General features: G+C 44.6%; 1 protein-coding gene across 1 annotated transcript; it reads left to right on the top strand.

The window, feature by feature from the left end:
• Positions 1-82,517: 82,517 nt before the first annotated feature.
• On the top strand, positions 82,518-143,774 carry Lmcd1 (LIM and cysteine rich domains 1). Its single transcript, XM_046425684.2, has 6 exons — positions 82,518-82,693; positions 110,807-110,895; positions 115,635-115,890; positions 124,992-125,324; positions 140,826-141,041; positions 143,118-143,774. The coding sequence occupies exons 1-6, from the start codon at positions 82,652-82,654 to the stop codon at positions 143,274-143,276; spliced, it is 1,095 nt and encodes a 364-aa protein (XP_046281640.1). The 5' UTR covers positions 82,518-82,651; the 3' UTR covers positions 143,277-143,774.
• The last annotated feature ends 405 nt before the right edge of the window (positions 143,775-144,179 follow it).

Genomic DNA, 144,179 nt, shown 5'->3' with positions numbered 1-144,179 from the left:
TGTCTATTGTAGTGCCTAGCATTTAAGGATTGTCGTTCTATTGATTAAGAACTTATAGAGTGAAATTGTATTGAGTAATTTGAATGAATAAAGCATTGAAAGGAGCAGAAGCACGTGGACATCCTTTATCTCTCCCTTCGAATGCATATATCACAATTTTGCCCCCTCATGACAGGTTGGAAGACTTTATAGGGGCAATAAATTAAGAACCTGAAGATGGGGAGATTCATCTGGATTATGAATCCAGATGGGCTCCAAGTGCAATTAGTTACCATTTTTAGAGAGTCAGGAAAAGATTTAACTACAGAGGAGAACAAAATGAGAAGATAGAACAAAGAAAGAAAGAATTGAAGATGCTATACAGCTGGCCTTGAACATGAAGGAAGGGTCCATGAGCCAGTGAGCCCCTCCTTACCTTCCAGAAAAGTGGGGTAACATTACTTGACCCACTCTACTTGTTTTGAACTTAAATAAAGAAAAGAAAAATCAACATTGCTTTGAAGTTAAAATGTACAATTAAAAATACACAATGATTTTTTAAAAATATATTTTGGTTGTAGATGAACACACATACCTTTAATTAATTTATTTATTTTTATACGGTGCTGAGAATCGAAGCCAGTGCCTCACACATACCAGGCAAGCACTGCACCACTGAGCCACAACCCCAGCTCCAATGATTATTTTTAATTGACAAACCCATCCAGAAATATTATCCTGAATTCAAAGACAAATATTCAGTACTACAAATACAGTTTACATGGACTTTTGATTTTAAAAATGTAGTACAATGAAATCCAAGGAGCTTACTTGACCTAACATGGAGCTTGGGAAGTTAGCTAACAGAAACCTGAGTTCCGAGAAAAGGATGGATTTATTTTCTTCATACGAAGTCAAGCATTTCTACCACCTAGGCAAGCCCTGCTCTCATTCCAAGCCACATGTGCTTAGCAGCAAAAGATGACACACAAAATGTCAGTCACATCTACCATGCATGACAAAATGAGGTTTACAGAAAAATAATTTACTTTGAGAATTTAGACCCATTCAAATGGCGTCCTCACCATTCTAAAACATTTGCATAAAGGCTCTCTGAGAATTTTTTTTTCCCCAAAGTCTATTTCGCCAGCCAAGTGAGCAAACAAATAAATAATTCATTAACAATTCAGACTCAGCCTTTGATTTGGCTCCAGAATGGTGTTCCCCAGAGTATTCTTCTGCCTTATTCATAAGACTTGGCTCTGAAAGTGTGGAGAGTATTTTCAAAAATGAAACCTAGCCTCAAAGGACCAAGATTGGCTAACATCAAAATTGCTATTTAAATAAAAAAAAACACACACACACAGTATCAGAATGTCATTCCAAAAGACTAAGAAGTTCCAAGAGTGTTCAAAATAACAGAAGCCCACCCAGATGAACTTCTAGCTCTCGCCTGGGACTAATTATTTCCTTGTGCTGAGAAGCAGAAGATTCCAGAAACAAACCGGGCATCAGAGACACACTGACCTGGGTTAGAACCCGGTGCCATCTCCCACCTGCAAAGTGACCTTGGGTGTATTGTTTACCTTCTCTGTGTCTCAGATTCCTCCTTCACAAAATAAAAGTAATATCTCAAGTGATCTTACAATTTATTGTCCAACCCAGGGCATTCTGGGAAATGAAGAGGGACTCTTTCACCCATCCTCACACTCAAACCCTGTCATTCTGGCTTTTTTTTTTTTTTTTGGTGAGGATTACATAATATAAGGGTTCAGAGGTGGAACTTGGAATTAGCCTTATATAATTTATGCCAGATTTTTTTTTAAGCCATATTATTTGTTGACGATGCCTTCTTGCTCCATTGGCTCTTACTTTGCAATGCCTCATGTACAAATCAGGGCAGGGCTGGCAACGTGCTGGTCTGAAATGATAAATGGATGTGCATTTATCCTGACCCTGGCACTGCTCTGCCATCCAAGCCCGCCCACCATGCCTCCATCTGTGAGATGCCACCGCAGAATGGCAGGTTGCTCTCTGAGTCCAGCCAGGAAGGAGGCAACACAAGCCCATTTACCATTTGCTTTGCCAAAGCAAATGGCCCCCCCATAGGACCATTCTCAGACCTGTAACGGGCTCCACAAAGCCACCGTGCTCTTGAGGGGCTGAACTTTCTCCAGAAAAGTCCATCAAACCCAAGGATATCCACGCACCCAGCGGTGTATAGTGATACACCTCTCCATTTCCCCTTTCGAGGAAAAAAAGTTAAGCATAATCCAGTCTTTTAGAAGCTATCGTTCATTTTAAGGCTAGATCTACTTCAGGGACAAATATATCCAACTGTCTTAACATGAAATCCATTTTCTGAGGCGAGTTCCAATGCCTGGATAAGCCTCTCTGGGGCACTTAGGTCTCCCTGAGCAAACTGCAGCCATAATAATTAGACCCGGGCCAACAGACTGCTGCACAGAGCAGTCTCAGAGACGAGTCTGCCTGGATTTGAACCCAGTACTTACTGGTTATGTTAGTACCTGAACCCGCCTGAACCTCAGTTTCCTCATCTGATAAACAGAAGGGACAACAGTATCTAATTCAGGGAGGAATTGTTACGAGGATTAAATGAATTAAATGAGCCAATTTTTGTAAAAATACAAAAAATACAAACACATCTGCTGTGAGATAAGTACTTCATTAAGCTCTATTTGTGGGCTTTGGGTTTGCTTTGTTTTTGTTTTCTAACCCAAATACATTAGCCCATACTCCAACACCAGTCCTTGAACTCTCTGATACCTGTCCCGTGTCCAACAACTCAATTCAATTCTAACACTACCCAGAATTAGCACAGTCCCCACAGAGTAGGGGGTCAGTCCTTAAAACACTGCCACCACCTCAGATGTCAGCCGCACACGGATTGTCCTAAATACTGTCATTGTGACTATCGGCCTCCAATTTCAGGGGTTCCCATGATCTCTCCTTGTTTCCATAATTTGCTAGAAGAATTCATAGGACTAAGGAAAATACAATACTGACTCTTAGAGTTTATTATGTAGGATATGCATGAAGAGTCAGATGACAAAGTCTGGAAGGGTCCCAAGTATAGGAGTCTCTGTCCCCAAAGAGTTGAAGTGACCCATCCTCCTAAGGAGTGGGTGCATCCACCAAAGGGGAAGCCCCCTGGAACCTTAATGCTCTGGCTTGTTTGCTCTTTCCTCTTTCCTCTATACCAGATGTTAAAAACATTTTGTGTAAAGGGACATATAAATATTTTAGGCTTTCGAGACCACACAGGCTCTGGTGCAATGATTCGACTCCACCGTCAGAGCACCAAAGTCCTTGTGTGTAGTACAGAAATGAATGGTCTGGCTGTGTTCTGATGAAACTTGATTTACAAAAAGAGGTACTGGTCTAGATTAGGCCTGCGGACCACAGTTTGCAGACCCCTGCTCTATAACAATTTCTTCCTTGGTCAGCAAAATCTGTGCCTTTAAAACCACTGGTTAGTGACCTCTGGTCTAGCTGCCCAAACCTTTCACAATTTTAATGCTGGGTAGCCAATCCGACGCCTTTCATCAATGTGCCCTTTTTGGGGTCCCTTCTTTGTTGATTTCTCTTCATCTTCCCTGGCTGGAAACTGGTCCTTGGACTTCTGCACCCACACACACCCTGCCTAGGGGAACTCGCTCTGTCTCATGACTTAAAATGGATAGAGAACCCTTGAGATCGACATCTGAGGCCAAGACCCTCACTGAGTCTACACCAGGACATGTGTATACATTCTCAACCTGTCCACTCGGAAATCTGACAGGAAGTTCTCATCCCAAAGTGAACTCCTGTCTTTCCTACCCACCTTTCTTACTCCAAAAACCTGTCTGCACACAGCCTTCCCTGTCTGTTATGGTTTGGATAGCGGATATCCCCCAAAGCTCATGTTAATGCAGGAATATTCAGAGGTGAAATGACCAGATTGTAAGACCTGGGACCTCACCACTCCATCCTGGATGGAATGGAAGGGGTGGGTGGTGACTGTAGGCAGGTGGCGCAGGGCTAGAGGAGGGAGGTCACTGGGGACATACCCTAGAAAGGTGGTCCTTCCTGCAGCCCCTTCCCCTCTCCCTCCCTCTTCTTCCTGGCCCCATCATGAGCTGAATAGCTTCCTCCACTGGGTTTTTGCACCATGATATGCTGCCCCACCTTGAGCCCCAAGCAATGGAATTGGCCGTTTGTGGACTGAGGCCTCTGAAACAGGAGCCACAAATAGCCTTCCCCTCCTCTAAGGTTTTCTTGTTGGGAATTTTGGAAACAGTGATGAAAATCTACCTAAAAGTCCATCTAATCCAAGGGATACACTTTCCCACCTGGTGCAGGCCAGAAATTGTGATGTCTTTCTGGCTTCTCTTTTTCTCTCATACAACCAATTCACCGGCAATCCCAGTGGCTCCATTTTTAAGACGCAAAGAGTGATAGCACCCCTCTGCTACCGTGGTGGTGCAGAGTCTCATCATCTGCCACGTGAACCACTACAACAGCCTCCTAACTGACCTCCCTGCATCTCTCCTTTGTCTCCATTGTTCCACTCAGAGCGGAACATCCAGAGAAATCTTGGGAAAAGAGAATTCAGATCTCCTCCCCAGTGACCCTCATCTCATTTGGAGTCAAAGACAATGGCCTCATGATCACCTCTCTGCTAATCTCATCTCACCCCCCAACCCCTTGCTCACTTCCCTACAGCCCCATTGGCCTCCTCGAGCTTCCTAAAACACACTGAGCCACAGTTGCCTCAGGGCCTTTGCATGTTCTGTTTAACTGCTAGGCATGGTCTTCCCTACATATCCTCCCGGTTTCCTCCTTTAGGTCATTGGCAGCCTATTTAAAACAGCAACATTCCCTACCCAATTCCCATCACAGTGATCCCTAATCCCCTTTCCTTGTCTTGCTGTATTCATTAACTCTTACTACCATCTGGCATATATTCTCATTTATTTGTTTATTTTTTAAATAGAAGCTTGGAGAGGAATAAGGATTTGGGGATCCCTGCTACATCTCTTGTGACCAGAACTTTTGTTTCATGGCATTAATGAATGAATATTCACTGGGGGATGGAAAGAGAAGAGCAGAGGAGGAAATGGGAAGAGTGAAGGACAGCAGAGGGAAGGATCTTAGTGGTGAAATGTTGATACTGTAGCTGGGAGAGAAGAAAGGGATACCCCAGTTGGAATCCAGTCATTGCCCTTCTGTGAGAGTCAGCCATATTCGGGCAAGTGTTAAGAGGTCAGAATAGAAGGTTGTGCCCCAAGTCAGATTCTTGGCTCGACAACTTGGCAACTCGCAAAGAAGAGCTGTAGGTACAATTGAAAGAATGGATGGACTCTTGCAACCTTTGTGCCACAAGCAAAATGGCAGTGGGTCTCTCTTGAGTACACAGTTGAATGTCAAAAAGAGGAAAGCAGCTTCCGCTTCTCTTCACAAAGGCATGGCACACTGTTTGGGAACGGAGGATGCTCCCAGGCCTGGCTGCAGAGAAAGAGAGAGACATTTGCAAAAACAGCAGCTGGGCTAGACAGACACACAGCCCCTTGTAGACCTATTTGCAACCATGGCAGAAGACAAAAGACACAGCAAATTACATGAAGCTCAACCACACAAGTGACCGGATTTGCTCATGAGCCCATTATAACTGCCTGCCAAGACTTGCAAAATGTGTGGGGTCTATTTTTAAGGAATAGGAGCTCTGTGGATAAAAGACAAGAGCCAGTCCAAATGATAGTTATGCTTCCAGGTTGATAAATATTGGGCTAACAGAAAACCCAAACCCAGATCCAATTTCAGAAGATCAATTTTTGATGCATTCTCCCCTGCTTATATAAAACTTGAGAGCCCAGAGAAGCATGATTAATTCAACCCTCATTATTATTATTTTTTTTTTGCATTGAGTCAAGCCTTCCAAACACACATCTTAATAAACCCAGGCAATTGGTTTCTGTGTAGAGAGAGCCTCTGAATGTGGGATTGGAATGGCCAAGTCCTATTTTCCATTTTTTTTTTTCTTCTTGCGAAACTAGGGATAAAACCCAGGGTCTTGCATGCCAGGCAAGGGTCCTACCACTAAGCCACAACCCCAGTGTCCTATTTTAATGAACAGATGTTCACAAGTTGACTTTCCCAGTTAATTGCTGGAGCATCCATGAAAATCTTCATCTAGGTAAAACCGTTCACTTGAAGACTGTCACCCATGACAATGACCAATGAAGCTGCTGTTCCAGGTGAAGCAAGAGAACAAGGAGAGCTTTGTGAATGTCACCCCTGACACCTAAGAGTGGACAGCAATTAGGAACATAAAGAGCTACTTATTGAACAGCAAAATTTTGCAAGTTTCAGCATATCAAAAAGGCATCTAAAGGAAGAAATAAACCACCTTGAGAAATATGTGAGCCCTGTGAATATAGACTTGGTTGATTTTCTTTTCTTTTTTTTTTTTTCAGGTTCAATTTTATCTTGCCTTAGCAGCCACCATCATTCAGCAAACATTTTTAAGTTTAATTGCCTCCTGAGGGAAGCATTAAATTTGGGACATGTGTCAATACAAAAATGATTTGCTCTGTTGATTACCACATGGGTGTGGAACAAACTCTGTCCCAGCATGAGCTCATCAAAGTCAGCTTGTTTTATCCTCAATCATCACTGCCCCGCCCCAAGCTCCTGAAGATTGGGGAAAGTTCTCAGGATCCAGTGGACTCTCTCCTCTCCAAGACCCAAAATGGGGGCAGGGGAAGCTCAACTCCCATTTCTTCTTTTTTCTTAAGAGCTCAGCCAGAAGAGAAGGACTCTCACTCCAACTGGGTCAATTTTCTTTCTTAAGAGGCCAAACGTAACCCATGGCTCTTCCAGCCAGATCACATGTTGACAAGTATAAAGTTAGAATTGCTTCTTGGATCATACCTACCTCAAACTCTCTATCTGCACTATAATGGTTTGTTTTCTTCTGCTCCCATTTTTCTAAAACGATCCTGGCACTATTCTGCATCAGAAAATTGACATACATGGCTAGGGGTGGGGGCACACACCTATAATTCAGCGGCTCTGGAGGCTGAGGTAGGAGATCGGGAGTTCAAAGCTAGCCTCAGCAATGTAGCCAGCCCTAAGCAACTCAGCAAGACCCTGTCTCCAACTAAAATATAAAAAAGGGCTGAGGATGTGGCTCCATGGTTAAGTTAAGTGCCCCTGGGTTCAATCCCCAATACCAAAAAAAAAAAAAAAAAAAAGGAAAAAAGAAAAGAAAATTCACACAGGCAAACAGACATCTGCTTTGTTTGCCATCCTAATCCCAAGGCACAGACTCAAGGTTAGGACTTAAGAAATCTCCTATGGGCTGACTTTAGTGCAGTCATTAATGCCTATGGTAAGCAACGGAGTGGATGTTATTTGGGGAAGATTTCCTAGTTACGGACCAGGATTTCTCCTGAAACACTCTCTACGGCTGTTGGTACTAGACAGAGGACTGATTTGTGTTGCCAGCCTGTAGAGTCAGAACCCCAACCACTTATGGAGAATTTCTGTTAATATTTTTAAGGATCTTTTGCAAATTGAAGATGGCTACATGTTATGGTGTGAATATGAGGAGTCCCCCCAAAGCTCAGGAGACAATGTAGCAACGATCAGAGGGGAAATGACTGGCTCATGAGACCTCTAATCCAATCAGTCCGTCCTAGTTGAATATACTAACTGGGTGATGACAGGGCAGGTGGGACTGGCTGGAGGAGGTGGGGCACTGAGAGGGTACATCTTCCCACACGTCCTCCACTCCCCACTCCTTCCTGGCTACCATGAGCAAAGTAGCTTTCCTCCAGCAGCCTTCCCACCATGATGTTTTGCCTCATCTTGGGCCAGAGCACTGGAACTGGCCAAGCAAGAACCGAACCTCTGAAATCTGTGAGCAAAATAAACTCCCTCCTCTAAGCTGTTTTTTTTTTCAGTTATTTTATCAGCGAACACACTACAAAAGTCTTTCACAGCCCTTCTCTCCAGAGGAGTGGGCTATTAATTCTCCCTTTGAAGAAACAGGACTGGCCCCTTAGACCAGTCAATAGGGTAAAAGTGATAACATGTCAACTCTGGGTCTGGGCTTTGAGAAGAGAGGCATCTTCTACCTTGGTCTCTTGGATGCCAATGGCCAAATGACAAGGGATAATCCTGTAATACCACCAAGCTGTGAGATGCCCAGGCTGCATGGAGAAGCTCTGAGGCTGAGACACCAGGGGCCTCAGGGTGTCTGTCACGTAAGCTCATGAATCTTCCAGCGCCCACACATCACCGATGCCAACAGGACCCACACCAATGGCCCAGGTGAACCTTCTCCAGATCCCAACGCTGACAAAACCAACAAAAAATACAAGGTGCCTTTGTCGCTAGAGCATGCTGATTTTAGTTCAGGGGTTGAATGTTTTCTCTCAGGGGCAGAAGCTAGACCAAGGTGTGGGTGGGGGGGAAGGGGTAAATCTATGAAAGTAGACGAGATCAGTGGAGTAGAAAAAGGGACAGATGGAGAGGGAGGAGGGACAACAGGGAAAGTGGGGAACTGCAGAATGAAACTGACCAAATTATGCTGTGTGCCTAATAAATACACAGTGAATTTCACCTTTATGTACACCCATAAAGCACCGATTTAAAGAACAATAAATAAATGGAAGACCAGTAGAGGAGAGGGAAGGAGGGAGGAGGGGGAGGAAAGAGGAAGTACTGGGGACTGAAATGGAGCAAATTATATTCCATGCACATATAATTATGTCCCAAATAAACCTTAATATTATGTATAACTATAATGTACTAATAAAACCATTAAAAATAAATAGGCTGTATGAAACTATTAAGCTAGGGAATAGACTGCAATGTATCAAGAGCTAACTGGAGCAGGATCAACTGACACAAGATCTTGAACATGAAAAGCCTGTTCCAACCTCAGGGCCTTTGCACATACATGCTTTTCCTTGTGATGCTCATCTTCTAGGCATTTGCCTAACCAGGACCTTCTAACCATTCAGCTTATAAGTCAAAGCCCTCCAACTTGGAGACACCTTCCCTGACCATTCCATCTAATGTAGTTCCCAGCATGTGCACCTAAGTCACACTTTATCCCACTCCCCCCCCCCCCACACCAATTACCTGTACTTGTTCATTGCTCCACTAGTTGATATCCTGTCTCCCTACTCCCTTGAGGAAGAACAGCTTTGTCTTTCTTGTTTGTGGCTTTCTCTGTTCAATCACCGGAACAGTTTACTGTACAACCAAGAAATATTAGTACAGCAAACTTAAAAATATAAAAAGCAAAAACTATTAAGCATCAGTTGCCACACTCCTTGATAAAACCAAATGGATCTCCAATGGGAAAAAATTATAAATTATGATAAAATTATGTTATGATAAAGCAAATAAAAACATTTATCCCTCATTTACCTGTTTCTTGAGGTTCTTAGGTTTCCAATAAGAAGCTAAGGGAATGTTTTTAAAATTTTCCTTCCTGATTCTCCAGAGCAAGACCCTGGACATTAAAATATCACTTATAACACACATTATTCCATTATATAACAATGCCTCTTCCCTTGGAAATGCAACCCTTTTTTCTCACCTTAAGACTCAAATTTAAAAGGTGCAGAAAGGTGCTGGTTTATTAAACTAAAACTCTGAAACCAGAGCTATTACCACAGTGCCACCTTGTGGCCCATATTGATTCTACACCTGTTTTTCTTCCACCACCCAGATGGATTAAGGAAAGGGTATCTGGCAGGTCAAGTTAACAACTGCTGGATGTGTATGAGTTTATTTGAGCCGCAATGACCCGAAGTAGCTAATGTTAACTCCACATTATGGAGGCTGAGAGGAAAAAGGGCTGTTGAAAATACTGACTGATACCATTATCTGCTGTATTATGTAACTTGTGAATAGTTTTTCTTATTTAAGACTTGGAATTTCTCTAGGGTTTTTGATACTCCTGACATGTGTCTTCTATAAGCATATTTAGGCATAGTTATATGAAGTCTATTGGCATATTTTCCCTTAGAAAGCCAAGATCCATCCAATCATCCATTTCCTCCCCAATTTGGCCATCACATCAAAATCCCAGAGGCTCTAGTCAACTCTGGACGGTGTGTTCATTCATTTGCTCATCCAACAACCATTAGACACCCCCTGGAAACCTTACTGAGAACAAAACAGAAATGGTCCTGGCCATCATAGATTTAGGAAGTCAGACATTAATCAAATAATCACAATTAAGTGCAAAAGCACCACCCTGGTCTGTGGGACAGATGTGGTGCCCAAGAGCATGGAACTGGGAGAGCTGACCTGTTCACAAGGCCAAAAATATGCTCCTCTCAGGAATTGATGCTTAACACAATAGGGTAAATAGAAGTTGTGGAAGCAAAGGGGAGAGAAAGGAATCTCAGGCAGAGGAATCCTGAGTGCAAAGGCCCTGAGATGCTTGAGGGAGAGACCATGTTTATGACGCTCAGACCAAAAATCCTTTTTCCTGCCAAGCAAAGTGGCGCATGTGTGCAATCCCAGCAGCTCAGGAGGCTGAGACAGGAGGATTTCGAGTTCAAAGCCAGCCTCAGCAACTTATCGAGGCCCTAAGCAACTCAGTGAGACCCTGTCTCTAAATAAAATACAAAAGAGGGCTGGGGGTGTTGCTCAGTGGTTAAGTGCCCCTGAATTCAATCCCCAGTACCAAAACATCCTTTCTCCTGGTTTCTGCTTGACATTAGAAAATGGAGATACAGTGGGTTCCACGTTCACAGATTCAACCAATCTCAGAAAGAAAATAATTTGAAGAACTGCATCTGTACCAAACATGGACAGATTTTTTTTTTATTGTGGTTATTCCCTAAACAGTCTAACAACTATTTACATAGCATTTAAATTTTACTGGCTATTATGAGTTATCTAGAGATGGCTTAAAGCATATGATAGGGTTGCACAGGTTATGTGCAAATACTACCCAATGTTGTGCCAGGGACATGGGCATCCCAGGGCACCTGGAACCAATCCCCCAAGGATACCAAGGGATGACAAGGATCTGGGCTCTCCCACTGCTGTTCCAAAGTACTCATAATCTTCGAGAAAGCTAAAAATTGAAATAACTCCTTGGTGTCCATGAATTATTAAGAAGAGCTTCAAATTTATGTGGTGCTTTAACTTTCCAAAACACTTTTACATTCTTCTTCTATTCACTCTTCCTCAAGCCATGTGAGCTAAGCATGGAGGACGCTTATTCTTGCATTCCAAAGGCATGAGCCCAGGAAGGCCAAGGGATACGTGCACTTGGGTGTGTGGCTCCAGCAAAACTTTCACCCAGTCGCAATCCAATAATGGATCCAGAGTCCTCACAGTGTCATTGGGTCCCTGGTTGGGTACTGCTAACTTACCCCACTGCAATCAGAAATTAGCCTTTTGGCACCTAAAGTCAAAATGAATTGTGGTTTTGCTATTATTCATGTTCTTACCCTCTATGCAACAATTTTCCAGAATTAGACTGCCAGCCAGCAGTACTTGGGTTAAAACTTCAATATGAAAAATCTAAATCAGGGCTGAGCCTGTGGCTCAGTGGTTAGAATGCCTGCCTAGCATGTGTGAGGCACTGGGTTCGATCCTCAGTACCACAGTACCTCAGTACTCAATAGGTCATTTTGCAGATCAGGGGACACTGGTGATGTCCAGAGACATTTCTGTTTGTCACAATACATAAAAATAAATAAATGAATGAATAAAATGAAGTTATTATTTTAAAAAAAGAAAGAAAAACAGAAACCAACCTTGTATTTTCTTGATTTTCATATAAACCTTCAGCTGGGGAATTTAGTCAACAACTGATCAATTCCAACTAGTTTAATTAATTTTTTTCCCACCAAACTTCTCTACTCTATAATGGATTTTTTAAATCAAATTTATCAATTATCAGAGAGTTGAGAAAATATAACAGGATAATTCAATGAAGATTCAAGGTAGCAGGAAGGTAGAATTGGGGGTGAGTGAGATCCATTGTTTGCTGCTCCATCAATAAAATTGAAAGCAAGGTAAACTGCTCTCTCCAAAACACCTACCAGAAAAAAAAAATTCACTTATTCATTTATGCATTAATTAATTCAGTCATTCAGTTAACATTAATGTTGCATCTACTAAGTGCCAGAACTGTGTTGAGTGGAGGGCTACAGAAATGATTTGAGACACATACAGTAAAGGATGTGTGGGGTAGACATTTCTTTCTGTCAGCCTCAGTGGCACCCTTCATTTCCTGTCCTGGGAGACAGTTCTCCCTTAAAGATGACCTGATAGGCCCTGATCAGTAGAGGGCGCTGGAGAGACGCACCTGGTAGAAAACACGTCTCTTTGGGGCTGGCTTCTAGCTCTGGCCAATGGCGGTTGCCAGAAGCACATTGGGGGAAGGTCATTGGTACTCATCCCCGTATCTGAGAGGGTGTTCCTGCTTTCAAATGCCCCCCGCCCTTGGTTTCTCTCCTCAGTGCTTGGGGTATCCTGTAGCAGTCCCCGTGTTCCTTTTTACACAATTTAAATTCTATCAGCACAGTTTCTCAACCAGGGATCATTTTGCAGACCAGGGGACATTGGTGATGTCCAGAGACATTTCTGTTTGTCACAATCGGGGCTGGGAGAAGGGGTGCTACTGGCATCCGGTGTATAGAGGAGAGGAACACTGCTTAATATCCAAAAATACACAAGACAGCCCTCCACAATTCAAAATCATGTAGCCCAGTGCTGAGGTTGAGCCACTCTGCTTCATGGTCCACGTCCCCTCTTCAAATTACCATGTGGTTTCTTTCTCCTGATTGGACCCTGAGTGATGCAGAAGGTGAGAAAGAAATGAAGGTGGGTACAGGAAACTGCACCTGGTGGGACTCACTCTGAGGTTTTGTCTTAGCAGCTCTGTTGAGCCTAAATAATCCTACTTGCTCCTATTTGACCTGATGTTGCTGATGGATTCAGGAAAAAGCCAGTGGTCTTGATGGAGGAGACACCTCCAGATGGGGATTTTGGAGGATTTGGGGGGTTGTGGAGGTTTAGGTGGGCATGCCATTGCAGGGGACACTGGCAAGATATCCAGGTGGCACATGTTTATCTTTTCATAGGCATGTAGCCTGTGCTGATCTCTCCATTAAACAGGTCCAGGGCTTCCCAGCACTAATTGCTAGATGACACCAGTGCTTAACCATGGATGTGTTTCTACCAGTAAAATGTCAGCTCTTGGGGGGTTGGGATTTGTCTATTTGGTTCAATTCTTCACTCCTGGGTTAAGAACGGGCTGTGGATAGGTAAACACTCACTGAATAAGTGAATGACCAAATGAATAAATTTTACACAACTCCCACAGCCAATCCAACCAGACTTTTTTTTTCTGCCATTAGCAGAAAAAGCCCAAAGCAACGAGGGTTCATAAATTTCGGTAAAAAGCCTGTGTAACCCGTTAAAGAGGCAAACATTTTAATTTGTCAGAAACCTTGAGCATTCCATTCCCCAAACTGGATTTTTATAGTTAAGATTTTTTTTTTTTTTTTTTTTTTTTTGCTTCATTGTCATTAAAGTGGCCCTAGCCAGTTGACAGTCTGTTTCTTTTTAGGCTGGTGGTTTAAAAAAAAAGCTACCTTGTTATTTCATGTCACTCCAGCAGTCCAAAATAAAGTGGTCAAATCCAGTGTGGACCAGAATGACCACCATTGCCTGCCGTGATGCTCATAGTCACAAGACAGGAAAGGTGGGAGAAATCTTTGCATAGCTTCTAGGTTCCCCATGTTCAATATAAAAGGAAAGACAGCCTGGATTGGTTAAAGGACTCACTGGAGCCAGGATGGGACCAGATTCCAGCTCTCATGGATGGTGATAGATTCCCACTGCAGTGTTCTTATATAGAACCCCAGCAGCCTGCATCCAGGAACAAACCTGTGTAAATGCACAGACTGGGGACTCCAAGGAAGAAGACCAGTGGCTCTCACTCCTCTGTCCCATCTTCTGCCTCTAGTCTCATCACCCAATTCTGAGATGACAGTTTGGGTGTGACTTCAAGGTAAGTATATCAGGCAGATCCTGCTGTGTAACAAATTACCCCAAAGCTTAGTGACAGAAAACAAAGATAGTTTATCTAGCCCTTGGTTGCGGGGGCTAGAAGACTGTCCCAGGCTCAACCCACTAGTACAAAGGAAGTCAGCTGCGGGTCAGCTTGGAGGCTGGCTAGTGTTTCAGACTAAAGGAAAATGGGACACTGAGCCATGGGACTGTGATCCTCCACCAGGCTAGCTGGGCTGGCACACATCAGAGGCAGGGTTCTAAGGGGAAGACCTGGCACCCTGTCCCTTCTGCAGCATCGACTTGCAGTGCCCAATCACAAATCTAGCTTACCATGAATGGACAGAGCAGTAGGCCCCGCCTCTTAAAGGGAGGATCCCCAAAGTCACATCACAAAACACTTAATTTTTTATTTGTTTTGCAATTTTCCAATCAATTGACAAAGTGGAAATGCCTCTACTTCACACCCCTAGGGCACAGCACACCTGTTAAGCAGGTCTGTCTCTGCCTCTGTTTCTCTCCCTCTGTCTCTTTATCAGGTATAGAGGCAGGTTAACTGCTAAGAGGAGGCAACATTCCAAATGCAGAGGCTTGACAACACAGAAGGCTAGGTGGCCCTGCAGAGTCACCATGAATGTTACACTGTAACCAGGAAGCCCCTTCCCTTTCCCCACCTCCATCCTGCCCCTCTTACAAACAGCATTAAGCTTTTCTCCAATTCAGGACACACAGGTGTCTCTTGGGTACCTCAAGATCAAGTCAGATGTCCCTTGTCATGAAATACAGGAACTGTCCAGCATGGTACTTAAAACTTGGCGGCCATCAGTATCTTTCCAATCCTTTTTAAGAATGTGACTGACCCACCAGGTGACATTCTGCCCCGCTGTGAGCTGGTGGGCAAGCCCTGCTCGCTGGCTCTGGGAGTCTCATTTCTCCATCTTCCTTGCTTTTCCATCATAAAAACAGGCCAAGGTTGGTCAGCAAAAGGGACCCAAGAGCCGCATCTAATCCCCTGAAATTCTGGCAGCGTCCAGGCCAACTGTGAGCAGGAGGACAGCAGAGGTAATGCTGGGGTCCCTGGAGCTGGGTCTCAGGGACAGCTGGCCAGGGACCTGTACCAGGAGTCACTGGGAGTTGTCCTAAGCTGAGAAGGGGTACACCTGAGGATGGGCAAATGGATGCACTCATTTGACTGACTTCTGAACTTTGCTGGAAGCATCCTTCTGGCCTGGGCCCGTTCTCACAGCCCTGGAAGACAGTTCTAAGCCCTCCTTTGCTCACTGGCCCCCAGCAGAACCTCCTCCGGTATTCTCAAGACCTCCATGAAGCTGTTGCTCTACTCCAGTGCTGAGTTTTGATTTCCAGCCTTGAGTTTGAGATAATGCTTCCTCCCAGGTCTGCACCCAGCTCCCCTAAATGGACTGCTCCCCTAAGACTGAGGTTTGGGGGTAAATGCTAATCAGTCTCTAAGAAATCTGGCAGTGAGTTCACAAGGATTCTAAAGAATGTGATAACAAGAGAGGCTTTCACTGAGAATCCAAGCAGAGTGACCTTGGTTGTAAAGTAAATACTATCCCGTGAACTATCTGAAGAGAGCCATCTGCACAATGGACACAGAGACCTAGTAGGTCTCCACATCTTCCTCCTGCTTGAGGAACTCTGCAACCATCCACTGTATGCTGCCAGCCAAAGAGCAGTCTGTAAATAACAAAACATCCACGCCTTCTCCCTTGAGTCCTCCAGGTTTTTTTCTTTATGATTTTAAGCAGTCTGCTGGGACAATGACCTCGGATAGAACATGGGGCCAGAGAACACCAGAGCAAGCTCACCCTGAAGGTCCCCTGGCATAAACTCACCCAGGGCCCCCTCTGCTGGGTAGACAGCAGCTATTCACAAGAAGTAACATGCACTTTTTTTTTTTTTCAAAATAAGAACATTGTCATTAACCAAAGGTGCAGCCTGCATTTTAATTTTCACTATGTCTTATGAATCTGTTGTTAATTGCTAAGTAAAACAAGGTGCCGTGGGCCACAGTATGTGAAATTCTCCACTTCTCTTGGTGCAGCGACACCTGATTATTCCATTTGGTATTAGAACCAGAGCCTCTGCAATCAAGGTTTCAGGACCACAAAAAACCCCACCAGTCTTATATAAGTCTTTGATTTTCTTGGAATTTGGTGTTTCTTAAAGAAGGGTAATTGTGCTGGGGTTGTAGCTCAGTGGTAAAGCGCTTGCCCAGCATGTGTGAGGCACTGGGTTCGATTCTCAACACCATATCTAAGTTAATTAATTAATTAAGGTCCATCAACAACTAATTTTTTTTTAAAAAAAGAAGAGTAATTAGGATTGGGATTGTTCAGTGGTAGAGCGCTTGCCTGGCATGTGTGAGGCCCTGGGTTCAATCCTCAGTACCACATATAAATAAATTAATAAAGTAAAAAATCCATTGATAAATAAAAAATGTTAAAAAAGAGTAATTAATTATTTTACAAATACATCCTGTTTCACATATCCCATGAACTGCTTTAAATACTTTATAAGCACAAACTTCTGCAGTTCTTGCAATGATCCTATGAAGTAGATACAGGTTCAGCATCCTTTATCTGAAATACTTAGGACCAGAGGGCAGATTTTTTTTTTAATTTTTTTTTTCAGATTTCAGAATACCCACAAATATATAATGAGGTATCTTGGGGATAAGACCCAAGTCCAAACACAAATTCATTTATGTTTCATGTTCATGTGATAGTCTGAAGACAATTTTATAAAATACTTTTATAATTTTGTTCATGAAAAAAGAATTATGGAGTATAAAATTTTCTATTCATGGTAACAAAAAAACTTTGGATTTTGGAGTATTTCAGATTTTTTTGAATTGGGGTGATCAACCTGTTTTATTCTTGTTAGCCACATCTTGCAGTTCAAGGAAGTATAGTACAGAAAGGTTGAGTTACTTGCCCAAGGTCAGTGGTAGAACAGGATTTAGCATAGCTGTCTTGCTCTGGCAGACACTAACAAAGCCACTAACTAAGCTGCAAATATCGTGACTAGAACTTTCTAGGACATCCAGGACAATATTAGGGCCACAGAATATGTGGTAGAATCAATCCACAACCTCAAAACATGGAGTTTTAACATGCCCCAATGATCTAAGTTAGCACCTCCTGCAATTGGGACATGGTCTTGAACCTTGATCAGTCCTGGCCAGCTCTCCATCTTTGCCTCAGTTTCCACCTCCACCTGTGCTGCTGTGACCATTAAAAAGGACAATGCTTGCAAAGAATCAATAGTCACGCCTGGCAAATCTTAAGTGTTCAACTGATATCCACCACCCTTATTATTGCCATTTTGCAGATGGAAACATCAAGATGAAGAAAAGCAAAGCCCCCCCCACCGCCCCGCAAAGCAAAGCCACAACAGCTGGCACATAAGGGGCACAAATGCAGACTCAGGAGCCTGCATCTCGATTGCCCCAAGCAGATTCTACTAGAGCAAATGTGGATTCATCTTGTCACATCCTGCCAGCTTGGATCTCCACTCATTTCCATAGAATGTGTTGCCCCTGGCCCCAGAGGAGCTCCCAAAATCCACCAGAAAGGAAAGGGATTTGGAATTCTGGCACTGTCTGCAAACTCATCACCAGCCCGCTCCTTACAAAAAGCATACAAATTTTGGGTCCCTTCTCAGGCACCAGTGTTATGTTGAGTCCCCCCCCCAAGGCAGAGTCCCCACTGCTGTGATGGTTGCAGAAAGCAAATAGGAACCAACAGGGGAGAGGTAGCCGGGACCACAAACAAACTGCCAGCAATCAATACAATTAATCTGTTGGCGAGCCAGGCACCGAACTCAAGTGGGTTTGCTGCCCTGTTTGAAGCATTTATCTTAAAGGCTGAGATGCCTACAGTCTGCTGAGAGAACAAGTTTGCATTTCAAAGCTGCCTGCAGGAAAAGTGGTGCCCCAGCCTGCAAACAAGGTCTTTGAAGGTTTGTAATTCCTCAGCATCTAGCAAAACAATCACTCCATAAAGGCAGTTTAACTCTGTGGGAGGCTTAGCTGGGGCATCTTTGGCCACCAGAGGCACTGGGAATTTCTCCACCCACATGTTACAGAGACACATACACACACCACACATAAATATACGGGACCTGTGAATGCAAAAGGGACCTGGGTTTTTCTTCAAAGGCCAAATGCCTGTGTAGGAAATGTCAAAGTATTTCAGGAAACAGGAAAAATGACAGCCCAAATCCCTTGGCTATGGAGAGTCAGAGCACCAGGCCTTCCTGGGCTTCATGACAGACCTCCCAGGACAGGTAGTGATACAGGGTACCTAAGAACTCAGCTGTCAGTGAGCATAAAAATTAGCTGGGGGGCTTTGTACAAACACTTTCCCCTGTATGCAATGCTACTCAGACTGGACACTATGAAATGGGCCACAGCAGACCATGATTACATTCCTAAATGGCACTTTCATAAGGCTTAACCTGATATTCATTCTGAAGTGGAAGCAGGAGAAAGTACCCAGGTGACCCAGATGCAGGAGATGCTGGGACCTTTTCTCTGGCGTCTGACACATCTGACTCTAGTTCCCACCATCGCCTCTGCCAAGCTCTGCCATGCCGGGGTTTCTGAGGGTCGGAGATTTTAATGCTCAAATACCCACATTGTCTCCCCCGAGCCAGTGTGCCTTCTCCACCTGGCTGTTTCTTGGCCCTCTGCTTTAGGAGCCACAAGTTCCAGGTCTCAAAGCTACACCTTTAAGAACAACCTACTATGGACTGTGCCCCAGTAAGAAACCCATCTTCCCTGTGTTCAGCAGCATGCACTCAAAGGCTTACTTGGGATTGCTGGCCCAGCTTATCTAATGCTAGCCACCTCCCTGAGCCTTGGGGTATTTCTACACTCAGATCTTCTGGGGGCCCTTCCCTTCTCTGTGTCAACTCCCCATGTCCCTACTACACTTGCTTCTATTTCCCAAATAAAAAAAATGTTCACTCCAATCTGAAGCTTGGGGTTTGCTTCTGGGAAAATCTGGGTGAAGACCCCCTCCATGATTCATCAGCTGGCTTCTGCTCAAGACAAAAGGAAGCCATGGGCAATATGCACAGGAAGCAAGAGCTCACCCATTCTTTTTCTTTGTAGTGTGAGTGTTGAGCACTGCTCCGTCCCTGCACCACCAAGGAGGGCACCTCAAGGATTGACTTTGCCACCTCAAGGATTCCAAACTCCTCTATGTAAATGCGCTGTAGAGGGTCCTGGATGTCAGACCCACCATCCCTAGTAAACATGGAACAGGTAACTAGTGAGCTCAGCAGACTAACTGAACCTCGTGCCTGACACCCCGGGAGGTCCTGTCCATCTTCCCCCTTTGTCTTCTGCCCTTTGGGTTTTTGCCTGTCACATGATTGGACTGGAATTTCCGCTGCTTCTCACCGACCCTCTCATACGAGGCGCAGGACTCTCAAGCAGGCTGTGGTTTCATGAGCTTCCAGAACAGAACAGGCTGCCTCTGTGCCTGCGTGGTAGAAGACTGTCCCAGCCCGTGCTACGCCACCGGGGTGGTGCTGACCCTTGGCCTTCACTTGGCTGCTTTTCCTGCTCATCAAAAAGAACTTGGCCAGCAAAGGGTGAGATCAGCTGTTTGCCACAAGAGTGATGGGACAGAAAAGGAAGAGAGAAGAGAAATAGGGTAAGGCTGGGAGGGAGAAGGAAGAGAGGGAGGAAGGGAGGGAAGGAAAGAGTGAGGTGAGAGGAAGAGAAAGCAGAAGAAGAGTGGACTTGGAATGGGAAGGGGACCAGGGGAAGGAACAGGTTGAGAAACGCAACTTTTCAGATTTGCGAGCATCAGAGGGTCTGTGCAGCCACAGGGGATTTGAATTCTGAGCCAGCAGGAGGAATGTGTCCTATTGGCCGAGTGACTGTGCCAGTTCCCATGGTCACTGCTGCTGCCATGAGCTATTTCCCAGGCAGCTCTAGCTGAAGGAGGAAAAACTCAGGCCCATGACTAAATAAATACAGGCAGCAGTGCTGAGAGTGACCACTAATACCAGAAGGGCAAATCAGAAGGCTCCCGTCCCCACCAACAGCCCACAGAGGGAAGGGAATGGAGCCCCCAGAGACAGCATGAAGTCCTGAAGTTGAAGGCTTCAGATGCTGCAGCATCAGACTTTTCTGGAGGAAAATGAGGTCAGGGTTAGATCAATCGTGACCCCTTCCTGCCAGGAAATTTGGCACCTGGAATATAAAGAGCCAGGAGGATCCTAACTACTTCCTAAGCTTCCATGACCTAGGAACTGGATTCTTTTCTCCCCCCAGGGTGTTGGGCAGCTCCAGCTGCTATAACAAAATACCACAGGCCCGGTGGCTTATAAACAACAGAAATTCACTTATCACAGATCTGGGCAGTTAAGATCCAGGCTTAAGTCAGAGACTTCCTGGTTTCCAGATATCATCACCTTGCTGGGTCCTCCCATGGTGGAAGGAACAGGGGTCTCTACAGAAGCTCTTTTATACAGGTACCAACCTCATGACCTAAGGCTCTACCTTCTACTAACACCATCAATTTAGGAGTGAGAATTTCAACACATGAATTTTGGGTGGGGTGAGGTAAATATTCAGACCATAACAGCCAGGTTTCCTTGCCTGATGGCATTTTCCTGAATAATATTTTATCCAGTATCTTCCACAGCTCTCACCCATTTGCCTTCTTTGATGCACATACATAAAACATTTTAACACTTTTAGGTGCTGGGAAAAGCATAGGGATTTGGAGAAAATAAACAGCAAAGTCCATATAACAACAACAAAAAGAAAACCAATAATGACCCATCTACTTGGATTAAGCCCTAGGACGTTCTGTGACAATTCCATACACATATGATCTCAGTTTTTGCTATCTGTAATGCAGTTCCTATGACAAGCCCATTTAGCTGATGAGAGAAACTGAGACACTAGTAAATTAAGCCTTTTTCCCAAGGACACAGGGCTAATGGGTAGTGAACCCTGCACAGAATTAGCCCACTCAGACTCTAACTTTCCTGGGATAAAGCACTTCAACTCCTTATAACTGGGTCTCCTGGCTGGTTAGATATTATTCCACCCCCCTCCCCCAAGAGCTACGAGACTTGACAAATTAAGTTTCAAGCTGGCACAGTGGCTCATGCCTGTAATCCCAGTGGCTCAGGAGACTGAGGTAGGAGGATCATGAGTTCAAAGCCAGCCTCAGCAATGGTGCCTCTAAATAAAATGCAAAATAGGGCTGGGGATGTGGCTTGGTGGTTGAACACCCCTGAGTTCAATACCCAGAACTCCCCCCTGCAAAAAAATAAATAATCAATTAATTAATTAATTAACTAATGTGCAAAGCAGGCCTGACTAACAGTCTGGGATGGGGCCAGCATTTAGTAAGAAGCTGGTGAATAAGTACATAAGCATAGAATGGCCATTAGCTACCAGAATTGTGATGTGTCTTCCGTGTTCAGTTGTTCCAATCCTCTTTGCCATGGATAACAACGGGTCAGAGCAGCTGCCCAGGGCATCTTTTCTAGTGACCATCACAATGTTATGTCTTTGGAGGAACTGATTCTAACCACTTCATCATGTGGTTTGGAGGAGGGATTGGGTGTGTTCTCTCTGGTCCCTTCAGACTAACCGGAGTCCTTCCTTGGTGACAAGCCCTGCCCTCTCTCCCTGGCAAGTTCTCGGGATGATGGTTGGAGTCTGATGGTCTCTCTCTGTCCATCATGTAGAAGAAATGTGAGCTAAGAAAGAGAAAATAAATCCATCATGCACAGAGAGGGGAGAGGGATGAGAAGCAGGGGGAACTCTCAGCCTGTGAGTGCCTGATCCCAGCTGTCCCCCAAAGCCTACCTCATCCCCACCCTTTCATTATTTTGGTTTTTTGAGCCAACAAAGTCCATAGAGTCCCCTCTTTGACCAAGCTAGGTTAAACCGCATCCCTGTCATTTGCGAATAGAGGAAACTCAGTGACAGTTAGGTGCCACAGAACAATGATGATCTGCATATACAATGGCAGTCCTACAAGATTATAAAGGAGCTGCAACTTATTATCACCCTGTGGCTTCACACAGGATCCAGCACAGTAGCATGCTGCACAGGTTTGCAGCCTAGGAGCAAGGAGCTCCTCATCAGCCTTAATCAAGTGTTCAGTATATAGCAGGTGCTGGGCTAAGTCCTTTGTAGGGAATCACACACAGTCTTGCTCTCATCCTAAGGTACTATGCTAATCAGACATATCATGTTACCACTTATAATAGTAAGAAGTCACCTACCGATTGAATTGTGAACCCCAAAACTCAAAGAGTTTGAAGTCATTCACCTTTGGTCTCTCAGAATGTGACCTTATTGGGAAATCAGGTCATTTAGATGTAATGGCTGTTCAAATGAGGTCATCCTGGAGTAGGGTGGGCCTCTACTCCAATAAAGCTGGTACCACATTAAAAGACCTCCAAGTAAAAATACAGATGGACATACAGTGGAGATCAGAGCAATAAAGCCACAGGATTTCAGAAGCAAGGAGAGAGGCCTGGAACCCCTGACACCTTCTGAAGGAGGGTGGCCCTGCTCACACCTTGATCTGAGACTTGCAGTCCCTACAACATGAGACCATGTCTGCTGTTCAAGGCGCTCAGTTTGTGGTACCTTGTTATGGCAGCCCCAGCAAACTGACCCAATGTTATTGCTTGGAAGATGCACTTGAATCATTAGATGTAAGAATGTTGGATTAGTGTGACCCAGGACAGTTTGATCTTAACTAATCCACAAACTCAATGCAGCCTCACCAACCTGTCCTCATTTTTCAGGTGGAAAACTGAAGTACTGAGTATGTTCCCTAAGCTTCATGTTATGCATCTGTGGAGCCTAGGCAATTATGGATTTGACAGAATTCTGGATTCTTCCTCTGGGAATCAGTACAGAGGTCCCCCATAACCCCCATAATGCAAACATGCGTAAGCACACACCACACGTTCCTCTTCCACTTCTAGACCACTTAGAACAACTGATAAAAGTACCATCTGCAAAAAGAGATGACCATCTGCCCTAAGGGACGCTTCCCTCTCTTTCTATTCTACACTCTGTGGCTACAACCAGTTCAACGGTAGCACTTCATTCTGGCCATTCAAGGCATGGTTCTTTGCCCTCTCTGCATGCAGGCGTGGACACCCAAGGTGAGTTGCAACCGATGCCATCAGGATGGCGGGCTCTTTAAGACCCCCCAGCAGAAACACCCCAGAGACCATGGCTTGCTCCTTCTGCACAACAAATGGGAACACAAAGTCCCCAAAAGACAGATCCAGAGTATTTCTGAAGTCTCCCACATGGCTCAGGGGACACTGGTGTCATGGTCTGGCAATCTTGCTACATTCTGAGCTAGCCCTTCACTCTGTCATCATGGTGACTTTGTTCTTTTAACCCTGAAAAGAATCTTGAGAAAATGATATTTGTGATACCACCCCCCCAGAGATATTCCATTTGGGGAGGAATGGGGAAAATCAGGGACAGATGGTCACCCAGGGTTTTTGTGTCAAAGTTCATGATAAAATGGCAATGGCTCCCAGCAAACACTAGAATAGAATATCTAGAGGGCGGTTCAGTGCCTGGGGAGGACTGGTCACGGATAAATTATCAGCTGAGTAAATAAACCAATCACTCAGGAAAGCTGGGTTTCCTCCTTCCTCCAGCCTCAACCCACACAGGAGCCTACTGTCTCAGTCGGGCCTCGGTTTCCACCATGGTTTTCTGAAGTGAAAGGATCTGGGGTCATGCAAGATGGAGAGAGGAAAGAGGGTGGGATGTCGTGAACCGAGAAGCAGGGAGAAGGGACAGCCCCTGCACACAGGAAGTGCAAGTAAATCAGACTGGCTGGAGCAGAGCATTTGGGGTGTGATGAGACCAGGGGAGCAGAAGGCTCTGGATAGCAGCACTAATCAGGGCTCTTCAAAGTGGGACCGATGACCCCAAGGGGACAGGAGGAAACCATTAGGTTCTTATTTACATTTTCTTTTTCTCAGAATTTTACATTTTTTTCTTCTCGCATGCTTTACAGTGAAAATCACATATAACCGAAGTAAGACATGCAGACAGTTTGTAAATAATATACAGATACCGGAGAGTACCAAGGTTTTGTTTCATTTGTTTTATTTTGTTGGGTTTTGTTTATTTGTTGTTGTTGATTAATTGGTTTATTTATCTATTTATATTTACAACTGAGGCCCATTCCAAAAATTGGGAATCACTGCACTTGACAAATGGGAATCTAATTTTTTTTTAAAGCAGGGAGATGGAATGGTTAATGCTTTAAAGCCCTGTTCCCTGGAGCTTGACACACTTAAGAGAAACTAGCCACAGATTTGTGTCCATCATAACTATTGGCTAAGTACATTCGCCTAGGGTGTAAATGGAAGGGTACCAGGCCAGTTCCAACTAGCCAAAAGCATCCAAAGGTCAGGGAGATGGCAGTTTTGTGCACTTATGACTCTTGTGTTTAACCCTAAAAATCGTACTTAAAATTACTATTTAAAGTAAAACGTATGCCTCTCGTGTGTGTCATGTGTCGTGTGTTGACACCTAGAATGTAAAGAGGAGACAGGAGCCTGGGAGCAGGGAAGGTGCGGAGGGAAAGGAAGAATAAAATGAGGCTTTGTGAGCAGCACTGACACTACCTCTTCCAACCACTAGATGTCACCAGACACAAAAATCCCGCTGGAAACTGGAAGGAGGAAAGCCAGGGAATCTTGATCCTAAGGGATTCCTGGACTCGGCCCTGGAAGAGTCTTGAAGCTAAGGATTGCCATGTGCAGATCCCTCTGGGTAAAGCAGGACTGGTTTTTATAACTATCACCAGAGGAAAGGTCACAGCTCTGGTGTCTGAGCACCTAAATATCAAGCCCAGGGTGCCTCAATGAATCCTCAGAACAACCTGGAGAGGCAGTACCACTTCTGCCCCCATTTTACAGATGAGAGTATTGAGGTCTGAGAAGCTGTTTACCTACTCAAGGCCTAGTGCAGCTAGAAGTGGCTGCACTAGGACCGAACCCAGGTCTCTGACTGCATCTGGACTCCTCAACCTATAGCATGACATCTCAGGACACAGCCTGCTGTCACTTCTATGAGTCACCATAGCAGGCAGCCTGACAGACCTGAGGAATTCCTCGTTTATGAAATTCCACCATTCTAATGATTACTTCTTTTTTTTTTTAAGAGAGAGTGAGAGAGAGAGAGAGGGAGAGAGAGAGAGAATTTTTTTAATGTTTGTTTTTTAGATTTCGGCGGACACAACATCTTTGTATGTGGTGCTGAGGATCGAACTCGGGCCGCACGCATGCCAGGAGAGCGCGCTACCGCTTGAGCCACATCCCCAGCCCCTGATGATTACTTCTTGATTTTTTTTTTTTTTTTTTGGTGGGGGAATACCAGGGATTGAACCCAGAGGTACTTAACCACTGAACCACATTCCCAGCTCTTTTTTTTTTTTTTTTTTTGAGACAGGGTCTCACTAAGTTGCTAAGACTACTGGCTTTGAATTTGCAAACCTCCTGCCTCATCCTGAGCTGCTGGGATTACAGGCATGCACCACTGTGCCCGGCTTCTTGATTCTACAACAGCAAATCATAACAGCAAGTAGAGGAGAATGATGGCCTAGATTGTCCCAGACAGCAGAAGGTTTTTGCTTTGTTTGTAAATTGATGATTTAAAATATATAATACAAGGGGTACAAAGTGATATTATAACTTAAGAATACAACATGGAATAATTAAATCAACCTGGTTAACATATCTAGAACCTCAAATGCATAACAATTTTGGTAGTGAGAACTTTGAAATTTATTCTCTTAGCAATTTTGAAATGCACAATATTCTATTATTAACCATATTGCACTCTGCAATAGGATTTTTATTTTTACTTTATTTATTTACTTGATCATGGGGACTGAACCTAGGGGTGCTTTACCTTTGAGCTATATCCCCACCACTTTTTAAATTTTTTGATTTTGAGACAAGGTCTCACTAAATTGCAAAGGGTAGCCTCAAACTTGAGATCCTCCTGACTCAGCCAGCCTCCCAGATCACTGGGATTGCATGTATGTACCACTGTACCTGGTTGCTTTAGAATTTTTTTAAAAACCTTTCTAACTAATATTTTGTAGCATTTGACCAAAATCTCCCCCATTGCCTACAATATCCTAGCCTCTATAACCACTATTCTACTATCTGCTTCTATCAGATCAATTGTTTTAGATTCTATATGTAAGTCAGATCACACATTTTTTGTCTGTGTCTGGCTTATTGCACTTAGTATAATACTCTCTGATTTCTATTCATGTTGTCACAACGATAGAATTATCTTTGTTTTTAATGCTAACTAGTATCCTGGTCGTGTATATATTCATCACACTTTTTTTTTTTTTTTTTTGGTACCAGGGATTGAACTCTGGTGCACCCAATCACTGAGCCACATTCCCAGCCCTATTTTGTATTTTATTTAGAGACAGGGTCTCACTGAGTTGCTTAGCACCTGGCTTTTGCTGAGGCTGGCTCTAAACTCTCAATCCTCCTGCCTCAGCCTCCTGAGCTGCTAGAATTTCATCACACCTTTTATCCACGCATCTTTCGATGGACACTTAGATTCTTTCCTTAACTTGGATATTGTGAATACTGCTATAATGCTGGGTGTGGTGGTACACACTGGTAATCCCAGTGACTCGGGAGGATGAGGCGGGGGGGGCAGGGGGGGTGGTCCCAAGTTCAAAGCCAGCCTCAGCAACTTAGCAAGACCTTATCTTAAAATTAAAAATAAAAAAGGCTAGGGATGTAGCTCAGTGGTAAAACACTCCTGGGTTCAATCCCTGGTATATTAAAAAAAAAGTGTTGTAATGAACATTGGAGTGCAGATATGTCATGGACATACTGGATTTCAAATCTTTTGAGTAAATATGCAAAAAATAAGATTGCTGGATCATTTGGCTTTTTCTTACCATTGATATATATTGCACTTGATTGGTAGGGGGGGCATTATATGTGGTTTTTTTGTTTGTTTGTTTTTCAGGAAGCAGGGCTTTATTCTGCAATATGGAGGAAACATGCTTTGCCTACCTGCCCCAGACATAAATCGTTACCACTTAGGAACTAACTGGTCCTTGTGGACCCCTTGCAGGGATCTGATGACAAACCAGAGCCCAAAAATTCTTTCTTCCCTTAAACACACCCATATCATTATTTACAGAATTCACTTTTATACTGGCATCAAAAATTATACAAAAAATTAATCCTAATCTAACTTTATTGTATTTTTTCCATCTTAAATTTCTTTGCTAAATGTCTCCACTGTCCTGGTGACTTCTGCTGCTTATTTTCTTGGTGTCCACTGTGTCCTTATCCTTCTTTAGGTTTGCTGCACATCTCTTGGCACCTTGAGTGATCCTCTGCTCAGATTCACTCTCCAGTCTAGGCTGCATGCCCAGCTTTCCGGACCTCAGACACCTGAAGTCTGAATTTGCAGTTGCTCCTTTCTCTTCCTGGTTCCTCGTGGGGACAGTCACGTTTTCTCCCTCACCCCTTCCTCTGCTGTGTGAGGCTGGGAAATCTGACTCGTCTTCCTGATCTCAAGCGTGTTCTCTTTTCCCTGACTTTGCCCCTAGACGCAGGTTTCTCATCTCCATCTCCTGGTTCCGAAGTCCATCTCCTGGGAGGTTTTCATGGGCTTCTTTTCCTGTCTCTTGATCTTTTCTGCTGATACAGTGATCTCCGGTCTTTGCTCTTCTCCTTCAGCTTTATCTTGTGTGTGGTTTGCCGCAACCTTCCCTTACCTGCAGGCTTGCAGTCTTCTATTTAGTGTTCCTTATTTTCAGCTTTGCTGTTGGGTTTGTGTTCTTGCACAGGTTCACTTCTGTTCATTAAAATGTTTAGACTCTTATTCATGATCAAGGGCTCAGGAGATCTGCCTCTGTCCCTGTCCCTCGGAGCACACTCTTTTTTCCTGTGGATTGCCTTGGCGGGCACAGTATCCTGTGACACAGTCTCTGAGCACAGTGCCCTGACTCCTGACAGAAGTCCATCTGTTCCAGATTTACTCTTGGGCAGGGAAATGTTGCTTCAGCTCTGCGATGCTACCGGGTGTCTTCTGCCCACTCCATCTTCCACTGTCCCTAAGGACTCTTCTGCACGTGGACAGAGGCTTTGCTCTTCCAGCTGTTTGCTTTTGGAGTGCTTTTAGTGAATCTATTTCCCTTCTCGGTGTTGCTTGGCGTTGGACAACGCTGCTCTGAACACACATGTTGCCTCAGGCGGGAGGTGGTAAGAATGTAGGGAGAAAACTGCACAGGAAGAGGCCTAGGAGGTCTGCCCGTGCTCAGACTTGGCCACTAGGATCTGGAAAGCCAAGGACAACCGCAGTTTGAGATGGAGCGTGATTCTACCTGTTGCAGAAGGGTAACCAGAACATTCCAACATGGAAGCAGCTTGTCCACTCATTCGAACATACACTGGGAGCCAGAGGAGGTGGCCCAGGCATGTCCTTGCCTTGATGACAAGTCCCATAGAGAAGACCTGCATAGACAACACACCCAGGGCTCACTGTGACACACATGCTTGTAGAGGAAAAAAGAAAAGCCAGGGAGAATGACAAGACAGGAGGGGAAATGACCTCAGAAGCCATTTGGCAGGAGTTTATAAAATGAATAAGATGTCAGGGACTAGGGTTGTGGCTCAGTGATAGAGCACTTGCCTGGCACGTGTGGGGCACTGGGTTCGATCATCAGCACTACATAAAAATAAATAAATAAAATAAAAGTCTTGGGTCCATCTACAACTAAAAAAAAAAAGTTAAAAAAATAAAGACTTCAGATAGAAAAGGGGATGCCAAGGAACAGGAAATGCAAAGATCCAGAGGCCAAGGACAGGAAAAGTCCACAGGATGGCAAAAGTTTTGGTGTTGGGGGGGGTGGGAAATTTGGGGATATCAGGAAGATAGGAAAGAAGGAACCCGAAAAGTGGGTAGGGGCGAGACCAGGTGCCACTAGCCACAGAACCTTTGAAATGTGCCTGGTCTGAACTGAAATGTGCTGCAAGTATGAAATACAAACCAGATTTTAAAGACTCCGTGGCAACGGGGGGAGTTAAGTCTCTCATGAATATTTTTATATTGTTTTATTTCTGAAAGGTTAATATTTTGGAGAAATCGAGCCAAAAAATATTATTGAAGTTCATTTCTTGTGAATTATTTCTTGTGTATTATGAAAATTAATTTCTTGCCTACTTGTTTTAACTATTGGAATGTGGTTATTAGATAATTTAAGATGCATATGTGATTGGCATGTGATCTCCAAGGGATGCCCCCAGGCCATCTGAGCATGTGGCATTTGATGCCACTGTAGGGGGTTGGGGACCCTTCTTGCAGCAGGGGCATGACTGAATCCATTGAAGGTTTAGAAACACTGTCAGTGGAGGAGATCAGTGGCCTGGGAGGGGACTCTGGGGGCCCTGAAAGCTGCCTGAATCAGAAATGTTTCTGTCTGAACAAAGCTGGGAAGGAAAAGATGGGAGAACCAGTTAGGAGAAGAGAAAACACCTGACAGGTCAAAATCCAAAATCAGATTTCTGCACTGCAAAGGAACTGTGGGATCCAATTACAGGGCTTTGGAGGGACAGTCCTGCTCCTCTGTCCCCCACCTCCCAGCCTCCACCAAATCACATAATCTAAACTTCCTGGCTAATGGAAAAACACAATGTTGGAAAGATCGTTTTCGGACACAGGAAAATAAAGTGGAAATGCTTTAGAGGAGGACTTAACTCCTCTGTCCTCATTAAGGCTCCTAGAAAAAAACTAAGCCCCACTGGGCCCCAGACAGTGTGTTCTTTTGTACCTTCCTTCAGGGCTGCTGACAGGAAAGGCCGTTACCGTGGAAACGGCCCCAGCCAGGAAGCGGAGGGAAGCAAACACAGACAGTCTCATGGCCAGCTCTGTCCACGGACCCAACCAGTTGGTAAATATTACACCAGGCACATTCCAGAGACACGAAGCAAACAGTATGTCATCCAGACACAGAGCTGGAATAGTTCAACAAGGAAATGTTGAACTTGGGAGCTGTGCAGCCTGGGAACCAACAAAGGAGGACCTCCCGATACAACAGTGGGGTGCCTCCACATTTGGTTCTATGGGATTTTGTTATACTGGGTATCTTGTCACGTATAGCATAAAGGTGCTGGTGGCAAGAGACATGATGTCAAGTGACTATGGAGGGAGGTAGAGATCGGGGGGATATAAAAAGGTTAATAACCATTTCTGGAAGGGTCAGTTTTGCTTCCTTTAAACCAGGTGTATAGCATTGCATCATTGTGAGCATTTAATGAGATAAATAGGCTAATCAATGAAATCAATGTAGCAGGCACTTAGTAAATGTTAGCGTCACCTCCTGCTGCAGAGCATCCATATGTGTGGCATCCAGAACTAAAAAGAGATTCTAATTCCAATCTGAATTCACACACAAGAATGGGACTGTCCCCTCCCTCATTTTAGATACAATCATTAGTTTTAGTAAGCCTAAGGTTGCCTTAACATTCCCAGTACATACCACTGGATAAAAGCACAAAGCAATACTTTTCCTTTTATTTTTTATTTATTTTGTGGCATGAATTGCAGTTAAGCCACACATCTACACACACACATACACACACACATATCTGTGTGTGTGTGTGTGTGTGTGTGTGTGTGTGTGTATATATATATATATATATATATATATATATAAACTGATATAAATTGATGATCTCATTTAAATCCTGGACAAGTAAGGCATCCGAGGGAATCCTATTTGATTAGACTGAGGCCAGTGCTCAAGTCTAGCAATTTCTTTGGAAAGCTGACTTTTATCTTTAGAGAATTTGGAGTCTGGAGCAGAGGTTTGCAAAAATGTGGTCCCCTGATCCTCTGGTCAGAATTCACTGAGCTAATTGTTTGAAAAGGGAGGTTCTTAGGTCTTATGCTACATCCACTCAATCAGAGTAACTGGGGTGGGGCCCAGAAACCTGCATTTTTAAGCAAACTCCAGGTGAAATTCATGCCCATTATATTTGAAAAATCAATGGCAAACTTTCCATTTTTACGGTATTTCTTAAATTGGATGTTAGACCACCACCTTGGAATTTCCTAGATGCCTGTTGGAAAGGCAGGTTTCTGAGCAGCACCCACATCTCAGGAACCATAAACTCTAGACTCAGGAATCTACACGTATCCTACTGAATTGAAAGGCAGGGCTCCTCACATTTGGCAAGCCTCAGAACTGCCTGCAGAGCTATTAAAGCCAAACTCCAGAGAGCTGGGCCCCCTAGGTCTGCGGAGGCAACTTCTAAGGTTGTGTTTCCAGTGTCCTGATGTTATGGAGCACGGGCCCCCTGCCAAACTCAGGCTCTACAGAGGCCCCCTCACCCCAGTTCTTGCAATCAGGCCAGAAAGGTGTCAAACATGTCACTCAGAGTAACAGACCTGCATTAATTTGAAGTGATAGGAAAGAGGGAAAAAGGGATGCACTCAAGGGAGACAGTGGGTCCTCTTGGAGAGGAGGAGGATGGCGCACTCCTCCTGCCCTTAGGTTTTTTGGGGGACCCAGGGAAATTTCTAGAGAGTCCTGTCCAGGTCCATTTGACTTTTGACTGACAGCCCAGGAGCTGCATGGAGCACCTCCAAGAGATGATGGTGTGATGCTCAGAGTTGTAGTTTTTAAGGAAATTGATTCTCCCTGTTTTTGCCTTAATTTCCTGTCCCCTCAGTAGATTCGTTACCCTTTGAATAGCCCTCAGCAAGCTTTCTTGGGTGGGTCTTGATGTTGTGGTTGCCAGGGTGACTGGGGGTTGTGACAGTTTCAGTGATAAGGGAGGGTCCAGGCCACCCTGGTAGGTGTGTTATGAACTTGAAAAAAATAGTTTTTCTTAAGGGGATATAACTGAGGCTGGAAGAGGTTGTGACATCCAGGTCCCCATCTTCCAAGTGCTGGCCTGTCAGATGAGGCTTCCTGTGGCTTTCAGTTGACCTTTATTGTCCTTCCCTGATCACCCATTCATGGCTGGATAGCTACCTAACACTAATAACCCAGGCATAAAATGACATCACGTGTGCACAGGCGTGTGTGTTCAAGTGTGAGCTGGGGGGAGGAGGAGTGGACCAAGTGTTCTCTAAGTCCCTCCCAGTCCTGGTGACGACCCTAGAAAATTGCCAGGGTATGATCCATCCACAGAGTTCCATGCATTCTGTCACACCTGGAGCACTGGGCGATTGTCCATAAAATTCTAGAGTCACATCTTGCAAAGAGTAAGTACAGTAAGTGCCCCTTCACTGGGGATCTGGCACAACATCCATATAGGACACTTCCCATAATTCAAGAATTCGTTTGTTTGTTTTTAGGGATATGTTACCTACTGGAGAAAATGGGTTAATAGTGACAAAGCGGGTGTCTCAAAGACAAATAATGACAACAGCAAAGTAGTAAGAAAAAACTCTGAACTCAAATGAGTAAAAAAAGTAATGACAAAATGCAACTCCAGATGGTCATACCATCATTTAAAACACTGGACAGACAAAAAAAAATAATGGGTAAGTAACATGTTTCCAATTTATGACAGCCCCACCCATGCTCCAGTTTATGATTCCTATGTCAAGTGCCTCTTCCCCCATTTTGATATAAACTAAGTTTCTTGGTGCATGATCCTTTCCAAAGCAAAGATCAACAAAGCAAAGGAAACGTACTGAAGATCTGGATGTGTGTCTGTTATGTGCCTGGGGTTGGTCCATTGGTTAAACCCAAAGATGGAGACGCGGTAAAAGAATAGAAACAGCCAGTAGAACAACTGAGACCACTGGCAACAACCATGTAGGAGTTGCAATTGGCTAAAAATTATTTGCTCATTGATACCCTGTTCCTTTTCAAAATGGCTTTGGGAAGAACCTATAATAAAGAATATATTAGGGTGAATAAAATAAATACTAGAATGAAGAATTTAGGCCAGGGGAAAGGGAAGATAGGAAATATGATATATGGTAGTACATGTAACATAGAATCTATGAGTAACATCAAATTTAGCTATGAGCTTCCTGGCAGCCGTGGAGAAAACAGACATTACCTAATTCTTAGTATCAGGACTAGTGATTCTTAAATTCTTATGAAAGGAAGGATTTTCCTTAATGGCAAACTTTCAAAGAACACTCTCACATGGTTGAAATGTCTCCCAAGGACTCAGACATATGGCTTTGATAAGTTTTTGTGAAAACTGCCAATCTGCTTTTCTCTAGTGTTTCACACACAAAGGTCAAGAGAAGATGGCAAATTAGGAGTCTGATGGGAAGGACTTGGCGGGCTCACACACTCAGCCTCATATATGCACTGCTGGCACAGCCATTGTCAACATCAAAAACAGTCCACACTACACACATCTCTGGGAGTAGAGCAATTTCAAAGTCTTAGATAGCTTTCCAGGAAAAAAACAGAATGGATACTCTCCAAGTCCAAAAAAAAAAAAGAGAACAATTCCTTTTTTGGAGTCAAAGAACTACATGCATGTGAGACATGGAAAAAGAGATATCCCTGGGAAAAAGAATGCAGATATACATGTAAGATGTTGTCTCCTGAAGATCAAATTGTTCTGTTGCCATCAGTTAGTGGAGTGGCAGAGAAAGAGGCTTTTTTCAAGAGCAAATTGCTGACATGTTTGGTTAACTAACCCAGCATCCCCCCAAGTGACAAGAAAATTGTCAAAAGAATGTACATGCAGGTGGGAAATAGGGAGAGAGTGGAAATTCAGAAACATGGAGAATTGATCATGGTCAAAGCAGTGTTCTCCATTCTGTTCTGGATCTACAGACCCATTGAAGTTCTTGGAGGAGGGTTGAGCTACTGAACAGGTTAGTTGCTGTGCCCATTAAGATTCTTTCATAGGAGGCAAAATAAACTGGTTCAGGTTAACTGAAACTGAAGCTGAAGGACATGGGGCAGCTATGAAGAAAATTGAAGAAAAATGCCCTAGAGAGCAGGGCATCCACAAGCATCTCGGGTGAAAATCCATCAGTGCTAATCTGTTCTGGTTATTGCATTCTTGACTGATCAACCCCAACTATGTATCCCTCAGGTAAAGTTAGATTACAGAGAGGGGAAGCCTGATATTCCAGTTTAGATGAAATGTCCGTCCTCTGACCAGAGCAGGCCACATCATTTCGACCAGTGGTTCTGTATTTCAGTGGTGGGAATTGATTTTGGCCCCGAGACACATCTGGTACCATATGGAGACAATTTTTGTTGTCATGAGCAGGGATGCCACAAAATTCCTACAATGCACAGGGCAGTCCCCCTGTGATCCTTCTGCCTCCAAAATCAATAGTGCCCAAATCCTGACGTTGACCGTTAAGCCCAGGAGACATCTCCTTGATGCCAAGGAACCTGGAATCGTGATCTAGATTCCCTGGAATTCCTTTGTCCATTTCTCTCTTCCCCTCCCCTAGTTTTACTTCCACCAATTTTATTTCCACTGGTAGCCTACAGCTGTCTTCTAAAGGACAATCTTTGGCTCCTGGTGCCACTTGTAAGCCCAGAGAGCAGGGAATACCTAGAATTTACACTCCCATAGTGACCCTTAGAGAATGAAGAGGAAAACCCAGTTCTCTTGCTTCAAGTCAAGGTGTGATATATGCTCCAGACCTCCCACAGGTTTGGGGTGAAGCTGGGAGTTTACCTAAGTGGTTCCCAGGCTTAGCATCTTCCTTTCTGCAAACACTTTCTTTTTTAAAAAATATTTTTTTTAGATGTTGATGGACCTTTATTTTATTTATTTATTTATATGTGGTGCTGAGACTTGAATCCAGTGCCTCACACATGCTAGGCAAGTGCTCTACCACAGAGCCACAACCCCAGCCCTGCAAATGCTTTTATATATATATATATATATATATATATATATATATATATATATATATATTTTATTTATTTATTTTAGTTTGTAGATGAACCCACAGTATCTTTATTTATTTTTAATGTGGTGCTGAGGATCAAACCACTGAGCTACAGCCCCAGCCCAAGCAAATGCTTTTTTTTTTTAAGAGAGAGAGAGAGAGAGAGAGAATTTTTTAATATTTGTTTTTTAGTTTTCGGTGGAAACAACATCTTTATTTTATTTTTATGTGGTGCTGAGGATCGAACCCAGTGCCCCGCGCATGCCAGGTGGGCAGGCTACTGCTTGAGCCACATCCCCAGCCCCAAATGCTTTCTTAATAACACATTTGTACCCAAATCCCCTGAGGGTCTCCTTTGGGGAACTGAGCCTAAGACAAAATGTTAGTGTAGGAAGAAAGGAAGGAAGGAAAAAAAGAAGGAAAGAGAGGGGAAGGGGAAATGATTGTAAAATAGTCAAAAACAACAGAAATCCAACATAACGATATGAACCTTCTAGTCCAGGTTTCTAGCTCTCCCTTGTGACAAGATTAGGTATCATTGAAGCCCGATTCTTTTTTTTTTTTTAATTTTTAAAAAAAAATTTAAAAAAATTAAAGATATGGACACAACATCTTTATTTTATTTTTTTAATATTTTTTTTTAGTTTTAGGAGGACATAATATCTTTATTTTATTTTTAAGTGGTGCTGAGGATCGAACCCAGTGCCTCACGCATGGTAGGCAAGCGCTGTTCCTCTGAGCCACAACCCCAGCCCTGAAGCCCAATTCTTAGCAGGAGTGTCCAGGAAATGCCCCAACAAGCTGTTATCCATAATTAGACCTTCACAAGCAGAATCATACCAAGGGCTCTTAGGCAGAACCAAGTTAATAACAGATTGATATTTTCCGATCATTCATAGCACCAACAGCAAAATCGTCACTGAGAATGAGCATTAGATTTCACCCGTGGGAAACACTGAAGAGGCAGCAATGCATCAGATGAGGAGATTTAGTGAGGGGAGGATCGTGATGCCTAATCACAACACCCAGATAGAGAAAGCATGGAGACACCCAAGCGTTGCTCTCGGGGGCTGGATTGCTGCTTCCTTGAGCAAATTTGAGCAGCTGAAATGCACGGGTTAGAGGGATGCCTCATGAATGATATATAAGAGATTACTAGTCTGAAGATAAGAAAACAAGATGTTTGCAGGCATCAGAGAAAAAGAGCAAAGAAGAATAAGTCATCTTAGTAGATAAACAGAGCCCTTCTAGCATCCTGAAATCAAACAAAGGATATTAAAAGATACCTGGAATATGGGTGGAAAACAATCTTAGTGTGAAAGGGGAAGAAGAATTTTTATAAAATAAAAAGCATCTTCTTGTTCCTCTGCCTTCTCTCCTGCCTGGAACAGCACTGAGGGCTTTAGGCAAGAACAAGAATGCATTTTCCTAAAGCTCTGGGACCATCTAACACAATAGCCACTGGCCATGTATGGGATATTTAAATTTAAATGATGGAAAATGAAATAAAATTCAAACTTCAAGTGTTCTTGGTTTTTTTCCCCCCATGGGGGTCGGGGGTTCCATTTCCAGTTTATATCCCTCCCTGGACTTCAAAATCCTAATCAATACATGAAGAAGGCTAACAACATGGTCTGCAAGGTCCCTTTCCAGCTCTGGTATTCTCTGCTCTGCAGTCTCTCTTGGTTGAACATCTGAGAAGTAATCACCATGTAAATGATCAAGAGTTTGTAGACCTTAAAAATTCAACTGGCATGTGTCCTACTAGACTCAGGGCTGTGCTCTCCAGATTTTCCATCAGGGAACTTTTGCTTCCTCTAACTCTTGGCTCCATGGGGCTTGCCTGAGTTGCAGAGAGCTGTCACACCCAAGGTCATGGCCTTCAGGGAACATCTCACATCCAGTGACTGAGGGAAATGGGGATATAAAGATCTGGTTATTTCTACACCATGTGGGACAATTCCAACAGACAACATAGTTGTCCTTTGGTTGGTTCCAGAACCAACCATCTGGGATACCGTAATCCTCAGATGTTCAAGTCCCTTCTAAATAACGGCACAATATTTGCATATAACCTATGCACCTCCTCCCTAGATTACTTGCCATTATCTAATGCAATGTAAAATTAGGTGAATATTATGTTATGCTGTATCATTTAGATCATATGACAGGGAAGAAAAGTTTACGCATGTTCAGTATGGATGCGATTTTTTTTAAATATTTCTAATTCTCGGTTTGTTGGATCATCAGATGCAACACTGAGTCTGCTGTACTGCTCCTGTAACCCCTGCCAGGTTGCAGGGGATCTGCAGCACATGCACACACAGTCCAGCTCCTTCTCTGCTCAGTCCCCTTCCTCCCCACCCTCTCCTTGATATGGACTCCTAATCCATTACAAATAAACATCTCAGGGTCTTCTGGAAAACCCCACTCCACATCAGCGTGGTGCCTTGGAGGCTGGCTTAGCAATGGAAAAAAGGATTTTGGGAGGATTCAGTGACAAAATCATAACTGATAGCAATCATGCTAGCTGCCAATTTTTTGGCACTACACTTGGGGCAAGGTGTTATTCCATGTGCTTTGCATGTGTTAATTCATGGAATGCATGTCCAGGTCAGTGCATGAGGTGCTATTGATTCAGATGAGGAAGCTGAGGGACAGAGAAGACGAACAACTGGCCCAAAGTCCTGCAGTTAGAAAGCAGCACAAGCTGAACATGAGCACAGAGAGCCTGGCTCCAACTCACCAAGTAGAGTTGTTAGCACTTAAGTCATCAACCCCCTGGGCGTCAGTCTTTTCTTTTATGAGTTATTTGGCCCCGAAAGCCTCTCTAGCCCCTTCCAAATGTAGTGTTTGGTATTCTTTCTCCTTCTCAGTGTGCCAGTCATCTCTTAGAATTGGTCACAGAGGGGCGACCACTGCCCTCTGTGCAACTCTGGTCTGGCTTTGCGGAGGGAGGTGAACGGGAATCCAGGACAAAGGCTAGAGTTCCACTCTGTGCACTTTTAGGGCAAGAGCAAACTGCTCCAGGAAGCCTTCTGCCAAGCCCTCCCCCCACCCTGCCAGGATATAAAATGGGAGTTTTTCTGACCTTGAGATTAAAATGTGCCAGGCATTGAATTATGAGGTGGATGTTGATTGAATCACTTAATCCCCACCACAGATGTGGAAACGGAGGCTCAGAGAGGTGAAGTCACTTTCCCAAGATCACAAAGATGGTACTATCAGAGCAGGATTTACACCCCATCTCTGCTCTTGATCAAATATGGTGTGAGTTTCCTCCATGGGAAATCGTACTGCATACATGGTCCTCAATGTGGTGATGGGCCTAGTTAGAGTTCTGTAGGTCAAGGGGGGTGTGCGCACAAAAGGGATTAGGGTAGAGCTCATGGTATCCCTGAGTTAGTTCTCTCCAGAGGGCCTTTATAAAAAGAGCAAGCCTGGTCCCACCACCATGCCATGGCAAAAGTGATCTCTCCCTCTCATATGTGTCCCTGACATCCACCATTAGGCCCTCACCAGAGGACTAAGTGAGGGGCTACTTGATCTTGGAATTTCTGTCTTCAAAACTGTGAGCAAAATAAACCTCATAAGTAGCCTGTCTTGGTTATCTTAACACAGTTGCAAAAAAATGGACTAATATAGCCTCTGATGACTTGGGCATCAAGGACCCCAGCTAGCATTTATTTGTTTATTTGTTTATTTATTTATTTTTGGTGCTCAGGATTGAATCCAGGGGCACTTAACCACTGAGCCACATCCACAGCTCTTCTTTTTTTTGTATTTTATTTAAAGACAGGGTCTCACTGAGATGCTTAGGGCCTTGCTAAATTCCTGAGGCTAACTTTGAACTCGTAATTCTTGTGCCTCAGCCTCCCACATCACTGGGATTATGGGCATGTGCCAACTAGCATTTATTAATCCATTTTTGTCCCATCGTCCTATACAGAATTTGAAACTTGGGACTTAATGGGTTAAGGTGCAGCTGAAGTAAAGCCATTCCCAGTCTGAACCCTTGGTCCCAGCCCATGCCAAAATTAGGACTCAAAGGGAGGTCTCAAAGGCAAAAAGACAGGGGAGGAAGCGGAAAGGAAGGAGACAGGGAGACACAGACAGAGAGAGATCGCTGGAGCTGTCCGTCAGTAGTGCCCACACACAAGGGGACCACATCACCTGGTCTTGCAGTCCAACACTTGCCTAAGCAAGGGCTGAGGAAACCCTTCCTTTTGCATAAAGGAGAGAGAATGGGGGAAAGAATAGAGGGCAGAGGGCTGGAATGGAGGACAAGACTGAGTGAATTCCTCCTTGGTCAGAAGCATGGCAGCCCCCAGTGTGTAAGCACTTGGCCTGTATTGACTCGTGTGATCCCCAGAACAGCCTTATGAAACAAACACTATATATTCTCCATTTTTTTAGGTGGAACAAGTGAGGTTAACTGGTTTTCCCACAATCATACAACCAGCAGGTTAGCTCTCTGCGTCTCATCTTTAACCTGTCAATTATCTTCAGTTTTGCTAACTGTTTAAGTCAGCTTGGCATCAAGCTGATCAAACTATCCAACAAGAACAAGTTAGAGGAGGGAAAGTTTATCTGGAGGGCTCATGGTTTCAGAGGTCTCAGTCTACAGATGGCTAACTCCATCGATGTGGGCCCAAGGTGAGGAAGAACACCATGGCAGAAGGGCCCAGGGGAGGAAAACTGCTTGCCTTGGTTCATGGCAGGGTCAGGAAACAGAGAGGACAGGAGGAGTGAAGAGGCCTCAGGGAAGAAGCACCCTTCCAGGGCACAACCCCAGCCAGCTGCCTCCTGCAGCCCCGCCCCACCTGCCTACAGTTACCTCCCAGTCAGTCCATTCAAATTAGGGTGGACTAACGGCTCTCACAGTCCAATCATTTCACCTCTAAATGTTGTTGCATGAACAGGAGATTTGGGGGAACACCTGAAATGCAAACAAAAACAGTGACAATGAACCATTATTGCAGCATATGATCCAGCAATGCTTGTTGATAAAGGAATGGGAAGAGCACTGGACTGTGAGTTAGGATTCCTGATGTCTAGTTCCATTTGTGTCCCTTGCAAGTTTTGATCTTGGGCAGATTCTTTTTTTTCCCATTTGTAAAAGGAGTTGATGGAATGAATTAAGTGTAACAGTAGCTATTGGAATCCACTGCAGTAGGAGGAGTAATAATAGAACTACACAGTAGTATAAATAGTAGAAGTAGTAATAGTAGTAATAGAAATAGTGGGAGGAGAAGGAGGAGGAGGAGGAGGAGGAGGAGAGACATTAAATAGAAACAATAGCAGAAGTCATCAGGATCAGAAAAAGGAAAAGAATGATGTGGGCAGAGGATGGAGGAGGAGGAGAAGGAGAAAGAGAAAGAAAAAAAAAAGATATCTCCCAAATTTACTGAAGACTTCCTGTGTGACAGGTACTGTGCTCTTGCTAGAAAGCTACCTGCCATCATGCCCATTTTAAAGATGAAAAAATAGAGATTTGGATTCAGACATGGCAACCTGTGCCAGGAGGTGGTAGAGTTGGGAATCGGTGCCCCACCCTGCTGTGCTGCCTCTCCAGAGCCACCACATGATGCTCCCAAGGGAGTGGCTATATCCACTTTTACAACACTCATTCCAAACATCCTGCTGCACCTAATGATCTGACTGTCCCCACCCTTTTCCTCTGAATGAGAAGGAAACCAGAATTCACTCCCTTCAGACAAAATCCTCTATAAATACTTTCCATGGAATGCCCTCTTTACTTGAGACTGGTTGTCACCCAACACTCTGTTGACATTTCCTTTTTTAAAGAACATAACATACATTCTTGGGCTGAGCTCAAACATTCTTACATTTTGTTTTTCTAAAGAAACTATTTATGGAAAAACATAATTATTGGAAATGCGGGGCGGAAGCCCAGAGCTTTTTCTTTCTCCCCCTATGATGAAGGGCATTGAATGTCAGCCTTCTACAATTCTAGGGAAAATACCCTCCTCTCCAGCCCCTTCCCTGAGGCATAAAGCTTCCTAAGGATAAGAATCAAGGATGTTAATTAGACAGTGGATGGGGGGAACCCATGTCAAGCATTTTATATGCATTTTTCATATACTTCTCAATGTAATCCATGAGACACAGTCAGCATTATCAGCTCCATTTTACAGATACTGAAACTAAAGCTCCCAAGCTTTAACCATGCATTCCCCCAAATTTCATGCGGAGACATATTCGCACATGTACCCAAGTTCATACATTAATGGTATCTGGAGGTGGGATCTTTTGGGTCACGAGGTTCTGCCCTCATTAATAGATGGCTACAGTCATGGATTGATGGATTTTGAGGGAGTGGCTTGTTATAAAAGGAGCTCTCTGGCTTACTTGCTCTGTTTCACCATGTGACGCCCTCTGCCATGTGACAACAAGAAGGCCCTCTCCCCATGTGGAACAGATTCTGGAGACATGTTATTGGACTTCCTGGCCTCCAGAACCAAGAGCTAAACAAACTTCTATTATTTATAAGTGTAGATTATAAAGATGGTCTCAGGTATTCTATTACAGCAAGAGAAAATGGACTGTAACATACAGTAACTGATGGAGAAGGGCTCTTCCACACAGGTTTGCCTGAATCCAAACTAGGACTCGTAGACTGAATGGGAGTACCTGGAAGTCACCAGCTAAAGGAATTTAAAGTAACATCAGAAGCAATGCAAACTTCAGATGATTGAATATTCAGCAATTGACCCACAAAGACACAATCATCACAGCTCATTGGCAGCACTCACCTGAATAACACCCAGGGGTGTCAGGGAGAGGCTCTGTGAACCTTCTAGGCACTCATCCACTGTTTTTTCAACAAACACATACTGTCAGTCATTTAGTACATCAAACGGAAACTTAGCAACCAGAGACACAACAGGAACCCATATGGACACAGTCCCTGCCCACCTGGAAGCACTGAATTGAGGGGGAGTCAGCAAGTCAAGAAGCAATTCTAGTTCAGTGGGAGAAAAGAGACACTAATGTTAAAGACAAAGGAACTCCAACAATTTGAGAGGCAGATTAGGTAAGGCCTGAAGAGAAGGAGGGAAGAGTCAACATGCTGGAGCCATATTCATGGACTTCCTGGCCTCCAGAACCAAGAGATAAACAAACTTCTATTATTTATAATTGTTGATTATAAAGATGGTCTTCCTTCCTGGAAGAGGTGCCACCAAACTGCTGACTGACAACCAGAAGTCAGCCAGGTGAATGAGATTGGCTCTGGAAAGTGTCCTGGGCAGAAAGAATAGAAAGAACAACACATGGAGGAAAGGGAGCAAGTAGAGAATGGATGACTGTGGACCACATGGACTGTACATTCTGAAGGTGGAGATGGAAGCCTAGGTCACCTGTGGCTGGGTGACATAAACCACTACAGCTATGCAATTAACACTAGGTTCCTTAGATCTTGCTCCAGCTTCGAGCTCACCCGGTCACCTTTCAGTTTCCTTGGCTTCCCTTGATGGCTAACCTACAGGGAGAGTGTGTCTAGAAAGGTGAAATTCCAAATACAAATGCATAAACTGACTTTTTCCAAATTTTGCTTATCTCTCTCAAGTGAATTTGGTTATCACCAGTGAGCTACCTGAGTGTTCAAGCCTACTCAGCAAGGACCCAGATATAGAACATGGTGCCCTTGCTCTACAGGGACCTATCTGATTGAGATAGATCATCTGCCCAGGAGGCACATGGTTGATTTCATGCATCGGTATGTATTCAATGTCTGTTAGAATCCTTTCTGTTGCTACCAAGAGAAAAATCGATCTCTTAAATGACAAGAGGATTTATGGTTTCACATATCAGGAAGGTTAATTCTGTAACTCAACGATGTCATCAAGTCCCTGATATTTTTCCCCCATATCTTTACTATTGTTTTCCCTCAAAGATGACATTCATTAGACATTTCCTGCCCTGTTCTTATTTTTCTAATATTTTGTTTTTAGTTGTAGTTGGACACAATACCTTTATTTTATTCATTTATTTATTTACTTTTATGTGGTGCTGAGGATCAAACCAAGCGCCTTGCACATGCTAGGCACGCGCTCTACTGCTGAGCCACAACCCCAGCCCTTCCCTGTGCTTATTTTCAAAAGCAAACAGTCACTCCAGATTTCCTCTCACATTGTATAGGCTAAAAATTGATTTCAGGCCCCTCCTAATTTAGACAAAATTTGGTTTCAGAAAAGAAAAAGGATTGATTGATCTGGATCCACCTCAGAAAGCAGAGAAAGCTTCACCAGCCCTGGCCAAAGGCCCCATAGAGATGAGCAAAATGGAACAGGGATAGGCTCGGCCGGGCAGGAAAGGTGAGAAGTAGCTATGAGCCATGGCCTGCTACAGTGGCCATGCTCCTGGCATTCAGTAGGTTTTTTGTGTGAGGAAAAGAAATAAGCAAGACAGGATGCTTCCAGAAGGGATGGTGGATAGAGGCTACAGTTGTATATTCAACCCAACCGTCTTTATGGCAAGAAACAGAAAACCTACTCAAACTAGATTCAAAGAAGAATCAATTCTACTTACTAGAACACAGAACTGAGAACTCCAGGACTGTACTGCCTTCAGACTTGTACCAAATTACAACAGTGGTCCCATGAGATTACATCTTCCTGTGATATCATAGCTATGTTAGTTTGCATAAGTACTATGACGTTCACAGAGTGATGACATCACCAAAGGCACTTCTCAGAACACACCCCCCCTTGTTAAATGGTGTATGGCTGTACGGACAGAAGATTCTCAGCAATCTGTCTCAATTCCTCTGTTGATGATGTTTTTTCACAAGATGATCTGCAGCTTCAGGTCTCTGTCCTCCCAGTCCAACAACCTCAAGAGAAAAAGGGCTTCTCCTTTTTACTCTTCTAGCACCAGACCTAATCTGAGGCTCAATGGCCCCCACTAAGACCACCTTCTCATCCCTGATACACAAGACTGTGGCTACAAGGTGGCTACAAGGGACAGGTCACATGTTCATCAAGTCTGGTGAAAAAACAGCCTCTACCTCAGAGCAAAGCCTGTCCAAGGAAGGGACATGACCTTAGTCCTTGGAAAAACCCACAGAGCACTCCTAAGCACATTCCCACCCTGCTAAGTTGTTTATCTAAAAATAACAGGAGAGATCTGCTGCGCCAGGTGTCCCTGACTCAGTCAGGCTAGGTGGGGATCCATAGCAACCTCCTAGCAGCCACCAATCAGCATGAGATAGGGAAATACCTGGAATACCAGATGCCCCTCCCAGTGGTTTATGGTGATTGATAACATGTTGGGAAACTATGTAGTTCAGCACATACACCCCTCTTGGCTCAAACCAATCAGTTCAAACGAATACCCCTTTTATACTGACCAATCACCCCTACCCAACTTGTTCCTGCCAGTGAATGTGCTAATCATGTTTTAGAGTTATTTGATTTTCCCGCGGTGTGTGATGATTTGCTAAAAGAGGCTATGATGTATGTGAAGTCCCTGCCCTCTCCAAAAAATGTATAAAAATGCTGCAAACCCTGGGCTCGGGGCCTCTCAGCATCACCAGTTGCTGTGTGTGCGTGCGGAGGACCGAGCTAGCTCGCAATAAACACCTCTTTGCTGCTTGCATCGATCTTGGGTCTCTGGTGGCCTTTGGGGGTCCCAAATTCGAGCATAACACTGGATCATATGATAACCACGGGCAGGGAAGGGAGGAGGAGGACCACTGAGAAGTAAGGGACAGAAGTGGACACAGAGCCTGGGAGGGGGGTGACTTGATTGTGTCACTTTCCATTGTTCATCCATAGCTTCTGCTTGATTTTTCTTTGACAGGTAGAAAAACGACCCCAAAGTCTGTGTCTTTCCATAGTCTTCTCTCCCTGCTAAGCAACAAAAAATACCTTCCAAGAATCCTTCCAAACCAAGATCCAGGAGGGTAGTTGCAGAAAGACACCTGTGCTCAATTAATGGAAGTTGACTGTCACGAAATGATGTCAGTGGCTCAAACTTTCTTTAACCTAGGTTTGGAGAGGGAACACAGAGGTGACTATGGATGAAGTTTTCTTTTTCGTGGCCACAATGAAAATAAAGAAGCAGCATAGTTGGCGCCATGTAGTTAAAAAGCATCAAATGAATCACTGGCAGTTTTGTTTTGATGGGAAGGGGTGGGGACTGGGCCAGAGCAGAACAAACAATGGCAGGCATGGCCCGAGGAACTTGCCAAGTTGCCCCTTTTTGGAAAAAGAGCGAGACTGAACTTGTGAGTAGGTTTTTATGTCATTGAGAACCCACAATAAATGCAGTGATTTTGGGAAGATTCCAAATGGGATGACCCTCCTCCCTGAGCCTATATAAGGCATCATGGCGCCAGAATGATCACAGGACAAACATAAGCATATATGACTGTAGGCCTGGTTAGTCCACCATTCCCACCATAGGCCTTTGCTCCTGCTTTTTCCCCCACCGGATGCACACATAACTGATTTATCCTCAGCCTTGAGATCCCACTTAAAGCCTCCTTGTTAGAGAGACAGGCCCCATGATTTGCTTCTGATGGCCTTCTTTGGTTTCTCAGCAGACCACCTGTCTATGTGTGCTTGGTTTATTGGCAGGCCCCCAGACTTGCTTACATTCTGGTTTAAGGATGGCTGCCTGAAGCCAGAGCCCTGGTCCAATCTTAGTCACCAGGAGATGGCCAGCACCCCAACCAGTGACTGGCCACAAATATTTGTTTAAAAGATGAATTCATTATTTGTGGTCCCTTCTCACTGACACCCATACTTGGGCTATACCCTATTTACAAAGACTCCAAACCCTTCCAGAGGCCTTTTCTCTACCAAGACCACACATCCTAATCTACCTTGACACCTCTAGTATCTGATGAGTCTCATCCATTCATAAAGGTCAATGTCACATTCGTTCTGTAGCTTGCCTGGATCCCCACCTCAGCCCATGACAGTGAGTAATAGAAATAACACAGTTCCTTGAGTTAGAGAGCCACATGTTTCAATCTTGGCTCCTAAACTGGTTAGCTGTGGGTACCTAGGAAGATGTTTAGCCTTTCTGAGCTTCTGTTTCCTCATCTAAGAAGAGGGGATCACGATAGCACCAACCAATAGGATTTCTTTCAGGACTAAATGAGAACAGACAAACAAAAACGTCCAGCCCCATGACCTCATATCATTGTTTTAGGATTATAGCATTAATCACAGCCATTTGTGGATGTGCAGACCAACATATTGTGCATTCTTTGAGGGACGGATGACATTTTGTTTCTCTTTATTTTCTCATGACTTGCACTTTGCATCAAACACTAGGTGCTCAATAAATTTGTGTTGAATTCAACTGGATGTTATTCCGACATCACCCAAGCATTCGAGCATCTTCTGTACTTTGCCTTGATCTGCTGCTATGCAGAGAAGGAGAGCTCAAATGGTTTATGTCACGAACAAAAATGAAGAAGAAATGTTGCCAGCTGTGAGAGAATCATCACACCCCACTTTCCCACACACATGGAATTGCTTTCAATCAAGTTCTAGTCTGGGCGCTCTATCCTCCAAGCCCATATTTATTAGCGTGAGTGTTAACGAGGTTACTGAGAGCAAATGCACAGAGTGGACAGGAAATAACGCTGGCTTGGTGTCTCTCTAAAATGGGTACATCTTCGCATTCACTTCTTAAGCTGAGATCTACTTTGGAAAACACAAGATCTAATGTCTCAGCCATTTTTTAAAAATATTTTTTAGTTGTCAATGGAGATTTATTTTATTTATTTACTTTTATGTGGTGCTGAGGATCGAACTCAGTTCCTTACACGTGCCAGGTAAGTGCTCCACCACTGAGCCACACCCTCAGCCCATGTCCCAGCCTTTGGCTGTCTCAAACTATCCACCCCTTCCCTTCCTCAGCTCCAGAGACTGTGTCAACTTTAAGGTCGTGATGACAGGCCCCAGAGGAGCCAGATGTGGTAAACAAACATTATTTGTTTCCCTGGATTCTGGTGCATTCAACAGGAGCCTTCAGCTCCCATAGTCCCAAAGCCCTACCAATTCCAGTTCCAGACCATAATTTACCATTCACAGGGCACTAATCATTCTAATCAGACACCTAGGTGGCTCCAGCATCCGGTATCAAGTTCTGGCTATGCTTTCATTTTTCCCCCAATATTATAAAAGTGCTTCTTTTTTTAAAACATGTTTTTGTTGGAAAGATCTGTATGTCTTCACTGCAGACTTTCGGACTTCACTGGAGCATAATATACCCCTTAAAAAGTCAATCATGACTAATTAATGTAATGCACGTACATGACAGATATAAATAAGATTCGCTGCATCATTCACAGATGGTGGTGGTTTTGGAAGTGAGGCTATAGATATGCCATGGGGACCACTCTTCATTCAGCAAGTTGTTATTTACTTGGAAATATCTCCTCCATTCCATGGATTGTAGGCGTGTTTTCTCACTCAATGGGAAAAACGGAAGAAATAAGTCATGGAAACCTTTCATTTTTCTCATTCCTGTCATAGAAACACGAAGAAACTGCTGTCTCTAAAAATGCTGCTAAGTTAGGGCAGCCCAGGGTGTTTCAAGGCCACATTCTGGCCCCTTCTTTCTGTTTTATGTGGCTTCCTGCTCTCATATCTGATGAAAATAGCTCTTTCCATGGCAACATTACATAGAGATATGGCAGGTTCTCTTTCTTTTCTTTTTAAAGCAACATTGTTGATCTTAAAACTAAATTCCCCCATCCTTTTCTCTTATTCCATAGTCACACTTGGATTGGCAATTTCTCTCAAGGGCGTGTGAGGACACTTAGCCACCTTTACCAAGGGACTGTAGCTCTCCTCAGTCCCCCATATGATGTTAATCCTTAATACTTATAGTTTTTAACCTGGGGTATAAGTCCAAGTTCTCAGCTCAATGTCCACAGTCATTCACGATGTCCCAGCCTACTTTTATATATTCATAGCCTAGCCTGGTTTACATTTTTATTTTACTTGCTAACAGTACTGAGCTATTTAATCGATGACCCAAATGTACTGGACTTTCATGTTCACTGGAGCGTAATATACCCCTTAAAAAGTCAACCGTGACTGATTAATGTAATGCATACATTTGACAGATAGAAATAAGATATGCTGCATCATTCACAGATGTAGTGGCATTGGAAGGGAGGCTGTAGATACGCCATGGGGACCAATCTTCATTCAGAAAGTTGTTATTTACTTGGAAATATCTGCATTAGTGTCAAGTTCAACATATCACCTCATCCTGAGCATGCACATGTTCACACATACACACACACACACACACATTCATAGACACTCATATCTATCACCTCTAATCTTTGAACAATAAAGTAAAATTCTACTGAAGATCAATGGAGAGAAAAACTGAAGAAAGAAATTCTGTGCATCACTCAACCCCAAATTTGTCCTTTTAAAACTTATAAAATATTTCTTCCAAGTTCCTTTCCCTATAATAACTGTTAAATGTCACTCTCCCTCTTTATCCCAGAACTGCTCTCCAATTGAAGTGAATGCTTTCTTCTCAATCCTCTTCTAGTTCAATTATCACCACAGAACAACGTGAAAGCCAGGGAGCTAGCTGAGAAATTTCACTGAAACCAGATCATTAGACAAAATCACTGACCACTCATCCTTCCTGATGAGTCCAAGGTTGGGGAGGGGAGGACACTGATGCCCAGCTCATCCTACCGTAGACAGGTTACAAATGCACCTGGCACCTCAAGTGCACATGCTCTTTCCTCTACCCAGAATACCCTCCTCACATCACCTATATGATTAAACCTTAAGGTTTCAAGACCCAGGTAAAGAATCATCACTTCTGAGAAATCGGGGGGAATTTCAGACACGTGACCCTGAAGATGTGGCACTACTTCTTAACTTTTGGGTTTTGGACTTATTGACACGTCCTTGGCTCTATGATGCCATAAATCCTTTGAATAGAATCTCTTCCCATCTTAATCTCTAAAACTCGGACTGGCAAGTGCCTAAAACATAGTATACGCTGAGTAAATATTTGCCAGAAGAAATTATATTCTTGTCACCCATCCAGAATCTGGGTCTAGCAGGTGTTCTTTATTAGGAAATATCACTGAACAAGTTTCTGTCCATCTCTGAGTCACAGGGTTTATTGTGAGCCTGTTCTAATAAGTACTTCATGTGCATGAACACATGTGATGGTGACAAGATTCACATGATATACATATTGTCAGCCTCACTTTATGGATGTTGATGTTTAAGTTGAAATACCTGCTGGTAGATCTTCTGATTGCTCAAAATATTTGTTGCCTGCCCCGGAGAGCCCCCTTCCTATAGGAAGACTCTCCATTCAAACTTGGCAATGTGATTTGCTTTGACGTTTGAAAACTAAGAAGGGATATGTCATTAGTGAATCTTTGAGAACCAGCATATGGTTTTCTATACTCTATCACCCTGGGGCCCAGAGTAAAGATGATGTGAAACAGAAATACAGCTGGCCCCACATAGCCATAGAGCACAAACAAGAAATAAACCTTTGTTTTTGAGATCTGGGGAATCTCAAAAACAAATATTTTGAGCAATCAAAAATCTACCAGAGGGGATTTGAACTTCAACATCATCATCCGTAAAGTGAGGATGATAATATGTATATCATATGAATCTTGCCATGATTAGATGCGTTCTTTCACAAAAAGTACTTATTAGATCTGGGGATCATTTGTTACCACTGCATAACTTAGCCAAAACTGACTAATGAACTACATAAACTTGATCTTTTTTAAATGTCACCACATCCAAAAACAGAGATTAACAACTATCTGTTCATCAGCCCTCTTCCCCTTGATTGCTGAGATAATATATCTGATCTAGCAGTAGCCTAATACTCCACGTCTCTCTCTCCCTCCATACTATTGTCTGAAGAAGCTCTGTGATATAAGGACAGCAGCAATCACATTATCATGATGCTTCAAAGTCTCTGGTGCCTTTCCATTGCTCTCACGTGATGACAAGACCTTCTAGAACCTGGCTCTTACCTGTCTAATCTCCTCATATCCTACCATCTCCCTTGAACTCAGTAATCATCCACTCTGATCTTTCCCCTCTAGATCCATGTTAGCTTTATCTTCAGGCCTTGAACTTGCTGTTCCTTCTATTTGGAACTCTCTGTCCTATCTGCCTTCATTCTGTTTCATTACGCAAATGATACTTCCTTGAGAAAGCCTTCCATGACCCACATCATCTAGGTCAGACCCCCTTGTTAATTACTTTCCTGGGATCATGTATTTCTCTTTCATAATATTTTTCACGATTGCACTGTCAGATGTATTTATAGGACTACATACTTAAGCCTCTTTCTCAACCACACCAGAAGTTTCCTGGTAACAGGAACTATGTCAAATTCATCTTTTCACCTAGACACCTAATAATTTCTGAAATATGGCAGATGCTCAAATAATATTTAATGAATGAAGGAATAAGAGAGGGAAGACCCTTTCCATTTTTATATTCTAGGGCTCCTTGAAAAGCTTGAAAAATAAACTGGCGGGCTATTTCCATTAATCAGGAATTGAAGACTATACATCCTCTTCGATTGTCAGGGTCAGAAAACCCAAGATACCAGAGTACTAATATTTTTGTCTGTGTTTATAAAGGTGCTTTCATGTGTAATCAATTCCACTTAGGCCCCCTGGCCTTTCAGATAAGAATTCAACAAGGCTCTGAACACAGGCTCTGGACCTAAAGCAAATAAGATGACCATGAACACTGCCAAGTACCTCTGGCTTAACCCGGTCTCCAAGTTAACTTGCTCATGAGCTAAAATGGACTGTTTGTCTTTTGGAATGGATACAGATGGTGACCAGAAATGGAACACTGGCTGATATTTTCTCTCAACAACCGGCTAGGGCTTTGGGCATCCCAGGGGTATGGTCTGAGGCAGTTTAATATAAACAGCCCCAGAGGCCCATAGCGCGGGGCCCCGTGTTTTTCTAGGCCACCGGTCAGGACATTGCCTGTGCCTATTCTTCCAGATGGGGGTCAGAGGGAAAAGGGCTGAGCCGGCTGCCAAGAGATGCTCTGGGATTGGCAAGGATCTGTTCTTTATTTTATAGTGTTGTGACCAGAGTTCTAGGAAAGAATCTCATCAAATTTTATAAGACAGGGGAGCTCAACTGTGGCAGCTTGGTGCAAAGAAAATAACCAGGTTCCCTAGTTTTTTAGGGTTCAAATCCCAGCATACTAGTGATGGAAAATCGGGAAGGTTACTGCATTTCCCTGAACTGGATTATCTTCATCTGTCAAATAAGGTACAGACCAAGGATGATTCTTTCTACCTTACGAGAAGATTAAAATGGTGTAATGCATTTAAGCCTCAGCATGTAGGAGATACTCTATCAACAGCCACCCCTTCTCTCCATCCCAAATCCTTCTTCCAAGTAGGTAACACAACCAAATGCTCAGCTTATATCCAAATATCTCAGAGTGATTCTTCGAAGGTCATAATCTCATCCTCATTTTAACAGAAGGGACTATATATTTTAGTTGCGTTAAAGTATGCCACTTGTGGGTGAACTTTATGAAAACCAATGTCACACTGTAGAAATGACCAAATGTTAAGAAGCCACTCTCCCCCTGTTGCAGAAGCAATATCATCACCATCCACCTCTGCATGAGATCCTCAGGGGTCAGGCACTGAACTGAGTAATTTAGACACTTGCTAGCAGTGTGACTTGCAGCAAATTACCTATCTCTGTGTCAATTGCAACTACTGTAATGAAGATAATGATAACAATTTCACCTAGGGCTGCTTAGAAAATTGTGCAAAAGGCTTTATTTCACTTAGATTCGCTCGGTGCTATGCACACGTTAAGTGTTCAATAAATGGTAGCTTTTCATTTCCTTCATGAGTTTTCTGGGGCCAGACTGTGTGCGGGCCTTCCTAACTCTGCCTTCATCATACTACGTAGCTTAAAATCAGTGATAGCGGATGCATTGACACCACAGAAATCATCCAACATTACCAACAAGGGTTTTTTATTTTTAGAGAGCCAGTTATTAATCACTGTGAGCACACTGCTCTAATTATTCCATTTTATCCATGAAGAAAATAACATTGATGGAGAAGTTAAAGGACTGCCAGGAAACAGCAGAGCTCAGGGTTGACCCTAAGCTCTTAAATTCTTTATTTTTTTCCCCACCCATAATATATGTTTTAGCATTAGGGTAAAGAATGAGAAAATGGCCTGTATTGTTAATAGGTGTCTTATAGATTAAAGGATCTTGAAAAGAACCAAAGTATCTGATCTGTTGTTCTTAATTTACCACTTTTCACTCAGGTACATTTCCTCTCTAATGGTGCTTTACAACTGTTAATTCATTTAACTCTAGTAACAGCCTAGAAGTTTTTTGTTTTGTTTTGTTTTGTTTTGTTAACTGCAGCTCCACTTTATAAAGGAAGTAACTGAGGCACAAGGAAGCTTACTAACTTGCTCAGGGTCATGCAGAGATTCAAACCCAGATGTTCCAACTCCAGTCTCTGCGTTCTGAGCCGGAAGCCAGACTGTGTCTCTATGTCAACAACAGCGTTTGCTTCAAGTTTTGACCCACAATACAGTCCCCTCCTTTGTCCTGAGAACTTAGGGGCACTTTTACAAAAGATTTACAGGAGCCCCACGGCGGCGGCTCCAGTGGTGCCACCGTCAGCTTGCACCAAGGTCCAGCAAGTGCAATTCTCCAATCAGCAGAACTCCAATTCTTTCTAATTATTTGGGTCAGCCCTGGTGCTGCTGGGACTGAGCTGATGGCTTGAGGCTCTAAGTTGGCAGCCAGGGGATGGCGCATGGGAAAGGTTTACATGACTTTCTTTAACTTTCTATTACACAAATTTTACCTGTGAACTGATTTCTTTTTTTTAAACCTAGTACATTTTAAGGCCCCACCCTAACCGTCTCTGTCCATTCATTCCCCTCCTGTAGCCCTCAGCCAAGCCCACCGGGCATCCCTACCTAGAAAGATGCTGGAGCTGCCCAGAAGACTCCAGCTTCTGTTTTTGCTGCCCTACACTGTGTCCTCCATCGAGCAGCCTCAGAAGGTATTAAAGAGATTACCAATGACCCCTGCTGAAATCCCTCCAAGTGGCTTCTCGTCACACAAGAATCAAATCCAAACTCTCTTCCGAGGCCCCTAAGACCCTCAAAGATCAGTCTTTAGCCTATTTTCTCAACCTCATCTCCACTTACTCCCTTGATTCTCTCAGCTCCAGGCCAATGGGCTTCCATTTCCTCAAACAGGCTAGTTCTTTTGTGCCTCAGGGCCTTTTCACTTGCTACTCCCTGCTTCAAACTCCTTTCCCCAAGTTGTCTCATGGCTGGCTCCTTGTCATCCTCCAAGACTCAATTCAAGAGTCACTTACTCTGAGAGCCTTCCTTGACTGCCCCATTTAAAGCACATTCTGTCCATACTTTATGATTGTCATGACACTTGGCACTGACTTAAGCACTTCTTTGTTATTTATTGTCTCTCTCTTGCCTAACTAGAACATAAATTCATGAGAACAGAGACTCTGTCACTTTTACCATTCCAGTATCTGGAATGATACCCAGTCCTAACAGGTAGCCAATCAATATTTTTTTGGCTGAACTAAGGAGAGTTGTCTGAGGTCTGATAGTCTTGGAGTTCATATTTAAAATAGTAGGATCAAGGGCTGGGGTTGTGGCTGAGTGGTAGAGCACTCGCCTACCATGCGTGAGGCACTGGGTTCGATCCTTGGCACCACATTAAAAACAAACAAAAACAAAGATATTGTGTCCACCTATAACTAAAAAATAAGTATTTAAAAAATAAAATAGTAGGATCAGAATGGAGATGTCCTGTGGTATCATTTCTCAAAGCAGCAAGAGCTTTCTGGAACTGAGTGATGTCCAGCTGGGTGTCCTCAAGAGAAGAGAATGACTCTGGGGGCTAAGAGGTGCCTACCATTCTGCCTGTCTGACCTTATCAGATTGGAAACCTATTTCCTATGTGACAGACTCTCCTGTCGTTCATGCCTTCATGGAATTTCCTCCCGTGGAAGGTCCCCCGGAGGCAGGACATGTGGCTTGTTTATAACCAAATGAACGTGGCAAATCTCACTCCTGGGATATGTTGTGCTATATCTCTCAGCTGACAAAGAGACAGAAAACAGGGACCTCAGGGCTACAACCACCACAGATTCATCCTGTCAACAGCCTGCCCATCCTTAGAAGTGGTTGGATCTTTCCACAGTTGAGCTTCTCATAAGACCACGGCACTGGCCAATAGAGAAGTCACCGACTTATGATGGCTACAATTTAGAATGATGCTTTAGGATGATGTGAAAGCAGCATACGTTCAGTAAAAGGGTACCCTGAATTCTCAATTTTGATCTTTTCCTGGGCCAGCAACGTGTGATACCATCTTCCTTCTCAGTGCTGGGTACAGTGTGGCCCTAGTCAGCCACACGACCCCAAGGGGAAACAGTCTGCCAAAGTGCTTTGGGCTGATGAGCTAGCATATTAGGTAGGTTTGGTATGAAATGCATTTCTTACTTACATTTTCAACCTGCAGTGGGTTTGTTGCAGTATTACCCATGGTGAGATGAGGAGCATTAGCACTTAGACTGTTGGCTGGGACACCAAGTTAAGTTGTGCTGAGACCCAATTAAGTTGTGCCTTGACTCCAAGCCCACAGGAACTTAGAAAATCGTCTCTGCTGTTTAAAGTCATTCATCCTGTGGCTCACTGTTCTACAGCAAGAGAAAACAAATGTAGAGGACCTCTGCTGGTCCATTTACAGTCAGGAAGGCATTTTAGAAAAGGTGTCCATCACGAGGAAATCAGGAGTTATAAGAATTTAAAGAGCTAGCTGGGTGTGGGTCACATGCCTGTAATCCCAGCAGGGAGGCAGAGCCAGAAGGATCTCAAGTTTGAGACCATCCTCAGGAACTTAGGGATACCCTCAGCAATTTGGTGAGACCCTATCTCAAAATAAATAAAAAAGGGCTATGGGTGTATCTCAGTGGTGCACTTCCCCTGGGTTTAATCCTGTGCTAAAAAGACAAAGCAAATCCAAGAAAAGAAAATACATGACGCTTCTAGATACCATCATGGAGATGATGATGGATTGTTAACGACAAGTAGTACAGTGGTGTTCTTCCCTGGAAATTTGCATCAAATGAAGCAAAAAGTCCCTATGGGCTTATTTCTGAAGGGGCATGAAAAAGAGAATCGGGAGACTGGCTTCATTCCCCAGAGAGGCAGGGTGGGGAACCAGGTCCCAAGAGATGGGTTAAGTGGTCACAGCTACTGAGGACACAGCAGGCTGAGACTTTGGGGCTGAAGGGAAAAAGAAGATCTGTTGAGCATAAAGTGGGTCCCAAATAGGAAAGGGGTGCTTGGTGGTAAAGGAGCCACTGCTGGGCCCCCATATAACAGACATGCGCTCTCTCTTCCTGGGAACCAGCAAGGAACATCCTCGGATCACCAACTTGGTTCTGGTGGGAGCTCCAGGGCATGCTCAGGCACCTATACTCTTGGTCTCCCTGGGAGCCCAGTCCAGGGAGTTGAGCTGGTCTCACTGGGAGTTGTACCATGGCTCTGCAAAATGCTAATATTCTGTCGAATTTAAGTTGCAAGTCCCCTCTTGCCAAACTCCTGGGTAAGTTTAATGACACACTGGTCACAGGCCCATGGGAACCATCTTCATTCCTCACAATTCATTAAAAGCAGTGTCTTGTGACGGCTGCCCCAGGGGCACCAAGCATGTTTTTGAAGCATAAGGACAAAGATGCAGAGCAGATGCAAAAATAAATAAATAAACCGTCAGGGAATGGAGACGTGAGAGCCACATTCTTCCTAGGAAATAATCTGCTATCGTCGGCCATCTCCACCCTGAGTATGGGAGGTTTGACCCAGATGCCTGGGCTGGAACCAGTGTGTCTGCAGGAGGTGCCCACCCACACTCTCTGGCTTCCCACATCTTCTAGGAGGAAAAAGAAGAGGAATACGGGTCAGAATGCTGCAGAGAAGGAGGAGAGAGGAGTTCTCCAGGGGAGTTGGGAGGGGAGGGTTACAGAATCCAGAGAGAGATGAGGGAGAATGAGAAGCAAAAGACGATGGAATTAAAGAAACATGAAATCCAAGGGCAGAGGCTGACTGAGCTCAGGGAAGACCCCATCACTAATGAATATTGGGCTCAGTTGGTAATCATTTTCCTGGGTTCTCAACCTGCAGCTCCTAAACCAACAGCATCAGCCCCACCTAGGAATCCCCAGGAAGTACAAATTCTCAGGCCCTACCCCAGATCAACTGTATGAAAAAGTCTGGAGGCAAGGCCCAGTGATCTCTTTGGTCTTGGTTATGTGACTTCTTCAGCCAATAGGATATTAGCAGACTTGGTTCAACTAAGGGCTTGAGGTGTGCTTGTATACTTGACCTTGCATACCCCTATCATCCCCATAAGATGGGCTCCCCCAGTCTCACACTGTCCCTTCAGGGTAGCCCCAGAATGAACATATGGAACAGATCCAATCCAGCCACCTCAGTCAATGTACAAACCTCTGAGCAAAAGAAACAATTCTGGGTTTATTTGTTACCCAGCAGTAGCTGACCAACACATTGAACCTCAGTGGGTTTGGATGCTAGCTCCTGAGTGAGCTACTTCCTCTACAATATGGGCCTACTGAAATCTCAGCACCTTATAGCAGAGAGGGACTTTCAGGCCCTTGCCAGCAGACAGTGAGGAATATATTTTAGGGGGATGGGTCAGTTTGGGGGGATGGGGAGCTCTTTACTTTTCTCAGGCTGACTGAACAAGGCTGACCTGAGAGTTACTTTTGCACCAGGCAAGGATGAGTTGGAGCAGAAATGGTTAGAGTGGGAAGAAAGTGAAGAGAAACCAGGGTCATGCATGTCACTCCAGCTCCCATCTGCTAATGGCCTCCAAGGGGGATTTGCAAGACTCTCAGCTGCAACCAAACCTGTCTCTTCCACTCTCACTCCTGGCCATGCTTTTGTAGGATTTGCCTTTTACTTAGCAAGTCTGGAGCTGCAGCAGATCCCGGATGAACAGCAGCCTCCTCTTGGTGGGAGGTGGCTGGCAGCTCCTTGTGTGGAGTCAGCTCTTCACCCTGCAGGCCGAGCAATCCCACCCCGACTCCCACACTACCGTCTATTGTTTCTTAAGTGCTTTCTTTGATGAGGTCACGGCAGTAAAACACCATGTGTGCTTCCACTCAGCTGCTGGGAATTTGGACAGTGGGAGAATTCATGTGGGCTACGTGCTAATTGTCCATGGCACAGTCCTGGCCACACAGGGAAAGCAGAGGTTACTCCTGGTCATCTGGCACCTGGCTTCTCTTGTGCGTTCAGTGATATTTGCGGTGGCATCTGTCTGTCCAGGCAAATCCTCTCAAAAGGGAAAATCATTTAGCAAGCACTTCCTGGATACCTAGAGGCAGAGACCTCAGTATTTCCATACTAGTACTGGCTTACCTATAAAATACCCTTCATTCTCGGCCTCAATGAATTAATTCACTCTACTAATATCATCCAACCTCCCCCCAGCCCAGGAATCAGGGCTGGTCCCGGCACCTTAAAAAGGAAAATCGAGGAAGGCACTGTTGGCTACATGCTAGGCATGGTGTACAGTGGCTTATATAAATTGCCTCATGTCTCCTTCTTTGATTCTTTGAGTTTATACTCTTATACCCAGTCTACGGATGAGAATAGTAAAACTGAGGGGGGTAAAGCAACTAGCCCCAAGTCTTACATAATTAAGTGGGAGCCTGGAGGGGGAATCGAGACTTACCTAGAAGCCAGTGTGTGCATCCTTGCTGTGATATATGAAAGGGGATTGTCCGCTTCATGACTGATTATTTTATTATTAACTCCTTGAGACAAGAGAATGGGTCTGGTTTCTCCATGAACTAAGTTTTCAACACGTGTCTCATCTGGTCTTCTCAGTACTGTGTACCCTTCCTTTTATAGGTGAATGTTTTAGGCAGCGTTTTCACTGCTGTGACTAAAGTACCCAATTAGCACAATTATAGAGGAAAAATTTATTTGAGGGCTCATGGTTTCAGAGGTCTTACTCCATAGCAAGCTAGCTCCATTCCTTGGGGGTGGAGGTGAGACTGAACATCGTGGTGCGAGAAGGTGGCAGAGGGAAGCAGCTTACCTCATGGTGATCAGAAAGTAGAGAGAAGCCTCATTTTAGAGTCTCTATCCCCAATCACATTGTTACTGTCTATGCACCAGAGCCCCATCATGTTAGTCAAAAAGGGGTTCAAGTCAAAAAAGGAATATTCCAAAAGAACCTAGCTTTCCCAGAGCCCAATGGATACATTGGAATTCTTAGAAACACGTTTTAACAAGGAAGAGATTCCTATTTTTTTGTTGTTGTTGTTGTTTTTTGGTACTAGGAATTGAACCCAGGGCCACTTAACCACTGACTCATATCCCCAGCCCTTTTTGAATATTTTATTTATAGATAGGGTCTCTCTAAGTTGCTCAGGATCCTACTAAGACTGTCGTTGAACTTGTGAACCTCCTGCCTCAGCCTCTGAGCTGCTGGGATTACAGGCGTGAGCCACTGGGCCAGCACAGGAGGAAATTCTGACACAGTCTAACACATGGTTGAACCTTGAGGTCACTGTGCTAAGTGAAATAAGCCAGTCATGAAATGTCAAATACCATGTGATTCCATTCATACAAGGTCCCCAGAGTGGTCAAAATCATAGAGACAGGAAATAGGATGGTTCATCCAGGTACTTGAGAGAAGTGGGAATGGGGAGCTACTTATCCCTCTCCTCAATGAGTATGAGTTTCAGTTTGGAAAGATAAAAACATTCTGGAAATGGATAGTGGTGATGGCTACAGAACAATGTGAATGTCCTTCGTGCCACTGAATGGTATGATTAAAAATGACTAAGTGCTAAATTGCATGTTTTGCATGTTTTATCACAATAAAACAGTATCTGATTATCTCATTTTCCAGTTGAACAAAGAGACATTCAGAGACATCAAGCTGCCCTCCACCCCAGGGCCACACAGCTATTCAGCAGCCAAGCTCAGGGGAGAAGACACACCTGTCCATCCTGTCCCTTACCACCTTTGCGGTGTGTCATCTTCCACACCTGCTTCTCATGGTCTCTGAGCCCTGATGGCAGATCTACCCCCGGGCTTTCCATGGGTGTTCAACATAATTCAGTGTAGTCTGTTATGCCCTGTTGAGACCTAGGCCACATTTCATGAAATGTTTGGTCTTTGGGCATCTTAGTAGTTAGACATTTCGGAGTTGAGATAGTAGGCCTTATTCCTATAATTTGTTTCAGGGGGAACAAAAAATCATGGAACACTATTTACTCTAAATAATGTGACAAATCTCCAATAACATTGTCTCTTCTTGTCCAAGAACAAGAATACGCCAGAATGTTCTCTGTGTTCAAAAAAGCTGGATCTTGCAAACTTTGGGTTCTGCATCTCATTCTGCCACTGTGTCACTGTGGGGACCCATGCTCCTTATCCCAGTGACTCTCCCGATTTCTGTGTTACCTCAAGTTCCCTTCTTGATCTGAGGGGTCCACAGCACAGAATCCATCTGTTCTGTGAAGTGTCTAGAAGTCAAAGAAGATGGAGGAGTCTCTATCTGGAACAAAGCACATTGCCTCCACCCTTTCCCTCTGGGACCTCTTATCCCAGTCTCCTTGGGGTGGGGATCTGTGAGATGCACTGTCCCACTTATGGATTATTGTATAACAAACCTCCCTAAAACAAAGGTGTAAAACACCCTTATGGGTTTATTTGGCTTTTGAGTCTGGAGATTGATAGGGTTCAAAGAGGTAGTTCTTGTGGAGCTAAGTGCAGCTGGAGGGTGGCTGGGACAGAGCCATCTCAAAGGCTCTAGATATGTTCTAGATCTATGTCTAGATCTGTCTGGAAGGACTCCAACACCTGAGGTTGAGGTGGGAAGAGCTGGGGCTCCTGGACCTCTCTCACCCGCTACATTTCCCCTTTACATACCCTACCCTGTCTTCACAGGAGAGGTTCTGAGTCTCTGAGTTTCCATACCTAGTGGCTAAGCCCCAGAATTCTTAGCCCAACAGCAGAAACTGTACAGGCTTTGCTAACTTGGCCTTGAGTACCAACCAGTGTCACTCCTATCCCCTCTCTTTCAAAGCAGCTAAGAAAGGCCCACCCAGGTTCAAGGGTAGGAGATGCTGACACCACTTCTTGATGGGAGGAAAGAATTTCTAGGCAGGTTTTAAAATCACTACCTGGATATTTGCTCTCAATTTCATGATTTATTTAAAGTTTTAGTTGTAGTTGGACATACTACCTTTATTTATTTATTTTTATGTGGTGTAAGGATCAAACCCAGGGCCCCACATGTGCTAGGCAAGCGCTCTATGGCTGAGCCACAATCCCAGCCCTTGCTCTCATTTTTAAAATGAGAAAATTGAAGCCCAGAGAGGTTAAGGAACATGATGAAGGTCCCGACAACTGGTAAAAGCCCTTAAACTCAAGTCCATTGAGGGCACTATCTGCCCAGTGGGCTTGGTGTACTATGAGTGCTTAATGATATTTGTTGATAAATAAATAAATAAATAAAAGCTATTGTGGTGTACCGCAATATTGCAATGGTATCCCATAAATACATAAAATGTTTATGCATCAATTAAACATATATGAAAAAATAGCTATCATGATGATTATCCTAATTCATTCCTTTTGCTATGTTCCAACAGTGGCTCCCTGGAAACTACCTTATCCAGGAAATAAAATAAGCATTCATAGCAAATGATAACCAAGGAAGAATAAAAGAGATGGTAGAAGTGTCTTTGTCCACCCCAGGCCCCCCAGGTGTCAAAGCAAGGAAAACCATTGTAGCTGCTGGTCAAGACAAGTTTGTCCAAAGCCATGCAGGCCACATTGTGGATAGGACAAGATGGAGTGCAGACTGGTGGGGAACATTCCTCCTCCCATCCACATTCCCATCCATGATACTTCAAGGCAGAAAGAATCAGAAAAGCTGCCAACTAGTCCTCAGAGCTTTCCTGGAAAAGAAACCTGTTATTGAACAAATGAGGAAACTAAGGCCCAAAGAGATAGCGAAGCAATCTGTGCTCTCCAGCCCATTCATGGAATGGCAGGAACTAGAATCAGCCCTCACATTGTAGGTCCATAGGTTTCTCAGCAGGAAGATAGCAGGGATCTGGTATTATGGATGAACCCAAAGTCTAACAGGACAGGGAACAAATGCTGGGCTCTGAGCATGGTTGTGCAATTTTGGGCAAACCACTTAATCACTGGACACTCTGTATCTTTTTTTGACAAAATGTAGATATTAATTCTCTTTTTGGATTAATAAGAAGAACATATGAAGAGTCCCTCTTTCAGTAAGTACAGCAAATACAACAGGAAAAAGTGGGCCCCCCCAAAAAAACCCCAAAATAGACATGTGTATATCCAATATATATCAAGGAATACATATGCTCAAGGAAATGTAAATCAAGACTACAAGGAAAGACCAGTCATATATTATGTCTAAGTTTTTGGAAAAAATTAAATCTGACAATTCTGGACTTTGTGTTTTAGTTAGGTTTTTCACTGATGTAACCAAAAGATCTGACAAGAACAATATACAGGAGAAAAAGTTTGTTTTGAGGTATCAGCCCATAGATGGCGGATTCCATTGCTTTGGGGCTAAAGTGAGAGAGAGCATCATGATAGAAGAGTATGGGGGAGGAAAGCAGCTCAGGAAATGGCAACTAGGAAGCAGATAGTGACTAAGCTCACCTCATCAGAGACAAAATATAAATCCCAAAGGCACGCCCCTGACAACCCACCTCCTTTGGCCATACCCTACCTGCCCACAGTTACCACCCTGTTAATCCCTAACAGGGGATCCAAGCACTGATGAGGTTAAGGCTCCCACAACACAATCATTTCACCTCTGAACCTTCTTGCATTTGTCTCAAACATGGGCTTTTGCAGGATAGCTCATATCTAAACCATAACATGGTGGATGTAATAAAAAGGGTCTCTAATGTTTCTAGCAAACCTATAAATTGATATAACCATTTTGGAAAACTGAGACAAGAATGTTCACTGCCATGCTATTAACAAAAGCAGACACCCGGTAAACACAGAAAGGCCCATTAAAGAAAGAGTGAATGAATAGGCTGTGGGATGTTCCCACAATGCAATGCTCTGTAGCACACAGCACATACAAAGAGAGAAAACAGCTGTCCTCATGGATAACCTACAAAGAAGGGCAACTATATGAATGGATCTCATTGATGCATTAAATGGAAAAACTAAGTCCCTAAGTAATGTAAAGTGTGATTGTCTTTTTATTCAAATTTAAAGACAACTGAAATAAAATATATGCATGTGTTTATTAACATGTATGTAATAAAATTATTTTAAAATTATAATACAATGAGCCAGGTGTGGTGGCATGTATCTGTAATCCTAGCAGCTCAGGCAGAAAGATCATGAGTTCAAAGCCAGCCTCAGCAACAGTGAGGTGTTAAGCTACTCAGTGAAACCCTGTCTTTAAATAAAATACAAAATAGGGCTGGGATGTGGCTCAGTGGTTGAGCACCCTGAGTTTTTCCCCTGGTACCAAAATAAATAAATAAATAATAAAATGATATTAAAAAGAAAGCCAGCAGTGTTGGGCACAGGATTCAAGATGATAGTTACCTCTGATGGGTGACAGAGATGAGCTGGGGAAGGCAGCTCTAGGCTTAGATGTCGGCTACTGTCAAAGTCTGAGCTTTGGTTTTAACTTTGAGAACGTGAAAGCTCACTACATTACTGAAATATAACATCTGCAATGTGTTCGCAAACCAAAACTCATTCCTGACTTAATTTTGCAAAACTGAGGATCAATGACAATAGCATTCCTGCTCAGCAGGGTTACTAGGAGGATTTAGTCCCATAGCACCCTGCAGCACACAGTAGGCCCATAATAAGAGCCAGCAATTGATGGTGGCTGTGATATGTGTACGTGGCGTAAAAACAGCTTCAAGTGAGTTAAAGAAAATAAAATCCTTTTATTCCCCCCCCCCCCCCCGCCTGTGGCCCTACCAATTTCATGAGTAAATAGCATCTCTCCACTCTGGCGGGGCCCACCCTTTTAAAAGTTGTGCAGCTCCTGTTGGACAGATAACAAGACCCAGTTACTCTCCAAAGCAGACTTTGTGAACAGAGAGCTCTTGAAGGCACTGTGATGTGTGGGCTCTGTCCCTCCCTCCCTAAGGACCCCTCAGAGTCTGGTCTTGGGCCCTCTTCTCTTGAAGGTTTTCACCTGGCCTGGACCCAGGCTGTGTGCAGAGGGTGGGGCAGCCTTGTGGATGGTGCTCTTCCATCCAGCTGGAGGTAAGAGTTTCTTTTCACTCCCCTGTGATGCAGGGAACAGAGAAGCCATTTAAGCCTTATAAATACTGGCAGGCTCAAAAAACAAGTCACCAGCCTTAAGAAATGTCTCTGTTTCCTTTGGCAAATTGGCCACTCCAGTAATATTTTCAGATAAGAAGGTAAACAGAGGGTGGAGGGGATTAAGAAGGCCTAGCTCAGGCCAGTATCATTACAGAAAGACAGGGAGAAGAAATGTTTCTGAAGTCTTTCCCTTTCAGGGGAAAAGGATGGTGGCCAGGCCCATAACAGACTTCAAAGCTCGGGGGGCAGAGCAGAAGTGAGCCCTTCTCTCTGTACTTCAGGAAAAAAAAATTGGGGACATCAGAGAACAGAGTGCCAGACACACATGTACCCCCAAAAAATATCTGTACAGCCTATATTCAGAGCTCTAGGATATGATGGGGTGCCTAGAGAGGTAGAAGAAAAAGAGAGAAAGAGAGGGAGAGGGAGAGAGGGAGGGAGAGGAGGGAGAGAAAGGCAAGGGAGAGGAGAGGAGGGGAGAAAAGGAGGAAAAGGGAAGGGAGGGGAGGAAAGGGAGGGAGGGAGGGAAAATCAATCAATCCCTGTTCCATATTAAGTCCCTCTGGGCGAGGTTGCTGAGGAATATGCTCAAGATGGTGGAAGCATATCAGAGTTCTTAACCCAGGGCTTGACGCAGGGTAGGCAGGGTGAATGAACTAAAACCTAAGGCACAAGCTTGCAATAGCTCAAATGCAAGTTCATAGTTTCTTCATATTCTCAAAGAAGTAGGTGACCCCCAACAAAGAAATGACTCATAGTATAGATGATCTTTAAGGATTCTTCCCCCATCCATAAGACCTGGGCTCCTATATACATGTCTGAATTCAGGCCGAGGCAGGTGGATACTGAAAGGCATCCAGGAAGGTAGGCCTCATGAAGGAAGGAATTGTGTGTGCCTTGTTCACTTCAGTGTTACCACCAGCTAGAACAGTGGCTGACACATACTCGGTACTTGGAAAATTTTCGTGGAGCAGATGAACAAGTCTAGCCAAAGCCTGTACTTCTTTGGCTCAGTCTTACCCACGGAGAAATGATTCCTCATCAGGTCAGCAATGGATGGGGCTGGGCTTTAGCAAAGACTCATCTCTGGATTATACCTGCCCCACGTCAAGGGCTTTCCCTCATCCTCATCATTCTGTCAATAGCCATACCTGGAATCCAGCGGCAATCCCTGGTAATCTAATCTAATGGAGCAACCCTGAAAATGTCCCCTGATGCCCTGCAGCAAAAGAAACCTTGCCCAGTGTGGAATGGCAGGTTTTAACTGCAGCCCTGGACACCGGATTTATAAAAGACTTCCGCTGGCCTGGACTTCCAACCTTCCCCGTGTTGTTGATGTCAAAACCTAATTGTGTTGATGTTGGTCTCCAAGGGAAACAAAGCTTTACTGGGGAAATGTTTGGGCCTAGAGGTCCCTGTTGGCTCCAAGTATGGTCTAATGGCCGGAATAATGAACATTTCCATCCATTTCCTTTAAAAGTACGCCTGGTGAGGCAACTCAGCAGAGAGCCCCGCACTTCTCCCATAGGTCAACTTTCAACAACAGCCTCTGGCGTCCAATCAATACTTCCTATTCTCTTGGAATGTCACTTGGAGGTAAACACCAAGAATTGTGTCTCCAGGATGGCCCCAAGATCCTGAGAGGAAGAGCCGAGAAGAAAAGGGGGAGAGGGAGGAGAGGGGCAAGCAGAGGTTGCAAACGTGAATGCTTCCGATGTTCCCGGTGCAGAGTGAAGACTTGGAAAAGCACCATCTCATCAAACCATTCGGCCACCTGAGAGAAAGGTCTTCCTGTTCCCTATTATCCAGATGAGAACACCGAGGCCCAGAGTTAGCCCAAGGTCACACAGCTGAATCATGACCCAGGTGGGACTGGGTGCCAAAGCCTACCCTTTTAACCACGAGACCATGCCATAGCCAGTGCTGTCCCCCTCTCTCCTTACTACAGGGCTCCTTCCTCAGAGTACATAGATGGTTTCTGAATTAAACAGGGAGTCCTTGGGCTTGGAGGGGACACAAGGAACTTGCGGTGGTTCCCTACAGAGGGGTGGGTTTGAGATGGAAATGACTGGGGATGGAAACGGAGCTTTGCAGAGAGGCCAATGGGCTGGACCTTCTCGGGAGGTCCGTGGGAGCCAGGGCAGGATTTGGAGCCGGAGCAGAGCATGGCAGAGGAAGTCGTCTAGCCCACGATTGGCACTCTCAGAGGGGTGTGCCTGGCAAGCCTCAGTCTCCTCCTCACCCAGTCTGGGAAGTTGGCCTCTGTTGGGTTTGGCAAAGAGACCCTCATGAGCTCAGCATCAGGGAACGCAGAGTGTCACTGGTTTAGAGAGGAAAAGACTCTCTGCTGAACCAAGACCACAGCTGGAGCATCGTACAGAAGGACTTGGCCTGTGTCCAAGAGAGCCTTTGTCTCCTGACACAGCCAAACTGGAGTTGGGTTCCTCCTTGGCACACCGGGGCAGAATGCTCTGAAAACGAGCCCTAGGGCACTCACTGGCCCAGGGGCCAGCAGGTTAAAGAGCGGCAGCAGCAGCACCTACAGCTCCTCACAACTGCAGAATCCCAGGCTCCTCCTGAACCAGAATAGGCACTTCAACAAGTTCCCTGGTCATGACTTTGAAGTTTGAGAAACACTGTCCTTGACCATGCCCCCACCAGGTGAAAGGGATTTTCTAAAGCGATAGATGTCAAAGCTGCCTCATCCCTAAGCTCCCCAGATGGATGAGGCAAGAAACCTGGGAGACATCCTGAGAATCTCAATGCCGTAGCTTTGAACCATGTCTTTCATTCGCCTCTCATCCCCGAGAGTGTCATAAAGGTGCCATCTGAGAGGGCAAGGAGAATGTCATCAGTTGATCTGCAATCTATCTGCTTCTTAAAAAGGATGTGTGACAGTTTATACGCAGAGCAGGTGGTCTGCTGGGAAGACCAGCACAACAGGGTGGGCTCTAGGGAAGCTCCTGGTCCATCCTCTGAGCAGTGCTCTCCACAGGTTGGGCAGGACAGAGACAGAAATCTCACCACTGGGTGAATTCTGTAATTCTTTTTTAAAATTTAGAATTTTGGTTTTTTTTCCTGGACAAAAGAACACAAGTCGTTGGTGACAGTTCAGAGCCTACCTATCTTGATGGCAATCTATCAGCAAGTATTGTCATTCATTGCCCAGAGAAAATCTTGGATGCTCCACTTCTCCTCATCTCTATTATAACATCATGTCCTGCAAAACCTCCAGCCTGGCCGGGCACATTAGCACATGCCTGGAATCCCAGCAACTGGGGAGGCTAAGGCAGGAGGATCGCAAGTTCAAAGCCAGCCTCAGCAACTCAGTGAGGCCCTAAGCAACTTAGTGAGACCTTACCTCAAAATAAAAAAATAAAAAGGGATTGGGGCTGTGGCCCAGTGGTTAAGTCCCCCTGGGTTTAATCCCTGATATTAACAACAAACAGCAAACAAACCAGGCTGGTCTTCCTGCTTTCTACTTCTGCCTCCTCTGGCCTCTGTACCACAAAGCACTCAAAGTAGTCATTGAAAGCCATGCTCCAACCCAAAGCTAAGAACTGCATGTGTCAGTTTCCTTTAGTTGCTGTAACAATTTAGTACAAACATGGTAAATTTAGACAACAGAAACCTATTGGATTCTACATCTGCAAGTTGGAAGTCTAAGAGTTTAAGAAACAAGACAGACAGCAAAACTAGAAGCAGCCTCATGAATAGAGAAGCATTAACCTCACCCATTTTTCAATTTTGCCTGGATAGTTATCTGGTTAAAGATGTTTCCACTCAATCTTTTTTCAGTTACCAAATACCTTAAAATAGCCACAGCGCTTAGTTACCTGGAGGCTGGCTGTAAAGGAGTCACAATAGACAACTGAAACAAAGACTGAACGGGATGGTTCCATGGGACATTGTGCCTGCCTATCAGTCCCCGGTTCAGACCCAAATCAACGTGCTCCTTCTGGAGGCTCTAGAAGAGTCTGCTCCTTGCCTTTTCCAGTTTCTGCAAGGCGTCAGCATTCATTGGCTTATGTTCACACCACCCCAAGCGCTGTCTCTGCTGGTCACATTGCCCTCTGCTCTGGTTATGGTTTGGATCTGGAAAGACCCGCTGAAAAGGTTTTGTGTGGGAAGCAGGGTCCCCAGTGCAGCCAGGTTCAGAGGTGCAGTTTTTAGGGAGTGATTATATCACGGGGGTTGTGACCTCATGAGTAGATTAATCCGTTTGCTGGATTAATAATTTGAATGGACTCCTGGGTGGTCATTGTAGGCAGGTGGGGCATAGGACTAGTAGGTCACTGGGGTGTGCCCTTGGTTTCTCTCCCTCTCCCTCTCTTTCTCTCCTTCCTGGCTTCCAAGAATCGAACAGCTTTCCTCTGCCATGTCACATGATGTCCTGCTTCATTTAATGCCTGGAGCCACGGTGTCACTAATCATAGACTGAAATCTCTGAAACCAGAAGCCAAAATAAACTCTTCCTCCTCTAAGTTTTTCTTGTCAGATATTTTGGTCACGGCGACAAGAAGCTGACTAACCACCTCTTTGGTCTGTATCAACTTTCCCTCTACCTCTCTCCTTTAGGGATGTGTGTATTACATTTAGGGCTCACATCTTAAGATCCTTTACGGAAGCACATTTGCAAAGTCTGTTTTTGTTGCTTCCTATAACCTTTACCAGTTCCAGGGATGAGGATTTGGGGGACCATTATTCAATCTACCACACTGCCTCTCTATTTCACTTTATGAACTTCACGTCTTTGCTGTGGCTTATATGGTCCTATAACATACAGCTCCTGCCCACTTCTTAGACCCCATCTAGTTCCACCTTCCTTCTCTCCTGGCCCACCCCTCTGGTCTACTTTCAGGTCTTCTAATAAGTATGTACCTGCCACAGGGCCTTTGTCCTTATGGTTTCCTTTGCTACTGCTCTTAGCCTTATTTTCTGAAAGAAGGAATGGATGAATGAGTGGGTGAATGGATTAATGAATACCTGATTCCTAAGAGCTTAGAAAAAAAGATGGCAGCAAAAATAGAAGCAGCCTCATGAGTACAGATTAACTTCACCTACTTCTCAATTTTGCCTAGAGAGTTATCTGGTTAAAGATATTTTTCTACAGTTTTCTACCAAATACTTCAAAATTATCCATAGCTTTTGGTTATCTGGAAGCTCACTATAAAGGAGCCACATGAGTTGATCTTTATCAAAGTCTAATAGAAATAATACCCCATGAAACCATCCAAGTCTCCTTATTCTTAAAGGGAGAAAAAAAGATAGTCCATGGTAGAAAAAATCTATTCTGAACTTCCAGCAACAATTTTGATGGGGCTTCTTCTTTAGGTGGTCAATAAATGCTCATTGTTGACTTTGGTGGCAATTTCACAAAGGCCACTATGAACATGTTTCATCCTGCCCTGAAGACAGGAGTCCTGTCCTTAATCAAAGGACCTGTAATTACAACCTAACTATGAGAACTGAACTATCACGTGAAATTTACAGTAGTCTAATATGGAAATAGAAGGGCTGTTTTTTTCCCCCTCCAAAAGAAATGTAGATATACAAACCAGTAGCAGTCAACATATTATAGTTAGTGGGTGGGTCTAGAGAGACCAACACAACTTGTTCCAGTTTGTCTGGAACTTTCTCCATCTGCATTTTAAATCCTGCATCCTGGGAAAACCCCTTAAGTTTCAAATAAACCAGGACAGGTGGTTATGTCAGTGATAGCTAACAGGCATATCCCAACCCCTTGAGGGACCCAGGGCAAAAGGGTACAAGAGGAGGCCCACACAGCGTATTTCTAAATATACAGAAGTTATAAATCAAGCTTACACGTGACTGAATAGAAATATGTTCTGTCCTCCTCCCAGGACAAATGTTTTCAAAACAACTTGGAAGCTCAGCTTGCAATGCCAAGCCCTTAGATTCCAGTTTCTGTTTTGCCCTAAACCTCAAGGGGTCTTGCTCACATACAAGGGATGGTCCTACTTCATCCACACCCCGTCAACAGCCAGTTCTTGGTTATTCCTTGGGCTTAGGAGTAAATGTCAGGCTGCTCTGTAAGTACCTTGGAATTCTCAGGTCCAAGGTACTTAAAGTTCGACCTAGAAAAGGTGGGTGACCAGAGTATGATCCCCAGGACTGGAGTCACTCTTGCCTAGATCTATGGGGAATGTTGGTAGCCACCGCTCGCTGACAGCCTTTTGCAATTAGAAACCATGGGATGATTTTCAGTTTCCAAGTGCTCCTCAGTCTGAAGTCAGAATGATTCAAACTAAAAGAAAAAGAAATTTTACACAAAACCTTATAAATGTCCTCAGACTATTCCTAGAAAGAACAGAGGTTCTGACTAGGATAAATGAACTTATAGTACAGCAGAGAAAACATATAGCAAAGTGTACTTAGAGAATGGCTCTCATGCCTGGGGAACCATAAAATAGTCCACAGCAGAGACCAGGAACTTGACCCACTCACACTCTGAGGCCACCCTCAAGTGGACATTTCTGTTTTCCTTCATGGGCTTGATTTATCAGTATGTAGAAGGATCACAGGCTCAAAATGTCCAGTGTGCTCTTGAAGCCTTGTTCCTACGAGCTCATGACTGGTAGCCACCTGGCATTAAGTAAATATCCACAATGACAATATGAGGTCATGAGAAAGATCTAGAATACAGGAAGTACTGTGTCATCATAACATCATAGAAGCAGATAAGTCAGACTTGGGCAACACTGCCACATGTCACTACCAGTGAGACCTCAGGGGAGTTCCATTACTTATTCTGAGCCTCATTTCTAAACAAAAGAGGGATCCAAACAGCATCTCCCACATAGAACTGGTATGAAGGTGAACTAAAGAAACAGCAAATGAGCCGGGTGCCATGGCAGTGGGTCAGGAGGCTGAGGCAGGAGGATCACAAGTTCAAAGCCAGCCTCAGCAATAGCAAGGCATTAAGCAACTCAGTGAGACCCTGTCCCTACATAAAACACAAAATAGGGCTGGGGATGTGGCTCAGTGTTTAAGTGCCCCTGAGTTCAATCCCAGGTACCAAAAAGTAAAAATAAAAAAGGAACAGCAAATAAAGAATTCAACCCATTGCCTGTGACAGGGAACCTGTTTTAAAGTACTGCTTACCGATAGCAATAGAAATAGTGATGGTAGTGGTTAATTGCATTACATTAGTTGAGAAGTACTAGTTAGGGTCAATAAGTAGTACTAGTACTAGGAGGTATAGATTAGTTGAACTCTGAGGTTCACTTTTGAGTCTGGTAAGGAAAGAGTCAGCTTTCCTTTTTCTTTTTAATTTTTATTCTTTACTTTTGGGCACTGCAGGTTGGACACAGGAGTGAGTGCTTTACTACTGAGCTACATCCCCAGAACTTTTATAATTTATTTTATTATTTCAAGACAGGGTCTTACTAAGTTGCTGAGGCTAGCCTCCAAAGTGCAAACCTCCTGCCTCAGCCTCCCAAGCTGATGGGGTTACAGGTGTGCATTCCTGCACCCAGCAAGAGTCAGTTTTGAGATAGTAGGTAAAAAAAAAATTCCTCTGGGGAAAAAGATGAGATATGGACTAAGCCTGCAGAATGACCAGAGAGAGCTGACAGGGAGATACAGGGACACGGGAATCCTTCACGCCTCTGCTGGAATATGGGACACGGTGCCAGCAGTTCCCATCCCCAGTGATGTGGGGGACACCAAGAGAAAGTGAGGGGCTCACCGTGGTATTCACAGTTATGCAGACTACACCCAAGCCATCCAGTAATATGGCAAATGATAGAAGGCAAGTCACTTGCCGGTGAACCTGAATCACCGCCACCTTTAGCAACTGTCCCCAACTCTGGCCAAAGATAGGTACTACTCAGTTTGTGGGTGAATCACTTCTAAATTAAGCATGGTTTCCAAATTAGTTCAAAATGATCTAACATCTGGACCAAAGGTACATCTCACCGAGTTGGCGGAAGGGGACGTGAGTGAGGGGAAAAAAATAGAAGCCCATGTTCTCCGAGAACACAATTAATTTTCTTTTGAAATAGAGTATCTATTTTTGTAAAAATGACTGACTCACTCACTTTATTTTTTTAAAATTTTCTCTTTTTTTTATGATTGAAAAGGAAAGAGAGCATGTGTCACGGATGGTTTTACAACCAAATAAAGATGTCATGTGGACTTGAGGCTTTCTAAGTTGGTTTATATTATTCTAGCTACATCCAAAATATTCACGTGAGCATGAGACTGATTCATTTCACAGTGGATTGCCTGAAGTCTTTCTACTGTCACAAGTAACTTCCCGCAATGCTTTCTCATGCCTTCTGGGAGGCAGAGTACAGCTTTCCCCCAAATGCTCTCTGACCTGGCAACTCCAAGTTCTTGCTCTTGTTCTCAGAGGCTCTGAGTCTCACTGCAGGACTCTTGGCTCTTTGGGACTAAACCTGGAAGGTCCAAGCCAGGCATGGTGGCACCTGCCTGTAAACCCAACAAACCCAGGAGGCTGAGGCAGGAGGATCCCAAGTTAGAGGCCAGCCTTGGCAACTTGATAAGAGCTTCTCTCAAAATAAAAAGTAAATAAAAAAGGACTGGTGTTGCAGCTTAGTGGCAGAGCACACCTGTGGACCATCTGCAGCATCAAAAATGAACAACAACAAAAAAGTCACCAAACTAGGAAGGTTCTAAGACAATAACTGTCTTGAGTCCTTGGCAATTTTGGTCAAGCTTTTCCAGATCCTGCAAATGGGAGGGGAAGCATGCATGTTTATTACCATGAGCTCTGGAATCAGATGGACCAGGGCTCTCTTCCCAGCTGTGGCGACTGGCTCTGTGTGATGATGGACAGTTTGCTCATCCTCTTGGAGCTTCAGGCTCCTCATTTGTAAAATGAGGATACTTAGAGGCCCTAACTCAGGGGATTATCAGGAGGATTAAGTGTAACTATCTTTGTAAAGGGCCTGGCTGAGTGCCTGGCCACATGGCAAGAGCCCCACAGATGTCAGCCCTTAGTCTTTCTAATGGAGGACTGTTTGGAGTTATTTATTTAGACCCCCTAGAAGCTAAGCCACTGGAATCTGAAGGGTTTGGTAAGAGAAAACGGTAAGCTTCAGCCACATAGAACTTCTTTTTCCAGAAGGCCACACTTTTCCTATCACAAAACCTCCCATTCATCACCTTTTGTTATAATTGCTCATTTAACGCCCGTCTTCCTCAGAAGAGGGGATTCTCTACATGTGCCATTTTTCACTCCTGTCCGTCTAATGCTCAGCAGAGAAAGATATTCAGAAAGACACAGACAAGAAATATTGACTGAGTGACTGACAGACCAGCAGACCAATGGAATGACAGATTCCCAGAGCAAATGACTGACCAAACGTCCAGCTGAACATTTTAATGAATGAATGAATGAACTAAGTGATTGACATTGGTCATCTACTTCCAACTGGACATGAAAGGAATTGAAAAAGGTAGGACTACCAAGTACCGCGTGTTCAGTGGAAAAGAACAAGCTCTTTGGGGAATAGATAACTTTTTTTTTTAATATCCTAAAGAGTCAGATTCTTTTTATGTTTCTATTAGTGACTGGATAGGTGATAAGTCCCTACTGGAAATCATTCCACACTCTACACTCACGTGGCTCTCAAACGGCACGTCCCTCCCACTATCCACCGCAAGCCAGGATCTACTTGGCACCATCTGGCCTCAGCAGGTCTATTCGTGTCCAATGACATCATTGCCAGGCTGTGCATCTTGGGCTGTCACAACAACTGGGGACATCGACAGGAAGGCCCAGAGCTTTTACTACCTAATTTCTGATAACTAAGAATCTTCCCTGAAGTCCCCCCTGCCCCCCCACCCACTCCTTTCTGCTGGATGAGCTCATCCAGTCTTTCCAGAAAGGCTCATCAGCAGAGAGGCATCGCTGGACCTCATCAGGGGGATTTGGTGTCTTCATACCTTGTTCATCGGCTGGCCATGGACACACTCATCTTTCAGAGACGCTGGAACCCTGCCCATGGCAGTCTGGGCATTCCAGTGCCTTCTCAGAGGGCCTCTGAGGATGTGCATGGCTAGCCAGGGGACACTGAACTGTGTCTCCAAACTATCCTGAACTCACATGCTAACAAAGGCCACTGGACTGTAGGCTGACTATCCTATCTTCCTCCAAAATATCTGTGTAGGTAATTAAACACTTGTCCTGTGCTTGGCACTAGACTGCATGCTTTATATATCTGCATGATGATCTATGTGACTGGCAGTATCATCTCCATTTTACAGACAGGTAAACTGAGGTCTGAGTCTACAGTTTGTACCAGTCCCACCAAGATAGGAGAGGAGAAACGCTGCTAACAAAGTGGAATACTAAACTGGAATTCTACTTAGGTAGAATAAAATAGTTCCTAACACTGGAAGAAAGAGAAAGACAGAATTTCTTGGACATATGATCATAGTTTGCTAATAGATTAACTGTCATCATGTGACAAAGGGAGAGTCCTTCAAATAAATTCCCAAGGCTGGAAAAGGACAGATGAGTGACAGTTCTGGGAAGGCAGAAAGCAGGGCAAGCTGAAGAAGAACTTTCTAATAATAGGGGCTGTCCCCAAAATCCTCAGAACTGTCTGGTGGGAGAATGAGCTCTTTAACACAGAAAACATCCAAGCAGAGGGCAACATATCCTAACCAGGAACCATGGAGATGGCAGGTGGGATGCCTTCAAGATTCTGTCCAGCTCCCTAATCATCTGAGAGAGTCTAGCCCTGCCTGCATCCAGTCACCATCTGTTACAGGCATGCATGTAGAATGGTTTCTGTAGAATCAGTTCAATGTGACAGATTCGTCTTCCTGGGGGGAAAGGCAGAAATATGGGGAATCTTTATACTGAACCTACACTTTTATTTTTGGTACCTGGGATTGAACCAGGGGTGCTTAATCTCTCAGCTGCATTCCAGTTCCCTCAAGCCACTTGGGTAGGTCCTCTTGAGATGAGACTCATTCCCATTTTAAGGCTCGAATAATCTGAGAGAGAAGTTAGCTGGCCCATGTCCATATACTCCATAAGCAATAGAATTAGGGCTCAGATTCAGAGAGCCTGACCTGAAAACTCTCTTTTCTCAACAGCAGGCTCTCAAACCCAGTAAGGAGAAGGTTGGGGAGGACATGGAGAGACCAGTATGTAGGACAGATCAGTTTCAATGGATAGCAAAGGAATAACAAGACTGTAGCATAGGCAAGGTCCCAAGGGAATAGGTCAGACCCTAGAAGGAAACTGATCCAGCCTGATATCCCTCCTTCACAAACGAGTCTAATTTTGGCCTGGACCCAACAGTGGAAATGCTTCCAAATCACAAATGAGGCCAGCTCACAGATGGGACCTCAGACATTTTGATCTGAAGGAAGTCCACATATGGCACCTTTGTCCCCATTGGTAAAACATGTGGAAGCGTCTTCATCAGCTGTATTTTTTGTTTTTTTTCCCCAGAGAATTGTAACTTCGATATCCTATGGGGAGATGTTACCAGGCAGAGTTCCAGAAGGCTTTGGAAAATTAAAATGCCAACATGGCCAACAGGATGGAAAATGTGATAATGGGGAAAATGCTAATGAAGCCTTTAACTATTGTGATTTTTATCACTTGTCTGTCTCTGAAGTTCTCCTGGGAATCAGAGGGCTACAATCCTTCACTAATTGGAGATTCCCTGGTAGGTTGGACAGGTGGCATCCCCCATTATCTGGTATATAGAACATTATTCTAAAATGGAATGTTGTTCTTAATAGTCCCCATAATTAGGTTGTTGAGGTTCAGGTACAATTAGCCCATAGGTGTTAAGTAGGATGGAATGATTTGCATTTCTGTGCCAAGGTTCCAGGCCCTGCAGCACAGAGCTGCTTGGCGCATGGCCAACACCCAAGAAGTGATGGCTGGTATCTTAGTAGTTGCTTGGTAGTTACTAATTAGTGTTAACTTTGGAGTTAGACACCCATGAGTTCAAATTCAGACTCTAAACCCAACTATGTCATCTTGGGGGGAAATTACTCAACGTTTCCAGGGCTCAGGAAGATGGGGATGAGATGACCTCCAACCTCAGGAAGGCCACAGGAAGACTCCATGGAATTCTGTGCAGACAGAGTCTGGGAAAGCTATGTGGGTGTCAGCTCAGAAATGACAGTGGGTACCAATCATGCTGAGTGTGTATGGCTTCAATCAGAAAGGCAGTCCGCACTGACAGGCCACTGTAAGTCCCTGAGACAGCCCCCTCCAAGCTACTCCACCCTCCACAACCCTCCTTTCCCCCAAAGAACAAAATGATTCTTAGGTCAGGAATTTGGAATTGCACTCTGGCCTTTTAATCCTATTCAATATGCTTTCCCCTCAGTGAGTCATACCAACACCTCACTCCCAAGTACTGTGCTACATCTTGGCTGCAAACTCCACAGATGTCAGCAAACTACAGTGACACAAGTTCAGTGAGAGGGTCCAGAGCAGAAATTGCTCTGGATTCCCCAGTGTCTCAGACTTAAGCTTAATCTTCAAAGAATCAAGGCTAGATTAAGGCTAGAAGGTTGGTTCCCCCAACCTTCATGCATGTGACAAGGTCATGGCAGCTTAAACCATGTGCTATGACTTGGATATATCTCCCAAAAGTTCACATGTGCACATTTAATCCCCCAGTTCATATGTTGATGGTATTTGGAGGTGGGGCCTTTGAGAAGAAATCAGGAATAAATAAGATTGGGAGGTTGGAGCTCCTTGATGACATTAATGGTTTTATAAGAAGAAAAGAGACCAAAACTAGCATACTTGCTCTCTTGCTATGGGATGCCTTCTTCCATGTTATGCTGTAGTTAAGAAGGCCCTCACCAGATGCCAAGCAGATGCCAGAACCACGTTTCTAGAATTTCCAGCCTCCCAGAATCATGAGCAAAATGAACGCCCTTCTTTATAAGTTACCTCTTCTCAGGTATTTTGATTGAAAACTGAGCTGGGCATGGTGGCACACCGTATCTCAGCATCTTGGGAGGCAAGAGGATCAAAGCCAGCCCCATAAATGGCGAAGCACTAAGCAATTCAGTGAGACCCTGTCTCTAAATAAAATACAAAAGAGGGCTCGGGATGTGACTCAGTGGTTGGGTGCCCCTGAGTTCAATCCCTGGTACCAAAAAAGAAAAAGAAAGAAAGAAACTTATAAGTGGACGAAGATACTCCACCTACAACCCCACATTCAGTTCTCATAATAGACCCCTTTCTTTTAGTGGCAATTCTTTTTTTAAATATTTTTTTAGTTGTAGATGAACATAATACCTTTATTTTATTTATTTTTATGTGGTGATGAGTACCGAACCCAGTGCCCCACGTATGCTTGGTGAATGTGCTACCACAGAGCTACAGCCCCAGCCTGGCAATTCTTTTTGACAGTGTTTTAATAGCAATATTTTTTTCTTACACCCTCAATTTATACATTGTTTCTATGTGCAGGCACTCCTGAGCATGAGGAATCTGACAATCCAAGGTGACATTATTTCTCCTGAAGGAAAAGTACAGAGGAGAAAGAAGGAAACTCTTTGCAAGGATTTGACCACCCATTACCCTATCGCCCAATAAGATAAGCCCTGGTGCCACTTTCTATGACCCATGAAAATAACTGGGGAAGAGGGGGTGAGGACTAACTGCATCTCTTAAGTTCTTCATACACCTTTAAGGGAGGTTCCTCTACTAGAATGAACTCCATTTTAAAGATGAATAAACGAAGGTTCAAAGAGCTTAAGTGCCAAAATCACTGTTGGTGGCAAAAGGAGAAATCCACAGTCTCATCCTGACCCAACAGCAGCCAGCAGTCCAGCCCAGGAGAAGGCGTTCAAATTTCCCTCTTGCCTTCCCAGCACCTCTAACCGGTTTTTCCCATTTAATTAATTGCCAAGCCCCCCCCCCAATTTTTTAAATTAATTCATCTACCAACAGACACAGGAAATATAAAAGAAGCACACAGGGCAAGCTGTACCTCGATCGGCTAGCAGATGCCACAGTTGGATCATTGGCACAAGTCAGTATCCTTGCTGGAATCACTGAAGGGGAGAAAATAAAGGAGTTGTTCATAACTGGGAAAATAGGGTTCAAAGAACCCTTAAGGAAGAGGGAAGCAGCTGGGGCCAGCAATAGTAGAGATCTGAAGGGGTCAAGGGGCAGAGCTGTCACCAGACCAGTGGGAGCTATGGCAGTAGGTACGAAATGAATGCAAGAAGCACAAAACCCTGCCCAGCCCAACAGGGAAGAAGAGGGAGAAATAAATATGGCGCCTGAAGTTGCAAGTTGATGGGCCGCCACATCAATTTTAGCAGAACTGGGATCCAAGTGCAGGGCTCCAACTCCTAACCCATTGTTTATTTTATAACAGGCAGATTCTCTTTGTGTCTTTCCCTGTCAAAGACTAGAAGGCAGACCTGGGCAATGATCATGTTTTGTTTTTATCCAGATGTTTTGGTATTATAGGCAAAGGCTTTCCAGATCTAGGAGGCTATCAAAAGTCTGGGGGAAATTAGACAAGTTATTTGAAAATTAAAGTTCCTGTGAGGGGTGGGGGGAAGGAAAGAAACAAACATAAAAACTTGAACTGTGAAAAATTCAGTTACATATGGTTCAAGCTGATTCAAAATAAAGTGTATTGTGCAGCTCATGTATATTTATATCAGTTAACTGAAATATACTAGATGGTCCATGGATTACTTATATGTATCTACCCTTAAGTGTTAGGTGTTTTTAATGAATACTACATGTAAGAACAAATCCTAATCAGATAGAAGTAATTCACTGGCACATTAAAACAACTTGGGTCATGGTCACTATGTTGTAACAAAGACATCATTGTGAACCATGATTATTGGGGACTTATGAAAGTATCTGGCACAACACTAAAAGATCTGGGTTCAAGCTCTTGTTCTGCCTCTTTCTAGTGACTTGGGACAAATGATTTGTCCCTCCCAGTGCACTGTTGGAAACACACAGTGGACCCATCGATATTAGTTCCCAGCCCTCAATTTTTCCACCTGCTGTCACCTGCCAGGTTTCCACCAACAACTCCTAGTGTCTTTGCCATGCGTTACAAAATAGGTCAGATATTGTCATTCGGCTGTACGACTTCTGTATAACGCCCCGTCTAGGACAAGAGCCATTAGTCACATGTGGCTATTGAGCATTTGTGATGTGGAAGATTTGAATGAAGATGCCAAATTTCAAAGAAAGAAAGAATGTAAAACATCTCAGCAATTTCTTATATCAATCACCAGTAGAAATGACTGCATTTGGTTAAACTGGGTTAAATAAATACTCTATGAATAGTTCACCTGTTGGCTTTTTTAAAAATGTGGCTACTGGAAAGTTTTGAACAGCTTATGCGGCTCATGATATGTTCCAGTTAGAAAACACTGATGTAGAAAATACAATTTTTCTCAGAATCAGTTTCAGCTCTTGAGCGTAGCTTATAGGATCCAGAGATCCAGCCCTGCTTAACTCCTCCCGGACACCTCAGGTCATTCTCCCTCACTCTCATTACCCACCAGCCACACTGACCTAACTGTCTCTCAGACACATCAAGCTGTGGACACCTCACCTGTGTGAGGGTAGAGACCCTTCCTGTCTTAGTTGTTGCTGTATCTCAGCTCAGGACCCAATCCACACTAGTTCCCAGTCCAATGTTTATTTCATTAATTTGTGAATGGTTAAAAGAGCATGTGATTCATTTAAAAATCCCAGTTAGAACAAACCCAGGGGTGCTAATGACAATGGATGGCCTCATCTTATGCCTAGGACTCAGTCTTTTCCCTACAATCTATCTTTGAGATCATTATAGGAGGAAACATGGGACAGTTGAAAGGATACAATCTGGAATGAGAAACCCAGAATGTGAATTTTAGCTCTGCCACTGTCTGGATGTACAATCTTGGAGAAAGCCCTTGAATATCTGTTTTCTCTGAGAGTGGTCATCCTGAAGCTCCAGTAAGATGCAGCTTTGACAATCAGAGAGCCCCAATGTTAGTTACCAGACAAATGTGTTCTCCAAGGGGAAAGATTCTGTGGGGTGTTTCCAGCACCGAGCAGCACAGGGCTTGGCTTAAGGCAAAACTGCTTGAAGAATGAATGAATGAATGCATTCAATAAGCCCCAGCACCACAATAAATAAGTTTGGGGAAATCAGATCTCTCTACAGTTCCAATCTGGAATAGACCCTATTTTTTCTTCCAAAAAGATGCAAGAATGACCTCAGAGCTAGAGTGATATTGTAGTGCAATGCCCACATCTCTTCCAGGTTCCTGAATAATCCTAAATTGTAATACTTTGTTCAGGTGTCCAAGCAGGTGTGGGACCATAGGACTTCCAGAATATATGGGTCGAGAGTTGGGTTTAAAGGATCAAAGTCAGATCTGCAGCTGGGCTGAGAGCAAGCTGTAGCAGAGAGCGCGGGGCCCCTCTTCTGCCTACAGCAGGGCCTTTTGCAGAAAAGAGGAGATACACCACCCCAACCAGAGGCTCCTGATTTCCATATCAGCAGATCCAAATTCTCACATTCTGAGAGAAGCCGCAATACCTGCCTCTATCATTGTACCCAGAGCTAAGGGTAAAAATAAGGAGGAGCCAGGTGTAGTGGCATACACCAGTAAACCCAGAGATTTGGGAGGCTCAGGAAGGAGTATTGAAAGTTTGAGGCCAGCCTCTGCAACTTCTTGAGGCCCTGACTCAAAATAAAAAATAACAATAATAATAGGGACTGGGGGTGTAGCTCAGTGGTAGAGCACCCCTGGTTTGAACCTCCAGTACCACAATAAATAAATAAATACATTTCTATTTAGCTACATAAATACATAATTTAATGAATTAGATAAGAAGTAGTGAAGGGAGTTCATGTGGTTGGAACTAAACAGCATGAAAGTTTTAAAAAGTAGTACTAATCTGTGGAACAATGATTTCTCAAGATGGGGCAAGGAGGGTGGCTGGGAAAGAAGTAGGAAATGACTTCACTGAGAAGGCCTTTGCCCGGTTTGAAAGGGATAAAGCTCGCCCTTGTTACACTCCTGGCTTCTGTTTCCATACTCTGAAATATAATGGCTTCCAGCAGGACAATGCACTTTCAGAGCTATTGTTCTAGGGCTATTCCACCTGGAAACCTTCTGTTCCAGGGAAGGCTTCTTCTGTTGGCCACTGTCTCTTGACATACTGGTTTAATATGCAGCCCATCCTCCAAGTCCTCCCACATCCCGTGCCATCTCTCCCTAGCCGTACTGTAGCTGCTCGATGCTGATTAAAAGGCAGAACCCAATCTCCATTCATTCAAAAACCGTGTTCTCTGGGGCTGGGGTTATGGCTCAGCAGTAGAGTGCTTGTCTAGCATGTGTGAGGCCCTGGGTTTGATCCTCAGCACTGCATAAAAATGAAGAAATAAAATAAAGGTTTGTGTCCAACTACAACTAAAAAAAATAAATATTTTTTAAAAAACTTATGTTCTCTGTCTCTGTTGCATGCTACAGTTGAGAGCAAGCAAGACAAAGATTAAATACAGCCAAATGTCATGAAGAGAGCAATGGGCCACCCATTAGAAAAGGGTGAATCACAAATGGAAAAAAGCCCTTTGGAGGATGTCAAAAAAGGAATCACAATTTGGGGTCCCAGATCAAGATTCGAGATTATTGGAGTTGATGATGTGTTAAAAACTAGTTTTCAGTGTATAACTTGGGAGGCTGAGGGAGGAGGATCACAAGTGTGAGGCCAGTCTCAGCAACTTGGCGAGATCTTGTCTTAAAGTAAAAAAAAATTACAAGGACTGGGAAATTGGCTCAAAGGTAAAGCCCCCCTGGGTTTAATTCCCTGTACAAAAAAATAAATAAATAAATAATAAAAAATAAATAAATGATGTACTTTTCTTCAGTCTCCCTGCAACTAGATTTTATTGTAGCCCACCAAGTTCCGGTTTCTAACAGGAGACACTGCCACTGGCTACAGGATGAACACTTCACCATAGACAGAGCAATATTCTCTCCAGGATAAAGGGCTTGTGTTTAATCCACTGTCAAGTCAGGAGAGGAAAATGCCTCTGGAAATCCTAGTTTGCAGAACTGGCTCAATACAGAGATGTGGATTTACAGGCTAATACCACAGCACAGTAAGGGAAACCTGGCTAATTCTGTGTTATAAGACTAGTTATGTTAGATGTCACAGGGGTACCTTATTCTAAGGATGCTTAAAATCAGATGGAACTTGCTTGTCCAAGCCTGCATGACATTACTAATTTCCTAGTTTATAGTTTGTAATCCTGTGCCCCCCTTTTTTCCCCAGATAATTTTTCAATCTCATTTTTTTTTCAGGGTAAATTTCCTCATCTACTATTTGCAATCCTAATAATCCATGAGGCAATTATGAGGCCACAGGGGCATCTATTAAATAAGGCTGGGGCTGTCTTACAGAATAAGGGGGAGTAAAAGATAATATTTGCATTCAAACAAGTTACAAGAAGACAGTTTAGTAATTTAGAAATGTTTAGTTTAAAAAGGAAAAAAAGAAAACAAAAAACAAAAACTCATCCGAATCTCCTCTTCTACCGGTGGCTGAAGAATTTGCCCAAGTTGGGAAAAAGTTAGCCCAAGTTAACGCTGCAGCAAGCCACCTGCCTCCGTCCCTCCCTCCCCACACCTCCCGGGACAAGGCAGAAAGGGTGGCAAGGGGAACACTGCTCACAATTTATTTTTGGACCCAGCTCACTAAAAATACCTCCGCCTTCTTGTTTGATCACTCTCCCTTTTGACCTGAATGGATCGCCCAGCCTGTCGCCAGCCCCACCCTCTGCTCATTGTCCTTTAAAGGAGAAGGGCGTGGGGACGGATTCCTGCTGCCCCAGCGGGGACAGAAGTGAGCCGCCCCGGGCAGACAGGGGCCAGCGGCCGCACTGACGTCAGGACCGAGCTCGGCTCAGCTGGCCACCTCCCGGCTGAGGCCACCCAAAGGGAGGGGAGCAGCCTCGCGCTGGGATTGGCTGGCCCAGCGTGAGTGGCCAAGTGGATTGGCTGGAGAGGTTTTAGAGGGAGTCCCGCTCTCCAATTAAAGCAGCGCGGCTGGGCCCAGCGGAGCCCAGAGCTCCCCCCACCTGGGCCGGCGAACCTGGCCATTCAGCCACCCGCTATCGCTGCCGCGCGCCCTTGCGCCTCTGCCTGAGAAGCCAGGCGCTGCCTCTCCATCCCAGACGAAGATGGCAAAAGTGGCGAAGAACCTCAACCCACGCTTGCAAAAGGTGAGCAGAGATCTGTCTGTAGCTTCCCAGATTATTTTTCCTGCTTCCCCTTCCCATCAGTGAGCAGAGAGGTAAAGAGAAAGAAATGTATAAAATTCCAAGACTTTAACAGAAAACAAAAATAGTTGGGAATACTTGTGTGAGCTAACAGGCGCACACCCCCAAATCCACTCTTTAAGCCATTGTTATGTGAAGTATTTGCAAAGTGTGTTTGATCTTTGATGATGCTAATTAAGACTGAATTAAGGTAAAACTTGTGGGGCGTTATTCCTCTGGTTTGTGGAGGGGGAAGTCCTAGCTTCCCGGGTCCTGGACACCTCTGGAATGGTTAACGTGAGAATTGGGGGCGTGTAATATATTTTCAGGAGAAGACTCCCCTTTTGCTGCTATCCTAGTGTTTGTGGATTTCCACCAACTTTATACACACACACACACACACACACAATTTCTTCAGTTGGTGCTTTGGCAGTGGCGGCATTTCTAGCACAAGGGAACTAGTTTCTGTCCCCAGGGTCTGCACGTTCCCCTTTCTAGAATGGCTGGCTGGCAGCCCAGAAGGTCAAGGGTAAATTACTGCAGGAAGAGCGTGCAGCTGTGCCCTGTAGCTCCAAAACCCTCTGGTTGCTCACCTGAAAGCACTTGGGAGAGAGGCTAAAAAGTCGTGAGCAGTAAAGGAAGAGAGTCGAGCTAGGCTTGAGAGATGGAGGAACTGAGGGTCAGGGCCACAGAGAGTTGGCTCCATCAGGCCACCGACTTAGGTATTCAAACCCTGGCCCGGCATTTTTTAGGCTACACACAGTGTTGACCATCTTACTTTTCTGAGCCTGTTTTCCTGTCTCTAAAGTAGGTTTGAGAGACCCCCACCTCCCTCAGAACAGCCATAAAACAGCAAATGGTAACATTTTGTGTAATAATTACACAAAGCAGTAATTATTAAATTCTGATTTCAGAGAATTCAGTCTTTTAGGACAAAGTCCTCCTTAGATATCTGCCTTTATCTGTGAGGTAGAATAAGGGGGGAAAAAACACGTCAGAATCAAAATGACAGTCAATTCCTTAGAGGCACAGATTTATCAACTTAGAATTGTGCCCTTCTATAGATGACCTGCTGCAGACCTCTGCAGAGGCCAGTGAATCCTTGTGAATGTGTACGCCAAGTCACATTTAATCTGGGCATCTCTCTGGAATGTACCATGTCCCGCGTTGCATTTCCCGGACTATTTGCAGAATCAAGTCATCTCTCCTTCTAAGGGACTGCCATAACACTTTAGGCCTTTGGAAGATACCTATCAATTTCTACCTATTAGTGAATTATGTGTGCTTTGCGCTCATGTCTGTACATTTTTCTGAAGTTCTCGAGGGCAGACATTTCTTGATGATCTCTCCCCCAACCTAGCACTCCACACCACACACAGTAGAACTTAAAAAAAATGAAGTGAACGGAGTGAACCACTGACAATATCTGGCCCCCCATGTTTTTACATGTGACATTACATGCATTTTTTAAAACTTGTTATATTGTAGTATATATGTTTGAATATGCTTCTCCAAAAAGTCCAAGGCTAAACTGTCTAAGGTGACAGTTTCATTGTTCTTTGGAAAGTAAAATGATTCCTGGCTATTTTAACAATAAGCTTATGGGCATATGAAGCACGGATGAAATCTGTGGAAACCTCCCTTTTCTTGGAGGAAGTCTTGTTTTTATTTTCCTTTGCATAGAAGAGTGTGATTATCCGAAATAGAGGTGGAATATGCTCTTCTTCTTGTCACCCTCTAGTGCCAATTTCCCTGGTCTACGAAGGGTTTATTTTCCATTTAGATCCAATTACAGGCTTAAAGAAAAAATGTGGCGCATAGAGATGAAAGGGTAGATATTTTTTACCTCGTGGGATTTCAACAATCTTCGGGGAAGATCACTTTGTAGATTATCCAATGTGTTCAACCCAAAAAGTGGAGGGCTGGGAAGGGAGCCGGGGAGTAGCTCGCCTTACTGAACTGCAAAGCAGTGACTAAGTACTGTGTCATATCAACAGCACACTGAAGAGAGTTTTATTGCATATTTACTTTGTAAATCTGCAACGGTGGGGGGTGGTTACAACATTTGGCTTCAGGATGCATAATCACACTTAGACATTTTGAAACAATTCCATAGACTCTTCAAGCTGCAAGGGACCTATTTACAAAATGAGAAATGGCTTAAAATGGCACACACACTGTCTCTGCTGTCCTACCCCAAAGGATTGGGAGGGGTGGGAATCCCCAGCAGCTGGAAAGTCATAAAAAGGTCTTCAAGAGAGAAACAAAAAATCCAAAACTGGAGTAGCCTTAGAGATCATCTGACTAAATCCCAGACAGGCTGTGGGACTCATTGGGGATCACAAACATTCATGAGCTGGGTGGCAGTTTCTGAGTGTCTCATCCACACTGAGCCAAATGCTCCATTGACAGCTCTTAAGCTGTCATCTGCTTTTGTACCAGGAAAGAGAAGCTTCCCTAGCACAGAGAGTTGGCTGAACCTAGTAAAATTGCCAACATTCCTTGGTAACAAAGAGCCTTGAAGGCCAAATGCCATTACTTTTGGTGGAACCAACCATAATCATGGATTTGTGCTTCTACTGTTTATTAAGTAAAGTGGTCACTAGTGCCGTATCCCTTCTCAGATCTGGGTTCAAATCCCTGCTCTAACATACACTAATATTCACTATGGGCACGCTTATTAACTTCTGAGTTTGTGTCCTCACCTCATTTGAAAATTGAGGAGACAGCACCAGCATCTGCTTCCCAAAGTGATTGTGAAAATTAAAGAAGATGATGTACATAAAAATTCAGTACATGAGCACTCAATTAAAATGACCCATCATTATTCTTGGCAGAGATGACATATTCAGTGGGTACATAGATGTTGAGAGAGGGTTTTTTAATGAATGGATGACACACTTTTATTTATGACTGCCTATCTGAAGAGCAACCAACTTTCATTCAGCTGAACCCAAGCCAGTTTTTCAGCCTTGATAAGCAAGGACGATGACCAATGAGCTCGCCTTCATTCTCAACCAACAGAGGCAAAATCTGCTCACAAGAATGAAGTCTCCTTCTGAACAAGGATCGCCAGGCATGGGCATGTCACTATGCAGCCTGGAGGAGGACCTGCAGTTTCCTTTCACCTTTTAGATAAGGAAACTTAGACTAGAGAGGTCCAATTTCTGCTTGGGAGTTGCTGGGAAGGCATACTGAAGCTTAGTAGGTTCTGCAAGAATCCCCTGACGTCAAGGGGCCATTGTGAGAATTTGGACAGGAAGAAGACAAAGAAGACCTGTCACTTTAATGCTCCTTGAGCATTGTGTTGAGGGGTGAGAACCTAATCTGTGGACCAGTCCTTGGGCACAAGCACAGTCAAGATGTGGTCAGGCCTTTGGGTCTCTGAGTGCACTGCCAGGTTCAACTGGGCCTCTCTTTTTACACTTGTTCACGTCATATCCCTCTTGGCTTTCCTGCCCTCTGGGTTAGTTCTCCCCTCTGTCCTCAGCCCTTCCTGCCTTCACCTCCAGTTCCTGCAGTGTGCAAAACTGCTGGCATGTGGCCCGGGGAAGCCTGTCCAACGTAAACACAGCTCCCCAAGCATTGCTGTTGGCTCCCTCACTCTTAAAAACATATTAAGCTGTCACTTAAAGATCTTAATAGCCAACACATTGGAGACAAGCCCATAGGTGTATAAGCAACTCAGCCTCAAAGAGAGCCTTATTTCAAAGAAAGGAAGAAAGAAAGAAGGGAAGGGAAGTGGGGGGAATTATCCAAGTTTGTCTTAAAGCATCTCCAAAAAACAGATATTGAATCCATTACTTTGTAAAGTGCAGATTCTCGTCCTAGCCTGCAGAGGTGTCTGAATAGGTAAGTTCAGGGGCTGATGGTTGACTCTCACCAGGACATCTGCCCCTGGTGGTGGTGGAAGGCAGGGAAAGATTGGATCACAGGTCACTCCGGGTTTGAATGTGAGCTATCTCAGCTCCAAAGCCAAAAGACTAGCACAGGGCTTGCAGGCATTCATGCAGGCAGAAAGCGGGGAAGGACGGTGGTGGCCTCTAAGGATACTGTAATTTAATCTTCTCTTCACATTCACTGACTGAAGGTGATACAGAGGAAAGAGAATAGGCTGAATCCAGCAAAGTTGCGGAACAGAAAGGGATTGCTGCCACAGTGGCACTTGTATGCGTCTTTCTTTGCCACCCTTACTCTGGCCACTTCCGGTGAGGAAACTGTCAGGTATGTGGAAGTGAGGAAAGAGTGGACTCCCCAAGAGGCATTATTCACTTTGACTTTGGGAGGGAGAATCATCCTTTCTTTCCAACCCAAGCTTTCAAAATTATTTGAGGGTAATAAAGTGGAAATTTGCCATGATGTATAGCAGACCTCAGGAGTCCTTATCCCTCACCATTCATCCAACACCAATGAAATATTTATTTCAAGAATAGATTTCTGGTGTGTGTGTGTGTGGGGGGGGGTGAGTCATTACAATACCCAGGCATTTACTCATAAGGTGCCTATGCACACACAGTTCCTAGGAAGCGGCAGAACTTGGGTGAAAACCAAGATTGCTTCTGCCGGCAGCACCCTGGCCCTCCTTTCACAACAGCCATATCCCACGTAACAAGTCCCTTGTACTGAAAGCAGAATCGCAGAGACATTTTTAGGACACTCCAGAGGAAGAGACAGCTTGAAGCGCCCTCCTTTGTAAATATTGCCCCCTCACCTTTCAGTTGATACTAGCAAGAAACATGTCTGGCAACTGCTAGTACCTCACCAGAGGCAGGGCCACCAGCCACTTCTAGAGGGCTCCCTCAAGACCAGGGCATTTCCTGAACCTCATAGATGTAGAAGATTTGTGGTGTTGTGAACCCTTCTTGGAGTCCCACCTATCAACAGCACGAGTCCACAGAAGCTCCAGCTTTCTATGAAACTTTTATAGAAGGAGTTAGACAGGAAGTTGGGACTCACATGGGCACTAAGACTGTCTGAGTGGCCAAAACATATATTTAGTGTCCAATATTTGATGTAGAATTATTTTTTTTCCAAAAACAGAAATGAAAATGTAATTGCTAAGCTTTGTGAAACTCCCGAATCAACTCCTTGACTCTTATCTGCTTGTTTGGATGAAAAGTGAAGCCTTTCATATTTTTTTTTCTACTCAGAAAGAATGTGTTTATTCTTACTTTGATCAACTGTTTGGATTCCTGTCTCCTGATAAACTTATCTGTTCTCCGTGAAGACAGCCAAGTTTAGGGAAAAGCAAAAGAGAGGCAGGACAGATATCTTTTGAGAGCTCAGAATTTGTCTGACATATTCTCATACATTATCTCATTTAGCCTTAAGGATTGCTGTGCAAAATAAACATTAGTATTGTTTTTACACACGAGTAAATTAAGACTAAGTTAAAAATGACTGGCCTAAGTTCACATGATGACAGGTTAAGAAGTCAAATTTGGCCTAAGATTTATTCATCAGAAACAGACATCCGATGGAGAAGGACAGCAATTACTACCATGAACTTCACACACAGGGCACTTTCTCCCAACTTACTGAACTCACTGACTGCCTAAGGGGAGTTGCCCAGCATTATCCAAATGTTACCAGGCACCTGTCCCCTCTGATATTTCTTGGTCACCACCTTGGTACACTGTCACCCCTACCAAGTCAAAGCCATTTCCCAGGTATTCAATAAAGACTTTCTAGATTTCTCCCGCTTTTCCAGAAGGTTCATACAACTTCGAGGCAAGGGGCTGGTAGAGGAACCTTTTAAGGAATTACATCTGTTATCTTTATACTGAAAAGAAAAAAAAAAAATTCTAGAGCTCCTACGTCCAGAGATTCTAGGAAGCTCTAGCATGGGGAATAGGCTCTGCCTTGGAATGCCTGATCAATTTCAACTTGCCTGGTCAGCCTGACTCATAGTCCACCAGATAACATGTGATCAGACAAGCAAGCCATAGCCCAGGCCCCCACTAGGACATATTTTAAAAGGAAATAAAATTGCTAAAGGGGAAGAAACCAAAGTCTCCATTTGGCAAGTTATTCTTTTGTAGGACAAAGAGGGAACAGTTTCCAGGCCCCCAGCGGCTGTTTCAAATCTACATGATTTGTTTATGGATTGATTTTTTTTTCCCTTCCTTCTCTTCTTTGAAAATATTGGATCATTTTAAAAATTTATCTTTGGAGAAAAATGCACATGAATCATTGTATAAAAGAGCTGAGTAGATGCTAACAATCAAATGCTATGTCTGAAATTTACATTGACAAACCTAAGTGGTCCCAGGACCCGGACACTTCAACTCACCTACAGCTTTTCTGAATGAAGGAGAAAAAGGTGTCTTCTCTGTCACCTCCAAACCCAGAGTGTCCCAATTTTGTGTCAACCTCATGTCCTCAAACTTCAGAAGGTCAGGTGAACATTTCGGCTGTGACCTGAGATTTGACCACAAGATTTGGAGGCCATTTTTTTTCTTTATAATTCTTTTTTTTTTTTTCTAATTGTAGATGGACACAGTTCATTTCTTCCTTCCTTCCTTCCTTCCTCCCTCCCTCCCTCCCTTCCTCCATTCCTTCCTTCCTTCCTTCCTCCCTTCCTTCCTCCCTCCCTTCCTCCCTTCCTTCCTTGTGCTGAGGATCAAACCCAGTGCCACACATGTGCAGCTCTACCACTGAGCTCCAGCTCCAGCCCTCAGAGGCCATTTTAAGGAGCAAAACATTCACACAACATTTGCAAGCATATAGATCTAGATCTACCTGTCAGTTCTGCCATTTGCCAGTTTTGCAGTCTTTGCCAGGTTTCTAATCCTCCCTAGACCCCTGGTTCCTTACTTGAGAACAAAAACTAACAATACCTCTGCATTTCAAAGAAGGTTTGATGAGATAAAACAGGTTAAGTGCCTGTATGCACAGTAAGTACTCAGTGTATACCTCTCCCTGCTGTTATTGGTACCCCCTCTCATCATCACAAAGCAAAAATCTCCTAGGTCATTAAGGGCTGGGATATTGGAAGACCAAGTGTGGTTTATATACATCACATGTGGTTTCTGAGCTATCCAACTGCAGGAATTTCTCTCTGTAACTTCGCTTGACCTTAGCCAGAAATACACTCAGACTACATCATTATGCAGAATCATGACAATTCCCCCTTGGGTGTCTTACTGCTCCCCTGTCAAAAGCAGCCTTCACCTTGTCCAGTATCAGTCTGTGACCCCAGCTCTGTGTTCTTACATAGGCGTTTACCCTCAGATGTCTTCCTTATAAGGTACGGTAATAGTCGTCTGTTTCTTCAAGCAGCAAATACTTATTTAGCATCTACTATATGCTAGCCATACAAGACAGTATATAAGAAAGCTTTGGACTCTGCCATGTAAATGTGAATCTGGTGGAATTCATTTAACATTCAGCAGGAGGAAGGCCGAATAATGACAAAATGATTCTGTGTGTTCCTTGACCTTGCCACTGCCCAACACTCACACGTCCAGGGCATTAAGCAATGGGACGTCTGAGGCCAGGGGACTCCTGGTGGCTCTCAGGTGTCTCTGGTAACGCAGTAGCCCTTGCAGTTCGTTCTCTCTCTCTCTCTCTCTCTCTCTCTCTCACACACACACACACACACACACACACACACACAGGTAGACCAGCTGTCCACTCTCAGCATGTGTCTTCAGAGACAGCCCAACACCCTGGGCTCTATTTTCATGGTGTTGATATTAGGACACCAAAGGGCAAAAGCATAGCGGGGGAAAAGGTCTCCTGGCTGACTGATTCCCCCTTAAGAAACTTGCCCTTACGAAGAGAGTATCTATTTGGGCTGCATGACTCAGTGGCGTTTCTAGGTACTGATTCATGAGGCTGACCACCCAGGTGACTGACCCAAGTGATCTGCTGGCTGAAAGGGGTGGAGGGGAAAGTGGATCCCAGTGTCATCTCATCCTGGAGGACAGCCAGCCCACCTACCAGCGCACGCCTGGGTTCTCCACCCCAGCCCTGGCTCTGTCGCCAGCAGTCTCCTCTAATGCAGGAGGGGTCAGCATTTGGGGCTCCTTCTTTTAGAGGAAGAATGGGAGGGACATGTTTGGAAATCTTGTTAGTTGACACAGGAGAGGTTCTTAACCAGGAATCTGTGAGTAGAATTAAGTGTGTCAGGGAACTCAAATGAGAGAAGAAAAATCATCTTTATATCAATAACCTCAAATTGAAATTGGCATTTTTTTCCTATTATGCAGCAAGGCAAAAAGCCTAGAAGTTTATCAACCCCTGTGCTTTGACACCCATGAAATCAGGTATTTTCATGTCCTATTATCCAGATGAGATGGGTCCTTGACCTACTATTTACACTCTCCCTTCCCCTGCTCACACAAGTGACAGTAATCAGGTCCACAGCTGTATTTTGATAATTAACTTCACAAAGGCACACATGTTACTAAATCACAGATATGCTTTTATATGGGGATATTACTTCAGTAGCGTTGGTTTCCTTTATAACTGTATTTTGTGCATTTAAAACATTGTTCTGAGAAGAGATACTTCGTATCCAGTCAGCCAAAAGAGCCCCCCAAAACATTAAGATACCCATTAAGATAAAGCCTTAACAGTATTATACATATACACAAAAATTCATACATATTTATGTGTATACATGCCCATATGTGTGTGTGTATATATATATATATATATATATATATATATACACACACACACACACATATGTATATATAAACATATATATATATATATATATATATTTATGATGGATTGAGATCTGAGGCTTTCGGCGTATAAAACTGATTCAGATCCCAGTTCTGCTCCTTGTTCCCATTAAACAAGTTATATTCGCTCTGAGCCTCAGTTTCTTCAATAAAATGGGCCTACACACCACTGTACTTATTAACCTGTTAAGTTCTTAGCACAGAATTGGTCATTCTGTGACTGTTTATTAAACATAATTATCATTACTATTAAAAGAGCTAATAAACTGATGTGGTGGCACACCCCTGTAATCCCAGCTACTTAGGAGGTTGAGGCAGGAAGATCACAAGTTTTAGGCTGGTGTGGGTAATTTGGTGAAATCCTGTCTGTGAAAATTAAAAATAAAATGGGCTGGGGATGTAACCCAGTGGTAAAGTGCCCGTGATTCAATTTCCGGTCCAAAAAAATCCCAAACATTATTTTGATGAAATTTTCTTACTTACCTGATTTAGCCAACTTTAAGAATTTAATTTGTTTAAATATGTATTATACAATTATTATATTTTCATTTGGGAAATAGAGAAATAAAAGTATAGGAATCCCTAAATCAGAGGAGCCTTGTCGAATTATTAGAATCTAGAGGTTTGAAAGTAGGACTGAGAAACAGCAGAAGAGGAAGTAGTTAATCTTACCTGGGGAGGTCAGGGAAGGCCTCCAAAGGAGGCGATATTTGAGCCCAGTGTTGAAAGACAAAGACGAATGAGGATCAGGTCACAGTCCAGTTTGGTGCCTTCCAAATCCAACACTCATATTCTCCATCATAGCTGACGTCTAACTTAGGAGTATCATTTCTCTTAGACCATGGAGATACATTCTAGGGTATCCATGCATTCACAGACGTGTATCTTTTATTTTCTTATCTGAGAACTTATTCTTTTTCCTCAACCAAAGCCCTTTGGGGTGGTTGGACAGCAGGGCCTGCCGCAGGGCCTGCAGAAAACTTCTTGTGGCATTTGACTTGAGAGTCTCCCAAGTGCAGCAACGGAGTTCCAGGAAACTCACTTGAATTTTTGTGAAAAGATCTAGAAAAAATGAGAGAGAAAACTGATCATATGCAAAATATTTGAAAAAGAAGGAAATAAATCCTCTGTGATATGCATGCTATGCATGCGACAAGGAAGCACTCTCTAGTACAACAGGGGAGGTATGTACCCCCAGCTTCACCTTGAAAATTCAGTGTCACTTGAAACAATTAGGGGAACAGAAATCTCAAATAGGAGTCTAGATGCACTGTGAGGATGAAAATCAGCCTTTGGAAATATGGGAATTTGGTGGACAGAATCTTGCATTGAAAGCACCTCTTTCACAGAGACCTTATTTCAGACTTTGTCTGAAAATATGGGTTCCTGCCAGACCAAGTGGCTCACAGGCTGAGGCTGTAGGATTGCAAGTTTGAAGCTAGCCTCAGCAGCTTAGTGGCATTATCAGCCACTTAGCAAGACCCTGTCTCAAAATTTTTTAAAAAATTAAAGGGGTTGTAGCTCAGTGGTCAAGCACCCTGGGTTCAATCCCCAGTACCCAAAGTAGCTCCCAACTATTCAAATCACCATCAGCAAGAGAATAAATAAACAAAATGATTTCTATTTATACAACAAAATACTAATAAGTCATTTCTAAACATCTGACATATGCAACAATACAGGCAATCTGTACTGGACAGAAGAAGCCAGACACAAGGCCATATGACACCCTGTAATTTCTTTTACATAATGTTCAAATCAGGCAAAACTCACCAGTCAGAATAGCGGTCACCTTTATAAAAAGAGGAGGTTATTGACAAGAGAGGGGCACAAAGGAACCTTCTAGAGCACAGGAGGTGTTTTTTATTTTTAGTTGTGTGGTGGTCCCATGGAATCTACAGGTAATCAAGTGCCTATGTGAGACTTGTGAATTTTTACTGTTTTGTGATTTTTACTTTGAGGTATGGCTATACAATACAAAAGGCAATATTTGATAATCAGTAGGAAAGAAAAATACATATGGTCATGTGTATACATATGTCTATATATCTACGTAGCTATATATAGATGTGTAAATTTAAACACACACACACACACACATACGTACACATACGTGTATATATAGCAGCACAGGAGGTGGGTGAGAAGGATTGAGGGCAGAGCTCCTCCTGCAGCTCCATGGTTATTATCACTTTAAGGGAGAACTTTGTCCCAAAGAGACTCTTTGTCCCACTAAGACTCTTCCAAATCTCTCCATGGGCATTAATGTTCTATACAGCGAATCTGTTCTTAGCCATGCGTTTCCCTTCAACCTTCTTCTTCCCCTAAAACGATCTCCACTCATTCCCTGAATATATCATTCCTTGCCCACACACATGCTGAGAAAACCCCCTCCTCCCTGGGCCCAATTTCTATCCAGCCCCTCAGCGCTCTCCTCTAAGAGGCCACCAACTCAGACCACATTCTCACCTCTGAACTCCAGCACACTGGGACTCTTCTGCTCCACAAACATTTAATTTTCTGAATGGCCCTGACCATCCACAACTACTATAATGCCTGCTGACCTCCTGGACCTTAATACCCTGTTTAGACTGGAATTCTCCATGGGGAAGTTCCTTGAGGGATGGAAACCTTGCCTTAGTCTCTTTTGAGCACTCCCTGGAAACCTGGCCCTCAGAAATGTCACCAGAAAGAAAAGAGAAGGGAATGGAAAAAAGAAATAGGAGAGAAGGAAAAATATAGGAAGAGTAAGAAGAGCTTCCTTCCCCCTTCCTCCCTCCCTCAGAGGACAGAAAGAGGAGAGGAGCATGGAGGATACAAAGCAGATGAGGAATGGAATAGGGGAGACCATTAACCTCTTTTAGTGCCATTCAGTGGGCCCCCCGTGCCTGTGGCTTTCTCTCAAGCCCTGTGATTGGTGGACCAGGGCCAGAGACAGCAATTTGGTGAAGAAATAGGAGGGAGCCTCCCTGGTAGGATTTAGGAGGGATCTTAAGATGAAAAGGAAATGAAAGTGAGAGGGGTGGAGGAGGGCCTCCTGCCAAAACAGACCCTGAATTTTTTGGCTGTACCCGCCCCAGGTTTTATGAACCTCCTTCAAACCTGTCTATCAAAGGGCTGGCTGTAGGGTGGCGGATGAGCCAACCCTTGATTTGTTTCCCCTATTCAAACAAGGCACTGGAGATTCCTCTGAAACTTGGGGCCCTCTCTTTCTGGCTGGAAGTCTCTAGAGAACAAACTCCAATGGTTTCCATGGACTGAGGAGGCAGCTGGCTGGGATCATAGGACAACAGCACCCACGTCTCAGAAGATTTGGCCCCCGTGAGAGACAGGAGCCAGGGAGAGGACCAAATACTGGCTGCAGTAGAGTCCAAACCACTCCTAGCTCAGACTGATATCTACTTTTAAAGTTTCTAGTCCTTGATGAATATTTATACCAAAATAGGGCCAGTGGAAAAGTTCCATCTGCATGAATTTTTAAGAGTTTTGCCTTTCCTCAGCCACGTTGACCAAACTCAGGAAAGTGGGGGAAGCTTTGCCAAGTCCATGCTCTTTGAAGTGCAAGAAATTCTGAGAAGCCCCTGGGCCGTCATATTTCTTCTTATCCTGAAGATTTAAAGTTGGCATTCTTTAAAAAAAAAAATGCTGAATATCAACACCTCTTGGTGCTTTATAATTTTAGCCAAGTCTCTGACACCATGTTAACCAAGAACCTTCTTTTAAAGGATTGCATAAGTCTAGTCAAAGTTTTGCAGGGTGAAATGGCTGTGGTGGTTGGTATTTGAAAATATTTTAAAGAGCGAAATGATCCAATGAATCACTTTTATTGTCCTCTTTACTTTGCTTGTAGAGAAATGGCCCCGGTTGTTCTTAGTATTTTATTCATCATTTTCTACTCCTCAAGGCCCAAATACCAGAAACTTCCCTCTTACCTGCCCTTGACACGAAGGTGTCAAATAGAAGCCTTGTTCTTGCAGGAAGCCTGTAAATGGCTCTTATCATGTGGGGGCCATGTGCCAGGAATTGGGCTATGTCATTTTCCCCTCAACTTTACAACAATCCCATTTTACAGGTGAGTAGACTGAGATTCAGAGGGATTAAACAAATTGCCACCATGACAAAGTTAGTCATTGAAGCACAGGAATTAAGTGTAGTAAATTTAATCCAAAGCTCTTCCCTCTGTATCTAACCCATGTCCAGTGTTCTAGAAGTTTATGTTACGAATTTGGCCACGAGTGGAATTTAGTCAATACTCAGATGTGCATTCAAGACGCTGAACCACATCAGGCAGGACATTTCCAACTTTTTGGTCTTCCATCCTTCTGATTCTATCAAGGAGAAAGTGTCTGTGTGGTACTTACGATGCCTTTAAATATTTGCCCAAATTCACACTAAAGTGGGGGTGAGCAGGCTCGGGGATTCTCCAAGGCAGCTGTATCCACATAGAATTTAATGATGATGTTTCATTACTTCCTATAACCTTCCCTGGTACTCTAGTGGTTAGGACTATGTGCTCTCATCACTTCCTGTATTTTTGTGCAGCTACCTTCTACTTTTTAATGCACTTTAAGGGTAAGGTTACTTTTCAAGAAATACATTTGTAATTTGTATTTTATAAAGTAATTTGCGTACTGGAAAATCATAAGTAAGTAATTACAAGGTGGTACACAGGAGTATAAAAAATCCACGAAGGAGAAATGCAAGATTTTGAAAACATCTTGTTTTTGATTCTCCCTGGTTTCTATGGCACCTGGCAGTTTTCAAACCACCTTTCATGCATCACCACGTGTGATTCTCACAACCACCCTGTGAGGCTGGTATGGATTATGACTTATTTTAAAGATGGAAAAAGTCGAGGTCAAAAGAGCAGAAGCTGCTCGCTGAGGTCACATAGATAAGTACATAGGATAGCCAGAGCACAAGTTCAAGGTTCCGGGCTCCAACATGCACACAGCAACCCCAACCCTTGGTCAGCAAATGATCTCAAGGGCAGGAGTGGATGAAGGGATATTTCAAAGCAATGAGCCAAGACCAGAAATGTCATGGAAGGTCTGCAAAGTTTAATGATTCTCTTCAGCAGGCCTGAGTTTTCTCTGAGTTGAATGTATTCCACTTCATGAAGAAGCCCACAGTGGATTTTCTTTAGAGAAATCTGATTTCCCCTCTTTAGTAAGTCACCTTGCAGAAGGTCAAGGATCTGAGTCTTTCATCAGAGGATCATCTCTTACCTTCTGGGTATGACCATGCAAGGGCTGACAGGAAGTAGTTAGGAGCCACCTAACAAAGAAAACTCAGGTTCTTAAATAATAAGGAAAGCTTTTTTTTTTTTTTTTTTTTTTTCATTTTTTACAAGTCTACCATGAGTGGTGATTGAGATTCAGCCATCACATCCAGGTAACTGGACAGTCAGGGACACCACTGACATAGGGAGAACCCGAGGTTCTGCTGCCAAAGAGGACAAGTGGCCATCCCATGTGCTCAGGCACTGAGATTCTAGGTGTGAAAGATGCACCTGGAGAGAAAAATAAGAACCACCTGGAAGAATTCAATCCATTTGGGTAAATCCCAAAAGCCTGTTGCTATGATCTTGGAGTGAGAGGGGAGCCACTAAAGACAGCAGAGAGGATGGGATGGCTAAGGGTGGCTACAACTGAGGAAACCAGGGTGGCTTTTTCCCCCCCTCCAATTTCCTCTGCAGGCATCAGTCTCAGATGGAGACTATCTAACATGTCTTAGCTTTTGATGTGAAACACTGATACAGAGAGAAAATAAAAGTTGCTATCAAAGAAGCTGTTTAAACACATTTTAATTGAGAAGCTACTATGTGCAAGGCTTTACTCTAAAGAGCAATGAACTAGGCATAGCGGGGCCCTGCCCTCAAGGAACTTATAGTCTAGCAGGAAAGAGTAACATTACAGAATTATAGACCTGAAGTAATCGTTGTCATCATGATGGTACTAGAGACAAGTGCAAGGTCTCAGGTTTTTCAAGATGATATCATAGAGGTAACTGAAGGACATCGAGGAATTTGTTAGGTGAAGGGAGAAAGAAGTGGTCCAGGCAGAGGAAAGTAGCGGGGGAGCTCAGTGTTCTACAGGAATTTGGCATCTTTCCTAGGGGTGGGCTATGGTAAAAGGAATAGGCTGAATTTACTCAAGAGATAATTTTCTGGAAAATAACTTGGCTTCTGCAGTTCTCATTTTACATTTGAACTGAGTCCAGTGAGTTTCAAAAATGGGATATTGCAAGTGAATTATTTGCAAAGTGACTGACCGTCCACTAATTTCTTTCATAAAACTGGGCTTAGTAGGGGGGAAAAATAGCCTACAAATTCTATAAAGGTCTTTCACTTCTAAGAACCTATGATTTTCTTACATGCAGAATCCAACTGTGTACGGTATGTACACATTATGCAGGGAGAACAATCAAAGGAAGGACCAAATATTTGAACTAAAAAGTGCATTTGGTGTTAGTTTTAAAAACATGTTGACAAAAAAAGAGAGAAGTGGGAGTCATTGATACGTAGGATGCTTGTCTTAAACCTGAAAACATCTTGCTAAATGCACAGCCCTGAAACACAAGTGTTATTTTACAGAATCTTTTACCATGGAGGCATTGATGTTGATTGAAGAGTGTGTGTGTGTGTGTGTGTGTGTGTGTGTGTGTGTGTTTGTGTATGCTTCCATTACCAGAGAACCAGCAATTTAGGCCTGAGATTCCCAGCAGGAAGCATTTGTGTAAGCAAAAGCCCTCAGACTTTTAATAAACAGAGCTGAACATTTATATGGCATATTTTCTTTTAAGATATTAAAATTCAGACAGGAAAGATTTTAAAAAATCCTCAGACTTGGTTTTCATAGTCTTCCCCCATTCCAAAATTAACTCCAATAAGAGTATGTTATCCTTGGAAAGATCAGTAATGCTGCAAATTTAGAATTCACACACACACACACACACCCCAAATTACATTTTTACAGAATGACATTCTTAAGATGTTAAGATTTCAGGCTGCTAAAATCAGAAGTGTCTCATAAAACTGGGAGGTAAAATAAGTTAAGTATAGCTAGCCCCAGGATTATAGTTTTATATTTGAGAAGATGTCTATGAAGAGGTGAAATCTAAGAACTATGAAACCAATTAGAATTTAATTTCCAGGGGTAACTAGAAGACAGGAGGCCTGCAGACCCCAACAGCTTGTTCTCATTTAGGAAGTAGGGGTGGGGAGAGGGAGGAAGGAAGGAATTCCATAAGGACTTTATTTTTTCCCATCTGGACTTCCCCTAGGGTACTAGGTAAATCTCTGGATAAGATTCCCAAGGGGTTTCCATAACTAGTGGCTCAGAATAAGACTGAGAACTTTACTTCATCTTCCAAAAAGCTGGCAGGGAAGGAAGGAAAGATAATCAAGGGAAAAGATTATACAGGAACTTCTAGAAACATGCAGGAAGTGCAAGGTCGACTTTTGCCTAAAGAAATTCCCATAGTCAATTACATTTCTTTAGTTCTAAAGGAGTTAGTCAATTAAAACCATGCCCACCTTCTGGAGTGGTCTGGAAGGATCCATTAACATGTTCAGAGGTGGGAGGTGGTAGGAGGACCACCATCCTCTCACTGATTAATTAAAGGCCAGCCCCTGGTGCGGGGAGACCCGACTTTTTCTAGAAACTTGGGAAACTGTCACACAGGAGAATGATTTTGCCCCTTCTTGGCTGGTTTTGTCTGTCTTTGCATAATTCACTATTCTTATTAGCCTGGGTAGTGTCTGTAGCTTGTATAAAGGAAGCTAAGTGACAAAGGAAAATATGAGTTTGGTCTTCAAAGTCCTATTGCGTCGGTCCAGAGGGGTCTTGGACATAAGATTTGTGGACCTGCTTTGGATGCGAGGATGTGTAAACTATGGCCTATCAGCAAGACGCTGGCAGCCAAAGAGGCTGGTTTCCTTTCTCCTGGGGCATCAACATTTGTACCCTGCCAGTAGAATGTTAAACAAAGAAGTCTGCATCCCGGCAGGGACTGCCAACTTTGCAGATTTTTCCATGCGCCATCACACAGACCTGATCCCCCAACCCTGAATCACACCCTTTAGGTTTTGTAAGGTTTTTTTTGTTTTGTTTTGCCTTGTTCCATATCAACTGTCTTATTAAAGTGGACCTCAAACTCATCAACTTTGAAAGATACAAGAGATATTCAGGGACTGTTTCCAGATTATGCCTTTTCTGGGCCTTTTGCCAATACAAAGTGGGAGAGGTAAACCAGCCATGCAAATTATTTCATAGAACTCTGTAGCTCTTCTGCCCCAATGTCCTGCATATCAGGACCTACTCAGAGTTGAAAACCTCTTTCAATGATTGTGTTTAATTAGGAAAGAGGAGGACAGGAAGGAGATCATGATATATTTTGCCCCAAACTTATCCTGTACTAAAGTTGAACCTGAACATATTATTATTTTTAATATTTTAAAAAATATTTAGTTGAACACAGTGCCTTTATTTTATTTATTTTTATGTGGTGCTGAGGCTTGAACCCAGTGCCCCACCTGTGCTAGGCAAGTGCTCTATCACTGCGCCACTGCCCCTGCCCCTGAATAAACTATCTTAAGAGACAAAAATGAAAGCCAGGTGCAGTGGCACACTCCTATAATCCCAGTGGCTTGGGAAGCTGAGGCAGGAGGATCGAAACTCTGAGGTCAGCCTGGGCAGCTTAGCCAGGACCCAAAGCAACTTAGTGAGGCCCTGTCACAAAATTAAAAAATAAAAAGGGCTGAGGATGTGGCTCAGTGGGTAAGTGCCTATGAGTTCAATCTCTGGTACTGCAAAATAAATAAATAAACAAAATAGACAAAAATGAGTAAATGAATGAAAAATATAATATTTAAAAGGAAATATTTCTCAAAGAAAGAAAAATATTCTTTTGTTTGGCATTTGTTTAGAATTATATTGGGGGACACTAGAAACTTCCCTATCATGAGGCACATCCATCTGACCCTCTCAACTGCAACCAGTTCACAGGATGAATTTAACATACAGTCTACTAAAGAGGAGAACAACTGGCCCTTTCCCCAGAAGCACTGTCAATTGAGGCTCTGCCCCAGCTTGTCGCCCACCATCTGTTGTCCTTATCTGTTGCTTTAAATAAAAATGATTGGGAGGAGGGGACAAGTTTCCGTCTGTAGAATTCTAAGTGCTATCTCAGTAGAGTCCATCTCAATTTGTTTAATCTGTGTGTTTTTATCCTCATTACACAATTCGGGACAAGAGTAGCTAAATTGAAGGGATTTATTCACATCCATTCTTGCACAGATGGAGAAATCAAAATGCCCAAATAGCTACCCCAGGGTGGAAACCATAGATTTGGATATACTCCCACACACATGAGCTCCCTAAAAAAAAACATCTGTCGCAGGCCCTCTAAGGAAGACAAAGTCTTTGTAAGACTCAATGTGGTTTCAGGAAATATTTTATCCAAAGCCATTTCAATGGTTGATTTCCATGTCATGGTGAGAAATTCAGAAATGGTGAGAAAGCTCAAATAAAGAGAAAGACGACAGCCACCTCTACATATCTCTTTACCTATTGCCATTATGTTCTCAGCCAGCTATCTTCAGGATCGAGACAGTGAAAATGGAACCCTTCAGGGTTTGGACCACACGTCCCACTCTCTAATCCCATTTTTAGTGTTAGTCAGCTTTTTAGCACTGTGACCAAAAGACCTGACAAGAGCAACTTAGAGGAAGAAAAGTTTATTTTAGTTCAGGGGTTCAGAGGTTCAGTCCATGGTTAGCAGACCCCTTAGCTCTAGGCCCAATATGAGGTAAAACATTATGGCCGAAGGGCTTGGGGGAGGACAATTACTCAGGACAAGGGAACCAGAAAGCAGAGAGCTCCACTCACCAAGGACAAAATATAAACTCCCAAGGCACACCCCCAGTGACCTACCTCCTCTAGTCACACCCTGACTGCCTACAGTTACTGCCCAGTTAATCCAAGTCAGTGGATTAGTCCACGTTGATTAGGTGACACCTTTCATCATCCAATCATTTCACTTTAAAAATTCTTGCATCTCCTTACACATGAGCTTTTGAGGGACCCCTCATATCTAAATCGTAACATTTGGGAAAACGGGATTCTCTAAGTCATAAGCCTAAAGTCCTAGCTTGGGGTCTTCCCAAAGCTGGAGGAGGTGAGTGAGGAGGAGCCAGAGGATAAAGACAGAGCAGCAGATCAGCTTCAGGAGTGGAGGGAGCAAGATCAGAGGCATTTATTTCATATTGCATTAGGAAAAAACATATGTATACTATGGACTAGGATACAAAGTCACCCTAGTGTTTATGGGAAAAGTGACTAGAAAGGGTCTTTTGTTCACCTTCCCATACCATCCCTGGATTGTTCACCCTCTGACCTGCTTAAGGACCTGTCCCAGGGAGGAGGGATCAGAGGGTTTACATATAAGAAGGGCAGCAAATATAGAATTTAAATTCTGGACAGTGTATTGTGAGTTGAGTAGTTTTTATTTCATTACTCTATTAAGATTTGGTGCCATTTGGACAACTCATTTGCTTCAATTGTTGGGGAATTTCAAAAAGTGAAGTCCAGGGCTGGGACTGTAGCTCAGTGGCAGAGCGCTTGCCTGGCACATGGGAGGCACTGGGTTCGATCCTCAGCACCCCATAAAAATAAACAAATAAAATAAAGGCATGCTGTCCATCTACAACTACAAAAAAGAATCCTGGGATCTTAACAAAGGTTTGGACTTCACTTCTTTTAAAAAGAAAAAAAAATTGTAGTTGTAGATGGACAGCATGCCTTTATTTTATTTGTTTATTTTTATGCGTGCTGGGGATCAAACCCAGTGCTTCCCATGTGCCAGTTAAGCTCTCTGCCACTGAGCTATAGCCCCAGCCCAAGACCTCAGCATTCTTAACTGCAAAAGTGAGAAAAGGCTTCCAGACCAGACCACTGTCGGAAAAGATCATACTTCTTAAGAAAAAAAAAATAAAAGTGAAAAAACAACAACAACAATGATTTCCCACACACTTTGGAACTATCTGGGTCTTCCATGTTCCCAGGTTGGGCTTCTCCATCTGGGAAGATCTCTTGGCCACTTTTGGCCTGGAGTTAGGGAGGTGTGAGGACCACCCCTGGTCTCAGCCTGGGGACAGGGTCTTAGTACAAGCAAGAGGCCCAGGGGAATCAGCCAGACAGGGACATTTCAAGGAAGAGGAAGGGCTATGGTTTCCTTCTGTCCCTGTTAGGAGAGCTACTGCATTTGGCACTACAGTTTATAGCAGGTTTGTGCCGGTACAGATGTGACCCAAATGACAAGATGAACAAAGTCAGACTTACTGAGAAAACCTCTTCTTTTAGGGAATGACAATCCACGTGCTGAGAAGGGGAATGTTTTTCAGACTTCTTGAAATATAACTGACAAATAAAATGTGTATGTATTAAAGGTGTGCAGGTTGATGTTTTGATATCTGTATGCACTTTGAATAAATCAGACTAGGTATGTATCACCTCCCCCACAGTTGCCTCTTTTCTTATAGTGAGAATATCTAACATCTACACACTTGGCAAATGTCAATTATGCAATCCAGAACTAACTTAGCTACAGTCTCTGGCTCCCAGAACTTACTGATTGTGCATGACCCTTTGACCAACATCTCCCCATTTTCCCCAACCCCCACCCCCTGGAAGCCAACATTCTATTCTGGGTTTCTATAAAGATGACTGTTTTAGATTTCATGTATGAATGAGATCAGGCAATATCTGACTTTCTATGCCTAGCTTATTTCACTTAATCTAATGTCCTCCAGATTGATCCATGTGGTCACTCAATGGCGTTGCTATCTTCTTTTTTAAGTTGAAATAATATTCCATTGTTGTGTGTGTGCACGTGCACACCCATTTTTCTTCCTCTCTTCATCTTTTGACAGATATTTAGATTGTTTCCATATCTTGGCAGTTGTGAATCAGGCTGCAATAAAAATGGGCGTGTGGATGTACAGATCTCTCTTTTTTAAAAAAATTTCAATTCCTTTGGAGATAGAAAATATAGATATTCATCCAGAAGTGGGATTGCTTCATTGTGTCTTCTGTTTTTAATATTTTGAGGAACCTCATACTGTTTTCTATAATGGCTGTGCCAATTTATATTCCCACCCACAGTGTCTAAGGGTTCAGGAGAGTGAGTTATTGAGCTAATGAGCTGGGAGCCTTAAAGTCCAGTTGGAGTAGCCAAGGGAACCCAATGGTTCCCAAACTTGTCTCACATTGGAATCTCCTGGAGAGCTTCCCAATGTACTGATGCCTGTGATCAACCCTCAGAGATTGAGGCTAACTTGGCCTGGAGTTGAGCCTGGGTTTAGAGGTAACTGAAGTTCCCCCAAGGGATTCCAATGTGCAGAGAAATTTGAGGACCATGGGTGTAGCCCCCTTGTCCTGCACCAGAAGCACTGGCTTCCCCAGAGAGGTTGGCAGGACTATGAAATGTCGGGCTTATCTCAGACTTGTGGAATCAAAATGTGCATTGGAACTAGATCCCAGGTTGATCTTTTTGTTAATCAGAGAGTCTGATTCACTGAAGAAGGGCTGTGCTCCATACATACCCAGACCAGGCCACGTCTCCTTAGTAAGGTACAGCCTCATGGCACGCTGTTTTTATCCTCCTGACACTGTCTGCCCTTGTAATTTTTGTAAGTTATTTGAGGAAAAAAGCCTGAGACCCCAACATATCTAGAAAAAAAAAAAATTTCTTTGCATGGCATTAAAGTGCATTTGGTTAAATTAAAATGTAGATTTCAAAATGCAGATACTCTGTTCACACTCAAACTCAAGTACTCTAGTTTGAACCCTGGGAACCTCAATGAATTAGGGAAAACAGCTCTGTACTGGTTCTTCCCAGGCTTTCCTGGTTTCAGTGCTAAGTTCTCTGTGTGAGATGCTACACAGACTTGGCAAAACCAGGACAGTCAGGTACCCTCCAGGTGACTCGTATGCAAGTTGGGGATACTACTAATAATAATATCACTGTTCTCAAACTTCTGTTGCATATCAAAATCACCTGGAGGTCTTGAACAGAGATGGCTGGGCTCCACCGCAGTGAATGATTTCCTAGGTCTAGGGTGACACCTAGGATTCTGCAATGTTCTCAGGCTCCCAGGTACTGCTGGTGTTGCTACAGCGGCTGCTGGGGGACCACACCTTGGGTTCCAAGGCTGCACACCCACCTCAAATATAGCATGTGCGTGAGCTTAGGCTTAGCACGAAGCCTGGAAAACCACAAATCCTAGTTCCGTGGTGCCCCAGTATCTGCAGGGGAGTGTTCCAGGACCAATTAGACACCAAAATCTGCAGAGGCTCAAGTCCCTTTCATAAAATGGCTTAGTATTGGGGCTGGGGTTGTGGCTCAGTGGTAGAGCACTTGCCTAGCATGTGCAAGGCCCTGGGTTTGATCCTCAGCACCACATAAAAATAAATAAGTGAAATAAAGGTATTATGCCCAACTACAATTAAAAAATAAATATTTTAAAAAAATGGTTTAGTATTTGCACATGACCTTCGCACATTCTCCCATACACTTTAAATCATTTCTAGATGACTTACTGAACTTAATACAATGTAAATGCTACCTAATAAGTTGTTACACTGTATCATTTAAGGAATAGGACAAAGGGGAAAAAAGTCTGCCCATGTTCAGTACAGACAATTTTTTTTTTTTGTAATATTTTTGATCCAAGGTAGGTTGAATGTGTGGTTGTGGAAACTGCCGGGGTGGAGAGCTGATTGTACTTGTTTTACAGTTGCTATTTCTTTTTATTATGGAAAAGATGGGACTTAAGTTGGTCCCTAAAGGATCATGGGTTTGCAGCACTGTGAGGTTTATGTAAGCCAGAGCAAAAAGCTGGTGTTTGCACTGAAGACTTTAAGAGACCCAGATGATTAGAGAGAGAATCCAGATAGAATCAGGAGATATCATGGAAATAGAAATAGATAAATTTGGACAGGTGAGGTGCACTCTACCAGGGGATCCTAATGACATTTAATCCCCATGATCCTACCACTTTAAAAGTGATCCAGCCCAGCTTCCAAATGAAATGGACACTAGTATCTTTAATATAGACAAACTATTAACAGTTAGGAATCAAACCAGAAATGGCTCGTTTCTGGTTATTTTGGGTGTTGTTCTAATTTTTATAATTTCTAGGAAGGAACTTTCAACATGTAGTCCCCTAAGCCACTGTCCAAGGAACACTCCTAACTTTGCCCCTGTTCCTTGCATCCCCAGGACTCACCCATCTGATTTAAGTCCTCTGACATGATTCAGTTTGGTCAGATGAACCCACATCCTATCTACATGAGTCTCCCAAAAAACTGTCAGAACATTTCTTTTTCTGCCTCTCAGGAGAAAGGACAGAGTAGGTGCTACATTCCAAGACCACTTTTTTTTTTGGAGGGGGGGGGCGGGGTGGGGGGTTAAGCTACTAAGTATTGAACCCAGAGGCATTTAACCACAGAGCTATATTCCTAGTCCTTTTGGGTTTTTTTAAAGTTTTTTTTTTAACTCTGAGACAGGGTCTCGCTGATTTGTTTAGGGCCTTGCTAAGTTGCTGAGGCTGGCCTTGAACTTGTGATCCTCCTCCCTCAGCCTCCCCGGTCACTAGGATTAAAGGTGTACATCACCACACTCAAGAATTAATGGTTTCTTTTAATCTCATCTCAGTCGACTACTGGGAGATGCTGGGGGGGCCCCCGTGTCTGCTCTCTGGCAAGAAACATAGAGTCCACATCAGAGAAAGCCACTAACAGAGGGTCTTGCTTGGAATACTACTTCTGGCTGATTTTTTCCCTTCCTCAATAAATAAGATCATCATTTTTCTCTTCACTGAACACAGTTGGGCCTGTCTGACTCTTGGATAAATGGCATGCAATGAATAAATGACTATTTATTGTGTTAAACAACCCCAAACTAGCTGCAAGTGTGGCTTGATGGCCCAATCTATTTCTCCTTGTAAGGCCATTTATTTTTCTCTCCTACAGACTTCTATTGGCATGGAAGCTGTCCCATTAGCAGGATGTATGCTAGGACCAACTTTCTGCTTCCTATACCCACATTTAGTTTAAGGATCTGGCCCAAATAGGCTGGATCTCCTGACTGTCACTTGCCTGGCTCCATTGAGCTTTCTTGGTGTTTGGGGGACTTGTCATACTGATTTTATTCAGGTGGATGAGTAGTACATCACTACTGGGACAAGGCTAGAGACAGCTTTGTTAATGAAGTAATTGCAAATTACAGAATGTGTGCAAGCCTTTTTTTTTTTTTTCTTTCATAAAAATCTAGCCAGAGATGCAAAACTTATATACAGGGGGAAAAATAGTAAAATATTGTCTAACTGGAGTGTGCAGTTAGAAAACTACTTCCTCTGAAGTTCCCTAGAAAACTAAACTGGGGCTGGGGTTGTGGCTCAGTGGTAGAACGCTTGCCCCAGTACGTATGAGGCACTGAGTTCGACCCTCAGCACCACATAAAATTAATAAAATAAAGGTATTGTGTCTATCCACAACTAAAAAAAATTATTTAAAAAATATAAAGCTGGGGTGGGGAGGAGGCTTTGAGAACATCAAGTTCAAGGTCTCTCAAACCATTTTTCACAAGCAGTAACAACAGCAACAATAAATACCAAGTGCATAATAAGTATGTGCTAAGCCCTTTCCTTCATGTAACCTTCAAAGGAAGGCTGGGTTCCTGTCACCCTCATGACACAGTGAGAACACAGAGAATCACCAAGTCTAGTCACTGGCTCAGCCAGAGCAGAAACCCTGAGCAACCTGGTACCAGAGCCTAGGTCTGCCCACTTGAAACAGCTGCCTGCTCTCCACCTCTCTCCTTGCTTCTAGAAGCACAGGCTGGCACTCCAAAGGTTGGGAAGCCATTGCTCAGCTAGTGCTGCCACTTTTATTTGCTGGTGTAATCCTCCTTCCCATCTGCAACCAGGAACCACTTTGTAACATCTCACAAACTAAGCATCCTGCCAGGGAGAAAAAGAAACACTTTTACACTGTTGGTGGGATTGTAAATGAGTACAACTGCTATGGACATTAGTATGGAGGTTCCTCAAAAGACTAGGCATGCAACCACCACAGGACCCAGCTCTACCACTCCTCAGTATTTATCTTGAAGAATTAAAGTCATCGGACAACAGTGATGCACGCACACACCCATGTTTATAGCAGCACAATTCACAACAGCCAAACTGTAGGACCAGCCTAGACGTCCATCAATGAATGAATGGTTAAAGAAAATGTGATATAGATATACCACAGAATTTTAGTCATCCATAACAAAAAATAAAAGTATATCATTTGCAGGAAAATGGATTGAACTTGACAACATTATGTTAAGTGAAATAAGCCAAACTCAGAAGGTCAAGGGTCATATGCTTTCTCTCCTATGCAGAAGCTAGAGAAGAAATAGGAAAAGGAAGTTGAGGAGAATCTCATGAAACTCAAAGGGAAATCAGTGGAGGAAAGGACCAAGGGGAGAGAAAAGGGGAAATACCGGGGAATGATGTTAGCCAAATTATATTGTGAGACTGTATGCCTGTATGGCTATGTAACAACAAATCCCAACATGATGTACAACAGTCATGCTCCAATAAAAATACGGAAAAACATCATAAAATTGCATACTAAAAATAATAGATAAGTCAATGGATTAGAGATGAGCATCCCTGCAGAAAAGAATTAGGCAACTCCGAACCAGGCCAGTTTTCTCATTTTTATGAAGTTCTAGTTTGGGCCAAGATGTGCCTTGCCTTCAGTTGCAGAGCTAATAAATGCCAGTGCCGGCCCTGGAGGCTGGTGCCCTGCATCACGGGCTGAGGGCCTGCAGTACCACCCTCCTTGCCTCACTCTTGCTCAATCAAACCCTGAGGCAGCAGAGGGCAGCAATCCAGGCCAAGCATCAGGACCGATCCCCTCCTAGGAGGACGGCTCAGTGCCTCCTCTTAGAACAACAACTGTGCTCAGGCAAGCCAGGGGCTGGGCGGCACAAAATGCTTCCAGGTCTCTTCTGTTATGAAGCCCTATTTGTAAATGAGGTAATTCCCAAAGTAACTTTGGAATCTCTCAAGGATTAAGTGTAGAAAGATCTATGCATTTCAATGAGTAGAATTCAAGGTGCCAAGAAGAAGAGGTGGAAGCTCATAACACTAGATTCCAAAGGCTTTAGAAAACCAGACTCTTGTATTTTCACGGTGGATGGACACAATGCCTTTATTTTATTTATTTTTATGTGGTACCTCACACATTCTAGGCAAGTGCTCTACCATGGGCCACAACCCCAGCCCTTAGGGAGTAAAATTCTGCCTATGACTGGAGGCTCCCCCACTCAGGGCAATGAGGAGTTAGTGGGTTGTTTTTTGTTTTTGTTTTTTTTTGTTTGTTTGTTTGTTTGTTTGTACTGGAGATGAACTCCAGGAGTACTCTACACTGAGCCATATCCACAGCCCCTTTTTATTTTTTATTTTGAGACAGGGCCTCACTATGTTGCTTCGGGCCTCACTAAATTGCTGAGGCTGGCCTCAAACTTGTGATCCTTCTGCCTCAGCCTCCAGAGTTGCTAGGATTACAGGTGTGCACCACTGTGCCCAGCTTTTTTAAGTTATTAATTCTCATGTTTAATGTGGATCTATTACTGAGACAAGCATGAACACACTCCATTCCAAACACGTGCAGTCTGGCTCTTGCTCCCTAAAGCCTGAATGTGCACAACAGAAGAGTGCAGCATGATACATGGCACAATCAGCAGATAGCCAGTAGGGGTGTCCAGCTTGGCATTATCATGGGGAATCTTAGGGTGCAGAAAAGAAGTACTGTGAAGGGTAACAGTTCTTACATCTCTCTCTCTCTGGATTCTAGCACTGACCATAAGGAAGGCTTCATGAATTTCACAGCTTGCTTTTTATCCCTTTCAAAGCAAACCCAATAAAGTAGTGTTGCAAAGAGCATGCTCAGATCGTCATACCCCGCCCACTGCACCTTTTTGCTACTGTTTGTCCCTTGCCTGTTCTCTGCCCTCTGCTGGGCATCTTCTGGTCTCCTCTTCTGCCTGTTCATTTGCATAGACCAAATCCAAAGTCACGTCAAGAAGCCTCCCTGATCCTCCCTGTATGGATTTATTGATACCTTTCTCTGCACTTCTGAAGTCTATGTGCAAACTAATAGTGGTTACCATTTCTCGTGCCTAATATGATCTGGTATTTCATGTATATTATCTCTATGCCCATTGGATAGGTAAAGAAACTGAGGCTCAGTTTTTCCAATACTGTGCAACCAATAAGCTACATGCAACCCAAAAGCTAGATTTGCATTCTGGTATTTCAGACTTTGAAGCCTGTAGCTTGCAAGAGGAGAAGCCTCCCTTCCTCCTCCTCAGGGCTTCCAAAACCAGGTGACAAGTATGTTTCCCTCTTCGCTTCCCCCTAGACTATGAGTTGCTCTAGGGCACCCCTGAAACTTACGTTATATCTCCTGCACCTGGTACACAGTAGATGCTCAATAAATGGCAGGACCTCCCCGCCTGTGGAGAGTTAGACAACTTTTTTCAGAGGGCAGTAACACCTTAACCCATTACTTCTCCAATTTTAAAATGCAAAAATATCTGGGAAGTCATTTAAAACACAGTTTGTGATGCAAAGGAGATGGGGCAGCACATGCAGGTCTGCCATTTTTTAGCAAGCTCCTGGGTTGCTTGTTTAAGATCCCCATTCAGGTCCAAACCTAGCAGCAGCAGCAGCAGCAGCCAAACACACTTTGATCAAACCTGTGGTGTGCATTGTTCTCCTTCCAAAGGAGATTTTTATGGTAAATGCTCAGGAGATTTTTCAGTGTGTTAACAAAATACTTAAGGTTTGCTCTAAGCCATAAACATTTGGCAGCATGTATACTCAGGCCTGTAGCTCTGGTTTAATCAGTTCTGTTGATAAATCAGAAGTAAATGGGGAAGAGGAGGCACTGAGTGGGAAGATGTCATTCCGGTGACAAGTGGATCAAGGAGTGGGCCGGTGGGTGAGCAGCAGATGGTCACTCACGGCACAGCCTTTCCGGCCAGGCTTGGTGTTCGGGGACTGTCCCGGAGCCTGGGAATGAGCACCAGTTGCAATTTTCTTGGGAAGAGCCCCACCCTTCACACTTGCCTGCCCTGTGGCCCCGTTCCCAGCTGGTCTTCCCTCTCCCTGGTAAACAGCTAGTGATGGCTTATTGATCTGGTGTCCTCTGCACCCCGTTCAGTCCTTTTGCTGGCATGCCAAGACTTTCAGAGGTCAAGCATCCCCAGTCCAAGATGTCTGGGAGGAAAACACCCTCTTTTCTCTCTCCTTTTCCAGATGTCCCTGGGCCAGCAGCAGGCGGCACGAAGCGTGACTTGTCTGAGATGTAAGGGGATGTGTTCAGGCTTCGAGCCCCATTCATGGAGGTAACAGATTTTGTTGGGGGGACCCTGCCTGCCTTCACTTCTTGGCTGTCCTTTCTGGTGGTTCTCTGCTGGGACGGCTTAGGGTGCACTGCTTGTTGGGGAGGGATGGCTGGGGAGGGAAGGCTCTCCTGACCGTCCCAATTCAGGAACAAGAAAAAAGCCTTGGGGAACAAAGATCTGAAGGGGGAGCTTAGTTTAGTGCTTCTTAAACTGTTTCAAGGGGTGAGGCCACCGAGCCCAGCCCAGCAAGGATTGATCTGGGAAGATGGGGCCAGGGGAGACTTAGGGGGTAGGGCTGCCTGCCCTGGGGCTTGGTGGAGGGGATTAATCTCACTGACTCCACTACACCATCATTCTGGTTGGTAAGTTTGGGTCTATGAGTGCCCCCCTCCAGGAAGTAAAAGCCATTCTGCCCACAGAACTTCAAAACCAGGACCTGGTATTCACATGTGTGCAGGAGGACCCACAGGATCCAGCTGGGTTTGCAGAGTTTTTTCTTTCTTTTCACCAAAGACTCTGACAACACGGGTGAGGCTGCCATATTGCAGAAGGCCCCAGTGGTATTCATTTCAGTATCTATAGGGATGGAGTTGTGCAGGCGCAGCCTGTGTGACCGCCTGCAGCCCTGAGAGAGGGAGGCTAAGCTCTGTGAAAGACAGCAGCAAGCAAGGAGCTTCTGTGATCAAAGCCATTGTGTCACCTTGGACACTGGGTGGAGGATTTGCAAGGTGTTTCCTCAAAGAGGCTGTTGAGATGAGCTGAGTGAAATCTTCCCAGTTGAAATAACCCTGAGCGGCAGATGTTATTCTCTCCATTCGGCAGATCAGGATCCTGTGGTGGGGGATGGGGAGACAGGAACTAAATGGCAGGATTTGAATTCAGGTCTTCAATATGGTGGACTGGGAGCTTTCAAACCAGGAGGCCATCTGTGGACTACATTCCTGGAGAGCCCTCTAGGTCTTCTGATGGAAAAGGTCTTCAAGGTCATCTCATCCTGGCTCACATTCCTTGAAAAATTTCCTCCTACAACTAAAACATCCCAGGAGGGACAGAGCCCTGCATTTCCATTTTGGCCATTTGGGCTCTTCCTGATCTTGAGAAAAAATCAGCTTACATATCATTTCAACACCACTAGTACCAAAGCTTCTTTCTTCAGGGTCTCGGACAAGGTTCAGTACTTTTAGCTCCGTGAAGAAGGCTAGGAAGTCTCTTTGTACAGTTCTTGGAATAGATGGAGAATGTTCCCCAAATTACAGCCAGAAAGTGAATTGAATCCTGCCTTCCCTCATCTCAGGGATTCGTCCTGAGCGGCCTGTTACCTACCATCTAAAAACAGTCTTTTAATGCATTTCATCGGCTCTTCCAATGGTTTATGCAAGAAGAATAGTTCTTGACTCTGTTCCTCATGGCTGGAAGAAGTCTATTGTTTAAATCTGTGGCCTCTTTATCCTGGAAACGATTCGGACATCAAGTGAATCTGTCTTTGAAACATACGGATAGCATCTTGTGGGTCCTGAATATCAATATCTATTGGTTGCTACCACCTTAGTAGGCACCTGAATTCCATCCATATTGAAGTAGTGATATCATACAACCTTAATTGGGAGACGCTGTCAAACATTTTCATGTTGTCAGTTATCTGAAAGACATTTCAATAGCTCAGGTTGCAGTCAGCCTGGTTAGAAGGGAAGCCTCTTGGCTGGTCATTGCAGGATGGATTCAATGCCGGGTGATGGATGAAGATTGCAGAATTCGAACGCTACCGAGGTTCTTTGGGGATGTGTCTGTGTCCCTTACAGTCTGGGTGGCTGCAAAGACCAAGAGTGGGGGTGGGAGGAGTGTCTTCCCCATCGATAAAATCCCAGCAACCTGCCTGGTAACGTGAAGAGCATGAAGAAAAGGAGAAATAAGGTGGACACAGTCTCAGAGAATGTCTCAGATTTGTTAACATTTTCCACTTGAAACAGTTTTGCGTCTTGGGATTCTACCTTAAACAAAACAGCAAAGGGCAGTTTCCTCTTCCAGTTTCATGGAGGGAAGATGTGGGGAGGAAAAGAGGGTCACAGAGGACATGGAGGACTTGGTATCCAGGCTTCTCCATGTCCCTCCACCCTGGGCTTTCCTTTACTCCCTTTTTCCTCCTCCTATCCCTCCCAATTCCGTTGCTTTCACTGTCACATGTAAAGCTCTAGTGCTAGCCATCACCTGCACTCTTAGAGAATTAGTCTCGGCCCAGCTCCTCCAAGGGAGAGGGAAGAGTATAATATGGATCATGAATAAAATTTCCCTGCTGGGAATGGTCACACACACACCTGTAATCCCAGTGGCTCGGAGGCTGAAGCAGGAGGATCCCAAGTTCAAGGCCAGCTTCAGCAACTTAGCGAGACCCTGTCTCAAAATAAAAAGGATTGGGGATGTGGCTCAGTGGTAAAGTACCTCTGGCTTAAATCCTCAGTACCAAAAAAACCAACCAAACATACAAAAAGAAGAAAAAAAAAAAAAAAAACCCAACATTCCCTATTCTGTATAACAAGCAAACCCTTCTTAAGAGACCCAAAAGGAAAGACTTGTCTTGTTTGTCCTGCAGCACCCTTAGGGTCATTTCCCTTTTGTACTGCTGGAAGGAAGCCTTGAAATGGATGGTTTTAGCATTTCTCACATTGCAGCCTGCTGAATGTGAACTTGGGCTGCAAGCTTCTCAAACAGCATCAAAAATGCCACCCTGCATAGTGGTATATTAAAGACAGGGAGCAGTAGCCTTTCACAAAGAAAGATGTTTGACCTTCTCTAACCCACACTTCTCCAAGCTCATAACCACCTAGCACTGAGCCCTTATCCAGGTGCAACCCAGTCACACCCGGGAGAGCTGGCTGGGGCCAGCAAAACTATCCCAGGTCTCATGCAACTCGGTCATAGCCCAACCCCATCCTACTTTCAGTTTTTTCCATATACTTTTCTCTTCCTTTCTGTCCTCAAACTCTTTAAAGATTGCAATTAAATAAAGCCTTCCCAACCCTAGCCCTATTGCCAATTTAAGCCTGATAATTCCTTGTCGTTGGAGATCATGCTACGTACTGTAGGAGGTTTTGCAGCATCTAGGGCTCCTGCCTGCTAGATGAAAATAGCACCCTTTGTTCCTCATTATGACGGTCACAAATGTCTCCAGCCATGGCTACATGGCCCCTGGGGAACAGAACTGATCTTGGTTGGGGAACTACTGATGTGGACCATCCAAGCAAGTAAGCAAGCCTCCGTCAGCCCCACAATTGGAATTTGTGATATATGACCAAACGTATTAATTTGCTGGGTATAAAAAAGGAGAGCCCCAGGGGCTGGTTTGCTGTGACCCAACTGCAGCAAAGCTCCCACAGCTGGTCTTGACATTGCTCACTTTGCTTAACAAGCTCTTAAATCTCATGATTTTTTTTTTTTTTAATCAGAACATCTGAGACACAGCACATTGAAGGGGAGCACCTTTGCCCTCACACTATGCAACTCTGGATTTCTCAACCTTTATACCGTGACACAAAGCAGCCACTCTTTCATTGTCAGAAAGAAGCGTCAGACTTTCAAGGCAATTTGAACCTTCCCCAAGATGCCTTTTCTTCTCCCAGACTCCTGCCAAAGTCTTCCCAGTGAATAGAACATCAGTCTCCCAACTGGGGGAGTCTCTCAGCTCATCTCTCCGTTAGCCTCCTTTGCACACGTTGGTTGGTTGTTTTGATACTAAACATTGAACCCAGGGGTGCTTTACCATTGGGTCACAACCCCAGCCCTTTTTATTTTTTATTCTGAGATAGCGTCTTGCTAGGTTGCTGAGGGTTTCAGTAAATTCGAAGCTGAATCTAGCCTCCAACTTGAGGGTCTCCTGCCTCAGCCTCCCAAGCCACTGGGATTACGGATATCAGCCACCGCACCTGGCTGTCATCACATTTCTTAAAGAAAATTTCCATTGGAGTCTCACTTCAGTGTGTGTGCTGAAGAGTTTGAAAGTTGCTGGAGGTCTGGGGCTCATGAATAATAGGAGACCATTTTCAAAAGAAAAATTTCTTTATAGTTGTAGATGGATAGCATGTCTTTATTTGTTTTCATTTTTTTTAATGTTTTCATTTTAATTTTTTTGTTTTCATTTTTTTTTTAATACAACACAGTACCTCACATGGGCTAGGCAAGCCACTGAGATACAGCCCCAGAGGAGGGGTTAAGAAACTTTCTTATAAAGGTTCAGATAGTAAATATTTTAGGCTTCGGGGGCCACGTGATCACAATTGTAACTACTCGAGTCTACCATTCCAACCCCAAATCAGCCTCAGGTCACATGCAAGTGAATGATCACAACTGCATTCCAATAAAACTGTATTTATACAAAGCAAGTTGTAGGCCAGATTCGGGACCAGGAATGCACAGACTTCAGCCTTACAGCATCTCAAATGAATGAATTAGCCTTTGCCATGGCAACCACCAGGAGGAAAAGGTGCTACTCTTTCTACCAGCAAATTTGGACTGCAAAGCTTCACAACATTCACACCCCACGTTCCCACAAACAGACTGACAGAGGGGTGTTTCCCAAACACAAATCCAAGTCCCAAAGGCCTTTCTGTCATGGCTTCTCTGCTGCTAGCCTTTTCCAGGTACTACTGTTAAGCTTGGCGCTTGCTTTCAAAAGGGTAGATGCTGTGCCAGGGGGAGACTCTGCTTCTCTGGGAAAGAGGTTGATGTCACTTGTCCCCACTCCCCAGGAAAATATGCAAGTCGTGCAAATGCAGTCAGGAGGACCACTGCCTAAGCTCCGACCTGGAAGACGATCGGAAAATTGGCCGCCTGCTGATGGACTCCAAGTACTCCACCCTCACCGCCCGGGTGAAAGGCGGGGACGGCATCCGGATTTACAAGAGGAACCGGATGATCATGACCAACCCCATCGCCACCGGGAAAGATCCCACTTTTGATACCATCACCTATGAGTGGGCTCCCCCTGGAGTCACCCAGAAACTGGTAAGACAGCTGTTTCCAATCAAATGGTGGTTGTCCTGCCCTTGTAAATAGGAGCTGTGTTGAGGGTTCCTGAATTTCAAAGATGAGGGGGCAAGAGGGCAAGGTGGCCAAATGGTAGGACCAGCTTTGGCTTCGACTCTGTTCCTACGCCATGTCATGTTGAAGTCAAGGCTGTCTGGGCCTCAGTTTTCCTCATCCGTGTAATAGGTAGAGGCATCTGTATGAACTCTGAAGGGCCTTCCAGCTGTAACCCAGGGGCACTCATTGTCCCATTTGGGGCTCTTTACTTCTGAACAGGAAATCTAAAAATTCTCTGAGTGCTTATCTCTATCTGTGAGGTGTTCACAGCACTGTGGCCTGAGATATGCCCTCCACAAGCAAGAAGTCGTCATCAGGTGGGAGCTTAGGAAATGACTCTCCGGGGGACTCAACCCGTAGTCCCCTTCAAGAACCAGAGCACCCAAGTGGTGCTTCTCAAGTGTCCGCATCCACATACATCATCTGGGGAGCTCATGAAGATACATCCAATAGGTTCAGGTCCCCTCCTGAGATTCTGCAGTCCTGACAAACTCCCAGGTGATGCTGAGGCTGCTGGTCCCCAGACCTCTCTGGGAACAGCAAGAGGCTAGATGATTTCTACAAAGGAATGAGATTCAAAAATGTTCACTAGGCTGGGTGGGGTGGTGCACGGCTGTGATTCCAGGGGCTCAGGAAACTGAGGCAGGATTGCAAGTTCAAAGCCAGCCTCAGCAACTTAGTGAGACCCTGTCTCAAAATAAAAAAATAAAAAGGGCTGGGGATGTGGCTCAGTGGGTAAGTGCCCATGGGTTCAATTCTTGGTACTTAAAAAAAAAAAAAAAAGACTCAACAATTTGAGAGATGTGAGAGTCTGGCATTTTCTTAAATCTTTCTGGGAGGAAAAGAAGAGGCTTTGAAGTCCTGCAAGTTCTATCCCTGCCTGCTTCTTCCATGGCTCCTCCACAGTGACTTCCTCTCTCCAGTTCTAGAACTTATTTTTCTCACTTGCTTTTCCCTCTGCTTGAAAAGTCCTTTCCCTGGTCTTTGAATGGCCAAGTTCTTCCCAAGTCAAGCAGGGGTCAAGCAGGCCTTCCCTAAATGCCCGATTTACAGTGGATGTGGCCCATTCTCAGGGCCAACTTCCTTAGAAGCTTATATTGTAAGCTGTAATGATCTTGTGCATCCCTCAGTGCTTCGTTTAGCCTCTCTTCTCTACCCTGGAGTAAGGCAAAGTGCCTGAAGGCATGCATCCTGTTACACTAGGATATGCCCACACCTAACACAGTACAGGTGTATTAGCCAGCTTTCCATCACTACAACAAAATACCTGAGATGATCACGTTACAGAGAGAAAAGGTTAAATTTTGGCTCACAGTTTTGCAGATTTGAGTCCCTGATTGATTGACCTTGTTGATTTGGAGCCTGCAGATCATGGTGACAGTGTGGTAGCGCAAGACCATTCACCTCATGATCCAGAGAGAAAAGAGACCAGGATCCCATAGTCCCTTCCAAGGCATGTCCCCAGTTACCTAAAGACCTCCCAACAGGCTCCTCCTCTTAAAGGTCCATGAGTCCTGAGAGCATGATTCTGGGGATGAAGCCTTTAATATAGGTCTTTGGGTGATATTCAAGGTGTAAACCTCAGCAGCAGGGTACGTGGTAGGTGTATTGTTGGAAGGTCACCCTCCAGCCAGAGATACTCCAAGTGTGGTCTATAGACCAGAACCATTTCCCAAAGCCCCTTAGGATGGGTTCACAATGAAAACAGTACAGAAGTTAAGAATAAATGGTGGAAAGTGTTGAAAGCATCTTGACATCCAAGTGATCACAGGAAAACTCATCTCAGTGACCCCCATGGGGTCTCATGCAGCATGAGCCACATTCTGATCACAAGCAGTGAGACCACACATCATCCTACAGTGAGCAGAAAAACCAAACACGCCATGATCCTTCACCGAAAGGAGTTTGAAAAGCACAGTTCTGTCCCTCAGGGGAGGGTGGAGGAGTCTTCCTAGAGTGAAGAGAAGCTAAGTTGCTTTTTTTTTCTTTTAATATTTTTTTAGTTGTAGATGGACACAATACCTTTATTTTGTTTATTCTTATGTGGTGCCGGGGACTGAACCCAGTGCCTCACACATGCTAGGCAAGCGCTCTACCAGTGGGCCACAACCCCAGCCCCTGCTTTTTTCTTTTTTTAACTGCACTCTTTGAAAAGCATGAAGCATGATTTAAAAGAATGCTTAAGCATTCATGAGCTCACCGTTCACCCCCCTGCAAGGTGGGAATTGTCCTACATGTGAGGAAGCAAAGAATAGATCATTGGCCTTTGCAAGTCTGTGGGGCTTAGGCAGGGGCTGATCCCCAAACCCAGAGGGTGGCATTGGAGCAATAGCAGAACCAGGCCAGGCCAGGTGGTTCGGAACATGGGCCCACTCCCGCTCCCGGTCTAGGTGAGGTATCAAGTGGCTCTCCAACATGTCAGTGGAAACTAAGCAAGCAGCTCATAAAAGAGCTGGCTGTAGGTGTCAGGAACTGGCTGGTGAAAACCCCGAACGCCTCGGCCCCAGTGTAATCAGGGCTAGGCGTGTCGAGGTGGTGATTAATGCCAGCTCATAAAACCACACGGCTATAAAGAGCCCCTCTGTGTGCCGGGCCTCTGCTCTGCCGGGGCAAGGCACATGTCTGAAACTGGCCAATTCTCCCTTCCTGCTGCGTCTTCCAACTTTCCCCCCCCCCCTAATTACCAAGTGATGGGGACAGATTACATTTTGGAAATGGAACAGAACCTTGCTGTCTGTCGGCCCTCCCAACCAGACGGCAGGCCAGAGAAATCCATCAGCCTCAGAAGCTGGAAACAATAAGCCTAACTGCTCTTGTTTATTGAGGATTTACTTTGTGCCAGTTTCTGTGCTAAGAGCCTTCTGCATACCACCTCATCTAATTTCCCAGCTCTGGTAGAAGGTACTGCCATGACCCTCATCTATGAGGTGGTAACAGAGGCTCAGGAGATAACTAGTCAAATGCCCCACCCATGATTTAAATGACACAGTCAACCCTTGAGCTCCAGCCTCCCTGCCTCCCAAACTCAGGTGCTTCCTCATTGGACCATGAGGAGAGCTCACAGGTGAGGGGTGAGGCAGGAAGGAGCAAGTCCCTGGGTGAGCATTTTTAGGGAAGGTTTTCAAGAAACGAAAGGAACTTGAGAGGGTCTGACAAGCTCACAGGATTTGGGGAGAGGCAAGAGGGAGAAGGTGAAGGTAGCCAGCCTCTACTGAACATTTGGCAAATGTACCTCATGACCAACCACCAATCCCCCTGTGCTGAGTACGATGCTATAGACCCATTTCACAGAGGAGCAAACAGAGGCTCGTGAGGAGCCGACGTCAGGGTGGCCCTGATTTCACGCCTCTACTCCCATACCCGTGGCAGACATTCGTGGCCATTGAGAGCACGGTCCCCAGTGAGTCCTACCTAGCCTCGGGATCCTTCTTAACACCAGAGTTCCAGGTAGCCAGAATTGACTGGGGTTGACATGTGCCATGAAACCCAGTGACCATCATTAGCTGACAACAGGAGAATCAGGCAGAACACCCAGACCCAGGACTGATGTGACCTACTGCCCAAACTGAAATATCGGGCCCCTTGTCACTTTCCTCTTTGCATTTTGATATGTCCCCTTACACAGAGAGATTCTGGACAACTCTCCACCCTAAATGTCCCAACCAGATTGCAGAGGACCAGATACCACATGTCCCTGGGAAAAATTTAAACTTGAAGCAATCTTTCCAACTGGTCTGAGAAAACACCTCTTGCTAAAGATTTTGGGCCCATGAGGTCAGCTTCCTAGAGATCCTCTTACAGTGTCAGAGCAGCATCAGGCAGCTACTGGGACCCAAAGCTCTGTCCCTAACATCCCCTTCCCAAGTCCATGCCAATCAGTAACTGCCTGAAGGGATGTATGGAGGGAGACCCTGAGATCCTCAGCTAGGATCCCTTAGCAATGTCTGCATGGGTGTGAATGGTACTGAGGGTAGGAGTCTCAGACCAGCCAGGCAGGGCCAGTGGCAGTTAGATGCGTGACCTTGACAAGGCAAAGACAAACAGCCAGCCCTCAGCTGGGGGTTTGAGCTGCACCAGGAACACTGGGCCCTGAGAAGGAAACCTCCCTTTCTTCGGGCCCCAGCCAGGAACCCATCTGCAGCTACAGACACCCAGGGCCAGCGCAGAGCTGTGAATAGACACTGTGAGTACAACATTCAAGAAATGGTTTGGCTGTCTGGGCCACTGCTCCAGACTTCCTAACACAGTCTATTTATAAAGCTGAGCCTGGTGGGGTGTGTATCCTTAAAGGTCAGGAAAACAGACACATTCAGGAAATTGACAATCCTGGTCCAGGTGGCATAGCAGAGAAGGGCATGAGACCCAAGCTGCTGATTTCAAGACTGTCTCTGTCACATATTAGCTGTGTGGCTTTGGGAAGGTTACATACCCTTTCTGAGCTCCAGTTTCCCAAGGAGTAGCAATAGCTCTTCCTCCAAGGTTGTCCTGAGAATTAAATGGGTTAACATATGTAAAGCACTTGGGAAGTGCCTGAAACAGATTATGATCTACCACTGGATCCTTCCCAAGGCTGTGGATTTGAGTCAGCAGTGTTGCTGTTCTTTGTTGTGATAGATCCAGAGAAAAGGCCACTGGCTTCTTACAGTGCTCAGAACTCTAATGATCAGGCAGTTTACCCTGAACTTGGCAGATGGGGAAATTAAGGCCCAGAGGATTAGATACTTACTCAGTTTGACACAGAGAAAAGCAGAAGGACTTGACGTGAACTCAGAGTTAATGACACCCTCACCCCCACCCCAGGGCTTTGTCCCCTGCCCTCGTTGTCTCCTGTGTCCTGGAAAAGTAATTGGGAGTACACAGATGCTCCTGGGATTGATTAACTGGTATACTGTGAGCCCTCAGGGCTAAGAGTGAGCAACCCTCCATCTGATTCCCACAGAGACCCAGAGCACCTTCCTCTCTGCTTCTAAGAATGTTCCTCTCCAGAATTCATTCATTAGGAAATCTGGCAAGTGCCAGGCTCTGGACTCATACCTGCCTCACTCCCAGATTCTTTCCCCCTTTGTATTGGTCAGCTTGCTGTTACTGTAACAGACACTTGAGATAATTAATTTATACAGGCAAAAAGGTTGTTGGGCTCATGATTTTGAAGGTTCTAGTCCATGATCGCTTTGGGCAGGACATCATGGTAGAACTTGGCAAACAAAACCACTCAACTCACCTGGGCCAGTAGGCACAAGAGAGTAAGGAGGAGACAAGCCTTCTACAATCCCCTTCAAGGACATGCCCCCAATAACCTAAACCCCTCCCACTAGGCCCCGCCTCTTAAAGGTTCCACCACCTCCCAAGAGCTCCATGCTAGGGCACTGAAGATCCAAACTATACTGTCCCTGCGCTCTAAAATCAGGCAACATCGGGGACTGTTCTTGATGGATTTTTAGTTGAATTTTCATGTTGATTCCCTCAGATTCTGAAATGAGTCCAGCCCCAGGTGATGAGATATGGGCAGGTAGGATCACAGAGGAGCAATGTGGCTGCTCTCACCTGTGTGACAGGAATCAGGCCACCTGGTGGTGAGGGTCAGACTCAAGGCCAGGTGCAGAAATGGGAAAGCACCATCCAGGATAAATATTCTGCCTCCTGGTTTCCCATACTGTGACCTGAGACCTTTATCTTCCCTGCAGCATCTCATCCCTGGGATTCATCAAGGGAAAGATTTAAAACACACACACACACACACACACACACACACACACACCAAAGCTAAATCAGACAACTGTCTGTGAACACATTAACATATTTATTATTCCGATAAATACCAGTCATTTCAATATGCAAGTGTTATTGAGTTGAGACATTGTGGATTCTGCTCCGAGAAGGTGTCTTTGCATATTTTAAAATTAATAAACCGTGAAATACCTTATGCCCATAATGATCTAATTACACTTTTCTAAGAAAAGCAATTTTAAACTGGATTGCCTTTTATTCCCTTTAATTAGGAGCATTGCCCTTGAGGTAAATGAAGTAAAAAATATCCTTCTTTGAAAGAAACAAGATCCATACTGCAGAGCCAGCAAATCGAAATGAACTCCCTACTTAGATTGTACTAGTCTCATTAAGAACATGAATCTGTGGCTGCAGCCTGGGACAGAATGAAAGCTCATTTAGAACCTTGCTGGCTGTTAATAGAATTCACACTCCTTCCTAGGGAATCTCCATTTTGAAAGAAGACGTTTTCCAACATGCAAATTCCAGAACCCCACAGCTTTCCTACTAAACTGAGGCCTTGGCTGGGGAATCTGCATTTACTTTTTCACATGGTTCCCAAACACTGTGTGTCTCTTGAGAAAAAGCAATTTGAAGGGTGTCCCTGGTACCTCTGACTGCAGTGATAGACTTTAAAAAGATAGAAAAGACACAGAGAGGAAGGCAAAGGGAGGGGAAAATCAATAATGCACCCAAGTGTAGATGCTCTGTTACCGAACGCCTCAACCACCCTAGGTTGTATATGTCCTTCTGCTAATTGTTGTTCTACTCTAAAAGGACTTATGATAAGTCCTGGGGTAGAAGAGCTGCATCCCAATAATAAGCCTACTGTTCCTTTGGGAAGAGGTCCTTTCACCCCTGTGGGAATGATTTGAACTCCCATCTCTGGAGTTAGTACTGCTCTGGCGGAGGCGCAGATGTCCAACCCTGCGCTCCCTCTGGTTTGTCTGATGAGGGATCTGATGGACAATGTGTCCTGGGCACTACCCTGATGGGGTTGCTGGGTTCCTCCAGTGCTCCGTATATTTGTGGTTTTGGGCCCTGGAGCATTGGGCCCCCCTGTCCATTTTTTGGCAATGGAGCCCGATGCCTTTCTCCACGATATCGTGGATAAACACCTGGTCCTTGTTCGTTTTTTGATAATGGAGTACCCTCTATGGTAGAATTAAATTTAAAAGGAATTGCCCCATTGGAGGAGGGTTTAACAAAACTAGGTATCAAAGGAGTAGAATACCAGGTATTTGCCCACGATGCCGTAGAGGGAGACATTGGGCTAATGAATGCCGTTCTCAAACCACCATAGAGGGTACTCCATTATCAAAAAACGAACAAGGACCAGGTGTTTATCCACGATATCGTGGAGAAAGGCATCGGGCTCCATTGCCAAAAAATGGACAGGGGGGCCCAATGCTCCGGGGCCCAAAACCACAAATATACGGAGCACTGGAGGAACCCAGCAACCCCATCAGGGTAGTGCCCAGGACACATTGTCCATCAGATCCCTCATCAGACAAACCAGAGGGAGCGCAGGGTTGGACATCTGTGCCTCCGCCAGAGCAGTACTAACTCCAGAGATGGGAGTTCAAATCATTCCCACAGGGGTGAAAGGATTTTATGATCCTTTGGTGCCAGCATTTTATGATCCTTATTTTTACAATTGAGGAACCTGTGCACAGACACGGTGTGAGGTAGCTGTAGTCACACAGCAGGCATGCCTAGAACTGGGATTTGGGTTCAGGACAGGCCATCTTTAGAATCTTCCCTCTTGCTACTAAAACAGAGAGGATACTGTCTGCCTTTGGGAGTGGACGGTCCCCTTAGAGGGTGAACTCGAACATACCAGGAATGGTTAAGGAAGAAGGAGTGGCCAAAGCATATGGTACTGAGTGTAAGAAGGGGCAAGAGGAAAGAAGGATTTTCCTTTCTCTATGAAAGGCACCAGTAGGAGCAGAGGCAAGGACATCAATCATGGGATGAGTGACAAGACAGTCCTGGGTGGGTATGGATTACATGAGATCGGTTATTAACGCACGACTGTAACTATTATACTGTCAGAGTTTTCTCTGTTGACGACTGTCCATCCAGTGATACCAGAAAACAGGTTTTCAAGCAGCAACTTGAAGACAGGAACAAAAGTTGTGATCATAATTCTTACCATTGCTTGCAAGTCAGAGAACAAAGCAAAATGGTCTTTTTTGACCATTCTGATGAGAATATAAAGGAGTAGACACAGATTCCTTTCTCTTCCCAGGGCCATCCAAAAATGAAAGCTACAGCTCCAATTTGGGAGGAATAAATAATAAAATGCTACTAGTTACTATGAGCAGTGGAGAAGTGGCTAGATAGTGAGCAGACAGAGCATAAATTGATAGAGGCAAAGGAGGTTTTCTTTCTCACATGACCACACCCTCACCAAGAGCAAGACCTAGAACACTTTCTACACACGAGACAGCTCCTGAGACTGATAACTCAGTGGTGGAGTGATTGCCTATCCTGTGTGAGGTCCTGGGTTCCATCCCCACCACCACAAAATAAATAAATGAGCTGTTCTGTCTCCCATAGTGTGAACATGGTCTATTGTAATCATCAGAAAACCGAAATCTACTGATAGAGGACTTCCATTCTTCCTTCCTTCCTTCTGCCATTTCTTCCTTCCTTCTTTTCTTTGTAGGTACCAGAGATTGAACCTAGGGGTGCTTAACCACTGAGCCACATCCCCAGCCCTTTTTATTTATTTATTTTCTTATTTTGAGACAGGGTCTCAATAAGTTGTTTAGGCTTCAAGTTACTGGGGCTGGCAATCCTCAGGCTTTCAGCCTCCCAAGTCCCTGGGGTTGGGGGCATGCGTCACCACACCCAGGTATCAATGCTAAACTCTCAATCCATCGTGCATTTAGTAAAAGCAGGCGTCCCAAAGTTACAACTTGGTGAACTCTGAGGCAGACAGGCTTCCACAGTTCCATGTCACCAGCAGTAAGATGCACAATATTTCTTAGACACACAAGCTAGAAGATCCACGTTTCTTATACGATTCTTTCATCTGTTTCCTAACTGTTGATGACAGAGAGGTAGGTATTGCTTTTGTCATTTGAAAAAAAAAAAAAGCTACATTAAATTAAAACATAAAGACTGTGCATGCTTAGTCACCAAGAACACTGAAAGACACTGCGTTTGGCACTTTAGGTGGCTTCTGACATAGCTTCTCTGACTGCTGGAGCCCCATCCACGTGACACTGTCTTTCCTCCCCCTCCCCCAGGGCCTACAGTATATGGAACTCATCCCCAAGGAGAAGCAGCCAGTGACAGGCACCGAGGGTGCCTACTACCGCCGCCGCCAGCTCATGCACCAGCTCCCCATCTACGACCAGGACCCCTCTCGCTGCCGCGGACTCTTGGAGAATGAGCTGAAAATGATGGAAGAATTTGTCAAGCAGTATAAGAGCGAGGCCCTGGGTGTGGGAGAAGTGGCCCTCCCGGGCCAGGGCGGCTTGCCCAAGGAGGAGGGGAAGCAACAGGAAAAGCCAGAGGGCACAGAGGCCGCGCCCACCACCAACGGCAGCCTGGGTGACCCGTCCAAGGAGGTGGAATACGTGAGTGTCCCCTTGTCTCTGGCCTGGCTGAAGTGACCAAGGCGCAGGGCTGCAGGGCCAGAGCCCCCTCATGCCACACTGTTCATGCAACCATTTGTACCTTCATTCATTTAGCAGGTAGTTGGTGCAACCATTTGTACCTTCATTCATTTAGCAGGTAGTTGGTGCAACCATTTGTACCTTCATTCATTTAGCAGGTAGTTGGTGCTCGTCTACTCTGACCCAGGTGCTGTCCCACGGGAAATAATACAAGGTCACAGTCCAGGGGAAGGTGACGGCCACAGCTTAAAGAAAGGGCATCTAACCGTTTTTGGGGGTGAGGCACAAGCTGGTGTTGAAGAATAACTGGGAGCCAGCTGGGCTCAGTGGCACATGCCTGTTATCCCAGCGGCTCAGGAGGCCGAGGCAGGAGGGTCGCGAGTTCAAAGCCAGCCTCAGCAACTTAGCGAGGACCTAAGCAACTCAGCGAGCCCCTGTCTCTAAATAATATACAAAAAAGGGCTGGGGATGTGGCTCCATGGTAAAGCGCCCTGGGTTCAATTCCTGGTATAAAAAAAAAAAAAAAAAAAAGAGAGAGAGAGAGAGAGAGAGAATAACTTTGAGAAGGCTTGGAGCCACCCAAGTCTTGAGGTTTTGAGGGGACAATGTGTGCCCCCTTAAGGAGGTTAACGTGAAAAAAAAAATCATCAGTTCAAGAGATGAGTCAGAGGATTAAAAGCAGTCTCCTGTTCTCATGTGACACAGCATGGCGTGCAAGGGGAACGGGGGACGTGAGGCTGGGGAGGTCAGTAAGTAGGAACTTCCTGGGGAGTCATGCTGTCCATTTATCTGTCAATCAAATTCTGGTTAGCTTGTATTATCTGCCAAGCCCCAGGGAGTCAGACAGACGAACAGAGGACACTGTCCCCATGTTGGAGAAACCCATGGATCATAAGGGTCACAGGCAGATTTTCAGTCAGAGTGCACACGAGCCCAGTTCTGTTTTAGAAAGTGTTCTCTAAGAGCAAGGAGCAGAAGTGCTACGGGGAAGTGAGGCACTGGGAGATGTTTGGAGAACCCAGTGTTCAGGAGATGAAAACCTCATAGATTTGTCTGTATTTTACGGGGCATGGAGTACTGGGGATTGAACTCAGAGGCACTCGGCCACTGAGCAGCATCTCAGCCCTTTTTTGTATTTTATTGAGAGACAGGGTCTCACTGAGTTGCTTAGTGCCTCACTTTTGCTGAGGCTGGCTTTGAACTTGCAATCCCCCTGCCTCAGTCTCCCAAACCCTGGGACTACAGGCATGCACCACAAGTGCGTCCAGCCTGATTTGTCTGAAACTGAGGCAAAAGGACAAGCTGAGACCACATGGGGCTAATGGACATTCATTTCACGTCCAGCCCCTAGTGCCCCTCACATCTTTTTAGTTCTTTCCACCCATCAGCCTTGTGGCCTCATCCTTCCCTATTTGAGATAATAGTTCCAACTCACAGGGTCCTCATCGCCTTTTTCCCTGGGAACAGACTGACAGCCGTGAGCCAACAAAATGTCTACCCAGATGATGCCATTGCTAGAACCAGAGAAAGCAGGGCACTGTCTTCCCTGAGCGCCTTCCATCTCCAGCCTCTGTGTCCTTAGCAGGATCTAGGATTGCCATCCAAGAACTGTGGCCTCAGAATGCTGTAGCCAAGAATTCTAAGATGAAAGAACAAAATTTGTCTCTTCCACTACAGATTTGGCCATGATATTTAAAGATCCATTTCTCAAGAGAAACACAGGTTCTAAGCCCTTTAAGAAAAAATTAGCTCCAGTTACCACATTTTGTAAACTGGTCTTTCCCCATCCCACCCCAGTTCCGCCCTCTGTCCACCCTCGGAATAGCTGTCTGTTCTTAAGGCATAAATTCCGGAGAATTCCATGTGGGAAGGAAACTTTTTTGAGGCTGTCATGACTCTTCCAAGTCGCCATTCCCAGGAGAGAAAGGCTGATCTGAGAGCAGATCTTACCATCGCGTGAACTCCCTCATTTGTTCAGCGTAGAACTGGGGCAAAGGTGGCCTGGGATTCCGAGTCCTTGCCTACAGTTAACTTTAGAAAATACGTGTGATACTTCAGAATTGCTTAAATAACACTGCTAGACAATGAATGTCAGATCCACAGTTAGAAAAATAAGCAGGGAATTGCCAGGTGCAGTGGTTCATGCTTATTATTCCAGTGACTCCGGAGGCTGAGGCAGGAGGATCACAAGTTGGAGGCCAGCCTCAGCAACTTAGGGAGACTCTGTCTCAAAATGAAAAAGAAAAAGGGCTGGGGATGTGGTTCAATGGTAAAGTGCTCCTGGGTTCAATCCCTAGTACCAAAAAGAGAAAAAGCAGGGAATCCAAAGGAAGCAGTTATTAGTTGGCCTGGGCTGGGCTGGGCTGTCTATAAAAGATAGACTTCTCCTTTCTTGTCCTAACCACAATGTGAACTCAACACCCAATTATGTGATTAGGGGGCTGATGTCTGTCACCCCCTCAAGATACTGAGGTCTTGATCATCTCTGTATCTGCAGTAGGTGTCATAGATATAGATAGTAGATGCTCAGAAAAACATATGCTCCTCAGATGAGTAAAATCAGTGACTGAATTCAATTGAGTCCTGACAGATGGCCACAATTTGCATGGCCATTTTGCCTAAAAGGTGGTATGATTCCAGTTCCACATTGATTGAGCATCTGGTCCATGCCAAATCCCAGGCTCACAAGTCCAGTCTGTCTTTAATTCTCACAGTTGCCTGCTAGGGTGATTTCACCAGAATCATCAGAGAGGGCAGGAATCTGAGGATCAGAGACAATGAGACCCTTTTCCAAATCCCCACTATTTCCAGCATGTGCATGATGTTGAGTTTTAGCACCTTACTTGTTATTAGCTTCAGAAAAAAAAAAATAGGAAGAAGACAACTGTGTGTGTGTTTATTATTTTTTTTAGTTGTAGGTGGACACAATACCTTTATCTTACTTGTTTATTATTTTTGTGGTGCTGAGGATCAAACCCAGTGCCCCACACATGCTAGATGAGTGCTCTATCACTGAGCCACAACCACTGCCCTGAAGAACAGGAAAGAAGCATGATCCCAGTTCCTCTGGTGCAGGGCAATGAGTTTTGCAATAAGTGGTCAGGGTATTCAACTTGAGGGTGAGGGTATGCAGAGGAAATTGGAAGACAATCTGACATCCCCAAACCAGAGATTTATGGGGCAGGGGCAGGAGGAAATATGAAAGTCAAAAAAGAAGCCATATGAAACATACTGGAACTAGACTGGTAGCACCTGACCATCCTCGCCCCAGTGGTGATTATGTTGGCAGCTACAGCTTAGCGGGCACTGCTCTCTGCTCAAGGACTGGACTTAACACTAGTATCCAATACAGAGCTCACAACCCCCTACTGCTGTGAAGAGCTTTCGCTTCTCCCCCACCCCCAGGCTGCTTGGCCTCAGAAGTGGGAATGGACTCCAAGGCCAAGTTCATTCCCATCTCCCAGGCCTTATTCATAGGAGGGCAAACAGATGTCATGCCATAAGAGGGTCTCACAGCCATGGAAGTTGGAGAGGCAGTAAACTACCTGGGCTTCTTTATACCAGGACTTTGGTGGGCTAATGCAGTGGTACTTAAAACTAAGTCTTCCAGAAGACTGAGTGCCAGCCCCAGAGTCCCCATCTTAGTAGGTGTGGGGCACGGCCTGAGAATCTGCATCTCTACTGGGTCCCCAGGTGAAATGGATGCTGGTCTGGGGCCACACTTTGAGATGCCCTGCGAAAAAGTGTTTAAAATTCCCTCATGTGCAAGTTCAGCAAAGATGATACTAATTTGGTAAAGAGCAAGGATCTAAGAGGTAGTAACCTGGGAGGTTTCTAAATTCACGTGGCCTCCTGGCTATCCATTCATTTTGGTGAATCACCACAAGGGAGCCCCGCTTTGAGAATGTGTCATGGTTCCTTTGCCTTGTCCATGGGAGTTCCAGAAACACAGGAATGGAACCTGGCACCACTCCTGTCCTTGAAGACACTACATCTGAGCCATCTGAGGCTCACGAGCTGCCTCTGTCTACACTGCACGCAGCCACGCGCTCAAATGGCCCTGTGTACTGACCTATCAGCCCCACCCCACAGTGATGTCCTTCCTCCAACATCTCAGGGGGACACAGGTCACAGCTGTGGTGGAGTTGGGCTGCTGAAGCCTCCTTGCCCCTGACCCACCACCAAATATTTCCCAGTGGAAAGTATTATCCAGGGCAGGAGAGTTTGATTGCCACAGCCTTTCCTAAATGGGCTGGGTGCAGTCCCGCCAAGGGCCTGTGTTTTGAGGGAACTGGGTAACAGTGAGCCAGCAGGTGGCGAATACAATGCTCCCTGATCCTTGCTGATCCAAATGGCTGGAGCTGCCCCACTTAAGTTATTGAGCATAAAACACCGTCACCCACACCCTCGGCTTGCAAACAGCCGCCTGCAGAGGTGCTATGGATAGGACAGGGAGGCCTACAATTAGCCGTGGTACGTCCATCTTCCTGAGCAGTAAATCCAAGAGTTGTGGCAGGCCACGCCTGACTCTGAGCAGTTTCTCAAAGTGTTATGATCACACCACTGAGGTCAGCAGAGGCGGGACACCACGGGAAATGCCTTCAGCCACTAAGCACCAGAATCCTCCCTCCCTATGAGGAAATAGAGCAGAAAAACCCCAGTGGCAGATAGGAACTCACCCACTGTCACCCCCAAAGGAGAAACACAACCTTCTACATGCAAGACTACGAAGCCTCCCTCTCTTTCTTTCACATGCCCCACTGTGTCCTACTCAGGGGCCCTGGGTGGCGTTTCCATCTCTTGGTCTTTGTGGCAACCATGAGAGGGGTTGTCATACCCATTTCACAGGCAGGGAACCTGCGGCTCAGCCAGGTTAGCCACTTGCTGATGAGCCACAGGCTCCAATTCAGCGCCAACCTTTCTGCTTCGCCAGGGATTTGAGGGTCCAGCAGCCTTGGGGAAGCCTGGCAGGGCCTCCAACCACACAAGGGCAGGCGTGTGTCTGTGAGCATTTATGTTCTGGGGTCACAGCAGCATTTGGTGTCCCTCACAGTCCAGCCAACTGAGGAATCTGAGAGCCTTTTATCTGCGTGCCAAGAACAGCAGGGCTTCCTGCCCCACCCAGTTCTGGCCCCCACGTGACATCCTGGGACCTGGGAGCATCAGAGGGCTGCAGGGCCACAGAACTGCTGGCTGCCCCTGCTCTTTGCACCTTCTCACCCCAGTCTGGTCCAGAGGTCCCACACTCTCCCAAGCCCTCCGCTCTCCCCTTCCTCGCAATGAGTGGTGTTGACAGGCACCTGCACAGTGCGGGTGACAATCTGAATACTGTGACTTGTAATGGCTCCTCCGAGTTATTTCCCTGCATTCAGAGAGCTTTGTGGATGTTTTTTTTTTTTTCTTGGAAATGAAATATACACATTTCCTGGGCATGGTCGTTTTGCCCAGGAATTTCCGCCCTTCCGCACACCCCAAACTTGTAACTGAAGAAAGGGGACAGAAAGCCAGAACATAGCATTGAATGTAATCTCCACTCTGCAGTGTTTCTCCTTCCTGCCAGGGGCCTGTCCCCGCCTTGCCCCTTGCTACACCATCTCAGGCCAAGGTCCCAAAGAGAGACTGCTGGAGAGTAAAGTGAGAGAAGCAAAGGTATTCATTCTCAGGGCTCCAAGCTCCCTGCTGGGCCATGGAGAAAAGGCCTGGATCCTGTTTCTCCATCTCCCACAAAAAATGCAAAGGGAGGGGGGGCGGGAACAGGAGGCCTTGGCCCCCACCCCTCCTGCCACAGGGCTGATTCTCAGATGGAAACTTACAGCAGCTGGCAGCTCAGCCCAACTCCAGCCCCAACAGAGGGACATATTTGTGGGCAAGGGACTTCCAAGTCTTTGTCCGAGCAGATGTTTGGCTTGTGGGCTCTGCGGGTTGAATGACGGGCGTTCCTGCCAGCCCCACTGGGGAATCTGAAATCACCCCACACACTTGGTGAGCCACTTCTTTCTGAGCTGGAGGGCAGGGGGATGAGAGGTGCAGAGACAAACCTGGTGGGCACTCAACCAGAGGGATCCCTGGTACCCTCACTTCTCCCACCCACAACCCAGGTACCCATGGACCTGGGAGCCATCTGCAAAATCACCATGGTTACCAAGTTCTCAGCATCGCCCTCCCTTTCCGTCTTTCTAGTGGAGCTATTTTAATGACATTCAAAGGAGGTCTTTTTTCCAAAGAAAATTTCCTTTATCCCATTTTTTTTATGCTCTAAATACTTTTCCATATTTCCAGGTGGCTTCCAGAAGCATATTTTTTTTCTCCTTTCTTTTTCTGAGTAGCTACATAATATTCCATTGACTAAAACGGGGATTGCAGACTTAGCACTAAAGTTGCTGCAGGTGGTATCTAGACAGATGACTGTAGCTGTGTTCCAATAAAGTTTTGTTTATAAAAACAGGCAAGGAGATGGATTTGGTCCATGGAGGTGATCATGAAGATGATAGTGGTGATGAGGATGATGATGGTGGTGGTGGTGGTGGTGATGATGGTGATCATGATGATAGGGTAGTGGTGGTGATAGTGATGATGGTCTTGATGGTGGTGATGATGATGGTGAGAACAACAGTGATGGTGATGATGATAATGGTAGTGATGTGGTGGTGATGGTGGTTATGATGGTGATGGTGATGTTGGTGCTGATTATGATGTCATCACCTGCCATTCTTTACTACCTGGGGTGTGCCAGGCACTGTGTACCAGAGACTTCCCGTGTCATTTTATTTAATCCCAAGCATTGTCCTACAAAGTATATTATCTCCTTTTTTTTTTTTTACAGATAAGGAAATTGAGACATTTCTTGGTAAAATTAACAGTGTTTACAAACTTCAGGTTCCAATCCATTAGAGGATACAATCCATCAATTCAGCGTGTTACAACCAGAATCTTTTCTTTTTAAATAGTTCAAGTAGAAAGAGTAGGTCGGGGTAGTAAAGATTCTTTTCTGGAAACATTTATTTCAGGGCTATGTATATGATCAGATCAGGATATAAAGTGTATTTTCTACTGTGGATCACAGACAAGAGCAAAAATTTTGAAAAGCATAAAATTCTCTAGTCACCTTGCTGTTGATCACTTAAGCCAGAATTAGAACCCAGACCTGCCTCACCCCAAACTCCACCCAGACCCTAAATGACAGCAGCTCCCATCTCCAGAGCACCCAGGAGGCTCCAGGTACCGCCTTTGCAATAGAGCAGGACACATCAAGACTTTCCTACTGAACTGTGGACCAAACAGCATCCTGCTGGCTAGTCCTGGAGCCTGTGCCGGCCAAAGCTGGATCAGAAAACCACATTCCAAAGCCTGTGGCCCTACCCACAGAATGGGGAGCCTGTTCCTTTTGCACCATGAGAAACCTCAGAAAGGCTGTGGGGACACAAAACATAAGGGAGCTAAGGTTGCAGAAATGATTTAGGTCAGAAAAGGAAAAAAAAAAATCCCTTCTGGGATACAGAAAGCCACAAAGCAAAAATGGTGCCTGATCACCATAAGAGGAATTGGGGAGATGCTGTTTATAAATAAATTGTGAGTATTTGTGTTGGAAAGAACCCAGCGCCTGGATTCAAGGCCCTTGTGTTAATATTTACTGTATTGTAATGGTGAGATTTTCACAAGGCTCTCTGGGTTTAGACTGGGTAGGCTTTTGGATAAGAACCTTCCAGAAGAAAACAGCATGACTGAGACAGGATTTCTGGCAAGCCCGAGGGAGAGATTATTACTGGGGTCAGAGGCCTCTCCTTATCTGCAGATGGCTCTCTGAAGGCCAGCACGGCTCGGCCCTCAGGGATGGTTCTTCAGCCGTGTATGCTTTGGCCACTTTCCTGAATCTGCTGAGGCCTGAATCACATGGTATCTTGGCTGCTTCATTTCGGAAGCTGGGGTAATTCTGCGTGTCGACATTTAACGCCCCTGTTACCTGATGCTGCCTAGGGTTCTATCCCAAGGCGGAGTAGCTTAAATCAACAGTGTTGATATTGCTCACAAATCGTGTCCCCTTGGGCAGGGCTTATCGAGGGACAGCTTTGCCAGTGTGTGTGCTCATCATGGAGCTGTTTGTCCTGGACACGGCCGGACTGGGTGGGCAGAGCACCCTCGCCTCTCCCCCTCTATCTCTGCAAGGTGGTTTCACACGATTTCCCGAGCATAGGAGCTGCAGAGCACCAGGACCTCCTTTCCTGTCTGCTCAGGGCTCCCCCAGGAAGAGTGCTCAGAGAGCCCAGAGAACAGCGCCCACATGGCCCCCGATTTACAGTGGCTCCACTTAAAATCGTTTTGACTCTGCAGTCCTGCAAAAATGACACGCATTCAAGGAGGACCTGAACTTCAAATTCCAGTCATCTACAGGGACAGGAATAGGAACTGCTCTTTTTCGTGATTCCAGCAATAACTGAGACCCACGGCCCCCGTCGGCTTCTCGATTATGACATTAGTCAGTCGATGCACTCTAGCACTCCCAGGGACGGTGCTGGTAATCTAGGATGTTCGTAGGTCAGGAATCGTCAAAGCATTTTCAACTTAACAAAATTTTCGCCTTTCAATGGATTTATCAGGACATAAGCCCATTGTAAGTCTAGGAGCAACTTCTTTGCCTTGTGACCATCTGGGACGCCATGAAGCATTATTTCCTCCACTTTCTGTTCCATTCAGTTTAGTCACCAAGCTGGGGCTATTTTCAGGAAGAGAGAATTCAACTCCAGGTTGGTCGGAAACGTACCCAAAGATATGCCAACAGGACTTGGAAACAGGGCAAATGCAGGAACCCCACAACCCCACGGGGGCTCAGCTTTGGAGGCAACAAATCAAATCCATATCTCATCTTGCTGACAGCCACTGTCTACAAATCTCCAAGGCCCCACACATGGAACAGTCGACACCTTTCACCTCAACAATTTCAACTAGGAATCTTCTTTCATTTGAATAGGAACAGGACAGGAAAAATGTCATTGGCACTGAGGTCAGCAGAGGCCAATGTTCTACTTATGAAAGGTTTCCTTCACATTTTCTCTCTCTAGGAGAAAAACATTCTGCAAACAAGGTTCTATGGAAAGAGGTGAAAATACCCCTCATGGCCAAAGTCTGGTTTAAGATAGTTAGGAGTCAAGAACCAGCCAATATGTTAAGAATCATTCTCCTCTGCACTGTTTACACTGGTCCTAAAGGTGTTTGCCTGTACCACATCCTTAGCATAAGAAAGGTCACGTGGCTTGCTCAAAGCGAGTCCAGACTGGAATATCGTAGGATTCAAAATGACCTTTGTGGGAACTGAGCCAAATAGGTGATATCATTTTTGCTGAACATATGTATTAAATAGTGTTTTAGCACTCAACAATAGGGGTTCTCAGGGTGCAGGCCCCACTATCCCAGTGTCCCCGGGGAGCGTGCACATTCTCATGCCCCATCTCAGACCTCCTGGATCAGACATGCAAAGGAAGGAGAGTTATGATCTGTTTTAACAAAACCTCTATAGGAATCTGGGGCAGGCTTAAGCCTACAACCACCACCTTGGGTTCTGGTGGAGGAGGGGTGAGTCAGAGGCAGGAAGCAGACCTTCCAAGCTGGGAGGCTTGCTGTGGACCTGGGTAGCGGCTGGTGATGAACATATAGTCAACTCGATTCACTCTCTTGGATAAAAGGTGATTTCAACTCATCATTATTGATTGCTTAAAAAGTCCAATGATTTCATTATCTCATTTAAGCCATATAACAGTCCTAAGCTGCTGTTGTTATTGGTATCCCTATTTGGCAAGTTAAAAAAAAAAAATCTCAAGGCACAGAAAGGTCAGGTAACTTGCAAGGTTACACAGCAACGGGACCGGACAGTCTGACTTAAGAATTCCCCCCCCCACCTTTTTTAATATTTATTTTTTAGAAGTAGTTGGGCACAATACATTTATTTTATTTATTTATATTTATGTGCTGCTGAGGATTGAACCCAGGGCCTCACACATGCTAGACGAGCGCTCTACCCTGAGCCACAACCCCAGCCCCAAGAACTCCCTTCTTGACCCACCCAATTACATTTTAGAAATAGTGAACCTCAGTACAAAAAATCATGGTAGGAGGTTAATTAAGTTTGTGCAGAGACAGATGGGACCAGGATCCTAGGACCCAAATAAGCTGAGGGTTCTAACTCTGGGATGCCGGCCTGTTCCTGGTAGCTGAGGGGCCACCAGATGGACAGCCCTAGGACCACCTCAGATCTCTCATCCTCTGAGATGACCGGGGAAGGGACCCAGAACAGCTCAGAAGCAAGAAGAGCAAACTGTTTGCTGAGACAGAGTGATAGTCAGCACCCAAAATGTTCTCACTAAACAACCGATGACACCATTTGTTGAAAAGGCTAATGGGGCTAAGAGCCAGAGATATTAGGGAGACCCCCAAGGGAAGAGAGGTGGGGGGCTTGAGGAAGTGCTTTCAGACTGTTGAGAAGGTGGAGACTCAGCTCCATGAGAGAATCTCCCTCCCTTCATCCAAGCTACCACTAGAGTTCTCTCCCAGCAACTCAAATCGGAACACACCACTCCTCCCCTCAAAGACCTGCAGTGGCTCCCTATTGCCTCCAGAGCAAAGTTCCAACTCATACCAGGGATTCGAATTGACCTGCCATCACCCAGGCTGCCTTTTGGGCCTTGTTTCCTGGACTCCCTTCTCTGGGTGCCTGTCAATGTGCCACGGTGACAAATCCAGGTGTTTTCATGGCCCTCTGCTTCCACTTACTTCCATATTCAGCCACATCTGGAAATCTGGAGTGCTACCACCTGGGTGTAATTTAGTGGGCCAGTGAGTCCCTTCTGTGTAGGAGGAAAAGGGCTGCGAACTTCACTCTGTGAAACTTAGAAGCCAGACAGACAGAAAGCTCACTTTGTACTCTTAACCGTCCCTGCCAAATCGCTGACAATCCCCAGCTTGGCGGCGGCGGGGCTGGTGGCCATGAATGGGTGCTGACTCATCACTTGTTTCTGGTTCAGACCCTCTGACAAGTTCCAGGCCGGCAGGGCTCAGTCACGGCAGGAGCAACAGAGATTTCATTTAGGTGAGGGATGGATGCCCTCTGCTCCCGTGGGCGGAACGGAAACCGCAAGTCTAGCATGTTCTGAGGGACCTTATCAGGCAGAGAGGATGGAGCCGAGGACCCTCCCAGCTCAGCAGACACGTTCCGTGTCTAGACATCTGTTTTACGGCTGCTACTCGGCTCAGGGTCAGATACATGTACAAGGCTGCTCTTTGTCACATGGTTTTCTTGACCCGATTTCCACCATCTTAATCCTTCTGTCCTCTGTCATATACACAAGTATGTTAAACATGTAAATGACACAAGGTGAGAATACTGGCTAGTGTCCGTGCTCTGTGTCAAGCCAGCTTTCTGTTACTGTCACTAACACCTGAGATAATCCACTTATAAGAAGGAAAGGGTTATTTTGGATCCTGGATTCAGACGTCTCAGGCCTGCTCAGTGTGACTGACTGGTTTTGAAGTCTGTGTGAGACAGCACATTAGGGCGAGAATGGGTGACAGGGCAAAGCTTCCCACCTCACAGCAGCCAGGAAACAGAGAAAGAAGAAGAGACTGCGGTCCCAGTATCCCCTCCCCAGTGACTGAACTTCTGTCCACTAAGTTCTACCTCCTAGAGGTTCTATCACCTCCCAGTGGCACTACAGGTTGGGACCAAGCCTTTAACACTCGTCCCTGGGGAACACTCCCAATCTGAACTTCAGCAAACTCTTTAACATTTACCTCCCTATATGCACAAAGAAAAATAATAACCATTTCTATTTTGGCTGACACCATAGTTGGTGCTTAGTAAGTTAAAATTATCATCTCAAGTCCAAGGTCAACAAATATTTTCTGTAGATGGTCAGGTAGTAAATATTTCGGGCACTGTGAGTCACCAGCCCAAATTAATGGCATCCTATAAGCGCCTTACATAATAAAACAAATTTCTACAAGATTTTTATAGATGAAATTAAAAATACAGCAATCATTAAATGTATTTTAGTCTTGAAATCTAGATCTACTAATGAGAAGAGCCAAATTCTTTTGGGGGGGAGAAAATGTGTCACTTCCTTGAAGAGTGCCAGGGTGTCATTTACGGATCGGATGTAAAAGCCACGAGATGTGGTAGAGAGAACTTGGCTTTGGAGTCAGGTTTTATTTCACCCAAAACCAACGTGATACAAAAGACGGAATGCAGACGTGGCCCTCTAACCCCAGCTTTGCCTCCTGTCCCTTGTGCTAGGAGCTGATCCTGGATCTCTCTGAACCTCAGTTTTGCCATCTTTAAGGGGGGAATATAATGATTTTCCTAATGTGGAGATAACTCTAGGAGGAGAAACAATTCTTTGATTTGCATCCGGGGTAATAGCATTGAGGGCCAAGTCCTGAGCTGAGTACTGGCCCCCGATCGGAACTAAGGGCATAGAATCTGTCATCACTGCTGGGCCTTTCAGGAGCAGAAGAGGACTCAGAGGGGCTCAAAGATTTAAAGGGAGCTGTGCAGACACTTCTCAAAAGAAGATATAAAATCAATCAACAAATATATGAAAAAAATGTTCAACATCTCTAGCAATTAGAGAAATGCAAATGAAAACTACTCCAAGATTTCATCTCACTCCAGTAAGAATGGCAATTACGAGCAATACGAGCAACAATAAGTGTTGGCGAGGATGTGTGGGGAAAGGCACACTTACACGTTGCTGGTGGGACTGCAAATTGTTGCAACCACTTTGGAAAGCAGGAATGAGATTCTTTAGAAAACTTTGAAACAAACCAACATTTGACCCAGCTATCCCACTCAGAGGACTTACAATCAGCATACTACAGTGACACAGCCTCATCAATGTTTATAGCACCTCAATTCACAATAGCTAAACTGTGGAACCAACCTAGGTGCCCTTCAACAGATGAATGGATAAAGAAAATGTAGCATATATACACAGTGGAATATTACTCAGCCTTAAAGAAGAATGAAATTATGACATCTGCAGGTAAATTGATGGAACTAGAGAATATCATGCTAACAGAAATAAACCAAACCCCCAAACCAAAATCCAAATGTTTTCTCTGATAAGCAAATGCTGATCCATAATGGAGTGGAGTGAAGGAACTTTGGATTGTGCAAAGGGGAGTGAGCAGAGGGAAAGGGGCGTGGGGAAGGGAAGGACGGTGGAATGTGATGGACATTATTACCCAATATACCTGTATGATTACTCTACCGGCGCGACTCGGCACCATGTTCAGCCAGAGGAAGTAGAAGTTGTGCTCCATTTGTGTACAATATGTCAAAGTGCATTCTGCTGTCATGTGTAACTAATTAGCACAAATTAAAATATAAAATTTAAAAAAGAAGAAAACGATTTAATAGGATAAAACTGTCATGTTCCCATTCTTTAGAGGATGGAAACAGGCAATTTAGAGATGTGTGTTGGATGGACATGTGAAGGAGTGAACCCACAGAGGAACTCTGGTAGCTCTCTCTGCTCCTGGGGAGCGACAGGGCAGGAGAGAGGGCAGAGTCCTGGAGTCTGGTTCCCCGGCTCTCTTGCCTCCCCAGGAACTGTATAGGAACTGCAGCCAGGGAGCAGCAGGAGGGAGTTCTACTAGGGCTCCTGAGCCAGCCAGTGGCTGATTACTGCTAATGAAAGGCAGAGTCCCCGGTGCAAAGAGGACCAGAGAAAGCCAGGGCCCCGAGGCCTCTGGGAAGCTGCTTTCCTTCTCTGAGCCGTGGGGAAGCTCTTCCTTTGCCAGGTCAGAATGCGCTCTCTGGGACCCTCCTAGCCCTTCAGACAACCCCCTGTGGCCAGTCCATCACTAGGTGGAGGAGACAGATGCACATCCCTCAGACACCCAAGTACGCAGCATGTAGGTACTCGAGAAGGTGGGGCATTCTTTCCAGCACACGACTTCAGGGGAAACTGAGTCACTTTACAATGGAGAAAACTGTAACATCAGAGCATATCTGAATAAAGTTTGTACTGCACTTGATGTGGCACAATATTGGTTAGTTGTGTCACCAATACCATATTAATGTAAAATGTAAAGAACAGAAAAAATTTGGTGTAGGGTACAAGAATCCTCTATGCTCTTTTTACCATTTATTTTCCTGTAAATCTAAAACTGTGTAAAAATTTAAAAGCTTGTCAAAAAATAATAATGATGCAATGGTAAATGATCCACTCAAAGTGCAAGGTAGAGCAAGAGATCAGAATGTAACCAAGTGTGAGTGGTCTACTGAGAGGCCTCAGATTCCACATTGCAACTGATTTTTTTTTCTCAGTACCAGGGATTGAACCCAGGGGCACTTAACCACTGATCCACAGTCCCAGCCCTTTTTCTTTTTTATTTTGAGACAGGGTCTTGCTAAGTTGCTGAGGCTGGCCTTGAACTCATGATCCTCCTGCCTCAGCCTCCCAAGTCACTGGGATTACAGGCATGTGCTGTTTCACCCAGCTGCAACTGACTTTTGAGAAACCATCTCTTGTCTGATTCTGACATGCTACCAGAGAATGATATCCACAGTTATCTGGGAAGGCTACAAAAAGGCACCTCTTTTCCTTTTCCAACTTTCTATCAGTGTCAGGCCAGGTAGCCTTCATATATTTCAACCAAAACGAACGTAGAACAAAAGACGGAACACCGATGTAGCTCTGAGAATCTAGCCATCTTGGGGTTGTGGCTCAGTGGTAGAGCACTTGCCTAACATGTGTAAGGCATTGGGTTTGATCCTCAGCACCACATCAAAATAAATCAAATAAAAGTTTGTGCCCATTACAACCGAAAAAAATATTTTAAAAAAAAAGAATCCAGCCATCTTACCTAAGTCATTAAAGAGAACTTGCAAAAAGCCCAAACAATGTTTTAAATTTCTCTTCTCATTAAATTTTTAGTTTTGGAAAACATAGCTTTGGGTAGGGGTGCTTAGTTTTGTGATGCTGGAAATTAAACCCAGGGACTTCGCTCATGCAAGGCAAGTGCCCTACCACTGAGCTGCACTCCCAGACCCAGTTATTTTCGTAATACATATCTATGTTAGCATGTTCTTTAAGTTCATGGTTGTCATTTTAATTGGATAAATATTTAAATGTTTCTCTGTTATTGTTTCTCTTATGATAAATAGCAATAGCTGTTACCCACATGAACAAAAACTGTACTGGGACCTCTCAATAATTTCTGCTATACAAAGAGTACTGAGACCAAATGATTTGAGAATTCTTGGGCTACAGCATTTTATTTACTCCTCCCAAATAACCTATTAGGTAGACAATGTAATTATCCTTCTTTGAGGATGATAAAACTGAGGAACAGAGAGGTATGAACTTGTCCAAAGTTACACAGGAAATAGGCAAGGGGTGGGATTCAAGCTCACTGTCATCATGCTTTCCTGACTACCTATATCATTGTGCTTCTCTGCTACCTTTCCAGTTCTGTGAGCTCTGCAAGGGAGCAGCCCCGGCCGACAGCCCTGTGGTCTACTCAGACAGGGCAGGCTACAGCAAGCAGTGGCACCCAGCCTGCTTCGTGTGTGTCAAGTGCTCCGAGCCGCTGGTGGACCTCATCTACTTCTGGAAGGACGGTGCACCCTGGTGTGGCCGTCACTACTGCGAGAGCCTGCGGCCCCGGTGCTCTGGCTGCGATGAGGTGGGTACCAGCGGGTCCGGGTGGGGAAAGGGGCTGCTCACTGTTGAGGGAGGGAACCTGAGGCCTGGGGGTTGGTGGCTCTGCTGGGAGTGCACTCTCCAGACTGGGAAACCGAGGTAGAACCCCCCCTGAGGCCCTCAGCCTCCGTTTCTTCCTCTGCCAAACAGGACTCACACTTGCTCCCTCCTGTAGGTGGCTGGGAGGGGTCACACAGAGTCCTGTGGGGACCTGTCCTGGGCACACCGTCCAACACTTAGTTCTCAGAAGAACACTGTGGGGTACACAGGAGGCAGATGGCCCCAGGGCCAAATCAGTCCTATGCTTCCCAAACACCTGCACCTCGGTCCTTGTCATTTATAAAGCGTAAATGAGAATAGGACCTCACCCATGGGGACAAAGGAGATAATTCAGGAAGATGCTTGCACAGGGCCTGACCTGGCTGCTCATAAGTGGTAGCCGCTGTTGGTCTCACTATGAAGTACCATGACATATGATAGAACGTGATGGAATGTGAGATGGCAGAACTACAGGAGCACAACACCACATGTAAACAGAGTCCAGTCTCCAATGGGGAGATGAAAGGAGCCGTAACAGTATACCAACAATGACAACCCTAATGATAATTATATGATTACAATAGCAGTATGTTCTTTGGAGGCAGAAGACATACTCCCCTCATCTCTGGCACAGGCAAGGGTCTGGGATGTCTTTCTCACACTGAGCCAAAGTCTGCCATCTCCTGCCACCTTCTACCTGTTGGTCCCGACAGGAAGGGAAAAGCTTGCAATGTTACTGAATGACACAAAGAAGGAAAAGGGCTGTGGCAGGCGCACCTCATCACCTCATTATCGAGGGGACAACAGGATACTCAGAATCTCAATTCTCCCTCTTCTCTTTTTGATGTTGTTGTTGTTGTTCTGGGGATGCACTCCAGGGGCACGGTATACTGAGCCATGTCCCCAGCCCTTTTTTTTTTTTTATTTTAAGATAGGATCTCACTAAGTTGCTTAGGGCCTTCACTAAATTGCTGAGACTGGCCTTGAAATTTTGATCCTCCTGCCTCAACCTCCCATGCCACCACACTCAGCTGTCCATCATCTTTTATTTTTTTTAGCATTTTTTTTAGTTGTAGATGGATACAATACCTTTATTTATTTATTTTTTTGTGATGCTGAGAATCAAACCCAACATCTCACACGTGCTAGGCAGGCGTTCTACCACTGAGCCACAACCCTAGCCCTCCATCATTTCTTGAAGACTTACAATGGCGTCAATAATTTGCTCCGTACTTTAGGCATAATGTGCCATTATTATCTCTCAAAAATCCTCCAGAGACAGACTATCGGGGTCTGCATTTTACACAGGAGAAAAGGACAGCTGAGAAAGGTGGATGGTACCCAGACAGGAGTCAAACTTTGGGCCAGTCCCTTCCCCCAGCATTCCGTGTGTCGTGGTTCATTTTGCACTCACAAACCCCAGGCATGGGAAATGTATGTGTCCCCATTTTACGAACATGGAAGCTAAAGCTCAGGGAAAGTAATTTGGCCAAAGTCATGGAGCTGGTAAATGCCTATGTGAAAGTTCATTCCTGATTCCTCTTGACACCAAAGTCTCCAAGCATGTTACTCCATTCTTCCTGGGCCTCAGGGCTCATCCAGTATGTGTGTTCCAGAGTGTCACTTTATTGCAAGCCCAAGTGACCCTCTGGATTCTTGCTCTTGAAGATTGGCAGTTTATTTGTCATCGAGCTGTCTTCACCCTCACGGGGATGTGGAATCCAGTCTCAGAATGCAACCAGCCTTTGCATTGGCACACAAACATCCCAGGTGCCATATAAATAAAAACCTGTCTCTAACAGAAAGTTTTTTTGTTATTTTGTCCATCTGAGAAGCTAAGAGGCCACCATATACTACCTTGACTACATCAGATTTGCATCAGATTTTGCCACTGAGGCACTTAAAGGTCAAAACAAGATGGGATGGGAGGAAGCATCACCAGCCCACAAACAGGTCCTGGGTTCACTATCTCCACCTAGGGACAATACTTGATCCGTCTGTCTTCTGCTTTCCTTTCTAGATCATCTTCTCAGAGGACTACCAGCGTGTGGAGGATCTGGCCTGGCACCGGAAGCACTTTGTCTGTGAGGGCTGTGAGCAACTGCTGAGTGGCCGGGCCTACATCGTCACCAAGGGCCAGCTCCTGTGCCCCACTTGCAGCAAGTCCAAACGCTCCTGAGTGGCAGCCCGCCCACAGCCAGAAACTACCAGGTCCCTCTGAGAAGCCGAGGCCATCCTCAGGAGCAGATGGGACAACCAGGAAGGAACATAAACAGTGATTTCATTTTTTCCAGTGGGAATATACGAATATTCTAGATTGAGTGGTGATGGATCCTTGAGGGTCAGTAGTTGCAAAACCAGAAATATTCTAAGAACTCTTAGAATGGGTTTGTTTTTGCGGTGGCGGTGGTTTCCCAGCTACAGCCTCCTAAAGACACAGATGGTACCCGGAGAGGGAGTCTTGGGGGAATTTCCCAGAATGCAGTTCTCTCCCTAGTAAGCCCATCACGTAGCTGTAGGATGCGAGCTGTGTTTTGGACATGGGAGCTCCCCTGGGAACAGGCTGTGATCCCAACTGTCACTTGTTGTCTCTTTCTTCAAGTGGAATTTGGATTTTTAAATAAACAACTATTTTTGGCATGATAAATATATCAATAAAAGTTTTATGAAGTCTACAGATACCTTTATCCAATTATTTACAATACAGCGGTGATTTTGCAACATCCAGTTAACCCCATCTTCCTCAAAGCTGGTGCTAGCAGGAAATGCGGTAAATGCTCATGAGCCCCTTCATCAAATGTCTCCCGGGACTTCCTTTGGATGTACATTTCCCCAGACAGAGACCCCTTCTCATCCTGCCATCACAGAAACTTCCAGATCACTGATGGAAAACAGCTTCCCATTTCCTGGCACATCAGAAAGTGGCCTCCCAGGAACTGAGGAACTTCTCTTTAGCCGGGGACCCAACCCAACTGCCCTCAGAGCCTAGATGGGTACTGAACGAATCCTTGTGAAAGTAAGACCCGGAGAGTGTGGGCAGCTCTCAAACAAATCCACCTAAGCCCAACCAAAGGATGCCACA

The sequence above is a fragment of the Marmota monax genome, unplaced genomic scaffold, assembly GCF_021218885.2.
Source record: "Marmota monax isolate L192 unplaced genomic scaffold, Marmota_monax_Labrador192_F-V1.1 WCK01_AAM20220418_F8-fsc00028, whole genome shotgun sequence".
NCBI lineage: Eukaryota > Metazoa > Chordata > Mammalia > Rodentia > Sciuridae > Marmota > Marmota monax.
Note: the sequence above shows the minus strand (reverse complement) of the source record. Positions and strands in the feature narration are given on the sequence as shown.

Coding starts and splice junctions, on each gene's coding strand:
- Lmcd1 (XM_046425684.2), top strand. CDS start 82,652: ATGGCAAAAGTGGCGAAGAACCTCAACCCACGCTTGCAAAAG. Junction 115,891..124,991: donor CTGGAGTCACCCAGAAACTG/GTAAGACAGCTG, acceptor CCCCTCCCCCAG/GGCCTACAGTATATGGAACT. Junction 125,325..140,825: donor CGTCCAAGGAGGTGGAATAC/GTGAGTGTCCCC, acceptor CTACCTTTCCAG/TTCTGTGAGCTCTGCAAGGG.